Source organism: Malus sylvestris, chromosome 9 (genome assembly GCF_916048215.2).
Source record: "Malus sylvestris chromosome 9, drMalSylv7.2, whole genome shotgun sequence".
Taxonomy (NCBI): Eukaryota; Viridiplantae; Streptophyta; class Magnoliopsida; order Rosales; family Rosaceae; genus Malus; species Malus sylvestris.
This window is the reverse complement of record NC_062268.1, coordinates 19,521,807-19,665,985: the sequence shown is the minus strand read 5'-3', so window position 1 is coordinate 19,665,985 and position 144,179 is coordinate 19,521,807. Positions and strand designations below refer to the sequence as shown.

At 37.5% G+C, this 144,179-nt stretch overlaps 5 protein-coding genes, 1 long non-coding RNA gene and 3 pseudogenes across 17 annotated transcripts; 3 read left to right on the top strand and 6 right to left on the bottom strand.

Annotated features, from left to right (window-relative positions):
- Positions 1-8,407: 8,407 nt before the first annotated feature.
- On the bottom strand, positions 8,408-23,674 carry LOC126634446 (probable plastidic glucose transporter 3). 4 transcript variants are annotated; one of them, XR_007627342.1, is made up of 16 exons: positions 23,441-23,674; positions 22,714-22,858; positions 22,369-22,474; positions 22,195-22,262; positions 21,977-22,109; positions 21,343-21,442; positions 21,122-21,234; positions 20,882-20,975; positions 20,086-20,239; positions 12,388-12,531; positions 12,203-12,276; positions 11,923-12,011; positions 11,341-11,455; positions 10,249-10,433; positions 9,129-9,254; positions 8,408-8,681 (listed from the first exon to the last, which is right to left on the bottom strand). XR_007627342.1 is itself a non-coding variant. In XM_050304971.1 (15 exons), the coding sequence occupies exons 2-14, from the start codon at positions 22,802-22,804 to the stop codon at positions 10,251-10,253; spliced, it is 1,464 nt and encodes a 487-aa protein (XP_050160928.1). In that variant the 5' UTR covers positions 22,805-22,858; positions 23,441-23,674; the 3' UTR covers positions 8,408-8,681; positions 10,249-10,250. The 4 variants fall into 4 exon arrangements, 2 of the variants coding, with proteins under 2 accessions (XP_050160928.1, XP_050160929.1); XR_007627343.1 differs by having other exon boundaries at positions 9,129-9,234; XM_050304971.1 differs by lacking the exon at positions 9,129-9,254.
- LOC126634449 (uncharacterized) lies at positions 15,247-16,895 on the bottom strand. The gene is made up of 2 exons (XR_007627344.1): positions 15,827-16,895; positions 15,247-15,651 (listed from the first exon to the last, which is right to left on the bottom strand). It is a non-coding gene; the product is annotated as an uncharacterized LOC126634449 (long non-coding RNA).
- Positions 23,675-24,181: 507 nt separating the features above from the next.
- LOC126634448 (uncharacterized) lies at positions 24,182-25,658 on the bottom strand (annotated as a pseudogene).
- Positions 25,659-32,093: 6,435 nt separating this feature from the next.
- LOC126634444 (golgin candidate 5-like) lies at positions 32,094-42,184 on the bottom strand. The gene is made up of 20 exons (XM_050304969.1): positions 41,992-42,184; positions 41,680-41,836; positions 40,252-41,234; positions 39,215-39,286; positions 38,449-38,523; positions 38,178-38,292; positions 37,035-37,096; positions 36,899-36,946; positions 36,304-36,588; positions 36,160-36,219; positions 35,962-36,045; positions 35,760-35,825; positions 35,584-35,682; positions 35,282-35,500; positions 34,428-34,542; positions 34,128-34,348; positions 33,847-33,906; positions 33,654-33,767; positions 32,534-32,608; positions 32,094-32,431 (listed from the first exon to the last, which is right to left on the bottom strand). The coding sequence occupies exons 2-20, from the start codon at positions 41,831-41,833 to the stop codon at positions 32,399-32,401; spliced, it is 2,940 nt and encodes a 979-aa protein (XP_050160926.1). The 5' UTR covers positions 41,834-41,836; positions 41,992-42,184; the 3' UTR covers positions 32,094-32,398.
- Positions 42,185-52,350: 10,166 nt separating this feature from the next.
- LOC126633863 (uncharacterized) lies at positions 52,351-61,279 on the top strand (annotated as a pseudogene).
- A 2,476-nt stretch (positions 61,280-63,755) lies between these two features.
- Positions 63,756-65,103, bottom strand: LOC126633862 (uncharacterized; annotated as a pseudogene).
- Positions 65,104-68,790: 3,687 nt separating this feature from the next.
- On the top strand, positions 68,791-76,380 carry LOC126634445 (probable CoA ligase CCL8). Its single transcript, XM_050304970.1, has 17 exons — positions 68,791-69,118; positions 70,126-70,292; positions 70,410-70,598; positions 71,090-71,279; positions 71,378-71,466; positions 71,608-71,679; positions 72,428-72,478; positions 72,619-72,726; positions 73,178-73,276; positions 73,550-73,642; positions 73,773-73,850; positions 74,210-74,314; positions 74,643-74,733; positions 75,022-75,095; positions 75,252-75,431; positions 75,905-75,958; positions 76,064-76,380. The coding sequence occupies exons 1-17, from the start codon at positions 68,962-68,964 to the stop codon at positions 76,106-76,108; spliced, it is 1,842 nt and encodes a 613-aa protein (XP_050160927.1). The 5' UTR covers positions 68,791-68,961; the 3' UTR covers positions 76,109-76,380.
- Positions 76,381-90,349: 13,969 nt separating this feature from the next.
- Positions 90,350-104,273, top strand: LOC126634440 (AUGMIN subunit 4-like). Of its 6 annotated transcripts, none has more exons than XM_050304960.1 (14): positions 90,350-90,700; positions 90,909-90,956; positions 91,087-91,201; positions 91,658-92,005; positions 92,218-92,317; positions 92,591-92,636; positions 93,086-93,179; positions 93,300-93,371; positions 93,531-93,589; positions 94,022-94,090; positions 94,171-94,222; positions 103,549-103,626; positions 103,699-103,778; positions 103,910-104,273. In XM_050304960.1, exons 1-13 carry the CDS (start codon positions 90,657-90,659, stop codon positions 103,774-103,776), a joined length of 1,203 nt encoding a protein of 400 aa, XP_050160917.1. In that variant the 5' UTR covers positions 90,350-90,656; the 3' UTR covers positions 103,777-103,778; positions 103,910-104,273. The 6 variants fall into 6 exon arrangements, with proteins under 6 accessions (XP_050160917.1, XP_050160916.1, XP_050160915.1 ...); XM_050304959.1 differs by having other exon boundaries at positions 90,909-90,977; XM_050304956.1 differs by having other exon boundaries at positions 90,351-90,700; positions 91,076-91,201; positions 103,947-104,273.
- Positions 104,274-106,280: 2,007 nt separating this feature from the next.
- On the bottom strand, positions 106,281-115,038 carry LOC126634443 (probable inactive nicotinamidase At3g16190). Of its 4 annotated transcripts, none has more exons than XM_050304968.1 (6): positions 114,877-115,038; positions 114,669-114,782; positions 114,211-114,445; positions 114,001-114,117; positions 108,024-108,116; positions 106,281-106,656 (listed from the first exon to the last, which is right to left on the bottom strand). In XM_050304968.1, the coding sequence occupies exons 1-5, from the start codon at positions 115,024-115,026 to the stop codon at positions 108,025-108,027; spliced, it is 708 nt and encodes a 235-aa protein (XP_050160925.1). In that variant the 5' UTR covers positions 115,027-115,038; the 3' UTR covers positions 106,281-106,656; position 108,024. The 4 variants fall into 4 exon arrangements, with proteins under 4 accessions (XP_050160925.1, XP_050160924.1, XP_050160923.1 ...); XM_050304967.1 differs by having other exon boundaries at positions 106,281-106,611; XM_050304966.1 differs by having other exon boundaries at positions 106,281-106,608.
- Positions 115,039-144,179: the final 29,141 nt, after the last annotated feature.

Below are 144,179 nucleotides of genomic sequence, written 5' to 3'. Positions count from 1 at the left end.
AACAAGTTAATATAATTAAAAGTTAAATTACATTTTTTACACCCTCAATTTTGTATTACAAAACAAACTCATACATCATTTTTTTTTAAATTGTGATGTTATACATAGGGGTGGGTTGGAAAAACCCAAAACCGAACTGAATACCAAACCGAAAAGACCCGAACCCAAAAAAAACCGAATTGAAGTAAGAAAACCGAATTGAACCAAAAGTTATTAGTTTGGTTTCGGTGATTCAAAAATCAAACCAAAATGAACTGAACCAAATTAAATATAATTAAGTTTATTTATTTATTTAATATTTAAGTGTTTATATTCCAAACCTAATTTAAGTTTAGAAGTTTTAAGTTTTTGTTTTAGGCCAACCATTGACCCATAATCTAAGTCATTTTTCTTCTCCCCACCCAACCCTCTTCTTTCTTCCCTTTTTTTTTATCCCCATCCGACCCTTTGCTTTCTTCCTTTTTTTAATCCCCACCCAACCACCACCCAAACCTCCCTACATCTTCTTTCTCTTTGTTTCTTCTTGCATCTTCTTTCTCTTTCTCTTTTTTTCTTCCTTTACTTTCTTTGAAATGGAAAAACTATAAGCAAAGTTATAGAGTATAGACCAATTTTCAAACTAAAAAAAAAATATTCTATAAAAAGAAACCGAACTGAACTGAAATTACACCGAACCAAATAAAATATAAAATAATTGAACCGAACCAAAATTTGGGTTTGGTTTCGGTTTTGGCAAATAATTGAACCGATTGTAACCAAACCCACCCCTAATTATACATCAACTTGCGAATTCATTTCAGTGTCATTCTTCTGTTAGTTAGTTCGTTAAATTAATTGTTAAGTTAAGTGATGATGTAGCAAAAATAAGTGGCATTATTTGATGATATGGCTATCAAATTTGTACTATGTGAATAAAAAACAAATAAAAAGGTTTAATTATTAAAAATATTACTCCAAATTATTATAATTTATTTTTTATTTTTATATTTATTTAAAAATAAAAAACAAAGTGCAAGCCTTCCCAATTCCAAACACCCATCTTCCCTGACCAACCTATCCCTTTCCACCTTCCATTGTGCAATGCACGGGAATCAAAACACTATCCCCCCTTGCGGCAATCAAATCATCCACACCATACCACCAAAATTCTTCCACTGCACCTTTCCACCACAATGTTAGAACCATACAAAATGACGAGCTCGAGGTTAGGTTAAAGTCGAGCCCCGACGGCATGGAAATAGTCCATCAAGAACAGGGTTAACATACTTACATCAGTTGACAGCCACCCTTTGTCAAGGAGGCATCTCCAAAAGTTTGTGTCTCCAACTATCATATTCTCCAACAGGGCAACTAGACTAACAATGTTACAAAAATAAAATAAAAATTTGATTGTCATCATTCTAGTCGTTTACTGAATATAAATTCCAAAACACCAAAAGTAAAACACAATGATTATTTACTTGTTCTTGGCATTCTTCAAACTATGAAATTGATAGAAATAATGAAGCGCCTCAACCGCACAGCCTGAGTCGATTGCTTTAAGTGTCATTCCCCTTTGTAGAACATGCTCCCTCGGCTCACTGTCTTGGAGTTTTTTGCACTTTGTCACATCAAATGTCAATGTCGTGTGACGCACCACTTTCGTCTTCTTCTTTGCCCCCTCCTTTGTTGCCCCCAGTTCTTGCCGCCGCTGCCCTAATGTAGTAGGCTTTCCTCTTCATTCCAACGTGCTTACCTTCAGGTGTGGAAATAGCAACATCATCATCATTGGAACTTTAGACTTCTGCGTGCTCGTGCACTATCCTTTCTCTGACCAGTGCAAGCACCTTATCACACACTTCTGTGGGACTTTCCAAATCAACAATCCCTACAAGTTCATGGAAACCTACTTCCTTCACACCTCTCATAACCTCATTCCCTCTTGAACCCTCGGCTTCCCCCATTTGCCTTCTACCCCCATTTTGACCACCCTATGATTCTTCTTTGGTTTCCTAGACACCATTTCGTACATCACCGCATCTTTCACCACCATCTTCTTCTTTTTCCTGTTTTTTACCTACTTTTCCCCCTTTTCATCAGCATCTTCTTCATCACCATTTTTTACCTACTTTAAGCTCTCCGACATCATTTGTATCTGGAATCAGGGTTTCTGGCATCACGACATCATCATCATCATTCTATGTCCAGTATTCTGAGTTCCTCTCTACTTCAATGGGCACTATCTCCCAACTTCACCGTCTACCATTTACTGCCAGTCATCACAATTACATTTCTCAAAATAATCATTCATAAACATTCAAAACTATTCACCAAAATTCACACAGATATTCAAATATTTTCACAATCCTTCATAAAGTTATGAACTTTTGAAATAAGGTCATACCTCTCTGCTCTTATAGACATTTCTCAAAACAAGAATTCATACATAGTTATGTACATCTACAAATGTCCATGGATTAACTACTTATTTGTTGTCGACCACCAAAGAATTTTAGGGATAACTGCTGAATCAGTCATCTTGCAATAGCGTAGTGGCTTCTTCAGTTGCGCAATTTTTTCGTATGCCCACACTTGCACGTACATTTAATTAGTGTTCATCACAAGCACAATAATTTATCCTTATTAGTACTCAATCAAACCAACAATTTTTTTCTTAAAGGCATAACTGAACCCTTTGTAGCCCCATCCGAATCTCTGCCTCCTCTTACTTCCCCTCAATTATTCATCTTCATCCTCATCATCTCCTTCAGCATCACCATCCCCTTTTCCTCTCCTTCTCATAGCATCAAAAAACAGAGGATGTCATGTAGTTGTTCAAACGATATCGCACCTCATGAATAAGTGTTCCATCATTCCTTAAGCCTCATAGGTTTGATCTAGTGGAATAAAATTCTAATGATACAAAAACGATAAAAAATAAATATTATTGAACATATACATGTACTCTACGAGGTTTAAGCACTATAGGTTGACACATACATTACTCTTTGCCCCTATCAACACACCTTTGGCGAAGTAAACCAGCCCCATCTTCAATGCATCATCCTCATCCTCGCATTCTTTAAACGCCCTTTGAAGCTCGGCACATGTCACTTAAACATTTTTTGTAGCTTTCTTGGGGGTGGTCCTCACTTTACCTTTGCCCTTCACACCCTTACCTTTGCTACTCTCTCAGCAAAACCAAACTTTTGAGGAAAATACTTGGTCAACAGCCTAACGTTAGAAGGCTCAACCTCTAGATCATAGGGTTCGTCACAACGAAGCCCTATAATAAGGCAAAAGTCCTTCGTGAACCTGGTGACCTCACAACCTATTAAATATTTGAGTCCCACTAGGTCCTTCACCCCTTGATTTGCCACTCTACAGATCGATAATTCATGCACCTGCTGCCCATTAAAGGCTAATCTATTGATATTCTCTAAGTGTCCAAAGCATGAGGCCCTAAAATCAACAAGTTGTGCATCATTAAACGTGTGACGCAAGTCTCATTATACATGACTAGCTTGAGAAAGGTTGTTAACCGTTCCTCTATAATATTCTTCATCTTTAGCTGCAAGCTCAATCCACTAATTTGCCATCTCCTATACACATAACAATACAAGCATTCATCACAACCAAATTGAACAACATATAACCTGATAACAACCAAATACAACAATGTTTATTATTGACACAACCTATCAACAAGTTCTCATAACTATACATCTATACTTTCATGAGTTAAGAAATACCAAATTAATTCATAAAATAACAAAGATTCATAGACAAAAATCATTCCCAACTGAACAATTCAATAAAACAAATTGAAACACATATATCTTATACACAACCTGTCGACCACATTTCATAAACCTATATCTCACCAAATTTTTCAAATACTTCCACATCAACTAATTTCATGAACCCACTTGCATATTAACCATAAACACTAAAAAGGTATACAATTTTACATACATAACAAAATTATTTTTCTAGTGATCCAAATTTCAAATTTAGTTTCCAGAGTCAAGTTTGCCGTCGACTTTCGTAGAAGCAATGACTCTGAACCTACTCCAATCAAGGAACCATCGATTTTTTCTGTGTAAGCAGTCACCCTCAAACCAAAAGATGCATGAATGTCAAAGTGCACTGAGCCTAGAGACAACAACCACAACAATACTCTGACCGGGTTTCGAACGGCAACGAACATTTCGAACGCTGCCAAAGTTTTGAATGAGCACAATGACAGGGTGAGAATGAGATTTTTGGGAGGAGAAGAAAATTTATGGTTTCAATGATTGTTGTCATGGGGAGGGAGAGGGAGAGTTTAATTCCTTATTTTTTGAATTCTCGTGGGTACCATTTTCATTAACTCACGGGTCTTTTTTTAACCCGGTTTCACACTAAGCCCTTTCTAATAGATTCATTTTTAGCTGTTCAAATTTAATCATATGGTCCACATGCACAGTCCTCAAACCTCTGTCCGCACCTTCGAAATCGCAACTTGACAATTCATCAGCTTGATCTTTATGTTTTGACAACTCATCAGCTTGGTCTTTTACGTTTCAAAGTCATCAGCAGTTTTTCATCTATTGCTTTGGCCATCAAAATTGTCTCTACCATCTTTTTCTGTTAGAAAATATGTTAATGTGATGATCTAACAATCGTGTGGGGGCACAAAACCAATCATATGATGCCATGTGTATTAAATAAAAAACTCAACTTAAAAAAATTTTAAATTTTTTTAAACCATATGAAATTAAAAGTATCGTACTTATCAATGCAAATTCTATTTGTTTGTTCGTAGAGAAATATTTGGAAATGTTGAATTATTAGAGGAACCAACCGTGTTGAATTATTAAATGTTAAGTTCGACTCTGAATTTGAATGAAATTATTATGATTTACACATTGTGTGGCATATCCCAGTCCCTTATTCATTAGCGTAAATGTACTGATGTATTTAAAATTATAATTAAAAATGTTGATGTACAAAATCAATGAGGACTTTGGTACAACAGAAAGTGTTAAGTTTGTGACCTTCGCTAGATTGCTCCGGTCACTAGTGTGGATAAGTATGCAAATAGATAGAGACAGGGAAGCAAACACAAGATGTACGTGGTTCACCCAGATTGGCTACGTCCACGGAGTAGAGGAGTTTTTATTAATTGTGAAGGGTTTACACAAGTACATAGGTTCAAGCTCTCCTTTTGTTAGTACAAGTGAATGATTTAGTACAAATGACATTAGAAAATATTGTGAGAGAATGATCTCTATTTATATAAGAGAGTTTCTAGTTTCATTCTGACATTGACACGTGTCGTGTTGTGATTGGCTTCTGATGTTGACACGTGTCGCGCTATGATTGGCTTCTGATGTCAACACGTGTCGCGCTGTGATTGGCCTCCTGGTTGAAGGGAAACTCTTCTGGGTCCTTGACGGTATAACGTTGACCAGTACTCAGTAGTTTCTAAATTGGTCAAGTATGGTACAAACAGTGCTCCCCTGAGTTCCCGAGTGAGGGAAGTTCCTCGATTGGGGACTTGCAAGATCCAAGCCATTGAGTAATCACGAAACTTCTAAGTACCGAAGTGTGGTATCGTTTTCACTTGCCTAATCTGTCTCATATGTAGATGTGGCATCTTCTCTGGAAGTACTTTTCCTCCATCCAGGGGTGGTATCTTTAACTGATGAAGATGCACAAGGTAATGTATCATTTCACTTGAAGCTTACTTGTAGTTTCGAGCTTGGTCAAGTGTGATACAAACCCTATAGTAGGAGTCCCCAAAGTCGCCAAGCTAGGAGATTTACCGAATGAGGTAATAGACAAGGTAAGCAATCAGACTTCCAAGCAAGCAACCTGGATCGGAGGTTCGACTTCAGCTTCCGGTTGATTGTTCTCCTTCTTCTTGTGTCGTAAACAGCAACAAGGATAAGGAGAAGCAAATGGAAAAGAGATGATATGAGATACTTTTGCTTTTGAAGAAGTAACTTTCCACATGCTTATTCTTGAACTGGGCTAGAGGGTTTTCTGGTTTCCTCTAGAGTATAAGGCCGACTCAAGAATTTGAGGGTCAAAACAAGTCCATCAAATCTAGAGTACGTTCGACCCTGATGATATGAGATACTTTTGCTGTTGACAAAGTAGTAGATGCATCGGCACGTGTTTTGTTACGCTTGTCTCCACATGCTTCCTTGTATCCTTCTCACTTGCCCTATCTGTTCCTCAGGCAGATGTAGTATCTTCTCTAGAAGCATAAGATGTTGAAGATGAGTACTCGAGAGCAATGCCAGATAAGTAATCAGGCAAGGGGTTCCAAGCAGTCAGTTCCTAACTGGAAGCTTGATTCCAAATGCTGACTGATTGCTCTCTTTCTCCTTGTCTTGCAGGTAAGAACAAGGCCAAAGGAAAAGATATGGAAAAAGCATGATATGGGATACTCTTGCTTTTAACCCTGATGATATGAGATACTGTTACTCTGGTATGGCTTGTTTGCAGAGGTATTATCGAGAGGAAAAGAAGCTGAGTATTTCGAAAGACTCTACTGAGAGTGCCCTCTCGGATGTGAAGAAAAGTTTAGCATTTTTTTTTATTTGCAGGTCTACCTGGCTATGGAGGATGGAGGTCGACATATATAAGAGTTTCCCTAACAACAAGTAGTAGTGCTATTCTTTTACCCTTCTTGGTCATAGCAATGTAATGGGAGCTGCAAACTTCACGTGTTTTAACTTTGTCAGAGCACTTTGAAAAAGTGGTCTGTGGTATCTGGAAGGCTGATGTTGCGTGTGAAGATTGTAGACAAGCTTTATCCAAGGAAATTTGGCTCTCGAAGTTTGGAGAGCGATGCCTCTTCGATTTTCGAACAAGCAATCCTGTTGGGGATCTAGCTTTCAAGATTCAGATAACAGTGCTTCTTCGATTTTTTAGAAAACAATCCTTTTGGGAGTCTGACTCTTGAGATTCGGAGAGCAGTGTCTCTTCGATTTTTGAGAAAGTAATCCTGTTGGGAGTCTGGCTCTTAAGATCAAGAAGGCGGTGCCTCTTCGATTTTTGAGCATGTAATCCTGTTGGGAGTCTAGCTCTCAAGATTCGAAGGGCGGTGCCTCTTCGATTTTTGGGCATGTAATCATGTTGGGAGTCTGGCTCTCGAGATTCGGAGAATGATGCCTTTTCGATTTTTGAGCAAGCAATCTTGTTGGGAGTGTTTTCTCGAATGTGAGTAAAGGTTGGGCATTTTTGCCAATCTACCTTGCCACGGAGCACGAAGGTTGACACACATTGGGACTTTCTAGTTATCAAGCAGTGGTGTTGTTCCTTTACCCTTGTGGGTAATAGTATGGTAGCTAGACCTTCAAAATTTGTGTCTAAACTTTGTCAGAGATCTTTGGCAAAGTTATATATGGTACCCGAGGAGCTGATGTTGCGTGTGGAAAGTGGTGCCTCTTCGGAATCTGGAGAGTGGTGCCTCTTCGAAATCCGGAGAGTAGTGCCTCTTCGATTTTTGAACCAACGGCCCTGTTGCCTTTTCTTTTATAAGGGCACCAATTGTGTGCAAGAAGTACATTCAGAGAGTTATTGCTTGTAAGAATTTTTCCCTTACTTAAGAGATTTATTACGCCTCATTTCTCCTTTATCATTTCTGAGAATGTCTAGCTCATCCGACCGTCATTTTGACTTAAACTTTGATGATGAGGCAGCCATGCCTTCTCAAGACAACATATGACGCATATCCTTCTTATCCCCTACTGGTCCTCTTACCGTTGGGGACTCTGTGATGAAAAATGATATGACCACTTCTACCATACTTGACCAATCCCAGAACTACTGAGCATCGGTCAACGTTATACCGTCAATGACTCCAAAGAGTTTCCCTCCAACCAGGAGGCCAATCACACTGCGACACGTGTCAACATCAGAAGCCAATCATAGCGCGACACGTGTCAACATCAGAAGCCAATCACAACACGACACGTGTCAATGTCAGAATGAAACTAGAAACTCTCTTCTATAAATAGAGATCATTCTCTCACAATATTTCCTAATGTCATTTGTACTAAATCATTCACTTGTACTAACAAAAAGAGAGCTTGAACCTATGTACTTGTGTAAACCCTTCACAATTAATGAGAACTCTTCTACTCCGTAGACGTAGCCAATTTGGGTGAACCACGTACATCTTGTGTTTGCTTCCTTGTCTCTATCCATTTGCATACTTATCCACACTAATGACCGGAACAATCTAGCGAATGTCACAAACTTAACACTTTCTGTTGTATCAAAATCCTCACTGATTTTGTGCATCAACAAAAAAAAATAAAATAAACCACCAAGTAAAGGCTACATCAGCCCAGGTTTACAAAGCTTTGCATTTTCTGATTCGAAAGTTCCAAAAAAAAAAGGGTTTTAATTCAGCAGGTGAGTTCAAACCTAACCAAATTCAAGTCTTTTTTATCATGTCATAATTTTGATGGAACACTTGTATTATATTGTTCGGGAAGTCAGGTCCTTCATGTATTACACTGTATTGCAGGTTTAAAAGCTCACAAATATTCAAGGAAAAAAACAGCTCTCATAATTTACATAGGCCTTTCAGAGTGAGCACCCGGTAATTAGTTCCCAAACTTCCCAGCCAACACGATGATGATAACTTCAACCGGAATCCGGGCAGACGTTTCCATACTACCTTATTCTTCACTATTTCCCTGAAAAATCAACACAACACATGAATTTGGATGAACGTAAAATACAAGCTAATCAATAAATAAACTTTGTTTCTGCCATTTGAAGGTGGCATAGCTTGAAATAGAGAATCAACTTCGAGGTCGTGAATAACTTCAATAATTTGACAGCAGATATCGGTAACCTAGAGATTTAGGACAAGTTGACAAAATTGTTGTGACCAATCATCTAGTTGGAAAAAGAATGGGAAGTAACTGGAGATTAAAGACAACCATTCTGAAAGTTAAATCTTGAAGGAAACTGACAAAGACAAAATTTGAAGAGACATAAACTAAAGTTATCCCCTTCACTATACCCCTCACGGAGTCGTTACCCAGACATTTTTCTAGAAAGCAGCATTTTCTGATGGTCTACAAAAGTTATTCAGGTAATCGAGGATGTTAAGGAAAAACGGTAAGTGGAAACTCAACTCAGCTGAACATGGCAATACACTACGGGCAAAAGTGAGTCATGAGTTCCATCATTAGTAAGGGGACTTCAGCTTTGTGTAAGAGTAATCTAGTTTTCTTGAAGAACCTACAGAGACAAGCAAACAACTCGAAAAGAAAAATGATCTTGACTTAGTCTTCCAACGATAAATCAAATAAAGAGACATTAGTTACGGTTACTGAACAAATTAAGGAAAGAGTGATTCCCCTGAACTCGGGGGAAATGGAAGCCCAATGGGCAGACAAAACCCGAATTCTGTCCCATAGCTCTGCCAAACCAACACCGGCATAATCATAAAAAAACACACTTCAAATAGGATGAAATTTTTGGATAAAAGATATGGAAACGAAAAGTTTGTAAATTCAGTAGATATGCATGATATGCAATCTAAAATACAGCATCATTTTTAAGATAAATACTTAAAGCATGAAAAGAAAACACTCAATTTGTGTCTAGAAAATAATTTTGATGAGATAAAAATGATATCTTAGCATCTAATTAGCACAGAACATCCATCTGTTTATAACTTTATAGTGCATGACAAAAATAGTGTGCATGTATTTTATGTGCTCTTTACATTATTTCTTAAATTAAAGCACGCTTCCTTTTCCCTAAATTGAGAAGGTATACAGCCCCCCCCCCCCCCCAAAACCCAAAAATCCACACATGCGTCCAGCAATTGTGAGCCAGGGGTAGCCCCAGAGAGCTTATTACACAAGTTAGGTTTTGACCTCCGGATTTACACTTCTTGGGGCAGTTATTTAGGCCCTCTTGTTGCTTTCAGCAGTTAAGCTTAAACCTGGTTTTAACTCATTTTAATTGGGGGTTTGACAAAGGGGTCAAAATTTGGCCGCAAAGAAGCAACTAGAAACTACATTTCTTTAGATCCGAGAACTACCCTCAAAATGTAACCTTTTACGATAATTGCTAAAAATTATGAGATACTGAGAAAACAATTATATGATTAGAATACAGGTAACATGAGGGAATGCCAACTACAAATTGCCAGCACCTATTATGAAACTAAACGAAACCAAAATATTTAACGGGTTGGTATAATAGAAATAGAGAACCACCAAATAAAATAACAAGAATAAATACCTTCATTGAGGCGGAATAAGTGCAATTTCAATTTCTTGGAGGGACTTTCCTTTTGTTTCTATTACATTTCTCTTCACAAAAACAACAGCCAGTAAACAAAAGGTAGCAAAGACTGTATACAGAATTTGTGGCCCAATTTGCTCCAGCAAGGGTAAAAACAACAGGCCAACAAAGAAATTTATCACCTGTTGAAGGCACAAAATTCGTTACAGCGAGATGGCATTAAAATTTAGAAGTTTAGAGAATGGAATTTCTGTTCATAGAAGAAAGTAGCATATTCACTACAAGCAAACAGAAGCAATATTAAGGAGACCTCAAATTCAACTCGCAAGAATGGATTCTTACAAGAACAGCCACATTCAACAAATATAATTGCAGCAAGCCATAATGATATTAGCCTATCAGTATACAAACAGGAGTGCATTCTTGCAAGGTTAATCTTTGAATTACTTCCAAATTCAAGATCACAATACTACTTTATCAACCACGCAATGGCCTAGTTTGAAAATAAAAACAACCATGCGATGGCCCAGCCATGACAGTTGTTGGGGCTGGATTCCAAAGAAAAGATAATTGATCTTTTTCAATGAAAAGTTCTGTCGGATTTCAGTAGAATCCCATTAACTCTCATTTTCTAAAGCTAAATATGTTCTCACGTAATCCCAAAGTCTTTTACCAGCTTACAATTTTAAGTTTTTAATTAAAGATTAGAACTTGAGAAGGAACATTATTATGCAGAGATTCTAAGTCACTGTAGATGAAAAAGCAACCTACACTTTATCATTAAGGTGAAAAAGTAGTAATTGATAGTCAAATTCAATGTACATGGTGGGTAGTCAAAATTTTGTTTCGGATAAAGGGGGTGGACTGTGGAGGAGCTGTTTACACTAAATCGTAGGATGTTTTAGACTGACTGCCCCTGCAGCCATGACTACGTGTTAATACCAAAACTTGCTTTCATAGACTGAAATTGATCACGTTCATAAAACTATGTTTGGTATGTGAGTATGATAAGCCATCAGTCAGCTCCTACAGTGGAGAAAATAAAAGGTGCAATGAGTCATATATTGAAAAAATATAGAAGACAATTACCCAATGCACGGCCATGCAAACTGCCATTGCTTTTGCCCTAATACGGCCAGGAAGAATTTCTGAAAGGAGAAGACCAGGCACTGGACCAGCTCCAAGAGCAAACATCAACACAAACCTGCAAAAACCATTTGATAATCTAGATTATCATAACAACCACACACCCAAAGCTTCTGTGCATATTTGCTTTATAATCTCAAAGTCATTTATATATGGCATGTGGAAGTATAGACATGCATGCACAATGCATTAAAGTAAAAAATCTGTGCAGAAATGGCGCATCACATGATAATATGTTATATTCACTCAATTGTGTCAAATTTTTACAGTATCATTAGGCAACAATTGGGTTTAAATATAGAAAAAGAAAGAAACCAGAATGGCTAACTAAAATGAATTCACTTATACCCTTTTAATTATCCCAGTGCAAGACTCATTTAAAATTCCCAAACCATTCAAGGATCTGTCTTATCCTAACAGCATTTTTTTTTCGTTATTTTATCTTATACTTATAATAACATAGCTTTTCTCTATCTATAAACAAGACTGAAGCTGATATACTACTGTTTGGACCCAACTACTCACAGCAGCATGCCGCCAACAGATAGACTCAATGCTCCAGATCCCGACGTATAAGAACTTGCTCCAGTTACTTGAAGACCCATTGCCACTGCCTAAATCAAGAAATGCATAAAAGGTTAGATAAGATATCATACTGTCTACTTGATGCAAACAAAAAGGAGAGAACCTCAGTTGGACCACATGCAATATGGGTACCACTGATTCCATAAAACAGACATAACTAACATTTAATATTTTAGCTCAAAAGTTTGCATCAAATATTCAGAGTATTTTAGGAGCTTACCATGCCAGAAAAGCTTCCAAGAAGAAGTACCTTTCTTCCAAGCTTATCCATCAGGATCATTGCAAGAATTGACCCTAGAATAGTATAGAGATAGACCAAAAAATAAGAAGAATGGTAATAAGGAAACATATAAGCAAATCTCAAATAGGGACAAATAAGATACTTGAGAATAAACCCAACCATACCCGACAGATTTGCAATTCCAACACATGTGTTTGCCAGATCTGAAGGCACCCCAAAGCTTTTAAAGACAGTTGAAGAGAAATAGAACACAGCATTTATGCCTGACAGCTGTTGTAAAGCAAAAATGGTAGACCCAATGAAAACCACTGCAAAATATGGAGGTGATAAGGTAATCATACTGAAGGAAGCACGTAAATTCAATCCTGAACAACTCATATACTAATGAGTTGTGTTGATGCACAAAATCAGCGAGGACTTTGGTACAACAGAAAGTGTCAGGTTTTGTGACCTTCGCTTGGTTGCTTCGGTCACTAGTGAGGATAAGTACGTAAATGAATAGAGACAGAGAAGCAAACACAGGATGTACGTGGTTCACCCAGATTGGCTACGTCCACGGAGTAAAGGAGTTCTTATTAGTAGTGAAGGGCTTACACAAGTACAAAGGATCAAGCTCTCAATTTAGTTTGAAGCCCTTCTAGCAGGATTACGTTTGGCCAAACACCTCGGGGTTAAACAAATTGATATTTTCAGTGACTCCCAATTAGTGGTCAACCAGGTTACCAACAACTTTGATGCTAAGGACAGCTCCGTGGCAGCATATCTTGCGCAAACACAACTTTTGCTCAAGCACTTCCACTACCAGATCACCCAAGTTCCTCGAGCGGCAAACAGTCATGCAGACGCCCTGGCTCGCCTCGCCTCAGCTGTGGAAGACAAGATTGGAAGAAAAATTCATGTCGAACTGTTGGCAACACCAAGCACCATGGCCGCAGAAGTATGCAACTTACAACAGGGGGATAGTTGGATCACCCCGATAATTTCCTTGCTCATGGCACCCTCCCAAATGATAAAGTCCAGGCTAAGCAAATTCGATACAAGTCTACCCGCTACCTGATCCTCAATGATCAACTCTATAAGCGAGGTTTTAGCCTGCCATACTTAAGGTGTCTTACGCCTGCCGAGGCGGAAATCGTCCTTCGGGAAATACATGAGGGAGTCTGTGGAGATCATGCTGGATCTCGGTCCCTAGCACACAAGACTTTTCGCCAAGGATATTACTGGCCAACACTCCACCAGGATGCCATCAAAGTATCCCGCTCATGTGACAAATGTCAACGATATGCAACTATTCCTCATTCCCCTCCAGAGCCTCTTATTCCTATGATCAGCCCTTGGCCCTTCGCCCAGTGGGGACTTGATTTGATCGGCCCAATGCCGGCAGGGAAGGGCAAAGTCTGTTACGCAGTCGTTGCAGTGGACTACTTCACAAAGTGGGCCGAAGTAGAACCCTTGGCAACCATTACTGAGGCAAAGATAGAAGACTTCGTGTGGAAGAACATCCTTTGTAGATTCGGCATTCCCAATGCGATAGTCACTGACAATGGGCGACAGTTCGACAACAAGAAGTTCAGGTTGTTCTGCTCTAAGTTCAACATCAACTTATGCTTTGCCTCTCCAGCTCATCCCCAGTCTAATGGACAAGTTGAGGCCATCAACAAAATAATCAAGCGCACTTTGAAAACCAGCTTGGACAAAGCTAAAGGCTGTTGGCCAGAATTTGTACCCCAAGTTCTTTGGTCATATCGCACTTCATATCGGACTTCAACAGGAGAAACTCCATTCTCACTTGCCTTTGGCACAGAGGCGGTTGTCCCTGTTGAGCTCGAGCAAGCAACATTCCGAGTCCAGAACTACATTCAAAGTGAAAATGACAAACAACTCACCCTCAACTTGGATTTAGTCGAGGAACACAGAAACCAAGCTCACTTGAGGAATGTCGCCTACAAGCAGCGCATCTCCAACTATTATGACTCTAGGGTCAAGCCTCGTTCTTTCAAAATAGGAGACTGGGTCTTAAAGAAAAGATTACTCTGTGACAGAGTCCCGAGTGAAGGCACACTTAGTCCAAACTGGGATGGACCGTATGAAGTCATTGGCATCAGTCGCCCTGGCTCTTACACACTTAGAAGCTCCGATGGCAAGACCCTTGGCCATCCATGGAACGCTGATCACTTGAAGTACTACTACAAATAGACTCACGATGTACAAGTGTTGAGCTATAGCCGTTCGGCATCCTATGTAATGAAGGCCATTTGGCAATGAATTCAATAAAGAGGTAATTTAGCCAACTCAGCCCTCACTCTTTTACATTCATAGCAAGCGATGCCAGAACCCTTCTCAATCAGAAAGCAATCCGTCTTCCACAGTCACTACAAAACAAGCAAATGAAGACCGTGTCAAGCGCCCAAAAAAAAAAAAAAAAAAAAAAAACAGCTTCATCCAAAAAGCTTCACCCGAAAAGCTTCACCTCCAAAGCTTCACCCACAAAGCTTCACCTAAAAAGCTTCACCCAAAAAGCTTCACCCGAAAAGCTTCACCTCCAAAGCTTCACCCACAAAGCTTCACCTAAAAAGCTTCACCCACAAAGCTTCACCTAAAAAGCTTCACCCAACAAGCTTCACCCGAAAAGCTTCACCTCCAAAGCTTCACCCACAAAGCTTCACCTAAAAAGCTTCACCCACAAAGCTTCACCCAAAAAAAAAAACTTCACCCGAAAAGCTTCACTTAAAAAAGCTTCACCTACAAAGCTTCACCTAAAAAATCTTCACCTAGAAAGCTCCCTCTACATACTTTCACCATCAAAGCTTCACCATCAAAGCTTCACCTAGAAAGCTTCATCTACAAAGCTTCACCATCAAAGCTTCACCTAGAAAGCTTCAACACCAAAGCTTCACCTACAAAGCTTCAACACAAAACCTTGCTCCAAATAAACAAATTTTGTTCACAAAACCCAAGATGCCCTTGAACTTGTACAAAAACACTTGGGTAAACATAAACATTTTTTGTTTTACACCCACAAGGGCCCAAAATTTTCCTTCTTATTTATTCACTTATATATGTTCCCAAACATATTATAATAGATCCAACAACAAGCCAAAGTCCCAAGTTTCATAATGGACAAAAGTACAAGCAATTCATCAATAATGAAGGTGCTACAAAAATTGGAATCTGCCCCAAAATAGAAATCCAACCCAAGAGACTTTTTCTCTCTCTCCCTCTTCCGCCTCCTTTCATCTATCAAATTTCTGCAACCTCTGCTCTTCTCCAATGGAGCTGAATTTTGGACACCCTATAGTTCTTGAGCATATGAACAACTTTCAAGAAGGAACCATTTCTGTTTGAGCGACGGAAATTAAAGTGTTGAAGCTCCAAACATGATAGTCGGCTTCTTGCAGATTTCGAAGCTGTTGTGATGTTTCGAAGATCTGGAAATATTTAACCGTTAGTTCATCCTGAATTTTGGATATGTTATGAAAGAGTCGATGAGGAACAACTTCAATGAAGAAAGCATACCGATCTGAACAAGAGAAAATGGAGTTTCGAAGCTCACAACAAATCTGACGGGTTGACAGAAAAATAATAACCAGTCATTCATCATACCTGGATTTCTGGAGTTATACTGCTCCGAGGGATCTCAAATTTGGATATGTTGTAGTTCACGAGCTGAGGAACAACTTCAATGAAGAAAGTATGTTGATCTGAACAAGAGAAAATGGAGTTTCGAAGCTCACAACAAGTCTGACGGATTAACAGAACATTGATGAACAGTTACTCATCATACTTGAATTTCTGAAGTTGTACTACTCCGATGGATCTCAAATTTGGATATGTTGTAGTTCACAAGATAAGGAAAAACTTTCATGAAGACGACTTTGCAATCTGAGCTATAGAGAAAGGTGTTATCTTGCATCCACTCAGGCTGATTAGTGGAAACGAAAAGCAATTCCACCAAAGAAAAGATGAAAAAGAGAGAAAAGCTACTAATTGCACTTGATCTTGTCTAGTCAATAGCATGCAGCATCAAACACACAAAAGTTGGAAATATTTTTAGATAAAGCATATACGAATGTGTGACATCGAAACAAGAATTCGTTACTTTGACAAATTAGTAACACGCGAGACACCTCATTCGGCAACTCTCTTCGCCTGAAGACTTGGGGGACTCCCACCATATGCTACTGCACCTTGATACTCGGCAGTCTCACAACCACTCAGTGACTTGGAATTTTCAAGTCTCCAACCGAGAAGTTTTCCTCACTCGGGAAATTAAGGGAACACTACCTCAAACTACATGCTTCACTCACAAAGCTTCAACAATACAGGTTTCAACAAAAGCAAAAATTCAAAGAACTTTATGAAGAAGGCTTTGGTGTATTTAACACAATATGTTGAAATGAAGCAAAGCTTATTTATTAATATTTTCGATAAGCCACAAATATGTACATATACATGAGTCAAAATAAACAAACAAAAGGGAGCCTTCACAAAGGTTGCTTAGGGGAAGTCTCAGCAGTCGGTAGAGCCCCAGAAAGAGAAAGCACCGGAGGGTGGTTATCCGAAGCCTCAGTACTTGACAAAACCCCAGAAGGAGGAGGCATTGGAGGTTCATCATTTGAAGCTTCATTACCAGGTACAACCCTAGAGGACGAAGGCAATAAATGCCTTTGGAACAAACCCACAAACCGCTGATGATCAAGTAAAACCTTACCATCAGATTCCTTCATCTGGTCAAGCTTCCTCTTCATGTTTGTAGCATAGTCATGGGCGAGCCGGTGCAACTGCTTATTCTCATGCTTGAGCCCTCTAATGTCCTGTTTGAGACTCATCACTTCAGCAGCCAATGATTCAACTTGGTGGGTTCTAGCAAATAGGCGTTGGGCCATATTAGACACAGAACCTGCACACTGAACACTAAGAGCCAGAGAGTCCTTAACAGCCAACTCATCAGACCGTTTGGAAAGTAGTCTATTATCTTTGGGAGTGAGAAGGTTCCTGGCCACCACTGCAGCGGTCATATCATTCTTCATCACAGAATCCCCAACGGTAAGAGGACCAGTAGGGGATATGAAGGATGGGCGCCATATGTTGTCTGGAGAAGGCGTGGCTGTCTCTTCTCCAAGGTTCAAGTCAAAACGACGGTCGGAGGGTCCAGACATTTTCAAATGTGTTGAAGAAGGAAGAGGTCAGACAAATCAAGATCTTAGAAGTGCAAGAAATGAGCTTCTACTGGTAGAGATTCAAGTGTGTTGTGGAACTTAATGCCAGCCTCTATAAAAATCTGCACTCGACGGAGCTTCAGAAATCGAAGAGGCGTTTGCTTTCTCAAAAGCTGGCCTGCTCAGAGACCACGAGGGCCGATCTCAGAAATCGAAGAGGCGTTTGCTTTCTCAAAAGCTGGGCTGCTCAGAGACCACAAGGGCCGATCTCAGAAATCGAAGAAGCACCTGCTTTTTCAGCCTCGTCAGCACCTGTCACATGCACACTCAGCTTTGCGGAAATTACGGACAATCTATCGAAGATTTCTGGTGAAGTAGAAAGCACGTGAATCTTACTGTTCAATCACCGCTCTCCATATGCACCATCAACTCCTCGGGTACCACATATAACTTTGTCAAAGATCTCTGACAAAGTTTAGGCACGAGAATTTCGAAGTTCCAGCTACCCTACTATTACCCATAAGGGTAAAGGAACAGCACCACTGCTTGACAACTGGAAAGTCCCTATGTGTGTCGACCTCCGGGTTTTGCGGCAAGACAGGTTGGCAAGAACGTCCAACCTTTACTCACATTCGAGAAAAGACTCCCAACATAATTACTTTCTAAAAAACCGGAGTAGCACCGCTTTCCGAATCTCGAGAGTCAGATCCTCGACGGGATTGCTTGTTCGAAAACCGAAGAGGCACAACTCTCAGAACTTCGAGAGCCAGATTTCCTTAGATAAAGCTTGTCTGTAATCTTCACACGTAACATCAGCTTTCCAGATACCACATACCACTTTTTCAAAGTGCTCTGACAAAATTAAAACACGTGAAGCTGGCAGCTCCCACTACATTGCTGTGACCAAGAAGGGTAAAGGAATAGCATTACTACTTGTTATTGGGAAATCCCTATATACATTGACCTCCCTCCTCAACGGACAGGCAAACCTGCAAAAATGCTCAACCCTTTCTCGCATTCGAAAAGGCACCCTCAACATAACCTCTCGAAATACTCAGCTTTATTTCCCCCCGATAATACCTCAGCAAATAAGCCACACCAAGAACAAGAGTATCTCATATCATCAGGATCGAAAGCAAGAGTATCCCATATCATGCTTTCTCCCTGTCTTTGTCTTTGTCCTTGTCCACACCTGCAGGACAAGGAGAAAGAGAGCAGTCAGTCGGAACCTGAAATCAAACCTCCAATTTGGAACTGACTGCCTGGAGCCTTTGCCTGGTTGCTTACTTAGCATTGCTCTCGAGTACTCATCCTCAACTGCTGTCAAGGTCACGAATTCCACCGGCAAATACCTCATGACAGTTGATCAGATATTGGCTCTTTACACTGAAGCTGCCAAGCGTGGATGAGTCACTATGAAGGAATGTTCTGAAGGACCATTTAAATGCAAAGGTTGCACACCACTTCTGCCATGCAAAAGATTGAAGCAGAAGGTTCAACGGTGAGCTGAAACAGATCACTACAGCACGACACCTTTCCATACCACATTCATTATTCCGTCAACAGCAAAAGTATCCCATATCATCAAGGTCGAACGTACTCTAGATTTGATGGACTTGTTTTGACCCTCAAATTTTCGAGTCGGCCTTATACTCTGAAGGGCACCAGAAAACCCTCCAGCACAGTTCAAGAATAAGCCTGTGGAAAGTTACTTCTTCAAAAGCAAAAGTATCTCATATCATCTCTTATCCATTTGCTTCTCCTTATCCTGGCAGTTGAATGAGAGACAAGGAGAATGAGAACAATCAACCGGAAGCCGAAGTCAAACCTCTGATCCTGGGTTGCTTACTTGGAAGTTTGACTGCTTACCTTGTCTGTCACCTCTTTCGGCAGATCTCCTAGCTCGGCGACTTGGGGGACTCCTACTATAGGGTTTGTATCACACTTGACTAAGCCCGAAACTACAACTAAGCTTTAAGTGAAATTGATACATTACCTTGTGCGTCAACATCAGCTAAATACACCATTCCCGGATGGAGGAAAGGTACTTCCAGAGAAGGGCAGATGAAGATCAGACCACACTTCGGTACTTAGAAGTTTCGTGATTACTCAAGGGATTGGATCTTGCAAGTCCCCAACCGAGGAGTTTCCCTCACTCGGGAACTTAGGGGAGCACTGTTTGTACCATACTTGACCAATCCCGAAACTTCCGAGCACCGGCCAACGCTATACTGTCAAGGACCCAGAAGAGTTCCCCTCCGACCAGGAGGCCAATCACTACTCGACACGTGTCAAGATTAGAAGCCAATCAGAGCGCAGCACGTGTCGACATCAAGAACCAATCATAACATGACACATGTCAATGTGACAAAGCTACAAGTTTTTCTATAAATAGGGGTCATTCCCCCACAATATGGCCTAATGCCATTTTGTGTTAAATCATTCACAAGAACTCACTAAATTGAGAGCTTGATCCTTTGTACTTGTGTAAGCCCTTCACTACTAATAAGAACTCCTCTACTCCGTGGACGTAGCCAATCTGGGTGAACCACGTACATCCTGTGTTTGCTTCTCTGTCTCTATTCATTTACGTACTTATCCTCACTAGTGACCGAAGCAACCAAGCGAAGGTCACAAAACCTGACACTTTCTGTTGTACCAAAGTCCTCGCTGATTTTGTGCATCAACAAGTTGAAAATATACTTTTGAAATGTCGGCCATACAGTAGCTCTGAAAACTTTATTGTCTCTAGTTCATCCCCCCTGTCAGACTTTGACAGTTCTGCCATTGCAAAGTTAACATGTGCTGCTCCTAAAAGTTTCTCAAATTCAGCTTCAGCTTCAGTACCTCTTCCTCTCTGAACGAATTCAAAAACAACTGTTAGCATCAATATTGATAAGTAGCCTTCAATGGGTCAAAAATAAAATGAAGCATACTCATACCAAGCACTGTAAGGTGAGTAACTGATGAAAGTTCTTATGGATAATATCACCCACAAGGCATGTATACATATGGGAGAAAAGAACCAGCTAAAAGAACAAAGAGACGCCAGTTTCCCCAAGGAGTAATAATGAGCACTACCATTACACATTTGCAATACAAAGAGAAAATGAACCTTTTCTCTACTGGCAACAACAGAGAGAAAGAAAGAAAGACAAAAGAAGAAAGTGAGTGAACAAATTTCAAATCCTCCTTTGAGCCAGAACTGGACACAATTACTAATCCGGATCATTGCATATCTATATATATGGTATGTGCATTATACTACACAACAGGTACGTTTATACCAAAATATACATAATACTATATATAAGTAATAATATGTTAATATCCTAGATGTCAGAAATTAACAAGAAGCCAATTTCACTAAAGCTGCATAGAGCTCAACCAATTCAGGAATCAAGACTACATATAGGACAGTTTATATTGAGTACAAACACGAGAACTAACTTGGCCAAATGTTTTAAAGGTCAATGATTAAGGAATGAGAGCACATAACCTTGAAAAGCCACTGAGGACTCTCTGCACAGAACTCCATGCAAACAGCTAGCACTGCAGCAGGAACAGTAGATACCCAAAAACAAACTCGCCACCTAAGCATCAACGGTGTTGATAGAAAATAGTATTCATTAGATAACTGTTGGAAAATAAAGAAGACGCTTAACATAAGAAAAAACAGATCAAAACTTGAAATGAAAAGTCTTCAGGATTTTTCCATGACTCCATAAGAATATCTTACCAACCCACTATATCCTTGGCAGGGAGTCCAATAAAGAGAGACCCCATAAGTCCAAGACACGTAGAAATTTGTGTGAAGCTCCCAAAAGCACCCCTTACAAAAGCTGGTGAAATCTGCTCATGTAAACAAAGCATACTTAAACATTTAATAAGATTTGATGCAAACTAAGCAATGTCAATTAACAGTTGCAGAGAAAACAACAAATTTAGTTTCTTATATACCTCTGACACATAGATAGCAGCAACAGGTGGGCCAATTCCCATCCCAGTTCCAACGAATATCCTCCCTAGAAGCATGCCCCATAGACTTTTGGTTGTTGCACTGCAAATTCACATAAAAAATTATTTAGTATGAATCATATGGTTTACTATATGTGGAGTTTGTGACATTGACCCTTTCTCTTATTGTAATGGATGTAAAAAACAAGTAAACGAATTTCTAATTTTGGCAAGGGAATATTTCTATTTATCAGGAAAAACTTTGAGTGAGAGGCATAAGAAGGAAAAACGTGCAAGTTTGGATCATGTAAAAGGTAAGCATAAGTACTTGACAACTTCATTCTCAGCACTTTGTATAAGGTTTAGGGTTTAGAGCGCTCATAAACATAAGAACAGTTGAAGCAAGGCACTTAATTGTTTATCTGGAAACTTTTGAGTGCAAGAAATAATAGGGACAAGCATGAAAATGGGGTCATTAGTAATTCTTCATCTTTAATTTGTCCATGTTCAGTTTTCTCTTTGTACAATTTCAGTGTGACTTGTCCATTTAAGTTCTTAACGTTTCTCAGTTGGTCACACAGTCACACTTACCTTTTATTTTAAGTGCACATGATTGATATTATGATAACAGTGCTACCTCATTGATGCACCGATTATCATCGGCAATGCACACATCTGGAATGCCCTTCGATGCCCCACTCCATCTAGAATCCAACCACTAAATAGAGATCCAACAAAAGCGCCACCTAAACATGTACTCACTACTAGACCTTCATTGAAATAGAAACAATATCAGGTCAAATAATGAAATACTTTTAGCTGAGAAAAGATCTGATATCCAATAACACTTATTACCCTTTGCCAAAGGATTCCCACTGAAGCCAAGGTCCAAAGAAATGCTATCTAGTGTCTCGTTAACCACTCTGCATTAGTAAAACCAACAAAGAGTATACTATTCAAGTTAGAAAAACATATCAATCAGAAAGACGGAAAAAAAAATTCTGAGTTTTTCAGGAGTAGGGATGTCACCCGAGATGGTAGCCATATAGGAACGAAGAAAGAGCTGCCACAAGCATATGCGGCAAGGAGCGCTTCCATGAAGGGTTTCCAATACCTTTTCCATTCACTAAACCTACTAAAACCCATACAAGGAATCAGCCACAAACGCATGTACCATTTACAAAACCAAATTATCTAATACTGCTTTCAAAATTTATTAAAATCCCATTTCAATGAAACTTCTAAAGAATTATGTACAAACCATGTAGGAATTTCCAATCCGAGACCAAACAGAGAAAACGGTAAAGCAATGTAGCACCCCGGACATAGAAACAACAAAACATAAAAAACTGTGACAGAGCAATCCGTGAGTACCTGCACTTTCTTCTCTATCATAAGCATTGATATGGTCCTTGGACGCCACACGCTTGTATGCCGAGTAGGCATCGACATGACGACCCCGCATAGCAAAATTATAGAAGCCTTGTCCAAAATTTAACACAGAAAATTGTGCAGCCGACTGCAACCACCATACAAAACTGACCAATTAAATTCTAACTAATTCATCATTTTTTACCTCATACATTGCTAAGTGCGAACCAATCTGGAAAACCAAGAGCCGCATTGCCAAATTAACACACAAATCACAGTACTAAGTACAAACTTGAGTGATAGAATATCCGATCCGGTACATCACGAACTATAACTTCAAATTTGCACCATCCATTCATCATACAACAAGCATACGATATCCACATCAAATATATCTATATATATATATATATATATATATATATATATATTATATAAGCATGCAAATGTGAGAAATCATGATCAAACGCAGGAGAGATCTTGCTAGAAACGAAGAAAATTGAGCTTCACATGCGAAACGGTGGCGTTTCGGATGTCACAGTAATGGGAAAGCAGAAAACTCACCATTTTCTCAAATAAATAAATGAGAAAAAGTAGAGCAGAGAGAACTTTCAGCTGTAGACAGAATTTTCAAGGATTCTGGTGAATCAACTGTGACCTATAAAATGCAAATATACATAGATATACACATGCATGATGCATTTACATAAGACACAGAGAAATTGAGTACCTGTGTAAAATGCGGAGGTGGAAAACGATCTGACAGCGAGAGGGGAGAGAGAGATTGAAGAAGACGTAGGTGGAGAAGGAGGCGGAGGTGGTGGAGGAGACTAAACTCCGGCGGTGGGAGGTGAGAGGAGAAGCAGAGGCACTGGTTATGCGTCACTGTCAGCTCTGCAACTCAAGACAAGTAAGTCTAAGCGAGCTTCTCGAAACCGTCCCCTGTATATTCGGAGGAGAGATATTTCACGTCACAGTGATAGTATATCGTGTGTTTTTATATAAGATCAATTTTAATGGTTAGGCTAAAAAGTTAAATTTTTTAATTCAAAAAATTTAGAGCATGTTTGATACCCTACTCAAAAACTTGAATTGTTCTTAAAACTAATTTTCAGGATCATCTCTTAGAAACAGTTTTTTTTAAGTTTCAAAAACTTGTTTGGCATTGAACTTAAAAACTATTTTTGAATCAAAAAATTTGAAAACTTGTTTGGTTTAACTCTTAAAAACAGTTTTTTAGTTTTTTAATTTTTTTTAATTTTTTAATTATGTATTTTTAAGATATAAAAAACATTTGAAATGAAACCTTAAACATACTATTTTGATATTCATGTGCTAATACAACACATATATGCTCGATAATCAAATTAAACTTCAAGTCTTAGATAATAAATATTACATTAAAACAGTCTAGAAAACCAATAAACTTTGAGACTAATTGTTATTGATGTAATCAAGCCACATTGATCTAGCTATGTGGTCTCTAACATCATTCATAACATTGTCGTCATTCAATGCATGTTTTCCCCTTCTTGGTTAGCCCCCGAGCTTTTTTCATCTACCACATCAACATCATTATCTTCAAATTGTTGAAACAAAGTATCATTCCTTGATTGCATTCTAATGAAATTGTGCACGGCACAACATGCAACGAGAATGCGTTTTTGCTTCCTAATTGGATAATTTGGCATCAACTTTAGAATAGGAAAACGATTCTTAAGCACTCCAATGCATCATTCAACAACATTACGTAGTGATGAGTGCCTAAAGTTGAACAATTTCATTGCTCCTCTTGGATGTTGACCTCTTCCTCTAAAATCACGCAAGTGATAACTCACTTTGCGATATGGTGCAAGAAACCCACTCATGTTGGCATAGCCGGAATCAACAACATAATATTTACCTATTCCAAGAACAATGCATATAAGTATTTCACTTGAACAAAATACAATAAGAAAAAAATTACAAGTAATTTGATATGTTTCAATGACTTCGTACCTTCTTTTGGCATTGGAAACCTATTCTCTTCTCTTGTTATTGCATCCATCAACACTCTCGAGTCATTAGACGTTCCTTCCCATCCGGTGTAGACATATGTGAACATCATGTCAAATGAACATGCCAACATAATATTTTGTGTCACACTAACTTTTCTACCTCAGTATGAAATTTGTTTTGATTAAGGAGCCCATGCACTGATATGTGTTCCATCAATAGCGCCAATGCAATTCTACCATTTTATAGTTCAATTCATAACATGTTAGTACACAAAATATAGTTTACTTCAACCTAAGTTGTTATTCTAGAGCTTTAAACATGTATCTTTCTAGGTACTGTAGAAAAATAATAGTCATGATCTAACTAAATAATAAAATGTACTTTATAAATATATTACCTGAAACTATGGATCGTACTTCGGATTTCCCAAAATCTCAGAAGGTGTCGCATCCATATTTGGAGGTTGAATTATACGAGTACCAAGTCGACATATTGCTTTGAGAACTCGGTTAAATTGTCTTGACACAGTCTCTTTAGAATGTTGAAAAGTTTCAGCAATTACTCTGTTGCGGATTGTATGACTGATAGTAAACAAGAACATGCATACGGCCTCTTCCACACAAACTTATCTATCATCTTGTAGAAAGTTCAATTCTCTCAATGTTGAGAACAAATTCCTGAACGTGTTTTTATCCATCCTTATAATATCAAATAACCTATGTGGATGTCCATTCAATAAATCTATCACATATTGGCGGCCTGAAAAATGTGAAGTCATGCATGGCTCTTTATTTAAACATGAATAATGATCATATAATCTTGTAACTAAAAGCAACTCTCCAAGTGAATCATCCAAATCAGATGATGAATCACTTTCTGAACTTGAACCATTGTTGTCCACTTCATTTGAATCCATCCTATATAGACAAACAAATAATTATATTTTACAACTATCAAGTAATTAATAGCTAAACAAAGTGACAAGACAATACTATATGATAATAACATAACATTAATCATATTACCAACACAAGTCATTTCCATACTCATTTAATTATAGTTCATCATAAAACAAAAGATCTCAATACCAAACACAAAAACATATCCATAGTCTTACTATTCATCATATTACCAACACACTAACTAACAACCAACTTGGACTATTGAGGTTTCTTACTAGGGCTATAACTATTCATTTTAGACTATTGAGCCATAATTTTTTTCCTCGATTCAGACAGCTTCATAAACATCCTCCTCCAATTCGAGTTAGTGAACTTCTCCAAAGCTTTCAAATAAGCGATATCATCAACATCTTCCATGCCCTCAAGTACTTCCATACAATCTTCAATGGTACTTAACTGGATACTTCCTTCTCTCTTTTACGCTTAACCTTTTCCAATGTAGCCTCATTCTTGGCATCAAGTGACTTTACCCAAGCTACAAGAGCTTCGTCCATTTTGGTTGACTTGGATGACTTTGACTTTGAGGAAAGATCACTTGGAGGGAAAAGAGCACAACGCTTGGTACTGGTTCCTTCATGTCCCTCACTAAAAGCCTTTGAACCACTTTCGGTACTTTTTCTAATGTGTGCACCAGTGGTAAGAAATCCAGCTTCTAACTCTCTCTCAGAATCAGAATTTGGAGGAGAATTGGTGGATGCATGCTGCATTTGACCAGTAGCAGTGGTATTATTGAAAATCTGTCCAAGCACCTCATAATGAGAACAACCTTTGCTACGGAAACGGATAGCAAACTTGTTTTTCTGTAAAATTTTAAAATAGGTTGGCCACACTTAGAAAATAATATTATATAATGCATATCTATAAAGAAAATACATTATATAATACAATAAATACCTTAATACCTTAATATAAGTTGACCAAACCTCATCAGATGCTTGAACAGTGTTTGCAACAGGGCCTCAACCCATCCCAGTATGATTAACAAGCTTGGCAAACTCACGGTGAATCTTTCGCAACCGATTATATTTTTTCTTCAATTTTTCACGAGTGTATCTCTTACCATATTTGTCAAACAACTTCATGTCAATCGCATCCCATTGATTCTTTTCTAAAGTGTTGGTTTGCAAGCCTTTTTTTGTCTCTTCATACAATAGACTAATAACGTAGTCTTCAATAGGTTTTGGCCAATTAACTTTATCATTAAGGTCATTTTCAAAGTCCTTATTTGACATCTTTCAGACACGTACTAGAACAATGTAAACAGAAATATAAAAAATTAATACAAAGCTAAAAGCTACATTCACTTACGAATGTTAATGCTAAAGTATAATATTAAAACTTAAGGTATGAATGTACAAAGCACAAAAACAATAGAAAACTACACATGAATCAAAATATTGTGATGTCAATACTTAAAGCCAAAATTTCTAAGCGGACTATGAATGCACTGGTTCACATAGAAACAACTACAATTAGGAAGAAACATGGTAGAAAAGATATCACTTTTTGATCTTTTCTAACAGAACTTGCTACTAACTCAAAGAGTGACAGTAAGTAATCAAACTTCAGGTGAAGGAGATCTTATTTGTAAGATTTTACAAATATAACGTAGTTTTTCTCACGACCTTTTCATCACTCTTCATGTAATGTAATCGTGCATTTTTTATCCTAATATCGCAAATAACACAAGGAGATACTGAATTTAAGGTTTGCTTCCTTGGACGTTTTAATACTTAAAATGTTCTCTTTCATGCACTTCTCCCTTTGCATTGAAATGTTGATCAACTTAATCCTAATATCGCAAATAACACATGGTATAATACGTAACAGTCTTGAACTAGAATCATGAAAGGAAACAAAAAGGAAAGGCTTTGAAATCCCCTAGTTTCAGAAGTTGTGCACCTCGTTGCAAAAAGTCAAGAAATTAAAGGGCAAATAGGATTGTTTCCAAACAACATAACATACTAAATTGAGGGGGCAATTATGACTGAAATATTCCAGATCAGAGAAAACAGTATGAGGCAACTCCACCTCAAGTAACTTAGGCAAAGTTGAAATAGATTCAACTTCACATAACTAGATTAAGTCTATGAACAAATACGATACTTAACAACACATGAAAAACATCTAGAAAAGGGTTGGCATGGAAATGTTTGCCCCTAAAGTCACAACACCAAATCAATCTATGCAATGGTACCGGGTTAGCATTAAATCCTTTCATGATAAACACAACACAAGAAGAGCCACATGATTATAAGTTACATTCGAAAACGGTCATCGAACCTTAAGTAACATCTTATTCAACCCAAAATCAGCTAGACTTGACAACAAATTCAGTCCACAAAAATGACAGTATGACTGAAATATCCCAAATCGGAGAAAACCCACATCACAACAAATTCAGTTCACAAATCAATCCTCATTGGCACATCAGAAAACATAAATAGAAGAGTTTTCAGATTAATTACCAAGCTATGAGCTCAATCGAGCTCAGTTAGGGTAATATATACACACAGTACACAAATGAATCATACCAATTAGATAGATAAACTCAATTTCTGACAACCCAACAAACAAAACACATGAATCAACTTTCACATCATTTCCTCCATTTTCAAAGGCACGAAACAAAACAGTAAAAGACAGACTCATTACCTTGGTCGTTTCTTGCAGTGAAGAGAATGGCCCAATTTTGTCCCCAATCAAGCACTCAGAGATTCGAGGCTTAAAGTTATTCACCGGAACCTTCACCCTATTGCCCGGAATCTCTTGGTCGTTCGTCGTTAGTGAGGCGCAATGAGTGGTTTGCGTAGCGCAGGTCTCAGACCTCCATCGCGAGTCGCGACTCAGGGATATGAATTCGTGAAAACAAAAACCCTAAAACCTGACTTTTGTTGTTTTCAAATTATAATGGGTTGTTTTTAAATTTTTTTTTTTGTTCAGTTTTGCAAAATGGGCTTACCAAACAGGTTTTTTTACATTAAAACTTAAAAATTGTTTTTGAGTTAAAAACTTTGGACTCAAATCCAATACCAAACAGGCTCTTAGCTTTTAGCCCAGAAACAGCTTTTCTGTTCCAATCTTTTTGACCTAAAATTTTAGCTCGGGATTATTAAAGAATGAACTTAGACTATTTTTTTTTCTTAAATTGAATTTTAAAAAATAAATAAATATGTAAACTATCGTAAATTAATTTTATGAACATTTTAATCTAAAAATATTTAAATTCCGATAAATATTGAAAAATCACTAAATTTTCCACAAAACAAGCCTTCAACTTTCACCAATCTTTCAACCCTGAGCTAACTTTCAATTCACCAACCGTTGCTTTGTTAACCCTGTGTTACTCTTATCTTGTAAATTTTCATTGCTTTGTCATCCTATGCAAAAAATACATAAACATAATTAGTTGCAAAATAATATTATGTACATGACAAATAAAATATCAATAACAAAACTCACAATTTCTGTGGCACTCATTGCTATGCCAACCATGGCTCTCTCCAAGCTTCCCTTCCATAAAGTGCATGCTTTGTTGATAGTCTTCCATCGATCATAAACACCATCACCATCCCGCCCGCCACCATTGCAGTTTTCTTGAAACTTTGCAATGATTTTATCCCACAAAACCTTCTTATTTTGATTTGTGCCAACTGCACCATCTTCGCTAACAGAAACTCATGCCAAGCATAAAGCAACATCTTCCTAACAGGTCTAATTATGACCTCTAATATGCTCTCTTGCCATGTTGAACAATTTGGAAATGGTAAGAAATGGTAGAAAGATAAATTGGAAGAATTGTAGGAGAAAATTGAGTTTTGTGTGGATGTTTGAACAAATACATAGATATTTATAGAGTTTATGGGTGAATTTTGAGTTAAATATATTTTTTTTAATTATTTTAGCATTTGGATTTAAATTTGGACCGTTAGATCTTTTTTTTACTGTTAGATTTGATTATATTCAATTTCAGCCGTTGAATTCAATATATTTTAAAATAACATATTCTAAAAAAATTAAATTTGAATCTGGACCATTGGATTAACCAACAGTCCTTAAAGCCCAGCCCTTGGATTAAAATTATAGTCGTTGGGATGATGATGTTCGCCGACACACAACTGACAGTGGGGCCCACCCCTGTCGGGAAAGCCTTGCAAGCCAACCACGTGGGGTGCGTTGGAGCGTGGGCGGGCCAAGATTGGCCCAAGTGCCAGCAAGTCCACTCGCACGAGGGGGAATTTGGGGGGGTATTTGGGCCCAACTTTGGCATTTGGCTTTTAGCCCAATGTTTTAGCATGGGTTGGGTGGTGTTTTGGGGGGGGAATAAATGGGGAAATTTGGCTTTTAGCCTATCATTGGAGTTAGTCTAAATGGTGAGTTATATGTGTTAAAAGGTTAATAACTTAAAAATTAAAATTTTCCACCATTTGCATAAAAACACGTGATGTACCATCCGTATACCCATCACAATTAAAAATTTCTCATATTGGGAGAGATTAGAGAGGAAAATTTTCTCGTATTGGGAGAGATTAAAAAGGAAAAATTTCTCGATAGAGAGAGCGAGGGGACACGCGGCCCAATGCTAATGTATGCTTGGGGTGTATGTGTCAAGCGCTTTTTATTTTACTTTTTTTTTGTATAAAGGGGGAAGACTAGTGATAAGCCACGATTATTCACTTCTTCCAGACCTGAAGAGGTTATGGAGAATTTCAATCTGTCCTTGGCCATAGGCAAGCAGACTTGCCAGCTCAGAACATCGAAACCAAAACCTCTCATATTTTTTTTGTTTATTAGAGAGTTGCAATAAGCGCCCTTATTATGGATCAGTTGCTGTGTTTATAAACTTTAATTTAACAATTGCTAGAGCGGAGTTTTGTAACTTTAAAATATGCAAGGTCTAAGAAATCAACGTTTTTATAAAATGAAAACTAAAGAAAATGACTTGAAAACTTTGAGTTTTAACGATAAAGACAAAATAAAGGGTAAAGTAATAATACCATGATTGACTTTTTAGTATAAAAATGTGGTTTTTCGTTAAAATGAACAGTATTTAGAGCTTTTCGTTAAAATTTCCTTTTATAAACCCTTAATTTAATTAATTTTTAAATTTCAGTTGAATCGCACATGGTATCGCTGGTTTAGCTATTACGCAAAGAGAGAGATTTACCAATGAAAGCTCGTGAGATCAACACCTATGCAGTGCGGATCATATGGAACTTGTGTATCGCAGGTGACAGACAACTCTAGTTCGACCAATAGCATGTCGACACTTCACACAAGCAACCAACTACCGAAGTACTAATTCTTCATTACTGACTTGAACAATAGAGAGCTTGATTATTCAAGTATTTCATGGATGATGGAGCAAAAACAAAGGCTCGACAACTTGTGCTTCTGTTCATGAGTTTATCATACGTGAGTAGTTTTGGGAGATGTGATTTTAGGGTGCTTGTGCGAAGTTGAGCACAAAGTTCTTTGAAATTCTACTATTTAGAATCGTTCATGTAGATACGGGAAAAAATAGTAAATTTGAATTGACTCATACAATCATTAAGGAATTAGTTCAGCTTTAACGTTATCTTAGGAACAGAAGTATTGAAAGTCCAAATGAAAAGAATGTTAGAACGCTATTTAGGACATTAACTAATTATGATAAGGTTAATATAACGTTAGTATGCAAGAGTAGTCCATGATAGCTGGGATGTTGGTTGATGTAGTTAGAAAACCTTGGTGGCATCATTGAAATTTGCCCATATGGGAATACTTTTAGACTCACTCTAGTGATGGACAAAGACTTTCGGTGGTTGGTAAGTTGCAATAATAATATTACTTGTTTATATATTTATTTTTGGATCAACAACTATTATTATTACGTGGTTGGCATCTGCAAATCATAACATACCAATATGCATTGCTGCACACATATTACAACTCATGAATTGTGACTTGTGAGTAACACGTCCGTTGCGAAAAATGACTTATTTGATAATCATTTCGTTTTAATTTTTCATTCTATTTTTGAAATTGATGACTAAACTTATTTAATGGTTACTTTTTGTTTCCCAATAAACTAAAAGCTACTTTTTGAGTTTTCAAAATTTAACTTTCAATTTTCATATATTTTTTTAGAACTAAAAACTAAAAGTCATTACCCGACAAGTTTCAGTTTTCAAAAAATGTAAACCAAAAAAAAATGAAAATTGTGATGAGAAAGATTTTACATGCTCGTGTAGCGGCCCAAACTTGACAACTCATATAACGTAACGGGATCATTTTTCAAAAGGCCCAAACTCACACGGACATGGGATCGGAGCTCAAACTTTTGCTTGAGGAAAAGCATAAATGCTAGGTGGGAATAAACAGCCGTAAAATACTAGGAAGTTCATGAGACACAACTATGCCTATGCCATGGCAAAAGAGGGATAAAAAATAAATGTGAATTCATATTATTTGTAGGTAAAACACAGTAACACAAAACTTCTGACAGCAGAATTCATGCTATACAACAATTCCCCCCTTGAATTACATACATGTTTTACTTACAAGCGCGGTTGGGTAAATACCATTTCAGTTGTTGCTACCAAACTCTCAGACCAAAACAAAGTTTAGGAGACCCGGAACCAACGAATACATCTTTGAACAGACAATTCCATTCCCATTTTTACCCATTGTGTATTGTATATACCATGAAGATCATGAATTAGTAGACGAGCACTATAACATACCGGCTAGGCTCCAACCGATGAACTCATTATCTGGATCTGTAGATATACGAGGCCATATATAGTTGCATAACGTTAGAGACGGAAAATCGTGAGTTTTTTAGGTGGAGAAAAATTGGACTTCAATGAGCAAAATATTACCTTGTTGACAAGCAAGTTCACTTGCTCTCTATACATCTCCTTCAAGTCCACAATATCCGCACGAAGCTCCTCCAGCTACACATGCAGCCACTTTAAAATCAGGACTAGCCGTAGAGTCAATTTTCATGCTCCCCAAATTAAAAGTAGATAAACAGAATAATTGGAAAATGATAATTAAGGAATGGGAATAGGGAAATCTTCACTTTGGTGCAACTAGTCATACATGCTTAAGGAAAATGGTTCATGTGGACTGTTATCGAATATTTCAAATACTAAAAATTGAAAGGGGTTTCTCTAGACAAAGAAAAATAGCATACAAACAAATACGATGGTAGATTAAATAAAGCCTCCATCTATCCAATCTAAACCTTTTTTTTCTTTTCGTTCTCCAAGTTATACAGCACAAGTCTCGACTCAATTAAGTTTGTCAAAGGAGGCTACCTTAACTTCTCTGTTTAATAAAATGTTAGAGAGTAAAACAGAAGCAGCATAAGTAGGAATAGATTAAAAGTGAACAGAAAAAAAACGACTAGAGCTAAAATTTAGCACTCTCAGACTCATGCTGTCTCTCTTCTAGTTACCATCCAATCTATAAACATTGAAAACAAGAGAGAGAGAGAGAGAGAGAGAGAGAGAGAGTGAGTATACACACACATAACATAATCATATTCATATTACAGCACCACAGGAGACCAATAAACTGCTTCCCTATTCATTCTCCATGCCAATACGGTAACTTTGGAAGGCAGAGAGGTGTCCATTGAATATCATTGATCTACAGTTTTAGGGAAGCTAAATGATAATAATAACAGTTTATAAACCGAAAAAATTGCATGTGAAATGGTGAATTGGTTTTAAGACACCAACTTTTTATGGCTTATGTATGACTCCTTATCTAAACATTAGGAATTCAGAGTTCTATCACCTAGGAGTTTTGGATCACTAAATCCACATCATAATTCAGGAAATTCAGCTGCTGCTATATTGGATAAAGCTAACACCTCAAGAAAGATTATTAACCCGTCAATGCACACATTAGCTACATTTTCAAGTTTTAAAGGAATTTTAACGAGGCTGAGCATCAAAATTTATAGGTAAAAAAATTGAAACTTAATTGTACCTCCTCATCGCGTTCGCCCATTAGCTCCAGTGCAGCAGAGTGCCGTCTCCTTAGTGCCTCTAGCTCTGCTCGCATACCAGGCAACATGCCAGCCTCTGCCCGTAACTTTTCACACTGCAGCAACATAATCAATCTCAAGCTCAGTTACAAGCAAGAAACCTCTGCACAATATTTATTACAGATTCAAACTCACCTGTTCTGTCATTTTGACTAACTCCTCAGCAAGAGAATCACGAATAGATTCCATGGATGCCTGAAGTAACATTGAAGAAAAACATATTAGACAAAAGCACAGTAATAAACATTTTCTAGGGAACTTAAGAGTCCATGCTAGTTCATTTGGTATTTTGTTTTTTTAAGGTGTAACGCCTAAATTAATCTGGAATATTAGTTATAATAGCAAACAATACTATAAATGCGATGTAGTTCTCAGTGGCATTATTGTATATGAGGAGCTTGGAAATTAATACACACCAAACGAGACATGTAAGATGCAAGTTCACCCTCCTTCTGACGAAGAGAAGCTTCAAAAGCACTAGGTGTCATACTCTTCATATAGTACGGACTCATAGTTGCCTCTCCAGCATTTCTCCTCTCAGAGAAACCATCGGATGAGTCCAAAGATGCTTGCAGAAAATAGCTTTCCTCCATACTCCCCAGGCTGCTAGCACTTGAGAGTTTTCGGCTCAAGCTTCCTGTAAAACGTTACAAAATTATACCATAGCCGACAGACAATTGACAGATGTAACATAATTTACACAAACCAAATCACACCATTCTCTAAAGCCGAATTGTGCCTTGTTATAGTAGTCTGTTCAGATACAGTAGCAGAGCGGACACGAGCTGTCTTTTCCAACTCTAACTTAGCAGCTTTCTCCCTTTCTACCTCCTGTCAAAATCAAAAGCCTAAGTCAGGGAAGCTAATGATCACTAATATCGTATACTGAATAAGGAACTCAATTTTGTATGCTCATATAAGTTTTAGATCAACGGCTTTTGTCTATATAGTATGAATAACTTCTTTGCTGCATCTAATATGAAATACTAATCATAATCTGTAAACGAAAAGAAAATACTAATAGTAATAATAATAGACTACTTCTAACACTATCAGATAAAGTTCCTGTTTCTTACTGCCTTTTTATTTTAGTGAATTCTGTTTCTTACTGTAAAGAATAAAAGATTGTGACCGAGGAAAGGAATCAATCAAACCGATACAATGGGAGTTTGCATCTAATATGAAATACTAATCATAACTTAGTAACCGAAAAGAGAATAGTAATAACAATAGACTCTGTCTAACACTATCAGGAGAAGTTCCTGTTTCTTAATGCCTTTTTTTTTAATGGATGCTGTTTCTTACTGTCAAGATCAAAAGATTGCGACTAGGAGAGGAATCAATCAAACCAAAACAATGAGAGTTCTCTAAACAATTTAAGCACATATGGTTCAACAATTTCCTTTCAGTTGCCTTACTCCTCATTTAGAATTTAGATACATCCATCAACTCTTGCTATTACAAATATTAAAGGAGCAATTTCACTTAACAATCAGACATAAATATCAGAAGCAAGGCCACTTTCATAGAATTGATATAAAATAATTATCAATGAACCAAGAAGTATCACCTGCTGTAGCAGTTCCCTATGCATCAATGCATCTTGTAAATCTTGCTTATGTTTTCGCCTGAGTTCCCTAATTTCTTCTTCAAGCTGGTTTGCACGGCCTTCTTGAGTGTCAGCTTCCTCCTTTGCTGCAAGGTACTCCTGCCTATTTTCAGCTGCTCTTTGTCTCTCCTTTTCAACAGACTTACTTAACTGGGATTGCTCAGCTCTAAGACATGAAATCTGAGATATATTTCTGGTATAAGTTAGTGAATTGATAACAAAAAACTGAGAATTCTCAGTGATACAACCCATAGAAATCCAACCTGAGCCTCAAGGACGTTAATTCTAGATAACGTTTGAGACAAGCGCTCTTTAACAGATCGTTCTCTTTCCTCAGCAGCTGCAGCTTTGGCCTCTGCTTCCTGTAGAAGCACTAAAGATAAATGACATATGCATATTTCAAATTCTAAATCATAACTTGTTAAGACATTCCACAAACCTGGAGTCGAGAGTTAAGAGACCTCTCAACAGCTGCCCAAGCTTCTGCCCTTCTTGAATTTGTTTCCTGTTACCAAGGAAACAAACAAGAGTCAAGACTGTAATCAAACTCCATCCTGACTCAAGCAAATTAAAGACCAGCATCCAAAGTGCATTAAAATCCTCAGAATATGTCCCAAAGAAGCATTCAACTCTTCCTTCACCTGCATAGCTTCAATCTGCCTAAGAAGAGGCCTGGTAGATTCCGGTACTTGGGTAATCAACTCCTCACATCGGCGCTCACTTGCCTAGAAAAAAAAAAACAACAGAAATCAAATAAATTGCAATACATTTGCAACACTTGGAGCTAAAAAAATATATAAGAAGAAAAGTGAATGATAATCAAAGGAAGCTTTACGTACTTGATAACGTTTCTGAAGATCCTCAATGTCACGGAGAAGCATGTCTTCTCTAAATACTGCCTGAAAATATATGTACACATAACTTAAGCAACGAATTTCGGTAGGTCAGCTTAAACCAACAATGACAATAGACAAATCAAAAACCTGCTGCTCCTTTCTAGTTAGAGTCTGCCGCAATTCTTCAAGTGCCTGAACTAGCAAAGCCTCACGTTCCTCAGCCTCTTTCAGACGCCTCTCTAGTCCCGATCTGGCTTCATCGTTGGCACGTGCCTCGGCCAAAGCTTCTGCCTCCTTGGCAGCAGCCAAAGCATTAGTATAATACTCTTTCTGTGATGCGAGTTCCATTTGGTGCTTTTCAATGGTCTCCTGCAGCAACTTTTCTGTAGCCATCTTGTCCCTCTTAATGCTCTCTACTTTATTCTCTTCAACCTGAAGGAAGAACCACATACATATTACTAATGACAGCCATTTTCACCAAATAATGAAAACCAATTCACTAGATGCAAACTCATTATCCATATGTATAATACCATATAAACATAAGAATTAGAAAAATAACGTTCCTTTGTAAATAGTTGATTGTTTCAACCTTGCAGCTTTGAAAGAAAAACAAGGGCTGACCAATTTAAGTTTCATAGCATAGCATCAATGCAATTTCAAACTTTATGATGACTGAAAGAGTTTACTTTGAACAATTAAATCAGAGAACCACAATTTTAAGGATGCTAACTTGAATTACCTGAAGTTTAGTACTCAGCCCTTTCTTCTCTTCTTCAAACTCTCTGATCTAGTATTCAGTAGAAAAGGATAAGAATAGCTAGAAATGAAGGATAAAAGAATGACCAATCAGACAATAAGTAGACATGCTGTCATACCTGAGCCCTTAATTTCCTAATTTGAGCTTCTTGAGCAGCCTGCTTTTTTGATAGCTCTTCGCCTGGTACGTAAGATTGCATATATGAAAGAATTTCATAATGATTGAAATATAAAATCTAGTCAGAAGTCCTCTGGTTCAGCAGATAACACACAATATCAGGAATTACACATATAATATGTCGCACATATATGATGCAAAGATTCACACACACACACACACACACACATATATATATATATATATATATATAGAGAGAGAGAGAGAGAGAGAGAGAGAGATGTTCTTAAAGACTCCAGAAAAAGTCAGTTCAGTAAAAATTCTTAATGCTCCAAGGACAAATTCATTTTAGCCTTTCAATCAATGTTGCAATGATTCACAATCTTTCCAACCCAAGCCTACTTAATGTCTGATTTGTCATTTGCTCTTTGTCTACATTTTATGCAATCATTTCCTACCCTACCCTAAAGCGAAGTGGCCCCCCTCATCCTTCACAACTTTGTTATTTGCTTGCTCCATCAACATAGAATGGAGCCATGTTTAACTAAGAACAGAAAAATGACTGAAAGCTGTACTTCACCAAACTTACTTGAGGCAATCATGAAAGCAACTGTAAACCGATGTATTATGATACCTACCCTAAACTAAAGCCAAGTCGCCCTTCACATCCTTACAACTTTGTAATTTGTTTGTTCTACCGACACAGATCAAGTCATCCATGGAGCAATATCTAACTAAGAAAAGAAAAATTATTGAAAACTGTACTTTACCAATCTTACTCAAGAAATATCATGAAAGCGACTGTAAATCATTGGAAAAACTAAAAATTTTCATAATAACCAATGCAGCAACCTTAACCAAGTATACGAACCGGAGTATTATCAGTTCCCCAGAATACTTAACAATTATTTTTTCTTTGACAAAGACCACCATAAATTTCCATCTTGTACAAGAAAACTTAACAGACTGCTATAAGTTGTTGACAAATCTGGGAACTAACAAGGAAACATTTATACCTAAACATAAACAAAATAGCTTCATATATATTAAACAAAAAATAAATATTTCCAATACATTTTTGTCAAGAAATATATATAACGTGTAGTAAAATGAACCAAATATGGAGGGAAAATAATATCTATACCTTCAGCCATAACTTGATTAATTATTTCATCCTTTTCCTTCAGAAGAGCAGCAGCGTCACTTTTCTTATTCTGTTCCCGCCGAAGTGTGTCCCTTTCCTTAGTAAGAGCATAAACCTGCAATCATACAATGGAGAAAAAAAGGATCAATCCAAAATTTTAAACAAACAATACAAAAGCCAAGTTAGCATATCATCAAAAACATGAAGGGCACAGTTAACTATTAGATCAATCCCAGGAAAACTATAAACAGGAACTCATGAGAAGACCTACCTTCCTTTCAAGTGTTGCAACCCTTTGATGATATTCCTCTCGCAGAGACTCAACTTCTGCATCACTGGATTTTCTCTGTTCAATTACTTTCACCAGTTAAAAAATGTGAAAAACTATAACAAGTACTTTATTATAATTGTTGCAAGGCTGATAAAGCAATTCAAGGGGGAAAATAATAAATTGATCATGACAAGGTGAACCAGTCAGCCATGGTTGGTTTCAAGAAAGACCAGAAGTTTGTCCAAACATCAAACATATAAATAAGGACAACCATGAGATTGTATGTAAAAACTAGTAAGTTATAAATCCATAACATGATAATTACACTGAAAGTGATAAAGCATCATGAATGCCTCCCAATACACAAAATGAACAATCAAAATAAATATATGCTTTTAAGTTTCATTTACATAAAAATAAATAAACCATAATTGAAAGAATAATGCATTTAATTTTAAAATAATAAATCAACATAAGTAATGATAAGAAGAATTAGCATAATGTGGCTGATACAATTTCGCCCATCATTTTTCAATAAATGTTTCAGTGACAAGCCACGGGGGCAAACTGCCTCTTTGTGGGAATTTCCCTAATTGCCCATAGTTGCAGCCAAACTAAATGTGAAGATAAGGGTATATATGGAAGATGGTAGCGAATGCAAGTGCATTATAAACCAAGTCTGAACAAATCAAAGCACAAGCATACAGGAACAGTAATTATCAAATCTACCCAATCGTAAAGAATAAAAATTTACAAATACATATACCTTCAAATCCTCAATTGCAGCTTTTAATTGCTCATTTTCGTTCATAAACTTTGCAATCTCATCAGCTTTTGCCTGGAAAAGGAATAAAATATAGATGTCATAACAGAAGACAAATAATGAAATGAACATGAACAATGAAACATAAATGCATGCCAAGAGAACCACAGAGGATAGACAACATTAGAGATTTTACTATTGTTTTTCATATTTTAGGTACCTTATCTAGTTCCCATATACAGAATTAGGTAATGTTTCTTTTTCCCTAAAGCAACACAGACACGTAGCTAAAAGTACAAGGTGATCAGGTTAACTATCCAACTTTCATAAACATGTATAAATATATAGGGTTTGGATCCGGGGACACATGCTTTTGACACACATTTTGTAGAGCCCACTTTTTAATGAGTGTCAACGATCAAACCAACTATATTTTAGTACATCATAGATCATCCTTGCAAAAAATTAAGCAAATCCAAAACCATTAAGACATTCCTGTGTAGTGAAGAAACAAAAGAAAACAATTCTACAAAGTAACACTAAATTTAATCCAATGGTTATATGGTTCGGATTTGAGTATTTTTGCTACATATGATCTTAGAGGGAAGACCTAAAAGATAGACGGTTCAGATCGTTGAAATACATTACGAAATGGGCCCCACAAAAACGTGTGTCAAAAGCATGTGTCTCGGGATCCTAACCTATATATATAGAGTAGTTCTATCCACACACCCATTTTACCTTCCACACACCCCACTCAATTTCCAGTCGTCTCGAATGAATTAAAGAGGATCAAAGGAAATAAATTAACAGGGGGTGAGTGGAAGGTAAAAGGGGTGTGTGGATGGCACCACCCTATATGTGTGTGTGTGTGTGTGTGTCGACACTATATGACACTACTAAATTAAAAAAGATTCAGTCAAGAAGTTCAGTAGCAGCGTCTGAAGTGTCTATCCACCAAAATGACAACAACAATAAACAAATGGTTAAAGTATTAAAAGCTCTCAAATAAGATGCTACCTATTGATTTCATTGTGTACCTGAGCTTGTCTTGCAGCACCTTGCAATGCAGCTTCCATCATTTTCATCTCCACCTTAAGCTTCTCCAATTCAATCAAAGCCTCTGAAGAGTCAGATGCATTTTCTCCTGAGCTCAAATGCTGCTCTTTAACGTCAGCTTCATTCTCATCAGCTCGTTGATCAACTTCAGGTTCCTCAACAACAGCATTATGCTCTTTCAAAGCCAATTCAGAAACGGTATGCGAAGCATCATCAGAATGATGCACACTGGGTAGTTGATTAGTAGATAATCTACCAACGGTATGAATCTCAACGGAGGGCTCATCCAAACCTCCAGGCTGACTATTAGTCGATGGCTCAGCTTTGACTGGAGAAATCATATCAACATTCTCTTCAACCTGTGTCATATGTCCATCCTTCTCTACTTGTGGTTTATGTTCATCCAAATTCTCATGCACATCGACTATATAATGTTCCTCACCCAGCAGAGCAGTACTACCTTCCTCAACTTGATCTACTTCAAGAAATCCTGACTTTTCTTGCAATGATTCTGAATTTTCTGGGGGTCCCGCTACAGAAATCTTGTTGTCTTCTTGAGAATAAACAGAATCTGATGGGCCAGCATTCTTAACAGTGGATTCAGGTTGTTCAACCAGCACTGAAGGTGACTCGGATTCAGATTTTTCAGACTCTGCTATCACAGTCTTTGTTTCCCCCACAACCGCAGCAGGGTTATCATCTTTTTCTTTCTTTACAACTTCATTTTCCTCCTTAGCAGCCATCTGTTCAGTTGTAGATTGTTGCAAAGTTTCAGCCTTGACCCCTTCTTTATCCTCAACAGTAGACGTTAGCTGTAGAGATTCAGTTTCCCCAGGTGATTTGTCAACCTTAGGTGGAGAATCAGAAGACTTGGCTTTCTCTGATGATTCAACATTACTTTCCTCATTTTGTTGCCCCATAAAGGACATAATCCTTTCACTAGATGAAGGCCATAATCCTGAAGCTGTCGTACATATAGAGAGGACATCTCGTTTTCAATTTCCGTCCAAAATAGAGAATCAGAGACCATAAATAACTACCGAATAATTCTTATTATTTAAAATCTCTTTTAGCCACTTATAGCGTACACGACTTCCAACCAAAAACAAAACCCATCAAACACAATGCAATTAAATACACTGGGAGAAATCATAATTTACTACCAACCAAATATGCAATCTATATAAGCTCTAAACGGTCTTTATTTTCCTTTTGGATTGGTTGAGCAAAGCAGTTTTAAGTTGCTCAACACAAACCACGACACCATTTTACTTAGCAAAACATGGAATGTAGCCCATATTTCAACCCGATAAGCAATACCATACTTCTCATGTAATAGAATACCAAAAATAATAATAATAATAAATGAAGTGATACAAATATGAACAATGTGTGAGGTTGAGAACCACCTTCATGGCCGGATTCGGCTTTCTCTCTTTCTTCGAATCCGAGGGCACTATCGAAATTCTTCTCGATGTTCTTCACGCTCTCCTGGAGCTTATTCACGGCCCCGGCGAGATCGGGAAAGTTCCCCAAAGAGACTTTCCCACTGAACCACGCCATTCTCTGTAAGCAAAAACGAACCGAATCAGATTAAATTCACATTCAATTTCCAAAAACCAAACAAACAAAAGCCCATCGGAATTGGAATAAAACATAAAAATTGATCAGGATCCGATTCGAAACGGGTGGAATCGGAGAGGAACGGAAGAGAAAGGAACCTGGTTGTGGGGGTAAATTAATGCCGGCGGATTTGGGGATCAAATCATGGTGGTATGCTTAGTTGAGCTGAAGGAAGAAGCTTCTCTGTGATTCGGGTTTAGTTCAGGACCAGTAAAATGAGAGAGAGAGAGAGAGAGAGAGAGAGAGAGAGAGAGACGGTTGATCCGAATTATGATTGCTCATAAAAAACTAGAAAATTCGAAGTACTGAGTTCCATCATGACAAGATGCACGGCGCCGTTTTCGCCCTACATAAAACTAAAATATGAAAAGAATTTTCTTTGAAGGAAAAAAATACTTTTTAAGAGGAACTCAATTAGAGTGATGGTCACTTAACTAAAAATTTATGATTATTGATCCTTTAACTCATCAAAATATGCAAATATGGTCATTTTCGTACTCCGTCAGAATTCCTTCAAAATAACTCATGTTGGAATGATCATTGCTCCAATTGGGTAAAAGTTGAAAAACCATTGCTCCAATTGGGTTAAAGTTGAAGGATCTTTGCTACAATTTGTTTTCATTTAGTTTTCCATATTTGCCCCTTGATTTATTATTGATTTGGTACTAAGGTGCTTTTATAAAATGTAGTATAAAAAAAAGCTGAGCTCAAAAAGGTGTTTGGTAAACACTTAAAAACAGCTTATTTTCACAGTTTTTGGTGAAATAAAAACTGAAAATGTGAAGCAGCAAAAATTGAGCTTATTCTCACAGCACAGTAGAAACAATTTTTTTCAAAGCATAGCAATACCAAACCAGCCATTAGCCTCATGTGCGTGACATGTGACTATTTTGACAGAAGTTCTAAAGGAGTTGACAAAAAGGACTATAATTGCACGTTTTGATGAGTTAAAAGATCAATGGTCATGAATTTTCAATCGAATGACCATTGCTTCAATTGGGTTAAAGTTGAGGGACTATTGGTACAATTTTCTCATTTTTTTAATACTAGAAAATAACTTCCATATTATAAATAGTTAAAAGAGAAAATTTGTTAGAGATCGGAGTAGAGTAGGATCAATGTATCATTTCGTCTTGTTCTTTTTATTTGTGTTAAATAAATAACATGAATATAGAAGAAAAAAATGAGAAATGAATATAAAGAAAAAAAGTGAGAAATGAATACATAATACATAAGGCATGGTGGTAACAGATCTTCATTGTGGTGGCGAGGGATCACAAATTATGGAAAACATTTTGCTTCAAAGGAAATGGAAATTGGTTAGGGTAAGAACTTTGTGGTTATAGAGTGTTATAAATAGGCAAAAGAAAAAAGCTTTGCTATTATTATTCTGTATATATTGTGTTTGCTTTACCTATGAACTTGTGGTTCACAAAATTCAAACGTGAAGTTTCAAGTAAGTTCCATAAAAGCTTGAAGTTTTCTTAAAACACTACACTTATGAAACCCATAGTTTTTCATGAAAATTTAAGCCAAAACATGTCTAATAGAACCTGAATGTTCTACGCCTTGTGTATGGATTACTTTTTCTCCATAATACTAACCACAATCTTGTTCCCTTTTATAACAACAACATGTCAAATCTGGACAAACTGGACTTTACCGATTTGGAAGTCTACGAAAGAAACTACATTAAGTGGATCTAAGATGTGAAGTTCCACCTCACAGCAAAGAGTCTTAGGGCTACCATTGAAGCAAAGACGGCGATCCCGACTAGCGAAGCTGATAAAGCAACCTCTATGATTTTTATACGAAGGCATATGCAGAATGCACTGCAGACTAAATACCTTGTTGAAGAGGACCCACAAGCTTTATGGCTTACTCTAGAAGAGTGTTTTGATCATCAAAGAAATGTCTTCTTGCCTAGAACAAGACACAACTGGCAACATTTACGTTTCCAGGATTTTGAGTTTGTGAAAGAATATAGTTTTGAAGTTTGTCGAATCTAATCACTACTCAAGTTCTACTAAGAGGATTTGACCTAACATGACCTCCTTGGGAAGACCTATTCAACCTCTACATCAACAATATAGGGTACAAAAGTTTACAAAATTCTCGGATTTGACCTTTATCTTGCTACTTGCTGAAAAACACGACTAACTGTAGATGAAAAATCATGAAGCTAGGTGCAGGGGCTTGTCTTTTGTGCCTAAAGCACATGCTAACACAAATTAAGGCCCAAACCAACATTGTAGGTGTGGCAGGCACGACCAGGGTTCCAACCTTAAGTTGAAGGCCCAAGGTTAACAGAGTTATGGCCCATCCAAGAAAGGAAACACAGCCCCGAAGCGCGACAATCTCTCTCCTAAAACCTCAAATTTCAAGAATAAAGACTAAGCACCTACCACTATGGAAGCGGATATGTGTTATCGATGTGGTTCAAAGAACCATTGGACCCGTGTTTGCCAAGATTCCACTAGAGTTGTAGTTGGGTATCATTCACGTCGTGAAAAGCTTGAGATCAATTCTGCCCAAGTAGAGAATCCCGAACATACTAAGATGGATTTTCTGACTTTAGAAGGCATATGCTCCAATGGAAGATTAGATTCTTAGATATGGGCCTATATGTTGGTAGAATTTACCATGTTGGACGAATTTCCCTATATGGACGAACCCCCTTTATTTTATTGGTAGAACAATTTTATTTATTTGGATTATTTGTGTGGTGTTTGTTTTAAACTTTTAGATATTAATTTATGAATTGTTTGTGAGGCTCTTTACGCACCCCAATCTGAAAGAATGATGTTGAGCTTTAAAGACATTCAGGATAATAATTATCATGTTGAATCCTCTTAAAAAATGAAGTTGAATTCCTTTGCATAGCTTTCTATGAATATGGCCAGAAGCATATTCTAGAAAAGATGGTGCGTCTTCTGAATGGCTTGTACGTAACCATCGACTCCATTGAAAGCCACCATGTGGTTGGCTCTGCATCAGGGCTTGCATGGAAAACTTTGATTGCCATGATCGTTTGGGACACTCTGGATGTATTATGATGCGTTGTATCCTCAAAGCTTCACATAAGCATCCCTAACCTGAAGTTTAGGCGACATTCAACGTAACTTTACATGCCAAGCCTGTTTGTTGGATAAGCTTATTACCCGCCCATTTGCAGACAAGATCCAAATGGATTGTTTAACCTTTCTTCAAAGGATTAAGGGAGACATTTGTGGATCCATTCAACCATTATGGGGACCATTTAGATACTTTATCATATTCGTTAATCCTTATACACGTTGGTCACACATGTGCATTTTGTCGACACAAAATGTGGTATTCTCGAAACTCTTAAATCAAATTATTAAGCAAAGGGCTCACTACCTTGATTATCTGATACATAAATCTATATGAAAGTTCTTGAAGACATGCATTTAATGTATCAAATAATTTTAGACCACAGATCACCCTCTTAATTAGATTGAGGCGTTCACTCTACAAAATGAAGCAATCCGGGCAAATGTGGTATAACCATATGAAAGAGTATTTTATTAGTCAAGAATATGTAAATAATGAATTATGTCTGTGCGTGTTTACTTAGAAGTTATATTCCAGATTTATGACTGTGGTAGTTTATGTTGATGACATAAATTTCATTAGGACTTCTGAAGAGCTTGATAAAACTATTGCGCACCTAAAGTCAGAATTTAGATGAAAGATCTTGGGAAAACTCAATATTGTTTTAGTATAGAGATCGAGCATTGTTCAGATGGTATCTTAGTACATCAATCAAACTACACTCAGAAGGTGTTATGATACTTTAATGATGATAAAGTGAAGCCTTCGAGTACTCATGTGGTCCTCTAAACGCTAGATGCAAATGAGATAATTTCCATCCTAAAGACGATGAAGAAGAGGTTTTAAAGCTTGAAGTTCTATTAGACCAAATATGTCCTTCGATGTTGATCCTTTAGCAAGATATAGCAACTTGCCTAAATGCAGGCACTAAATTGGTGTTAAAGACATCTTTTGTTACTTTAAGGGCACCTTGGATTTGGGTTTATTCTATCCTTATGCATCTTAGAATATATCACACCATCTTGGTCTTTCGAATGATGCTTGTCTTGTTGGTTATGTTGATGCAGGTTACTTATCTAACTCGCACAATGGACATTCTCAAATAAGTTACGTCTTTATCGTAAAAAAAGACCAACCAAACATACCTTAATTGCGACTTATTCAGATCATGCTAATATTCTCACATTGCACAAAGTCACGTGTGAATGCTTCTGGTTGAGAGCTGTTATTGAGCATATTCAAAGCAATTGTGGGCTTTCTTCCCTCGTTGACGTCCCTACAATGATATGAAGATAATGTCACATATCGAACAGATCAAGAAATGATACATCAAATAAGACGACACCAAGCATATTGAGCCGAAATTCTTCTTCTCCCATCAGCAACAAGAACATTGAAAGATTGAAGTCAAGTAAACTTATTCCCAATACAATTTAGCCAACCCCTTCACCAAGTCAATGCCAAAGTCTACTTTCCAGAAGTTTGTTCAAAAAATTGATATGTGTAAACATTCTGATTTGCAACATTGTTAGTTCTCTTTGAAGTTATGTCAAACTTAGGGAGAATATCCTAAAGTATACTCACTTAACCTTAATGTACTTTTTTCCCTACGATTGGAAGCATCTTTACTTTGGTTTTTGGCTACCTAACTAGGTTTAACGAGGCACTTATCTTTGGATGGTCAAACCCTCGTATACATCTTAGTAGACGTTTAATATTGACTTTGCACTGCATTAACTTCCTTGGACTATGGGTATTTGTCTCATCTTAGGTTTTACCATAGCCATGTTTTGTGAGACTATTTCAATATGCAAGTTCCTTATTTAAGACTAATATGTTACTCTATTAGTGTCGATAAGACAACTTCATCAGTTATCTTTGCAAGATCTGATGTGATACCTGTTTGAGTATTTTCATACTTAAGGGGGGAGTGTTGTAATTAATATTTATTACATTTGTGCTTGTGTAAATCATATGTAGATTAGGTTTAAGATTACTCTTTATTCTAGTGATTCTTTTTTATTAGACTTTGTATTACTTAGAGAGCAAATTTCTCTCCCCATGGTTTACTATAGGTAAAGGCACTGGCATAGGAGAACTGACATCCTACAATTTCCCTACGTCTTATTCTCTTCACTCTCTCTCTCTTGCTGCACTCTTGCTTTCCTTTTTTTATAAAGTTGTCCATAACACCAAAATAGTTTTGGATACATTATCCTATATCTAATTTTGTATCCATAAGTTTAGCGAAATCAATTTCATGGTACATTGTTTGGTACAAAGTAAATTAAAAAAGGAGAAACTTGAAATAGGTCCAATTCAAGATTAGTCCACTTTTTAGTTACTTTTGGCTTAGCTCGAATGATTAGGACTCCAGGTCAGCACTTTTTCTGATTAGGTTGGTTTTTTTGCATTGTTCCTACTATTTTACCCTCCAATAGCTTTTGCACGTTCTCCATATATTTTCCACATTTTAGAGTTTTAGCATCATTCAAATTCATTGTTGAGTAGTTTCGTTCATCTTCCTCTCCGATTTCTTAAAAATAATTTTTTAATTTGAATTTCTTATCAATCTATTTTTTAAGGAGAGTTTTAATCACTTTTGACTTTCTATGCAAATTAAGTCTGTTTTATCCATGCAGATTTCTTCAGAAGACCATATTATTCTTATCCATGCAGATTTCTTCAGAATACCATATTATTCAAAGTTCAATAAATGATAATGTTTTTCCTTTTTGTTTTGACCATACCCAATGACACACCCCGACCCAAAATGCCCACTAGGACTCCGAATTGAGTTGTGCTAGCTGACACCTGGAAGGTAACGAAGCCATAAAGTATAATGATGTGGAAATGTGAATAAATTTAAATCTAAAAGTGTCTAAAGACCAGAGTGCGCTGTGAGCGGGAGTGAACCCATTCACACACGACGTCAGAGCATAAGTAAAGTACAGTAGTGTGGGTAAGGATCACACCTTCAGAGGTAGCCACATATACTGAGATTCACCACGAATCCTCGTCGATACGAATTGTCAGCATTTAAAACCTGGAGAGGTGTAAAACAGAAAACCTGAGTGGGCAAAAACAAAGCTTTTTGAAAACCATTTCTCTTTTCCAAAAATAATAACCCTTTACCATAAAACCCTTATAATTTCCCAAAAAATAATACTACGTATATACGTAAAAACAATGCACAAAGGCAGTAAAAACCAAGTATGCCATGTCATAGCATTTCAACAATGAAATATGTAAGCCAAGTGAAATAAATCAATGCAAAATGATGTGCTAGCCGGAGTCACCTAACATGACATGTACGACTGAACCTATAGCTCATTAAACAATTCCTGCACACGAGTCGGAACCACCTAATGTGGTCTATACGACATGTTGACACCTGCCTTGGATCCAAAGTGAGCGTACGGTGCAGGAGGTGAACAATCACGTGAAGGCTGGCCCTGGCCCAGGACGGAGCACTAACACCGGGATGCAAGATAATGAGCACTAATTGCCTTTAAACAATACCATACACACTGCAATGACTACCATCAATATATACTCACTTGAAGCTTACCTGGGCGTCCATAGCATCATGCAATAATATGCATAGCTATAGTAATACATATACTAAAATGTAATGCAATTGACATGGCATTTAAAAATTAAATCCATTTAAAACAATTTCTGGGAAAATGGAAAACATATATACGGATATATAGAAAACCAAAAGCCCACTCACCTGAAGTCTGCGCTACAACTCACTAGCATAAACATCAAGGCGTCACAAATGATCGGTGCCTAGAACAATTATCAAAACATGTCTTAGAATTCTTATCAATAGAACATGTAACTTTCATCTCTTATTTAGGAAGATCCATACGTCAGATTCCTGATCCGTAAATTTCTAATATCCTCAAATATTACGTACTACAATGTATCAAAATTTGGTGACGATCCAACGTTCGGATCGTTGATTGCTATAATAATCGAGCGGTGGACCTTAAGGAACTACGTTCAAACGACATAAATTCGTCAATCGGACTTCACCAATGGAATTAGGGTATTCAAATTTAGTCTAGGAAGGTCAGGGGACGTCTCGACCCAAGCGCCGCCACAGGTGGCAGTCGGCAGCCCCAGCTCGCAAGAAAATTCTACTATTTCTAAAAATTCTCAAATTTTACGGGAATGAAGATCTCAATAAATGGAGTAACTTTCATACCTGTGACTAAGGCCAATTTGGCCTGGAAAAGCCTCTATTTCGTTTAAACACGTTGGAACCTTATAAAGGGTGCATCTTGATTCATCCTCATAGCAGCTCTGATGCCCCCAAACTTGTTTGGGCTTTGTTCCTGGACTCTAGAGAAGTGTTTTGGTGGTCGTAATTGAAGGATTTAGCTTCATAGTTTAAGGAATGGCCGCCATGAGCCCGCAGCCCCACCATCGGTTTTTCACAAATTCACACCCAAATTTCTTCTAATTTTGGGTGGAAATGGAAGATAAGAGGTGGGGGATTCATGTAGGGGAGATGAGAGGTTTCATTTGGGCCAGAAAACCGACGAAAAAATGCGTTGGAAAACTACCCGACGGGTCGGGTCGCACGGGTTGATAAGCGAGGGATCCTAATCCCGTGCCTCCCTTCTTTCTCTCTTCTCCTCCTTTCTCTCCTCACCCATTGGTCACCCTTTTCTCTCTCCTCTTCTCACCGGTTGGTTCCTCCCTCCTTTCTCTCCTTTATACACCATCTATATCGCCCATTACTTCTTTCTTTTAATATGGGCCACACACGTGGCATTCCAGAATTTTCTCCAAAAATCTAGAATTTTCTTGAAATTATTAATTTACTACAATGTCACCGACTTTAAACGTTAATATCTCATTCATTAAAACTCCAAATTGCGACGAGTACTACGAGGATACACCAAGAAAATGAATCTTACATGACACGTCACAGCAGTCAACAAAAGTCAGCACTTTGCCTCGGATGGCATTTTTGTAAATTCACTTTTTTAAAATTATAAAAATCGTAATAATTGGGGACCGGTCGTTACACCCAACCTTCTCCCTTTATCTTAAAGTGGACCTAAATCACCTATCTTCTTTCTCATATTATTTACTTAGGTAGAACAAAAATGAAAATCGTTTGACAAATCAATTTTGCTCGAGATACAAGCATCATATTATGGGTCATCAAAGCACTAAAACACATTAAATTGGATGCAATTACTTTTCAAGTCAGGTACATTATGTTTTATCCTTCCTTTATTGTTTGTTGTGCAATTTTCCACATTAATTCTTTATCTTAATCCCTTTCTATCATCGCTTTCATTGATATGCTTCCTTATCTTTTATTTTCAAAAAAACCTATATGCTTCCTTCTCTTTTATCTTAAAAAAAAACCTAGTCCATGGAAGGTGAAATCGGGTATTAGGCAGAATCTTCTACAAATAAAAATTTAACTTTGCACAGTAGACTAGTCAACTAGTTACAAGTTAGTCAGTGATAAAAAGTGCAGTTGCAAGAGCAAAACCCAACTGGCTAATATGTTCAACTAATTAGAGTCTGCCAATATTAGTTTCACGACACTAATCCATATGCTTGAACACATTTACATATCAGTTCATTATGCAAACAGCAATGACAAAGCAATTAGGAATTAAAGCATGCTGGATTGACTAGTCAATCTCACCAGTCAACTAAGTACAAATTTGTATCTATTAAACAAACACAAATCTACGAATCAAACTTAGTTCACTACAAGTTATCCTAGTCAACAACAATTCAGTTCATTGCTCATAACATGTAGTGTAAACTTTGAAATCAATTGTACTGACTAGTCAAATGTACTAGTCAACTGAGTATAGATTGTTAGGTGGCCACAAGCATATAAACCTAGCAAACTAATAAAACTAAAACAAGACAGTGTGATCTCCAGTTATGTTTTAGCCTTGATTCTTGAGTTATGTGTACTTGGTTAACAACGTGTCAATATTAGCAAACTCTACAATGTTTATCTCTAGCAATGGTTATTTGGTCATAAAGAATGCTATGTATAATATTGAACACAAGGAAGTTTTTTGGCTGGAAAAATCCACCTCTGGGTTAAAAAACCAGGGACTCTCCACTGAGTCCAATCCGCTAGTATAATCAAGGTTCATATAAAGACCACACAAGCTCAATTCCTAGATCCTTATCTACGGAGTAGCTTTACCTTTGTGTAAAATTGCCTTACACGAGATGGATTCCTTCGGTTTTCACGAAGTGGCAGCTCCTTCTGAGCTCTTCACATTATGGCACTGAAATAGTGTCGTCTCCAGTCTTCACAAGATGGCAGCTCATCCTGAACTCTTCACCTTGTGGCACTGAGACCAACACACAAACTATACATATGATGATATGACAATGATATGGGATTTGATGTCTAGTCAGTTTCACCAATCAAACACTTGAAAGATGAAACTAATGAGAATCCAAAACAGGTCAGTTCACATATATGAAACTTGGAAAAAAACTTGACCTAAAATAGAAATCAAAATCACAAAAACAATGTCACCCTATGCAATGATGTGGGTTTTAGTGCATTAGTGTGATTTTGTGGCTAGGGTTTTCAAGTAAGAACACAAGAGGTAGCTTAAAGCTAAAAATCAACTCTTTTCTAAAATGTAAAACTCCTAACCAAAACAAGCGAGCATATAAAACGAATTTAAGCAAGCAAACTCAAAGATAAGTTTAGAAATATTGGGTGAAGAACATTACCCATAAAATATGTTTGATGCTCCTAGGAGATATAAGATGAAGATGAAAAGAAAAAAAAACTATCAAAAACTTTTCCAATCTCAAACCCCAACAACAAATGAACCCAGAAAGATGAGTTTCAAACAAAGAGGGGATGAAAAGCCATATGTCATGTGTAAAATCAATCCAGAAAGATCTAAGGCTGAAAATCCATTTTCAAGAAAAAAAATGTCAGATGGCCCATGTAAGCTGTCTTAATTTGTGTGCCTAGACAGTTGGATAACAGACAAATTTTTTTACTAGACAACTGCACTAGACAAAAAGAATCTAGAAAAATAAGCTTGATATGCAAATGCAAATTTATGATTCAAACCTTTTGTATTGTATAAGGCTAGTGCTTTAACAAGTTCAATCCCAATAGAAATCCCAAATCGGCATTGTATTCTAACTCTAAATTATGAGCATGTGAGGTAACATTTACAATTTTTTACAAGGGAAGCCAAACATTAAACCTGGTACTTAACAAAAGGAATTTGTATCTTATGCCTTTTTTAAAATTGTTTTCTCTTTTATTTTCAGTAACCCAATTCATGATTCCCAGAGTTCAACCTATTATATTTAATGTTTTTTCCTAAGTTTTATATTGTTTGGTTATGGAATGAGCTATCATTGCGAAATGCACTTTTGAGAGCAAGACCCTATTAATTCTGTTTATACCATATTTAGGGCCTCGTATCCTCGTATAAATACTTGGGGGACTTAAATGTAATTATGTAATAAAGGAAGGGGCAAATATGTAATAAGTGAGGAGTCCTTATTCTATAAAAGGACCCCTCACCCTCACAATTAAGGGAGGCCATTTCTGGAGCCTTCTCACCCTTCTCACATCTCCTCTCATTACAGAGGTTCTCTCCCTCACCTCTTAGATAAATACATCATCAGTGTGGACGTAGCCCAAACCTTGGGGTGAACCACGATACATCTTGTGTTATTTACTTTCTTGCAGATTCACGGCCAGATTTACGTTGTTCCAAGACCTCCGGTTTTGTGCATCAACATTTGGCGCCGTCTGTGGAAATCGACACAAAAAACTATGTCGGTTCTCTTTCATTTTTTTACCTCTACCGTGAAACCTCACCACACCCTCCACCGGAAATCTGCAGAAACCCAAGTACCAAACCACCCACAAGCAGAGACACGCACATTCTGCACTACTCCCAATAGCATCCAACATTGGATTCCAGAAATCTCGATCCCTCTCTTTCATCTTATCTGATCCACAGTAACATGGGATCGATTTGATCTATGAGTCGTTTTCTTTTCTGTAAATTTGCTCTCTTGCGTGAACATGGAGGGAGAATATCAAGAATGAGAGCTGATCCATGGCCAGAGTTAAAGAAGGGACTCGGTGACTTTTTGAAAGATTACCTCGACTCGGATCTGGAGTACGAGTCGGATGACCCATACTCAAGAAACTGGGTCAGTCCGGGTTCATGTCAGGATCGATCTCGCCCCAAATTTGTAGCCTCGACCGCCCAAGTCCAAGCCCTCATCCTCGCCCAAGTCCAGTGGTAAAACTCCTCCTATTAACCACCACCGAAGGCGGCAACAACCGGAAGTTCAACACCACCAACCACTATTTGTATTGTGGCTCTTCGTTGAACGGAAATCTGAGTCCCCAGAGAGTGAAGGAATGGATTGCTTACCACGTCCAGCTCTTCGGGCCCAGATCCCACTTCGTCATCCACGACGCCGGCGGGATCCTAAAGTCGGTGCTGGAGGTGCTGAAACCATGGATGGAGCTCGGATATAGGACGCTGCAGGATATCAGGGACCAGGAGAGGTTCGATGGGTACCATCACAACCAGTTCATGGTAGCATCACTCACGATTTCACTGTTGCATCATTCACTCACTCAACGTTTCTCCCGGGAGGCGAGTTTCGAAACTCCACAAAACAAAACTGATGCTGCTGTTGTTTCGATCGATCGATCCTTCTCGCGCACTTCGGTCGATTTGATAACAAAAGGTGGAAAAAGAAATGGTCTCGACTCTCTCGGGGATTCACTTCCCTCTCCTAGCTTCCGTCTACACCTCACATTCCAACTTCAATGGCGGTCAGAGGACCTCCGGCCTCTCTCTTTTCCTCTCCAACACCTCATTCTCTCGGAAGATCTTTGTTGGAAAGCCTTCGTATGATTCTAATTTGCCATCTTTAGCGGTTGCTGCATCGAAGAAAATGCTTGTTCTGGTATAAATTCATGGCGAAATAGATGTTCTTCTTTGATGTGGATGAGTACGTTTACATGCCACCCAAGAGCAATCTAAAGTCGGTGCTTGATTTGATGTCGGATTACATGCAGCTCACCATTGAGCAGATGCCCATGAGCAGCAAACTCTGCTTCCTTAAAGATTATCACAAAACTTACAGGAAGGATCATGGGCTGAGCGCCACCAACGAAACCTGGGCCGAGAGAATGGAGCTGAACTTGAGTTTCAACCAGATGTAAAATCTAAATTTTTAAGGTCGCTGCCTCTGTGCTCCATTTCCAAATATTGGGGATTATTGACGAGTATGGAAATTCCAGTCTCTCTCCGCCCACATGTTTATGAAGCGTGGGCTCGGGCATTACATTCAAACTTGGAAGAAGCAATCTGCCATTCAAACTTGGAAGAAGCTCACCCGCCTCAACAGAGGCAAGGACTTGAAGCTCACAACCCCAGTTCTGGATGCCAACTCATCCCCGACTCACTGCTCGACTCGGCCAACTCGTCCCCGACCCACTGCTCGACTCAACCCCCCACTCACTCCTCTCGACTCACCCACTACGATTCGTGGCTACAGTGATGGAGGTTATTGTCTGCACATTCATGACAGCAAAATGGAGACAAAATGATTACCTGCAGTGATGATCTAACTTTAAGGATTTGAAGATTATCAAAAATTGCGCCTAAAGGATTGCATCAGACAGGGATGGGGAACATGGGTGGGCAAAGAAATGGAGTGGCAAAAGCAGAAAAGAAAAGAGCACATGGGAAAGCAAAAGTAAAGCAGAAAAAACGAAAGCAAAAGAGAAAGCAAAACTAAGGAATAAACATCCCACCAGAATGATGTGATTTACTTTTCTTGTTTTTTACTGATGTAATTTATTTTCCGTATCTTTCGGAGATATCTGTATAAACCCCCCCATCAGAGGGTAAAAACAAAAAAAGGGTCAAGCCCAAAATAAATGGGCTGGAATGTTGTGTAGAGGGCGAAGGCCCATAGGCCCAAAATAGCACTAACCAGGTGATCAAAACTACGCCCAGTACTCCACAATTATTCGGCAACCTGCTGCTATTACTGCCAACCAGGTGATCAAAAGTACGCCCAATACTCCACAATTATTCGGCAACCTGCCGCTATTACCACCAACCAGGTGATCAAAAGTACGCCCAATACTCCAAAATTATTCGGCAACCTGCCTCTATTATCACCAACCAGGTGATCAAAACTACGCCCAGTACTCCAAAATTATTCCGCAACCTGCCGCTATTACCACCAACCAGGTGATGAAATGTACAACCCGTACTCTAAAATCATTTGGCAACTAGCCATTCATGCCACCAACCAGGTGATGAAATGTACAACCCGTACTCCCCTTCATGCCATCAACCAGGTGATCAAAAGTACGCCCAGTACCCCAAATTATACATGAGCATTACTCATGTCATTCATACATAAACATTCATGAGCATCACTCATGACAATCATACATAAACATTCATGACCATCATTCATGTTAACATTCATGAGCATCACTCATGACAACATCCACGAGCATCACTCATGTCAATCAACATAAACATTCATGAGCATCACTCATGTCAATCAGCTTCAAAAGCTTCATTTACAGAGCTCTAGCTTCAAAAACTTCATTTACAAAAGCTCCAGCTTCGAAAACTTCATTTACAGAGCTCTAGCTTCAAAGCTTCACTTGCAAAGCTTCACCTACAAAGCTTCAGTGCAGGGTATACAAATACCGCCTCCAAATAACCGCCAATTCGGCCCATACATGGATTCAATTTGAAGTCTCCAGCCAACAGACTCTATTGACCGAAGACTTGGGGGACTACATTATGTACCATATATTGGGCCTCAACTGGGCCTCATGAAAAATACTTAGGGGACTCTAGCCTATCATTCATGTATTAAGGAGCGAGCCCTTATTCTATAAAAGGGACTCCCTCACTTTCATTAGAAAGCACCAACTCTAGCCCATCATTCATATATTGAGGAACGAGCCCTTATTCTATAAAAATGACTCCCTCACCGTCAAACGCCACAAGTCGAGCCAATCAAGGCAACATAAGCCACGAGCCTCGCAGCACCGCAGCGTGTGCTACTTCTAGTTGAGCATCATTTCAGATTGAGCACCGCCTTATATCGAGCATCAGTTCAAGACAACATCTAGTTACTTCGGCCCACATATGGACTGAATTTCAAGTCTCCAGCCAAAAGACTCTCTTGACTGAAGACTTGGGGGACTACTGTTTATACCATATTTAGGGCCTCGTATTTAGACCTCGTATAAATACTTGGGGGGACTTAAATGTAATTATGTAATAAAGGAAGGGGCAAATATGTAATAAGTGAGGAGTCCTTATTCTATAAAAGGACCCCTCACCCTCACAATTAGGGGAGGCCATTTCTGGAGCCTTCTCACCCTTCTCACATATCCTCTCATTACAGAGGTTCTCTCCCTCACCTCTTAGATAAATACATCATCAGTGTGGACGTAGCCCAAACCTTGGGGTGAACCACGATACATCTTGTGTTATTTACTTTCTTGCAGATTCACGGCCGGATTTACGTTGTTCCAAGACCTCCGGTTTTGTGCATCAACAAATTCCATTATTTAACCATACTAAGTACACAAACATTATTGAATAAATTTGCTCCCGATTTCGGGGATTAAGTCCTAAAGTCATGGAGTTGATGTACTTTCTAGGACAACTAGAATCTTGTTTGCTGCAACCTGACATGGATGTGAGTGTAATGAAATTTTCATGTTGTGTTGAAAACATAGCATTTATTGATGTAAGTGTTTCCATGGCTGAACAATTTGAGCAACTTGGTCCTATTTCTAAGTTCCCCATGACAAACAGAATTTACCTATGAAAGCATAAAACCCTCATATGATTTTGCATGTTTAGGGAAGTTTGCCACTTCTCATGGGAAGACATATTTGTCCCAAGAGTGGATAAACTACATTAGTCATGTTGGTAAAGAATTTCCAAGTGGTGCCAATGAGTTCAAACAAAGATTGATGAGGTATGCAGTTGAAGGGTTTCAAGTATGTCTATGCAAATAAGGATAGTAAGCGTGTTACTGTTGATGCTTCAATAAAGATAATAGGAAATATTACATTTTATCACAAAGTTATCAACAAACATGCATAATATGGATGAAATTAAAACTTACACGTTAGGAAATTGTTGTGAGCATATCAATGGATACCCAACATTAGTTTGCCTCAGCCACATGAGACATGAGAAATTCTCTATCATCACGGCTAAGCTTGTACAATAACATCTAAACCTTATCACTTTTCATGATATGTTTGCAAATAGAGTTCTCATTCTCAAAACACTATATTTCATGTACTTAAAGTAATCAAAATTTTTCACGTGCTTCGAAAAAGACAAAACAAAAACAAACAAAAATTATGAATTTAGGGTGTAAAACAAAACTTAAAAGGATAAGAGGTTTACTACATAATTATCGACTTACCAATTTTTTAGCCTTTTCGAAATAAGGATCCACATACATGTTCAACTTGGTTTGTAATGTGTTGTAATGTTCCCACCATCCACTTTGTTTGTTTAACACTAACAAAGTATAATGCACTCCTTTAAAATTGTTCATTGAAAAGAAAAAAAAACAAAGTTGTTCTCTTGCACCTTTTTGAGTAGAAGCTCAAGATAAATATACTTTTACCGCAAAAGCTAATTCATCCACAATCTCCTACCAAAACAAAAAAATAAAAGTATTGCACAACACAAAATTGCTTTCATTGCTCTGCATGACAGATGAAAATGTCACATGATATTAAACCATATGCATAGGAACTATTTGATATCTACAATTTGATATCAGGTACCATATGATATGTGGGATGAGACGAAACGTGCCCATCCCACGTTTAGTACACCAAATCCCCTGAGACGCGTTATCCCCTGGAATGGATTTTGGTTAAATTTTCATTCCACCCTCCCCCTAGAACGAACTTGTTCTACCCCGTGGAACACAAAATTATAAATTTTTGAGAAAAAATGTCCTTTATCTTTTTCAATATTTTCAGTATCTAAATTATAAAACAAACCCTAATTCTATCATCTTTTCTCTCCCATCCATCATCTTCCTCTCTTGTAGTCTCTCTTCTTCCCTACAAAGTGGGATTGCATCTTTGCGTCTTCATGTTCCAGGGTTCGATTTTGCTCTGTAAATTCTTTATTTTGCTTTTCTTGTTTGGGTTTTACTTTTTGTTTATATGGAAAAACGATTGAATCCTGCGTTTGATTGTGTTGGGATTGAGTTTTTTTTTTTTTTTTTTTTTTTTTTTACGACTGGTGATGTGGGAAATAATGGGTTTTTCGTGTTCTTCATTTTTCAATGGAAATTTTCAATTTTATGGGAAAATAGGATGATTCTGAGAAAATAATGGGTTTATTGGAATGTTCTGGAGAGTCATCTGTCTGATTTAAACAAATACAAAAGATCTTGTTGTGCAAATTATTATTATTTTTATTATTGTTTTCTACTTAATAATTTGATATTTAAATGTGCAAATGGTGTCACACAACCATATTGTGCAAGTTAAGTCTTACATATAAATTGCAAAGTGACAGACCATCCCAAATGATTGCACGGAATCAAGATGGAGATGTTTTAAAGTAAGCAATGTAGGAGTGTAAGAGCGCTAGATGAAACATACATATGGGTCATTGTGCCTGAGGTCGATAGACCAAGATATTGAATAAGGAAGGGTCACATAGTAACTAATGTGTTAGGCGTATGCACACATGATCTCAAATTCGTATGTGTTATTCGATTGGGAGGGATCAACTACTGATTCGAGAATTTTTGGTGACATTGTTACTGGAGCTAATGGCCTCAGGGTCCCAACTGGTATGATAGACAAGTATCTAGTTTTCTTCCTTACTTTTGTTGGCCAACAACTAAAAATTATTATTAACTAATATAGGAACATACTGTTGGATATATGTCAACAATCTGTGATAAATTTATATATTTTAATAAATAAACAGTGTATGAACAATGAACTAATATTAAACAGAAATATTGAAGATCGAGGCTTGCGTACCGCAATGTCCTTGAAACAGAAATTTCGCCCATACTCAGTGCTTGTAGTTCTCTAGACGTCTGTTTCACCAGGATTCAACGATCAAGTTAGAATTCCAGCACCGGAAAACTTAACTTCTGACAAATTTCTTTGTGGTACTCTCAGTAAGAATGCTATGGATTATAGAAGGAGATTTATGTTTTCTATGTTCTAAATGCCATGCAGATGGATGTATATATAGTGGGATTATGCCTGTTCGCAACATGTATGAGAATTGGATGTGATTGTTGGGAGACATCTCTTCAGATGGGGTGTTGTGCTCTCTGCGTTTTTCATTGACTTCAGACTTCATCTGAAAAGATGAGTCTGTTCAAATAAAAAATAATTTAATTAAATTCCAAATTAATTAAAAACAATTAATTAAAGAATTTAATTTTCAGAGCCCAAGAGCCCTTATTTGTTACTTTTATTCTTTCCCATATACATATTAATAGATATAGAATTTGTGTCATAATTCATTAATGAATATAGAATTTTTTTTCGTACGTGAAACCAACGGGTTATTGATATTTTTACAAGAAGTATTTTATTGAACAGTTAAGTTATTACTAAACAAAGAAGAATTGAAATTATTAAATTAAAGAAAGGATGAGATCAATTCAAAAGTACTTTTTTTATTTTGAATTAAAATAATTCTAACAGACAGAATTCAATTAATTATATATTAATTACCAATTAATTAGTGCACCCCAAAGCCCAACCCCAAGGGTGAGCCCAATTGTATTCTTCAAGACCTATTACTCCAATCACTTTCTATATAGGACAAAGCCTTATAAAGGGATGAAATCTTTTGGGAATGACCAATGTGGGACATAGAAATTTCTACTCAAACTACTCAAATTTTCAACACATACTATTTGTTGACCCTGGATAAATAACTGGTGAAAGTTTTTTGGCACCATATAGATGTATTATATACCATTTGCAAGAGTGGTGAGACAATTTCCGTGTACTTACGAATCATGAAGAATATTTTAATACGAAACACTTACATGATAGGAATGTTATTGAGAGATGTTTTAGCCTCCTCAAAAGATGTTGGCCTATCTTGCAGAGTCTTCTCTACTATCCAATCAGGATTCAGGGACAAATGATTACATCATGTAGTTTACTTCATAATTTTATGACAGTTGACCTTGAGGAACAAGTAAGGCTTGCATTTGATGAATTGCCTATAGAGAAGACTTACCAGAATTATTAGCCTACATTGAAATCATTGAGTCAAGCTAAATATGAACTCAATGAAGGAATGATCTTGCAAAAGAAATATATGATGAGTGGAGAGGAATGAGGGCTTGAAAATTGGTTGAAATGTTAGTTGTTGTAATTATTTTTTATTATTTGATGACAGTTTGTTGAATGACTATATGTGATGTTTAGCTTTCTGACAAATGTAATTGTTGATGTTGGTTAGCTTTGTTAAAACTCACCCCAACTTTTTATACTTGGTTATGAATCTATTTTGGATTCTCTTTAAATGAAACTAATGTCACAGCTTTTCAAAAAAAAAAAAAGTGTTGTAATTGTTTTTTATTGTTTACTATTGAGATGATTGTTATAATTGTTTGAAGACAATTTATTTCTTATAATAATTTATTTTTCAATGATATATGACTTCTGATAACAATTTGTTTCTTTTTGTTACTTATGTAATGTATGGCTTATTTGATATATTATATGGTGACCTCACGCAATTGGAATAATCATGAGAAGGATGTACTACTTACCATTCTCGAGGAGATGGTTGCTCATGGTGTTAAGTGTGAGACAGACAGTTTTAGGGTTGGTACTTTTGTAGCGGTTGCCTCCAAGATGCGAGAAAATATTCCTAGCATTTTTATAGAGGCGAAACATATACAAAATAAAGTGAAGCATCATAAATAAAAGTATTCCTCTGCATATGACACAATGAATACCTTTGGATTTGGTTGGGATGATGAGAAAAAATGTGTTGTTGTGGATAGTTCTGAAATACTACAAAATTAGTTGAAGATGCATTTTGTTTCTTGTTCTTTCTCAATTAGATGTTTTAAAAGTTTGAATTAGATGCATCTACACTTATTAAGAAGATGAAGAGGAATGATGGCGGTGGAGATCTTGCATCTATTATGGATGCAAATTGGGATAAAACAATTATTGAAATGAAGAAGTTAGGTGAAAGTTTTACTTTCGAATAAGCGAAAGCTAAGTTACCTTTTGAGCTTTAGGTCATGAGTCTCTTATACGATCAAGTGCTACAAGTTTTAATGAAGTTAGTGAAAGATACTGATCTGATGCGTATTTGGTGTACCTTGGATGACTCATACAAGCTATATTTCATTAAGACGTTTGTGGATTACCTCTGACCATTTTGGGGTTTAGTATGATAACTATATTAATGTGTGGTGCTTTCATTATGTTTTAGTAAGACATTATCTTTTTTCTAAAGTCAGAACAAATGTTCAATGTCAGATATTTCATGTTTAAGTTATGGATATTTCATTTTTTTTTAAGTAAGAACGAATATTCAAGCACCATCTATGTTGCAATCAATATATCAAAGCTCTTCATTACCTAGTCATTTTTAAAATAAAGTATTGATATTCAATTAGTGCTAGTGTAAAAAAAAAAAATATATATATATATATATATATAATAAATAAACATATGTGCTCAAATATGAACAACTAAAAAAACTATCTTGTCTCGTTCCATCCCATTGCATAAACATTGTACCAAACAATAGACAAAATAGGGGTGTGTTAGTCATTTAATATTTTGGTTCTAGTTCGTCATGGGCTTACCAAACGCGGAACGGAACAATAGTCCCGTTTCGTCTTGCGCGTACCAAATATAGCACGGAACATCTGTTCCATCCTATTTTGTTTCGTCCCATTCTATTCTGTCACGGGCCTTGCCCCGGTCAATATTGTTAGTAACCACACTGCATGTTTTTATCGACCATTGATGTTAAATATGTTGCACTTACACACCCTATGTCAAAAAAAAAAAACCAAAAAAAAAAAAAAAATTCAAGAGGCAGGATTAAAAAAAATTCTCAAAATTTCAAATCTTTGAAATTCACAATATTCTCACACAAATTTAAGTGAAATCTTTACCATTTCCTCAATCTTTTTTACTTCCTTTTATACTTGCACATCCTCGTAACCCAGTTGTTCCAGTAAAACCACCCATAAAATATAGCAACACCAACCTTTTCATTTTAATTCATAAAAATTCTTTGAATCTTTAAATTTCATTATGCAAGTTGTTTTATTAATTTATTGATGGTTTCACTCATTGTGATCGTGCAGTGATTGGAGTGCATACTGTAAATTTTTATGTTTACTTTTACATAGCAACAGTCTTAAGAAGGAGGGATCACAAGCAAGAGCATGTTAAGATGACCGAGTAATTAATGATACTGATCTTAATATTCAGATGGATATGGATATGTTGAGATGACCGAATATTTACGTTCTTTGTTATTTGTTTATTTTTAGTTGTCGTTGCTTATTCGAAAACAAACAGAGCATTGTGGTGGCGGTTGGGATAAAAAAGGTGGAACTACAAAGCCGAGGCTTTGCCACCACCAAATCTTCTTCATGATTTGGTTTCAGACGACCTTTCTTGCTGAAAATAGTGTAGGTTTATCGCTTTTCATTATATCATAATTGCTTGCATTTTATGTAACTGATCGTGGATTTGAATTTTTATGTGTCTTCGAGACATGATTTTTTGATTTATAAGTTTATATTTTTCTTTGTTTATCTCGTAGGTGGTTGGTGGTTATAATCCATGAAGGATTATAACTCAAATATCAACTACTATATTTACAGGCACCTGCAAATTTGAAGTGGGTATTGGTGTGCTGAAGATGTGTGTAACAAATGAAAAGAAAACGAATATCATTGGAAGACCAAGTTTGAAACTAGGAATTGAGTTTTGTTAAAGAGTATGAAACAAAGTATGTACATCTTTTGTTACATAATTGTAGTATAACAGTTTGGTATTTATTACTGTAATTCATTGGTTTTGTTGTTAGCTTTAGTGTAATATTTGAATATGTGAATTTTTATGAAGTTAATGTGCAATTATTATAAAAAAAAAGATTTGTACATTTATTATTATTTTTTATTTTGGAATATTTTTTTTTTATAACAGGCATTGTCGGTGGTCAATTTGTAACTCACAAATGGCCATAGCACATGGTGTTAGATTCCAATCTACCATATGCACAATCCATGGTTACATCGCATTTGACAACGGGTATTGCCGGTGGTTAAAACTAAAAGTTTTTATCACGTCCAAAGTACTAACGAACACCTTGCATGTGGTGGATTGCAACTTGCCACGATGTTAACCATGGTAGATGAGCTTTTTTCTTTTAGTATAAACAAGATGTTGAGAACAATGAAAGCCATCAAAATATCATGAAACACCAATATAATTCTTAAGTAGAAAGCATCAAAATACAAGCTATAACTACAATGTTTAAAGAACTAAAATTTACTCACCCACGTAAATGTCGGCACAAAACTCAAATTTCAACTGATCTTTTGTAACCCTACCTAGTTGTCACCCAAAATCTTGAAGAAATAATCACAACCTACATAAAGAACCAAACATTTATGAATCATTTGTAAACCTTTCATCCAAATATAATTGTATTGCTTAAGTTATTGGAAGACACTTGCCTACTCGTAACCTACACACAACTATTGTCTTCACCAGTGCAATTTTTTTGTGTTCCCATATCCATGCATTTGAATTGCTCGTAGACCAACAAAATTTGTATCCACATTATCAACTCCCATCTTTTTCATAACACAAGCATCATACTTGTAATGTGACATCAATAAGAGATTCCTTTGTTTTGATTTCACCTACAAAACCATTGAGTTTTGTTTTGAAGATTTGTCTTTTGCTCTATAATTTTCCTTACATTTCAGCTCCTCCTTTAGATTATCATTTTCAATAGTAAGCTTCATAATTTTTGATTGGTAGTCCTCCACCAAAAGACTCGTCTCTTGTAATTTCCTTTACAGGTCATTAAGGTTTATCTTATTGCTAGAAGGATCTTCCAAGTTGATTTCCATAAATTCGGAAGGCAATATCTGAAATATTGGGAAAATTATTCATCTGACATTTTGTGAGGCTCCACAGTTATCCCCCCACCATTGAATGCACATGTGCGATTTTTTTCTCTTTTCTAGGATTTTTTTTAGACTACCCCCACCTACCTGTACAACTTCCTTTAACATAAGCACACCATGATTATTTTTATTAAAGCACATAAGGCTTTAGTTACATAATGAGTTAAAAAAAAACACAATATAACTCCAACTCATAGATTTTCATAATTTTCATCTTTGCATACAATTCGACAAGTTCTATTTAGCAACCTTAAGAGGTATATGTTGCCTTCTGCTAATTAGATTTATCAAATGGGCACACTCTCAAAACCAGAACTGCATCAATAACATATTAAAATGTTATTTCATCATACACAAATAGAATAAGATCAATTAATATATATATTAACATACCAATGATCCAATTACACTTTCATAATGTTCTCCCATAGTAATCAATTATTTTCACTCGTACTGGAAAATAATGTCAAGCACAAAATCACCCTCAGGAACACTACCTGCAACTTAACCACTCTCAAAATCCTTTCTTCCAATCTTCTTACTTATATATTTGATGTTTGCAAGACATCTCCCATAAAAACTTGTCAACACACTTTTTCTTTTCCTACTATTGAGGTTGATCTATTCCCTTCATCAGGCAAACCAAAAATCTCAGCTACATCTTTGGCAATTATTGTTGTAGTTGTTCCACCAAAATTAAATATTTTTTGTACTAGGTCGTAGCACTTCAATATCGACATGATATTTGCATCCCATTTCCTGGAAGCACCATCAATGATCAGGTTATCATGGTATGCTTTGAACAACCCCCCAAATGGTGTATGACCCATTAACTTCAGATACACATTTGTCACACTACTTCTCATTTCTTCCATAACATGACGAAAGTTCAAACGATTAGACGTGTACTCCAAGCTTATCCTTTTTTTTTCTCTCTATGCAAAACATCTTCAACTACAAGCAAAACAAAGTATGTTGTAAACAACATTATCCCAAAACATATTAAATAATGCAAAAAAAAAAAGGATGACATATCAAGCCAAATTACCTTTCATATTTATCTTTACTAATTAATAAAACACCCATTGTCAACCAAAACCTATGAAATTACCAGTTTAACCCTATAATTAAAATAGAACATGAATAAGAAATATAGGCAAAAATGTAATTTCACACAACCAAATTTTTCAGCTTTTTTTCAAAGCCTCACCTACATGTAATCCTAATATATCTCTAATTATAAATAAAAAAATAAAAAAATAAAATTTCCCGCTCCCACATTCTCTATCACTCTCTTCCTCTCTCCTTTTATTTCAAAAGCAAAAATAAAAAATTTTCTCACACACTTTGTGTGTGCCCATATGCTAGTATAAGTAATGATAAAAAGAGACTAATCTAACAATCTAAACTAATTATCATATAAGTACCTTTATAGGCTAAACTATATTTATATTTTAATTACCTATAATCTAGGTTTCAAATACCAAAAACATCAAACTAAACAACCAGATAAACAAAGTGAGATGTTCAGTATCAATACATATCGTATTGAAATTGGTTAAAGAACTGCAATGTCTGTAATCCAGGTATCAAACTTCACAAATAAAAAAAGCATAAATCTAAACAGCTAAAACAGAAGACAAAAAAAACAAAACTAACTAGGTATCAAATACTTGTATTGAAATTGTACAAGGGAGTGTAGTACTTATTATCAAGGTATCAAGATCGAAAACATCAAATTCAAATAGTGTGAGAAATTGCAATACCTCTTATCCAGGCATCCAATACTAGAAAACTAAAATAAAATATTCGTACATTTTGTTTTCAGCATCTACAGAGAAGAGCTTTATAGTTTTCATACAAATTTAAAACTCAAATTTTGGTTACGAATTCGCAGGAAATGCCAAAAAATTGAAAGATAAAAGTCAAATAAGGTTTTTGAAGAAACAATGAGATTTAATTTGTAACTTATCTCTGCAAGAGTCATGATAAAACATTTAATGACAATTGATGTAATTTGTTTTTAAATTATGTGTACTTTAATTGTTGACATGGATGATTGTTGTACTTACTAGACCCTATTTTTGTTTGTGTAAGATTAGTGGTTTCCATTTAAAACAGGTTTATAAAGTTGGGCCCACATGAAAAGACCCTATTAAAAAATATGGTAAATAACACAATTTAAAAGTGCAGGTACAAATCACAGTTAAAAAAATCAAATGTGACAAAAAAATATATATAGGTACAAATTAAATTAGAAAGAATATTGTACAAGTTAAAAAAAATAGAAATATAAGAAAATTATTTAAAAGAACATATTTGAGAATAATTAAGTAAGTTTTTCAATTATAAAATTTTAGGTATATTCAATTAGAAAATGATTTTAAGGCATTTTAAAAAAAAATTAGAGAATTCGAGGGAATTAGAAAGATTTCGTGGTGTATTTTAAACATTCTCAATTTCACCTCTACCCCTAAGAATTTTGAGGGAATTCACTCAAAATTTATACAAAATCTCTAGAAATCATTTAACCATTAAAATCCCTCAAAATTCCAATTGAAAACTCCCCATTAATATTCAACTAATGATGTGAACAAGGCAAGACTGACTTAGTAAAGCGTTTGGTATAGTGAGATTTCTTTTTGTCAAACGATAGATTTTGTTAGCTTAGAGATTAGATTAGTCACTGACGATGTTTGAACCCATGCCCTCATGCAAAGGCTCAAACTTGGAGTTTGAATGGTTGGGACGACAACTCTCTAGTCTTCCTCTTCTTAGGCTTTGATGTGGATGGTTTTTTTTTTTTTTTTTTTTTGAAATCAGGAAATATCAATAAGCGGGCAAAGATGTCAAATCAGTACAAAGAGAGCCTACACCGAGGCAAACAACCAATAACTACTAGGAAAGAGTAGTGCGAGGAGGTTACAGAGTTAACATGACGCTGCATCTAATGCTAGAGCGTCCCTCCACGCACTACCATAAACCCTTAAGGGGGACAAGGTAGACCATCGTTACACAAAACATGAACCAGGGAAGATGGGGGTCTATCTACCCACACATGATCACATACTTCCCTACTACTTTGCGACTTGGTTTTGGTCAATTGGGGCTTGGTGCCTTATGCGTCGGATTCTATCGGTTCAGATAGAGATGAGAGAGATTTGGAGGTGGCTATTGGTTTGGGAAGTGGGTGGCTGAGGGTAATTGTAGACTTGGTGACTCTTCTGAGATGAAGGAGAGGGATGAGGTAAGAAAGAGATTGAAAATTTAGGAGTTGGAGGTTGAGTGCATGTGTGATTGGTTTGAAGGTGGGAGATGAGGAAGTATGCAAGCAGGATTTTCTGGAGATGGGGAAGGTCTGTAGTTGTTGATTTCAAGCTCATCCCATTGCAAATCTTTTTGGGGTTTCTAGGTATTATAGGTTCGAATTTTGGGTGTTGGATTGGGTTTCAAATGGTTCTGGGAAGTGAGAGAGAAGTAGATGGGAGGGGCGAAGCCGAGCAGAGTTGGTATTAGCGGTGTGCTCGATTTCGGGGAGTTTCTCTAAGACCCTCTAGCGTAGTGTTTAGTTGAATTTAGTCGAGGCGAGTCTCATTAAAGCTAGTCCATGCGAGAAGCAAGTAAGGGACTATACTAACACTTAGTTCAATCATATCCAATGAAAGTTAGTGAGGGCAAACAAACACACCCTTAAAAATTTGGCGGCAAGCATAATTTCCACCATTTGCACCCCCACCACCTACCACTATTGTTGCCATTACCACACAATCAATGTTGCCTTTACATGACAATTAACCATTTCAACCACCACAAAAATATGACTAGCGTCACCGTTACCCTTAACAACCTCCACCATTATTTTTGCCACCATGCCACCCGAACACCATTGACCATCATCGCCACCCACTGACCTTCCACTACCTTTGCCACCCACCTTTTAACCACAAAAGCAAGTCAATTTCAACCAAATGTTAGATTTTTTAGCCAAAATGATTCTTAAGATTGACATAACTCCTCACTTTGGTTCATAAGATTTGAAATCGATAGAAGTGGTCCTTGAGTTTGTCCAGCATTCATCATTTTAGTCATTCCGTAAAGCATTCTGTTAAATAAGGATCACAATGACAAAATACTCTCATTTTAAAAAAATAATGGTCCAAAATGATTTGACAAAATTGAGAGTTTTTTGCCGTTTTATCTTTATTTAATGAAGATTTTTCATGAAATACCAAAATGATTGACGGTAAATAAACTCAGCGACTAATTCTATCGAATTCAAAAATACTAAATAAAGAGTTCGATCAATCTCAAGGATTATTTTGGCTAAAAAGCCCAAATGTCATGACACTGTTTTGCATATCTAGAACACTTGCAAGTACAATTTACCAAACGTTCAAGTGGTTTACTTTACAGCTTGCTACTTTCTAAACCCAATAAAACCGTTTTAGTAAAAAGCTATCAAATACCAAATTGCCTACCATCACAAGCAAAACCAAGGGATTAAGCACACGCATATAATGCCGGGTCCCCTCGCAAGGTTGCGTGTTTTTATAGCAGCATCTCGTACGGTATACAAGTCCTTCACAAACCAAACCATGAACTTCTCGAGTGAGGCTTGAATGCCGGCCAAACCAGTCTCCCCTCCACCTACGACTCCAACAACCAACATCAACTGATTGATTATTCACTGACAGTGACCACACCAAAATCTGCCACCCATTAATATGCTCCACCTCCACCTGTATTTGCGATCCACCGCGCCATTTAATCACCTCAACCAGCAACTTTTGAGGTCACTCTTCTCCTCCTCCTCCTCCTACCCACCTTCTCTCAGACGCACCCACCCTTTGCTCTGCTGGTCACACTCTCCGCATTTCTCCTGTAAGTTCGTTACTCTATGTTGTTGGTTTATTAGTTCCAATGTGCTTGTTTGGTTGCTGAGAAAGCTGGAGAGAATGAAAGAAAATGAGGGGAAATGCTGTCATTTTTTCTGTTCTTGGGAAAAATTGGAGGGAAGGACGAATCATTTTGTCTGGATAGGATTGGGGTTTATCGGTTTTCTGGATTGTGGTCCATCGTGACGGGTTTTCGATAATATGTTTTCAGTGGGTAATCAAACAGAGGATTGATATTTGTTGCATGTGAATATTAAGGACGAATCATTTGTGGGAAATTTGTGTTTTAATTCTCTTCCAGACGGACCAACTGCTTTTCTTTTCGATGTTTTCGTAGCAACACAAACAAGATTTTGCCGCTGTTTTGCTCTGAATTATTTTCAGTATTGAACTCCTAGCTTTAATCCAATTAATAAAAAGTCCTTCACATTTTAGGAGTTTGAACCCAGAAAGTTTAGTTTACCTCTGTAATTGGACCGAAATAAGATAAGAAAATACAGTTGGATTGGATGCTTCTAGTTGATCAAATTTACTGCATTCCCTTGAGCACGATATTTGATTGTTGATATCTTCTATCAGATGTACCAGTCACTTGGAATTTTTTACTTTAACGCATTGAAACTTTATTTTTGTCTTTGGATTTTCGGATGAACACGATGTGCCCCTTCAAATGTCCTTCACCCCTTCTCCAAAATTTGTTTCTGCTAGGAGTGCACTTTGTTGTGAATATGAAGTGGAATTCAGTTTTCAAGTTACACTGCGGAATTAAGTTTGGAGATACATGTTATACCATAATTTGTAAAGAATCCTCTTTTTATGTCTCTATCGAAAATGCAGGTGCAATGTTTGCTTATTGATTGTTTATCATTATTCCTATAGGAAGCTAGAAATTAGATGTTATGTATTTATTTTTGTTACAAACTTAGTTTTCTATATAATTAGCTGTTTCCTTTTTTCTTTTCTTTTTTTTCTTGCATTTTCAATCCATTGCAGCATTGCAATCTGGTTCATATATGGAGGAGTCAAAGGTAGCTAATCAAGGGTCTGATACTCATGATACTATTGCTATTCGATCTAATCACAAGAGTTACAGTTACAACCAACTAATCTCATCTGCATCAAGGATATCCAGATTGTTATCTACCGGTGAATTTAATGCTGTGAGTTTTAGTTTTTACTTTTCCCTCGAATATTTATTATTTCCCCCTCCTCCTCCGCCCCATTCTTCCCCTTCGGAACAATATTTTAGCTTAATCTTTGGTGTCTTTGGTGTACAGACTTCTTCAGCATTGATTGATGGTGGGAAGGGACAAGGGCATCTTGGAGGGGCTAGAATAGGAATTGTGGCTAAGCCCTCGGCTGAGTTTGTCGCTGGTATACTTGGGACATGGCTTTGTGGAGGTGTTGCAGTTCCACTCGCTCTCAGCTATCCTGAAGCTGAGCTCTTGCATGTCATAAATGACTCAGTGAGTCCCCAAATTCCCGTCTTTTTACTTTTCTGTCTCAACAACTTTTGTTTTTCTCAGCACTATTAATTGAATTAGTTTCTTATTAAAAATTATTCTCTTTCTTTTATGGATGCAACATATTTTTCATGATCTCTAAATTTTGAATCTTGGATTTAAAACTGTTGTAGCGGACATGGGTTTTGAGCAATAATGTTGTTGTTCATATTCAAACCGAATTATGTCTGCCTGATACCATACTAGTATTTTGATAAGAGTTTCTTCTATATTTTTGTTTCTAAATTTTCTTTTAAGTGCAGATTCAGAAAGCTTGCTGTATAGATTAACTTGGTATGATCTCTGAAACACATGTCATAAGTTGGAAATAGAAAAGGCTATATATGCACTAACTAGTCTTAGTTCATGCCGCCATACCTTATCTTCATCCTGCCTTTTTGCCTTTTGTTTTGGTCATAAATCTACCGGCCTTTAATCATTATCTACATTTACAGGACGTCTCAATGATACTGAGTACCGAAGATCATATGCAACTCATGGAAAATGTTGCTGCTAAATGTGCTGCCCAAACCTCTCTTATTCCACCAGTTCCCAGTAGTTCTTCACCAGAAAGTGCAGCTGGTAGTTTACAAGCAGGAGGACTAGATGCAGATGCAATTTTTCACCGGAATATAAAACAAACAAGTAAGAGAGATATTTTGTCTTTAAGAATTATGTGAATTTATTTTCTGTATTAGGATGCTGTCATTTTTATTGTCATGCTTTCATTTTTTCTTGCGCAGGTGAGGATCCTGCATTAGTCATATACACTAGTGGCACAACAGGAAAACCGAAAGGAGTTGTTCACACGCACAAAAGCATTGGTGCACAAGTATGCACTTTATCTATCCTTTCAAGCAAAGATTTAGCTATATTTTGTTTCACCAATAGAATAGTTGTCTGGTTAGGTGTAGGATATCGATTGGTGTTACTTATGGTTCTCAATTTTTCCCTGATCTTGACTCAATTTCAGGTCCAAACTTTGGCAGAAGCTTGGGGGTATACATCTGCCGATCAATTTTTGAATTGTTTACCTCTACATCATATCCTTCAGTTTTTGTGTATTTGCTTGCAAAATTGTATAGTTTTCAAATGCAGTCTTTGCTTACTTTTAGCTGATGTCTTCAATGTCTTCTGTTTCTGTTAGAAATTTGATTTGAAATTTTTAGTTGCGGATCTAGTTGGTATGTGGATTGGATTTTTTTTTTTTTTTTTTTTTTTGAGAAGAAACAATTTTATTAAAGAATAGAGAAATACACAGAAGTGGATAAGAAGTCCACCAACAAATTAGAAAGGAAAATCCCAATAGGATTTGGCTATAGCAGCCAATTCTAGACCTAGCTCATTTAACTGCTGCTAACAAATCCCACAGTATTTGAGATAGAGAGCAATTATTAAACTCTTTAGTAACCGAAGCCCAAAAAGATGCCCAATATTTTACTCTCCCCCAAAGTACTTCTGCCCCCACTCCAGTATAGTCTTCAAAAATCCTTTTGTTGCGTTCCAGCCATATATTCCAAAAAATTGCCGATACCAGGCAACCCCACAAAGCTTTGGATTTTTTCCCTTTTCCAAGTGCCTTAAAATTGGTGCTTAGTAGCTCAAAACACCCTTTAGGAATGACCCAACTTACTTTAACCTCCTGAAACAGTTTCCACCACAGTTGGATTGAGTAGGAGCAATGAAGAAAGATGTGATTTACACTCTCCTCCTTAGCTTTGCATAAACTACACCAATGTGGGGATAAGTGGTTTGAAACATGCTTTAATGGATCCTTGACCTATAAAATACATGTTCATGGGCTTTTTAATGCTGTACTTGCTCCCCTCTACGCCGGTTCCACGGTATGAGTCTTTTTTTTCCTTTGGTTGCTTTGTCAATTGTAGGCTTTTCCATTGTCTTCTTGGGTGCGTGCATGTTTTTGTGCACGTGTCTTGCTGCGCTATTCATGATAGTTCTAGTTGTTCTGTTTGTATTGTTGAAGGTTGAGTTTATGCCAAAATTTAGCGTAAGGGAAATTTGGCAGAGGTGGCGGGAAGCATATCCAGTTAGTGGATCTAATGCAGATGATGGCATAACGGTCTTTACTGGAGTAAGTGCACTTTGTATGTCAACGATTTTGATGCTAAAGAAACTCGCTATCTATGCAACATGAAGGTCTATTGCACATATTATAATTTCATAGGAATTCAAAACTTTGGGAAATGTCATCTTATATCAGTTATCTGCTGGTTGTTCATTTGTTTTATAATCTTCAATACGTAAATTGAAGAGTAAACTTGTTATGCATCTATTGCATTGCATGCAACATGAAGGTCTATTGCACATATTATAATTTCATAGGAATTCAAAACTTTGGGAAATGTCATCTTATATCAGTTATCTGCTGGTTGTTCATTTGTTTTATAATCTTCAATACGTAAATTGAAGAGTAAACTTGTTATGCATCTATTGCATTGCATGTCTCTGCATACTGGTTTAGTTGCAAAATAGTTATCTTTATTTAGTTGGACTGCAAGTTATATTAGCTTTGTTTTGTGTAGGTTCCAACCATGTATGCTCGATTGATACAAGCTCACAATGCAATGGATCAAGAGCTAAAAGTTGCCTCTGCCTATGCTGCAAAACAGTTGCGTCTAATGGTAAGTAGCCTGAAAGCTGTTTCTTGCCCCAGTAACATTTTTGTTTTTAATTTGTATTATGAAGTAAGATGTTTTTTTTTTTAAATATTTATTACTGGATCTTTACCAGAAATGCATATGACAGTTTATTATTTAGATACTAACAGCTATAACGCCTGCAGTGAACTGCCCTATTGTTGTGCAAATTGTTCTTTAAATTCAGATTTGGTCCTTCCTCTGTATTAGAGTCTTTGGTGAATGCCCATGGCTAAGAACCTTATATCTTTCTCATAGATGTGTGGTTCCTCTGCACTCCCTCTTCCTGTAATGCAAAAATGGGAAACCATCACAGGACATCGTCTTTTGGAACGTTATGGCATGACAGAGGTAAGTGATATCTAGTTTCATTTACTTTTAATTACTATTATCACTTTTTGAAGAGGTTCATGCTGTTTAATATTTTCCAAACTGAAAAGATAAGCTAAGCTTATATATATATGGTTTATGATGTTTTTAGTTTGTCATGGCAATATCAAACCCCTTAAGAGGTGAGCGGAAAGCAGGCACGGTAGGAAAACCATTTCCGGGTGTGGAGGTGAGTGGGCTACAGTTTGCAAAATATACTTCTGGTAGCAGTATAACTTTTAAAAGCCTTGTGAAGGAAGCTTTTGCTTATACGGAATTTTTAATAGTGGCCCTCGAACTGAAGGAAACCACTGATAATAGCGAATCATGAGCATTTAATTGGTGGACTTCTTGTTGCTTATTCACAAAGAATAATTAGCCTGGTCCTCTAAACATCCAGTAAATTGTTGATAGAATGTGGTGTCATGTCTCACAGATTGGAGTTTATACCATCTTAACAAGAAGTAACTACAAATTATATACATATTATATATACACACACATATATTTATGTTGGACTTTGTCTATATAAATCATCATCTGTTATAGGTAAAGATTGTTGCTGAAGATGAAAATGGAAGTGATGCTACAGGTGTTGGTGAGCTGTGTGTCAAAAGTCCTTCATTATTCAAGGAATATTGGAAGCTTCCTGAGGTAATTTCTCATATCATAAAGTTGATGCTAAAAAAGGTCGTACCCAGTGCACAAGGCTCCCGCTTTACGCAGGGTCTGGGAGAGGTGAATGTCGGCTAGCCTTACCCCCATTTTATAAAGTTGATGCTACATGCGATAAAATACCCATACACTGCACACCCACTCACACACGCACACACCTTGCGCATATATGTATGTGAGTTGTCCAATAGTATTGACTTCTGATTGAAGATTGTAAAATGGGGTATATCTATTATACATATATGGCAGAATGATATTTTGAAGGGTCTCAACAAATTTCTCTTACGCCGTTGTGATCGTAGTCTAGGTAACAAAGCAATCATTTACAAGTGATGGGTATTTCAGAACTGGAGATGCTGGTACAGTGGACGAAGATGGGTACTACATCATATTAGGACGTAAGGATATCTATAACTCGCACATGATACTCCAATTGATGCATTCTTTCAATTTTTACTTTTACAAGTCTCAGATTATCCTGTACGAGATGGACCATTAAAAAAATGATGGCATAAAAAATTTGTCGCGTCCCTGTGATTTTGTTGCTTCTGGTTAACAATGCAGATAATTAAAGGACCTCTAACTTATGAATTCATTTTTCAACAATGCAGATAATTAAAGGACCTCTAACTTATGAATTCATTTTTCTTCTCCTCTCCTCTCCTTTTTTTTATGACGTTTATCAGGTACCAGTGCTGATATCATGAAGGTTGGTGGATACAAGTTATCTGCGTTAGAAATTGAATCAGTTCTTTTACAGGTGGGTTTTTTCACCTATATTCCTGTTTAGGCTGTTTTGTTATAGATGTGCAACAATTTTGTTTTCTTTGCGAGTCAATCTATAGAAACAAAAAACAAGTAAAGTGATGAATGAAGCATTGAATCTTTCTAACTAAAACCACCCGTTTCTGTGTAGCACCCAGCTGTGGAGGAGTGTTGTGTGTTGGGCTTACCGGACAAAGACTATGGAGAAGCTGTTTGTGCAATAATTGTGCCAGAGGTGGAAACAAAGAGGAAGCAAAGGGAAGAACTGAAACCTGCTATAAGCTTGGAGGAACTATCCTTTTGGGCTAAAGACAAACTTGCACCATACAAGGTATTATTGATCATCATTCACTTTTTGTTTTTCTTCGTCCAATTAGAGCTATAAGACCACTCTTGTTTTGTCGATAGTAGCCTTCGCTTCAGTTATCTAGTTATAAACATTCAATAATCATGACTGATGATACCATGAATCATGATTAACTTCCAAATGCTCATCTCATAACACAAAGCCCCTTTCCAAAAGCTCCAACATTATATATTGTCAGCATGAAGTAAAGTCGGCAATTCCACTATGCCTTTTAGTGTATGAAGTTGCTAGGTCAAGTTCCCCGCCTTCATCCATGTACCTTTATTCCTTTTTGTAATTGGGGAGGGTTAATGGAGGTGGTGGGGGATTAAAACAGTATTACCTAAACAAATTCTTGATGAAAAAGCATTTAACGTATCCTTTACAAACACATATATTTCAAACAATGGAACTATATTCGCACTACAAATAACGGGATCTACATTACACGTTTCCAGATACCAACGCAACTGATTCTGTGGGATTCACTACCTCGGAATGCTATGGGAAAGGTAATTTACTTTTTGATTTCCATGTTTTCTGTAAAAGCATTGTACTCTCTTGTTTATTTACTCATAGACTTGTAAGGCGTATTAACATTGTATATCTGATCGCAGGTGAACAAGAAAGAGTTGAAAAAAACTCTGGCTTCTGACCAATAGACTTGATAGGAAACTCCGAAAAGGAAATTAAGAAGTTGTGGCACACAACATGAAGTTTTGAAATTAGAGGTTTGAGTTCAGCCTAGGAAGCATCCTTGTCGCGCGGTTAGGGGATGTGACTCGTTTGAATGCAAATCCGAATATCTGTTTGTTCATTTTCTTTCTGGTATATGTTTCTGAATAAAGAACAAAGAGTAGACATGTACGAATGATTCAGTAAAATGTAATTAAAGACGGATTTTGAATATATATATAGCTGAGTTATGAATTTATATGTAGGAAAGGGATCTCTCAGGATCTCATCCTCCTAATCCACCAAATCAGGAATCCATGCCGTTGAAATTTGATTCAATGATTGAAGTTATTATAACTTTTAAAGTGGACTCCTATTTGTAGTCGTTTGATCAATTTTCAACGATATGAATTTCGTGGATTAGGAGGAAGGGATCCGGAGAGGATCCCTTTCCTTATATATGTACTGAAATCCCTTTTAATTAAGAAGGAAGGAACAATGGAAGGGAAATAGGAGCACCCCAGTGAAATTCTCCATTCATATAAAGTAATTTCCCATTGAAAATGTCTTATTTCCCTTCCATCTAACTAAAATTGATGTCATCCTAATAAGGAAAGTTTGCTAAGGTGGAGAAAAGGGTCAATGCCAATGGATATAAATTGAAAAATACATAAATATGTCAAATAAAAAATAATTATGAAAAATGAAGAACCCTTAGTTGGTAATGGGGAAAGTACCCGCAACAATTGATTAAATTCCAATTACCATCTAATTTAATAAATAAAATACATTTAAAAAAAAAACCAGAAAAAGGAAATTGGCCAAGGCCCATGTGGCTATTGATGAATAGACCCACTTCAGTGTTCTATTTTTTCACCCATTTTATAAACTCACTCACCATAAAAATTAAAAAAAATTAAAATCTTATTCCCCCACCCCTATAAATCCTAATTCCTTGAACTTCCTTTTTAGCAACATACTGCAAGTCAATAGGACAAAGTAGATGATTGGATGGAAACTAATTTAATAAAACATAAATTTCTGAAAAAATTTGAAGAATTTTCTAAATTCATATTTCCAAAATTCTGAAAAATTCCAAATACACTCAACAATGAGCTGCCTAGAAAATTGGATGGAACCTAATCTAATGAACTTCGAAGAAAAATTGCAGATTCGAAAATAAAGTGAAATTGGTGAAAAGTCAGATTCAGAGAGAGAAAGAAAGATTTACGGCGTTGATCAAATGCCATAAAAAATAATTCTATGACGCCTAAAAAGTGCCATCATGTTCATGGCGTTTATTAGGGACGAAGAGAGAGAGAGAGAGAGAGAGAGGAACTAATATACACATATATAGAGGGGATGAAGTGAGAGAGACGGTGGCCAATGGTGGAGATGTCGTGGCGGTCGATGTAGCCGAGAGCAGTTGAAGCCGAAGAGAGAGAAGCAAAGGCGAGAGAAAAACGGGATAAGGGCTTAAAGTTCTTTTTCTATAAGAGTAAACATGTTATTAATATTTGGCCAATTTTTTTTCGTGATTCTTGTGGTGACATACCATTTTCAATATGATCTTTGTGGTAAAAAAACTTTTAATTTAACCCTCGTGGTGGGTGTTGTTAGCAATTGAGGTTCAAATCCAAATTTCCGTTAATCTTCTGTTAAATAATTTCACGTGACTATCACATGAGGGGTCAAATTCGTCATTTCAATCCAAATTACATCTTATTCAATGGACATCTAGTATAATTTAGGGTTTAACTGAAATTAGATTTTACAAAAAAAATTAAAAAGTTAAAAAAAGAAACTTGAATGCGAAGATTGAAACTAAACCTTTAAAACCACGTCTATGGCTAGGAGAAGAGGTGAATGTGAAGTCGCGCCTAATTTCTTAGGTATGGTTTAATTTTGTTTGGAAATCCTAATACTTCTAATATACCATTGTTTTTTTTTTCAATGCCAACACGTCTTTGATCATGAGTTAGAGTCTTAGTCTTACTTGAATTTTTATTCTTCTATCAATTTGTACCAGTTTGAATGCATAAATGCCTTTCATTTTTGTCTTTAATTGGTAATGTGGTTTTATGTAGGCCCTAGTTGGCCAGTACACAACCTTTCCATTTTTTTTTCTTAATCTTCTTTGAATTTTAATTCTTTTAACTTTCTTACTCTCTTGAAGTTCATATGTGGAGGGCGGACATGAAGATTGAATTTTCTGCAATGCCTTTCATCCATTGTCTTTAATTCTACAATGCTTTTCACCCATCTGAATGCATATATATTGCATTTCACCCATTGTCTTTAACTCTTTAAGTTATTATTGTACATATGTGATTTTTCTGCATTATATAGGTTGAGATACATGCGCTATCAAATTGGGTGATGGTTAGTGATGGTAGAGGAGGTCCATTAGTGGCTATGGTGGTGGCTAGGAGCCTGAGATGAGATACGGGAACTGTTGGGTTTTTTTTTTTTTTATCTTTACAAGTTTCTTTTATTTGTAATTTTATTTTAATTCAATCATGTTTTTGTTTTTTTATTTTCCGAAATAAATAAACTTAATTTTGACCGATACACATGTGATAGTCAATGATTTTATTTAACGGAAGATTAATGGAACTTTGGATTTGAACCTCAATTGCTAGCAGGGCTCACCACAGGGGGTTTAATTAATAGATTTTTCACCACAAGGGTCACATTGAAAGTGGCGTGTCATTACAGGGACCACAAAAAAAACAAATGGCCTTAATATTTTATTAAAAGATGGGTGGGAAAATATGACACACCCCGACCGAGATCAAGGCATGCTGGTCGTCACGTGAGAGTGACGTAGCCATGTGCACAGTGCGGAAGCAATAATGATAGGAAATATACGAATAATTGGAAACAAGTTACTAGATTGCACTACTAAACAGGAAGTGATAGGAGTTATTTACAAAAGTAAACACTCATAATCAGAGCATAATAAGTCTAGGTGCAGTCTAGTAGGACAAGTACTAATTATACAGTACCAGGAATGTCCCACTATTATTTAGATAGGTCAGAACTGCCGACGCCCTCAAGCCACCAACAACAAGCTTACTTAAAACCTGTAGGGGCGCAAAACAGAAAACGTGAGTGGGCAAAAACAAATGTTTTACAAAACCATTTCATTTAATAACATATCTAACCCATCGCTGTAAAACATGTATAATTTTTCCCAGAATCAAGATATAAGCATATACGTAAATATATATGAAATCAGATCAATTCAATTTATACTTCACATAATCATATTCAAATGTATGTCATGCCAAGATATAATAGAGTAAGCAATTCAGGTAAGAATAATTTCATAGAAATATAATATGTGAGCCGGAACCCCTATGGTAGTCTGTACGGCTGAATTCATAGGTCAAAAGTTACTCTAGCCGGAGTCACTACAATAACCTATACGACAACATACTGCACAAGAGTCAGAACCACACAAAAAGGTCTATACGACAATAATGGGTGTAATATAATTATGCTCAATACTACTCTCACATAATAGCTGGGCGATAAATCGCTAGTCACCTACGAGTCAGAACCATAAATAAGGTTTGTACGACAAGACTGTGCACCTAAATTGGATCCAATATGAGCATACAGTGCGGAAGGTGACATAATAAACAGGCATGTGCCATATCTATGGCTAAATCACAATCACCTTAAATGCAGTTTATGAGCTCAACATTATTCAATCACATATCACATCATCGATGATTCACATAACCAAACCCAACTTACCTGAGCTTACCTGAGCGTTCACAGCACCACATTTATATATATAAAGCATCACATACCAATTCACGTATGAATTATAAACTTATATGCATGGCATTTATGGCATACTATTATTTAAACACATATTTCTGGGAAAATATCAAGCATATAAATATATATTGAAAATCAAAAGCCCACTCACTGGTATGTCGACGGGTCGTAACCCCCGAGTAGCCCGTGGATACGCTCGTCCTTGGGATAAGTCTCACATATATGCGAATTAACTATAAAAACGTTATTTTAAAGCACATAGACAAAACTAACTAATAACTTCTCATACATAGCTTAAATTGGGTATATAAATATACCACAGTGACCTACACAACCTTAGGATCATCCCCAAATTTTCAGAAATTTTTTTGGAAGCTTCACACGCCCCCACGCACTAGCGAGTGCATGGCAAAACACGCCACCACGCGCAGGGAATCCTTCCTAACTGCCGTTAGGAATATTCCGTTAAAACGCAACGGTAACCGTCCAAACTAACTGACGGCGTCAGCATATTCCGTCAAAACTGATGGATTATTCTCTGTCTTCTCTGGCGAGTCACCAGTCGCCGGTGACTTCGTCAATTTCTGGAAAAATACTTAAATCGTCCTAACTTCTTCATTTTTGCACCATTTTTCATGAAATTTGAACCATTGGAAAGCTAACAACATGTAGAATCACGTTATACCATTTTAAGCCTTGAAATCCATTAGAATTTACCTGAGGAAGCTCATAATCCGGTCAACTTTGAAACTAGCTATCCCGACGTCCAAATTTATCCAACGAACCACCCCGAACCTCCTAAAGCTCTCTATGAGCTTGAAATTCCCTGAAACCAACATATTTACGTCCACATGAATAGTGACCAAAATCGGGGCTAAGGTTTCCACGTGAAATTGAAGGTTTCCTTACCTGAAATTGATACCTTTGAACTCGTAAAGTCCTCGCGAACACAATGGTACAATTTTCTTCCTCGATCTGTGAGGTTTGAGAGGTCTTTGGTGTTTGTTCGTACAAGAAGAAGGAGAGAGAGAGTCTAAGAGATGAGAGAGAGAGCACGGGAATAAGAGAGAAGGAGTGAGTGTGGTGTGTGTGTGATCCACGTGGTCACCAATCCAAGACCACATAACAACCTCTAAGTCTCAATATGTCACACATACACACTACCATTTTCCCGTCCAAGGATAAAGCTGTCATTTTACATCACTGGTAAATGAATTTCGGGACGGGCTGTGACAATCTCCCCACCTTAGAAAATTTCGTCCTCAAAATTATACATAACAAATACATCCACTAATAATCATAAAACAAGCGTGGATACATCTCTCTCATTCGATCCTTTGTCTCCCAAGTAGCTTCTTCCATTGAATGATTTCTCCATAACACTTTTACCAAACGCACTGTCTTATTCCTTAGTTCCTTATCCTTCCAATCCAAAAGAGTCATTGGTTCCTCATCATACGTCAAATCCGGATTAATTTCCAAAGGTTGAGGAGGAATTACACGTGAAGGATTTGAAACATAATGTCGAAGCATCGAAACATGAAACACATCGTGCACTTTGCACAACTCTAGAGGCAACTCAAGCCTATAAGCAACCTCAACGACTCGTTCGATGATCATATATGGTCCAAGGTACCTAGCACTCAACTTTCCTTTCTTTCCAAATCGTACAACACCTTTCCAAGGTGATAGCTTTAGAAATACCCAATCACCTTCATTATACTTTCGATCAATGGTCTGCTTATCTACTAAGCTCTTTTGTCGATCTTAGGCCGCTTTCAGGTTAGACTTAATTACCTGAACATTTTGAGTAGTCACATCTACAATCTCAAGGCCCACTAAAACTCTTTCGCCAACCTCTGACCAACATAGAGGTGTATGACATGATTTCCCATAAAGTGTCTCAAATGATGCCATACCAATACTCGAATGATAACTGTTGTTGTAGGCGAACTCCATCAAATCCAAACAATCATGCCAACTATCTCCAAACTGCAGCACTGAAAATCTCAACATATCTTCTAATGTCTGTATCGTCCTCTCAGATTGTTCATTTGTCTAAGGGTGATATGTCGTACTATAAAGCAATCTCGTACCAAGAGCTTCTTGGAATGCTATCTAGAACTTGGAAGTAAATCTAGGATCCCGATCAGAGATAATATTAACTGGCACACCATGGTACTTCACAATTTGTGATATAGATAACTTAGCTAATTGGCTTAACGAATACTTCTCCCTCACTGGAATGAAATATGCTGACTTCCTAAGCCGATCAACTACCACCCAAATGCCGTCATATCCATTTTGTGTACGAAGAAGCTTGTACACAAAATCCATAGTAATATTTTCCCATTTCCACTGTGGAACGGGAAGTGGCTGCATCAATCCAAACAGCTTCTTCCTTTCAGCTTTAACTTGTTGACAAATGGCACACCTACTCACATACTCGGCAATTTCTCTTTTCATACCTAGCCAATAATAAAATGGTCTAATGGTATGATACATCTTAGTGCCTCCTGGATGCATCGCATATGCTGAAATATGTGCTTCATCCAAAATTTCTTTCTTTAACTCTTCATTATTCGGCACATACATTCTACTTTCCTGCATAAGCATACCATCAGATTCTCGAATCCCGAAATCTCTCTTTTTGCCTTGATTCCTTGCTTGAATTATATCACGTGTCTCCTCATCATTCATTTAAGCCTCGAGCACACAATTAATTAAAATTGGCCTAATTTGAAAATTAGCAAGCAAGGCTTCTTCTCGATTTTCCACTCCCAACTCCACTCCAGTGGATCTCAAATCTGCTAGAAGAGGAACATGACAATCATAAATGGCATTAAGTCTGGTTGGAGTCTTCCTACTAAGTGCATCCGCCACTGCATTTGCACGACCAGGATGATACTCAATAGTACAATCATAGTCACTAAGTAACTTAATCCACCTCTGCTGTCGAAGATTAAGATCTCTCTGAGTAAACAGATACTAAAGACTCTTATGATCTGTGAAGATTTTACATTTCTCACCATAAAGATAATGTCCCTAAATCTTTAAAGCAAAGATGATAGCCACCAACTCCAAATCATGTGTAGGGTAATTCTTCTCATGAGGTTTCAACTGTCTCGAAGCATAAGCAATCACCCTACCATGTTGCATCAATACACAACCCAAACCATTCAAAGAACCATCACCATAAACCTCATAATTACCGCTATCATCTGGAAGTGCTAGAACATGTGCATGAGTGAGATAATACTTCAACCGTTGGAAACTTTGCTCACATTTATTATTCCACTCAAACTTAACATCATTTCGAGTCAACCTCGTGAATGGCAAAGCAATCACTGAAAAATCCTTAACGAACCATCTATAATAGCCTGCTAGGCCAAGAAAACTCCGTACCTCGGTGACTGTTTGAGGTTACTCCCAATTCTCCACAGCTGCCACCTTTTGAGAATCCACTTGAATGCATTGAGCATAAATGACATGTCCCAAAAATGCCACTTGATTCAACCAAAATTCACATTTGCTAAATTTAGCATATAGCTGGTGTTCCCTCAAACTGCTTAACAACAACTTCAGATGTCTAGCATGCTCAGCCTTAGACTTAGAGTATACCAGAATATCGTATATGAAGACAATAACAAACCTATCCAAATATGGCTGGAATACTCGATTCATCAAATCCATAAAAGTTGCTGGTGCATTAGTTAACCCGAATGACATCATAAGGAACTCATAATGACCATATCGAGTCCTAAATGCGGTTTTAGGGACATCTTCATTTTTAATCTTCAACTGGTAATAACCTAACCTCAAGTCAATCTTAGAAAATACACAGGCACCTCTGAGTTGATCAAATAAATCATCTATAAGAGGCAATGGACAACGGTTCTTAATGGTTACCCGATTCAATTGCCTGTAATCGATGCACACCCTCAAAGTTCCATCTTTCTTTCTCACAAATAAAACTGGAGCTCCCCAAGGTGAAGTACTAGGCTAAATAAAACCTTTATCCACTAACTCTTGCAACGGAACTTTCAATTCCCTTAATTTAGCAGGAGCCATTCTATAAGGAGTCAAGGATATAGGATTCATACTTGGAAGAAAATCAATAACAAACTTCACATATCTAACTGGCGGAAACCCAGGCAAATCTTCAGGGAATACATCTGGAAAATATCTGACCACACGAACATCCTCCACATTACTAGGAGTATCATCGTTCAATACCACATTAGCCAAATATCTCTGACAACCTTTTGACAACAATCTTTTTGCTTTCATGGTTGAAATAATACCATGCCTCACCCCACTAGGCTCTCCTACAAATGTAACTTCAGGTAATCCAGGACAATGAAATGTGACTATCTTTCTATAACAGTCTATCTTGGCACAATTATAGTGCAACCAATCAATGCCTAAAATCACATCAAAATCCATAATATCCAACGGCATAAGATTAGTCAGCATGACAACATCCTCTACTATCACTGGACATCTTGGATATACTCGATCCACAAAACATCTAACCCCTCTTGGCATAGAAAACTCTAAATTATATCCTAGAGGTGTAAAATGGGGTTACGTCACTTGAGCAAATGTATGAGAAATAAAAAAATGTGTAGCACCACAATCAATCAATACTCTAGCAAAATGACCAAGAATATTTAACGTACCCATGATTAAATCTGGATTATTCTGGGCATCTTGCAGTGACATGTTGTGGATACGCGCCTGATTCTGCTGTCGTCTACCGCAACCTCTGTTGGCATGAACACCACGTCCCTACCTCTGTTAACCTGACTGCCTCGAAGATCCTGCACTACTAACAGCAATCTCTCCCTGCTGGGGATGTCCCCCTTGGTACCACTGAGATCCTCCGGCTGAATGTGGCTGATAAGACATAGATCCTCCCTGGTACTAAGGGTACCTACTCTGATACTGAGGATCCTGGGAGTACTGCTATTGTCCTGAGGTGTAAGGAGCGGCGTCGTCCTGATATTGGTGGACACCTCATTGCCCAGTCTGAGTATAACCACCAGATCCTAAAGCTTGCTAGGTCGGTGCAGGCGGTGGAAAGGAAGGCTGCTGGGGTCTCTGCTGACTTTGAGGGCATTGAGCAGCCCTATAACCCATCTAACCACAAGTAAAACATCCATTGTTGCCTTTTCTACACTCCCCAAAATGCCTATTATTACACCTATGGCATAAAGGGGCACCGGAACCACTTGGACCACTAAAATCTCTCTGCCTCTGGAAGAGCTGGAACTCAATCCCCTGCTAGAAGAGTTGGAACTGCCACCACTCATCTTAAAATTCTGGGTCTTGCGAGGTCCTTGAAATGTTTGCCCTTTTCCCTTATCATCTCGTCTCTGGCCCCTATTCTTTCCTTCCTCATCCTCACTTTCACTGGGCATGTTTTCTGAGTCCTTACTCTGCAGTAAAACCTCATAAAACTTATGGTAAGTGGCACAGTGAGTCGATGTCGCTATGGAACACCATTTCTTTTTAGAACCCAATCTGAAGCGACGAAGCATCTCAACCGGAACAGCAACCTCCGGATCATACCTCGACAGATCAGTAAACATCCTATAATACTCATTAGTTGACATTTTTCCTTCCTTCAAATGAGTAAACTCTTGTTTCTTACGATCAATATACTCATGAGGAATGAACCTTTTTCAAAACAACTTTTTAAATACTCCCCAGTCCGCAGTCTCTGCTAGGGTCAACTAGTAAGACTCATGTCTCCACTAGGATGCAGGTCGTTCTCTCAAAAACTAGGTATTCGTCTCGACCCACCTATCAAGAGAAAGATTCCCTTGACTCTGCATCACAAGAAAGGTCTTCTCAATCTGATTAAGCCACTTTTCTGCCCCCTCATGACCTTCATTTCCAATGAAGTGATTCAGTTTCAGGTTGTACACAGTCTCAAGAGGTGTCTTCTAGGGAGGACGGAAAGCAGTCTGAAGGGCAGCCACTATAGCTTCCCCTAATTGAGTACTATTAGGGAAACTAGGCTCAACTGAGTGACGGGGCTCTCTACGAGGCGGCATAGTTCTGACGTAGACATCACAAAGATTAGAACATTTAAGAATTATACAGGACTACTAAACCTAGGCTCTGATACCAAACTGACACACCCCGATCGAGATCAATGCATGCTGGCCGTCACGTGAGAGTGACGTAGCCATGTGCACAGTGCGAAAGCAATAATGATAGGAAATATACGAATAATTGGAAACCAAGTTACTAGAGTGCACTACTAAATAGGAAGTGATAGGAGTTAGTTACAAAAGTAAACACTCATAATCAGAGCATAATAAGTCTAGGTACAGTCTAATAGGACAAGTACTAGTTATACAGTACCAGGAATGTCCCACTATTATTTAGATAGGTCAGAACTGCCGACGCCCTCAAGCCACCAACAACAAGCTTACTTAAAACCTGGAGGGGCGCAAAACAGAAAACGTGAGTGCGCAAAAACAAATGTTTTACAAAACCATTTCATTTAATAACATATCTAACCCCTCACTGTAAAACATGTATAATTTTTCCCAGAATCAAGATATAAGCATATACGTAAATATATATGAAATCATATCAATTCAATTTATACTTCACATAATCATATTCAAATGTATGCCATGCCAAGATATAATAGAGTAAGCAATTCAGGTAAGAATAATTTCATAGAAATATAACATGTGAGCCAGAACCCCTATGGTAGTCTGTACGGCTGAATTCATAGGTCAAAAGTTACTCTAGCCGGAGTTACTACAATAACCTATACAACAACATACTGCACAAGAGTCGGAACCACACAAAAAAGTCCATACGACAATAATGAGTGTAATATAATTATGCTCAATACTACTCTCACATAATAGCTGGGCGATAAATCGCTAGTCACCTATGAGTTGGAACCATAAATAAGGTCTGTACGACAAGACTGTACACCTAAATTGGATCCAATATGAGCATACGGTGCGGAAGGTGACATAATAAACAGGCCTGGGCCATATCTATGGCTAAATCACAATCACCCTAAGTGCAGTTTATGAGCTCAACATTAGGGGTGGGTTCAAAAAACCGAAAACCGAACCAAACCGAAACCAAAAAACCGAACCAAGCGAAAAAACCGAACCGAATTGAAAAAACTGAACCGAACCGAATTCTTTTGGTTCGGTTCGGTTCGGTTTTAGTGATCTAGAAACCGAATCAAACCGAACCGAACCGAATTAATTAAACTAATTTTTTTATTTAATTATTTGTTTTGGGTATTATTTTCTAAACCCAATTGTAAGTTAAAATGTGCTAAACCCAATGTGTTGCCAAACTTTAAGCTCAAAATATTTAAAAAAGGCCTATAAAAACTCTAAACCCTAACCTATTATTTCTCCCCCATATAAGGTTCTGGAACCAAACCTCATCCTGAAGTACCTATATCCATCTCCATAGCACTGTCTACTTTTGCCCCAACTTTCTTTTCCAAATCTACTCTCATATAACATGTAACAGAATCCATAAACATTTATTTCGGGTAGATTACTTGCGTAATTTGTGATGGAAAAGAATCCAACACACACTAAATAAATCCACCCACGCATTACGTTTACTAATCAAGTTGTCAACATGCAGTTACAAGTTAACACCCCTGATCTTTGAACAACATCATACAATTTAACTTTTCTAAGTCATTTGTACGATTTTTGTGTTGTGAGGCTGTTAGTTTGGACTTTGGAAGACTTGATTGATGATTTTAGTTCAACTTTAAATGTTTATTTTCATTGTCTTTGATTCTAGTTAAAATGCTTATGTTATGATTGTGTTAGAGATGTTAAAATTTAAAATTTCAATGTTTTTCATTTTTTGAAATAAAAAAAAAACAAAAAATCGAAACCGAACCGAAAAAAAACCGAACCGAAAGAAACCGAAAAAAAATGAACCGAACTGAACCAAACCGAAATTTTGGTTTGGTTTCGGTTTTGGCAAAAAACCGAACCGATTTGAACCGAACCCACCCCTACTCAACATTATTCAATCACATATCATATCATCGATGATTCACATAACCAAACCCAACTTACCTGAGCTTACCTGAGCGTTCACAGCACCACATTTATATATATAAAGCATCGCATACCAATTCACGTATGAATTATAAACTTATATGCATGGCATTTATGGCATACTATAATTTAAACACATATTTCTGGAAAAATATCAAGTATATAAATATATATTGAAAACCAAAAGCCTACTCATTGGTATGTCGACGGGTCGTAACCCCCGAGTCGCCCGTGGATACGCTCGTCCTTGGGATAAGTCTCACCTATATGCGAATTAACTATAAAAACGTTATTTTAAAGCATATTGACAAAACTAGCTAATAACTTCTCATACATAGCTTAAATTGGGTATATGAATATACCATAGTGACCTACACAACCTTAGGATCATCCCTAAATTTTCAAAAAATGTTTTGAAAGCTTCACGCACCCCCACGCGCTGGTGAGTGCATGGCAAAACACGCCGCCACGTGGAGGGAATCTTGACGGATTCCCTAACTGCCGTTAGGAATATTCCGTTAAAACCCAACGGTAATCGTCCAAACTAACTGACGGCATCAGCATATTCCGTCAAAATTGATGGATTATTCTTTGTCTTCTCCGGCGAGTCGCCGATCGCTGGTGACTTCGCCGGTTTCTGGAAAAATACTTAAATCATCCTAACTTCTTCATTTTTGCACCATTTTCATGAAATTTGAACCATTGGAAAGCTAACAACATGTAGAATCACGTTATACCATTTTTAAGCCTTGAAATCCACTAGAATTTACCTGAGGAAGCTCGATAATCCGGTAAACTTCGAAACTAGCTATCCCGACGTCCAAATTTATCCAACAAACCACCCCGAGCCTCCTTAGGACCTCCTAAAACTCTCTATGAGCTTGAAATTCCCTGAAACCAACATATTTACGTCCACATGAATAGTGACCAAAATCGGGGCTAGGGTTTCCACGTGAAATTGAAGGTTTCCTTACCTGAAATTGACACCTTTGAACTCGTAGGGTCCTCACAAACACAATGGTACCATTTTCTTCCTCGATCCGTGAGGTTTGAGAGGTCCTTGGTATTTGTTCGTACAAGAAGAATGAGAGAGTGAGTCTGAGAGATGAGAGAGAGAGCATGGGAAGAAGAGAGAAGGAGTAAGTGTGGTGTGTGATGATCCACGTGGTCACCAATCCAAGACCACATAACAACCTCTAAGTCTCAATATGTCACACATACACACTACCATTTTCCTGTCCAAGGATAAAGCTGTCATTTTACACCACTGATAAATGAATTTCGGGATGGGCTGTGACAAAATAGAACAATGGGATGATGCTTAATAGCACTCTAAAATTAATAGAAAAACATTTAATAAAAATAACACGAGCGCCAAAGACCGTAACCCAAAAACAAATTTGATTGTTTCATTTTTATCGTTTACTTATTTTTTACTAAAATTTCTTTTTTAACTTCAACTTAACTAGCCTCTTACCACGTACTTACGCGTGTGACAATTGACCTTTGCATGTTAAATTAAGTTTTTATTATGATTTGAAAATTTTAGAAAATTAAGTTTTTTATTTAAATAATTTTTTTTTGTCACAAAAAAACTATTTAAAAATAAAATATAAGTCAACCATAAACCACCCATTAATTTAACTTCATTTAGTTTAATTGTAAATTTTGAAGTTTTCAACGGCAATTTATGGTATTTTGGATGATTAATATTAGGGTTACAAGGACCAAAACTAAAGTCATCTCCAACCGAAAGAGCTAAGCATAGCCTTGTTCAGAATTATAGCCATACAAAAAAATTATTTTTAAATAAACAGTGTCAGGCCATACTCATATATCATCTCTAACTGAAGGGGCTAAACATTTCCCCTTTAATAATTTATTAGTTTTCAGTTTATACTTTAAATTTATTAGTTAATTTAATTGAACTACCGTTTTGGATGTTTTCAAATCTAGTAATTGAATTTGAATTAATTAATGCAATTGAGGAGCTGGGTCCAAAAAAAAGGGCTAAGAGGGGGGTCTACGGTTGGCTAACCTGATACCCCTTTGGCCAAATAATGGCTTGGTGAGCTTTATAAAATTATAGCCTATCTATTAGTTGGAGATGAGTTTTTGAACAAATCAAATCATTTTTTGGCTTTTGAACCCTTAACTCTTTGTATTGGATATGACCTAATCTCCTTACAATTTAACCTTTTAATTAACGATAAAGTAAATAGTATCAGCATTAAACTTTTAGTGTAAAAATATAATTTTTCATTAAAATAAATAATACCGAAAATTTTTCGTTAAAATTCACTTAACTAATCTCTTTATATTTGGATCGGATATGGTTGTTTTTCGCTTTCTTTTTTGTATTAAATTGTCAAGAGAAACGACTTCGTCGAAGACGAGGGTGTTTTGGTAATTAAATTCTGCTAGCAGTTGTTGAAAGGTCGGCCGGCCTGAGATCTTGAATTCCCGTGAGACTGTGACTGTTGAGTGGAATCCTCAAGAACGAAAAAGAAGTAGAAGACGACGACGACGTTTTGGGGAACGAGTGGGGGCGAATAGCAAAAGCTTAGGAAAATGGCGAAGGGACTGCAACAACAACAAGGGCAAAACCTGCCATCGGATTTGACCCAAGTCATTGATCAGCTGGAGCGCCACTGCTTGGCTTCCGATGGTTCTCTCGTCTCCAAATCTGCCTACCTCGACCTCCAACTCGTACTCTCTCTCTCTCTCTCTCTCTCTCTTTATATATATATATATATATATATATCTATATATACATACACATATACATATACATTTTCCTGCCTTGTTTGGTTGCTTAGAAAATGTGGCTGCAAACCATAAAAAGCAATGTGGCTGCAGATCCTTTACACAATTTACAATTGATTTGGTTTTTACAAAATGTTGACTGTTTCTGCAGGCAAGGGAGGAAATGTCCCGGGAAAGATTGCGTTACTTGGAAGCCATGGTACTTCTGTTTAATTTTTAGGTTTGTGTTGATTGAACTGGTTGTTTTTATCTGGCATTGATTTTGCAATGTGCGTGTGTGTGTGTGTGTTTGGGTGGTGGGTTTGGATTTTGACGTAGGCATTGTATAGTGAGGCAATTGCAATGGTGGAGGAGTATCAACAAGCAGTTTCAGTGGCTAACCTTGGAGGCATTCGAGATGTGCAAGGTTTATATCTGCAGTTGGGCTTGAAGAACCCTCCTCAGGTGGTTTCAGTTCGACAAACCCTTTGTCCTGCTTTTTGTTTTTGTTTTTGAGATGCATTTTACATTAAGTTTACTCAAGTCATGATTTGGCCCTTCTGATCCTAATTCCGAACAAGTTCTTAGTATCTTGAATTTTAAATAGGAATCTCATTTCAGTTAATTATCTTCTTTTCTATTAGTTTCTGCATGAAATGAATCTGTAGAAGGATGCCATTTAACTCCCATGTAAAGACCAGAGTCTCCATATGATTTCACATTAGTGATATGGATGTTCATGCAAAATCATTAACTTTTATTTAACCGTTAGCTTAAAAGATATCAAAAGTAATAGATTTGTATATTTCATTATCATTAAATGACAAAAAGACAACTCAATCTTCTTTAGTTGCTCAACACCCTTCTATTCTATAACTGAGTTATTAAATTGTCTAAAACGGGTGAACCTGTCCATATCAGTTGTACGAGACATTAGAGCATCGTATGATCGTTTCAGAAGCAGCTCAAAGACTAAGGCTGCCTCTCATCTCCAAAGATGGTGAAATTCATGAGGAAGAAATTGAAAAATGTAGCACAATGTCACGCAGTTCTCTAGAAAGTACTAGTACCAGTGTTACGGTCAGCTCAAGCTCCAACTCAACAAATTATAATACTGTGACTAGCACTGCTGGTGCCGCAAACAACAATCTTTCTGTTAGTGGTACTGATACTCTAGAACCTGGGGTTGGAGGTGTTCCCAATTGCTTTCTTGGAATTACACCTGCATATTTATGGCAAACACAGCTCCAACAAACACCATTGTCAACGGTACAAACTACATTATGGTTCTGGCAATAGTTCACTTTCTTTATTTTCATTTTATTTATTTATGTTTTATTTTCTCCAACCAAAAATATCTTTCCTTTATAGAATCTGTTACTTTTACTTGTTTGTAATGTCATGGCAAAAAGATCTAACCTTGGCGAAGCTGTCCCTTATTTATTGGAAATTGAGATACATCTGCAATGTTTCAACTACAGGATATCACAGAATACCAGTTGTGTCTTTCCCAAGAGATTGAAGCTCGTCTAAAAGCTAAATGTGATAAGCTAGCTGATTCCTTTGTAATGGATGACATTGGTCTCTCTCTCTCTCTCTCTCTCTCTCAGCTGTCTTTTGTGTCAAAGTGTCGATCAGAGGCATATTTCCATTTTGCTTCATATATATTCTGGAGAAAGAATATCCAGATTGACTGTTCTAATGCAAAAATTTGTGTGATGATATTCTCTTTCCAGCAGGGGGCATGTGGTGATTGAGTTTGCTAATATCTAAAGTTTATGGTAAAATTATTATATGCTTACCCATGCATAAATGCTAATGGTTAAAAGCATTGACACTGCTTTGTTGCTGCAGACTCGTCATCTGGGCATCAAAATTCAAGTTCTCGGCTTCCAGAAAGGTTTGAGTTACGCTCTTGATACGGTGTTGGTTGTATGAGAATTCCTTTTCACATGGGGAAAGATGCTTTTTAATGATGCTTGGAATCTTATTTGACATGTACAATAGTCTGTTACATAAGCAAGTAGAAGATTGGAGTAGGTGCATTTAAATTTTAAAGAAAATGCTTAACTACTCAATGGCTCAACATGAGTATTGCTTTTTCCTTTTACTAAAATATTTATATTTCATTCTCAAGATTAATGGTTGACTTATGTTTAACACTATTATTTTAGAGACTGAACATAATGTGAGTGGCAAAAGCTTCCATACTTCCTGCTCTTTGCTTATGTGCAGTGCTTTGATAAACCAAAGCTTGTGGTGAATCTATAAATTTCTAGAACCACTGTTCTAATATTCTGCTAATAGTGTGATCCATAATTTGTTCCGCCTTTCTAATGACTTTATCAGGGTAAAGTTGATAATTGAGGATATGGAAAGGGAGGAAACAGCTCTGCGGGAAGATCTATATTCTGCAGATAGAAAATTTGCTGAATATTATAATGTACGGATATAAATTAAAAAACATTGTTTCATGTTTTTGAAGTTACATACCAGAGCATTTTGTTTTGTGACGATATGGTTTTTTCATTTATTTATAAGGTTGTGTTTTTGCAAAACCTAGGTCCTGGAGCAGATATTGGGAGTGCTTATCAAGCTGGTCAGAGATTTGAAGTTGCAACATCAACATAAATATGTAAGCTTCCAATAATGCTGATGGTTGATGTGTTTTCAATAACACACAAACAATATCCCTTCAGCTTTTTTTTTTTTTTTTCAAGTGTCTTTTCTCTATGATTCAGTATTCCATTTTATTGAGCATTCTTGAACCTTTATTATAATTAATAATTTATAGGATGGACTGCAAAAAACATGGCTGTGCAAAAGGTGTGAGACCATGAGTGCAAAATTGAGGTTCGTTGGTGGTTTTCCATACTATAAATGTGTATTTCTGGCATCAATGTTGCTTAACTTGTAATTTCCTATATGTTTATGAAGTATGTTCTTTGTGATGCTTCTTGTGCAAACAGACAACATTCATCAGTCACCACTGGCTGTACTTGTGGTTTCCGTTTATTGAGATAAAATAAATAAATTAATTAATTGTATGTCGTGACTAAGAGGTCACACTTGGTGCGATGGCAAGTGCCTTCGCCCATGAGCGGTAGGTCTCGGGTTCGAGACTTGGGAGCAGCCTCTCCATAAATGGGGGTAAGGCTAGCCGACATTCACCTCTCCAAGACCTTGCATAAAGCGGGAGCCTTGTGCACTGGATACGACCTTTTTTTACGACCTTTTAATTGTATGTCAGGACTATAATCGCAGGAGTGCTTCATTTTATTTCAGGGTCCTAGAGCATGTTCTCCTTCTGGAAACTTATACTAAGGAATCAATACCGGCCCTACATAAAATAAGGTACCTATCAATGATTATTTGAAAGTATGTGTGGCTTACTGGTTCGAGGTTATTTTAATAATTTTTTAACTCATTTGTAGGAAATATCTTCTTGAAGCTACAGAAGAAGCTTCTATTGCATATAATAAAGCGGTATGATCTTCTAATTCATATGTCTCTTATTTCCTATGTGGTTTATGTTCATGCTTTCATGAGTTGCTTTTATATGTATGTGCCCCAACCAAGGACCAAAATATCGATAATATCGGCGAAATATCGCCGATATTATTGTTTTTGTGAGACACCAATATTTTCACACGTATCCACTGAAAAATCGTCCAAATATTGCGATATTATTGATAATATCGCGATATTACCGATAATATTGCAATATTTGAGGCTGGTGCGAATCGGAGAAGAACGCCGGAGCTTCTATAGCTCCGGCCGACTGTAAAAGAGCACCCTAGACTCCGATCTAGGTATTAAAATGAAATACAAGATGAGAGGAATGTTTTTATAACTTTCGTTTATCGTGAAACGGTCGGAGGTGTTTGGAAAGTTCCTCGACACTCACGGCCTCGTCGGAAAGTTCCTGGGTTCCACTGTCCTAGCTGCACCGAGAGAAAGGGAGAGAAAGACGAGGTTTAGATGGTGATGATGATGCCTTTGACGGAGTACTACGAAGGGTGTAGAGGGCGTAGAGGTCACGGGAGATGGAAATGGCACCGACGAGGCGGAAGACGCGGACAAGGAGAAAGGCGAGCAGAAGGCCATGTGGGAGAAGGATCGAGAGACTGAAGTCACTGTGTGTGTGTGTGGGAGAAGGGAGAAGAGAGAAGGATTGAGAGATCTCTGTGTGTGAATGGGAGAAGGGAGAAGGGAGAAGGGAGAAGAGAGAAGGATCCAGAGAGAGACTGAAGGGAGAAGAGAGAAGGATCGAGAGAAAGAGACTGAGGTCTCTGTCTACGTGTGTGGTGGCGTGTGATGTGAGAGTCTCTGACTCTGTGTGTGTGTGTGTGTGGTGGGTGGCGTGTGAGAAAAAAAGAGCATCCAAATAATTCAAAACTCTGACAACTTTTACAACTTGTACAATTTTTGACGAGACAAAAATAACGATAGTTTCATAAAGATTCAAAACCGTGTGCCACGCGTGATATTCTTTCACATTCTCAGAAATGGAGTATCAGATCATCACACATTTTTTGACCATTCGAAAATTGAAAAACCTCTATTACACATTTTCGTTTCTTCTTCTTCCCTTAGCCCTTTCAGAGTCATTCCAGATCCATTCCAGAGCCATTTCAGAGCTTCAAATTGAATAAATGGATCTGCAGCTCGCGCTACTCCAAATTAAATGTTAAATACCTTCTTTCCCTCTCATTTATTCATAGATGGCAAGCTGCAGAGGATCGTCGAGGTTTTGCTGCTATGTACGACATCGAAAGTTCCAGATTTGTTACATTTGTGTAATTATTATTTTATTCTTGCTCCACGTAGATTCTATTTAGCCTTTACACAAAGGGTTCCATATTTAAGGTAAGTTTACGAACTTATATTTATATTATTGTAATTGATACAACAACAAAAAAATTTGTGTGGATCCGTCCATGTGATCTAAGAACCAAATAATACTTGCATTTTAATTTTTTGAAGTAATTAAGTAATGTTGTATAATTATTCCCTAGAATAATTTTAATATGTTTAATGTTATTTGTTATTTTATTATCAAATTGAATTATTATTCATTAATATTAGGTTTTATTATTCCATATTATTTTTATAATTACTTAAATTCTTACAATCATTTTCTTTACTTCCTATTTTCTTTACTTCCTATTTAATATGTTTTCGTCACTACTATATTTTTTGGCCAAAAAATAATTGTCTAATTTTCATGAAAAATAAATATAGGTACGTTTAAGATGTCTAGTGGAGTTACTAAACGTGATCCAGCTTGGGAACATGGAGACCCAATAGACAGAAACAAACATGGCACAATTTGCAAATATTGTGGTCGGGTAATGAAGAGTGGCGGAGTGACATGACCTAAGTACCATCTTAGTGGATTAGATTAAGGAAATAATGTCCAATGATGCGATAATGTCCCCCCAGAAGTGAAGGCATTCATCACCACATTATTAAAAAATAAAAAACAGCATAAGGAAAAGATAACACATGAAATGGAAAATATTCGAGCTGGGCTACGAGGAGAAGTCATTGGTCAAGCGGTTGACAGTGATGATGATGACGATGAGGACGAATGTGATGATGACATGGGACCTGAAGAACGACGCAGTTTCAAACAAGCATTACGTGCCTCCAAACAGTTAGCATGGGAAAGAGAACACCTTCATAAAATTCCTAATAGAGCATAAGGTTCCGGGACAAGTGGTGGTGCACAAATGAGACGGGGAGCAAGTGTTAGAGAATCACAACCAACACCACCAATACCCCCAAGTTTATGCAAGTCATCCAAAGCACGTCAAAATAGTGTTTGGAGTTATTTCACTGGAGGTAATGTGAAGGAGGTAATGGGGCGTCTAATTAACAAGTTCTTTATCTATGAAAATGTCCCTGCTGAGAAGGTATCATCACATCATTTCAAAAATATGGTATTTGGATGTCAACAGGCTGATATTGGAGTACAACCTCCCACTCCTTATGAGGTAAGAAACAAATATTTGGACATGGAGTATAAAGACATTGGCGAGTATGTTAACAAGTTGAGGTCAAAGTGAGAAACTAATGGTTGCACAATCATGTGTGACGGATGGACTGGCCTGACCAGATTGTCTATCATAAACTTCATGGTATACTCCAAGGGAAAAACAATTTTTTTGAAGTCTGTTGATGCTTCAAACCATATAAAGAACTAGAAGTATATTTACAATTATTGAGGGATGTAATCATGGAGGTGGGAGAGCATAATGTTGTCCAAGTCGTGACCGACAACGGTTCTGCATTTGTCAAAGCTGGAAAAAAGTTAATGAAGCATCATAATGTGTTTTGAACATCATGTGCAGCACATTGTATTGATCTCATATTTGAGGCAATGGGGAAGAGAGAATATTGATATTGTCGTAAAAAGAGCTAGAACGATCACAAATTATATTTACAATCACGGTTGGTTGTTGGCAAAGATGTGTGAATTTTGTAAAAGAGAAATTATTCGTCCAGCTACCACTCGATTCGCCACCAACTATATTGCATTAGACAGCCTACTTAAGAAGAAAGCAGGGTTGAAGCAATCATTCACTAGTGATGATTGGGTCAACCACAATTTAAGCTGCTCAAATGCAGGTCGTATAGTGGAAAGTATAGTGCTTGATCATGCTTTTTGGACTCAATCAGAACATGTGTGCCAAGTGTTTGAACCTCTTTACAAAGTTTTACGGATCGTTGACACAGAAGTGTATTCTACTATGGGGGCAATATATGAGTTTATGTGTGTAGTGAAGGATGACTTGGAAAGAAAATATGGTGCAAGGTGGGTCATAAAGATAATTGATGATCGAATTATACCACGATTTGCATGCAACATGTATAAATTGTCATAATTTGTAAAATATCGATGATGTCGGAAATATCGGTAGTCCAAAAACACGGAAATATCGATGGAAATATCGGGATATTATTGATATCGATAAAAATTGAATAAAAACCACGGAAATTGTAAGAAAAATTTAGAAATTTTTATTGAAACTTTGCAAGATGTTTATTTAGTCAATTATCTATTAGTTTATCACAAAAAATTGGAAGGAAATGCATTGCATGATGGATTTAACTGATTTAAGTTGATTATATTGCGAGCTGGCAAACGTTGTGAGTAGAAAATATGTAGTAATTAATGAAAGAAGTTTAAACACACCATAATCATTTATATATAATGAATTAGTACAATATTTTACAATTTATACATTGCATGGTAAGATACATGAGTGACTTAGTACCACATAGAGTTCCTATGAGGTTCAAATTTTTCACTAACTTTATCATCTCTATGTGTAGAGTAAGTGTATTGTGAAGAGTAGTCATCAAATGATAAATCCCTAAAATAGTTTTGCATGTAATTGTTAACATGCCATCTATATGGATCCGATATTGGTTGACGTTGTCCATAAGCAAAAATCATTTGAAGATTGAGTCTCAGATTCTTTCCATGAGTCGCTCGATTCCATCCCAACAGGAATGGGATATGAAGGGTAGGGAAATGGTTGGTTGTGAGTATAACCATAGTTACTATTTCCCACTCCAACAGAGTCTGAAGTTATAGATAACGAGTCATTTTCTTGACTTGACAAAATCCCCTTGCCTCTTTCTCTATGAGTATAGTCCTTCCCTATGCACCAATTCTTGGTCCTGCCCGCCGACTACCATGGTCCTCATCCTGTGTTGCATACGTGAAGTTTGCCTCACCAGTGAAGGGGCTCATAAATCCGGGAGGTGGTCCAACATAGTTTCCATATCCACCACTACCTCCAGCTTCACTATATCCTTCATCATTCTCACCTCCGGTTGTAGGTGAGTCTCCTGATCTTGTAGTAGAGCTATCACTAGTATCAGCATGATCTTGTGGTTGTGTAGGATTGGAAGAAGGTGGAATTCCAGTGTTTCTTGGTCTTGGGCGCAAAAGTTCTTCCAAAGAGTCAGCGTTGCTAGATCTCACCTCCTCCTCTAATACTCTTTCTACATTTATCTCTTCATTACGTGCTTTTTCAGCAACTCTGGGAGCTGGGTTGCTTTCATCATCATCTAAATGAAGATGTCTAATCCATTGATAAAGTTGGTTACTCTCTGTATCATCTTCAACAACAATATCAAACACATCTAGTGGGTCACCACGGTCGACATGATATGTTTCTGCTTCCTTATCTTGAATTTGAAGCTTCATGCTGTAATAGCAATAAACTAATTTTTCCAACCGACTATGAGCCAACCTATTTCTTTGCATTGTGTGTATGAGTGCAAATGTACTCCAATTTCTTTCACAAGCAGATGAGGAAGTTGTTTGTGATAATACTTTGATTGCTAACTTTCTCACAGTTGGTGCATCAGTCCCATACATGATCCACCATTCAGCTATAATGAACAACAATGTTGATAAGCCTAATAACTCCAACAAATTCTATTATAAATTGATAGTGAAATATGTTTACACTCACTAAGAGACATTTTTGTTCGAACAACAACTGATGTTGGTTCTCCAAAAGTTCTTCTTGCATCTTTAAACCATGTTAGCTGAATTTAATAAATTGTGTTAGTTTAATCCAACAATGTAATTATTATAATTTAAGTAATTGTTTACCTCATTTCCAAATTGGCCAACTGCTGGTGATGCAAGGTCTAATTTAGAGTATATATTATGTACATCACGTATAAGGGTACCATCATCTCCAACATCGGGTCTGTATTGGTATCGAGGATTCAAATAATATGTTGTTCAAAGAAACATACTCTAATAAGAGAAATAATACTTATGCAACTAAAGAAATGAATTGAAAATTATGACATAATTTATACCTGTTGCATGCAAATCGTAGTATAATTTGGTCATCAATTATCTTTATGAACCACCTTGCACCATGTTTTCTTTCCAAGTCATCCTTCACTACATACATCAACTCATATATTGCCCCCATAGTAGAATACACTTCTGTGTTAACGATTCGTAAAACTTTGTAAAGAGGTTCAAACACTTGTCAAACATGTTCTGATTGAGTCCAAAAAGCATGATCAAACATTATACTTTCCACCATACGACCTGCATTTGAGCGGCTTAAATTGTGGTTGGCCCAATCGTCACTAGTGAATAATTGCTTCAACCCTGCTTTCTTTTTAAGTAGGCTGTCTAATGCAATATAGTTGGTGGCGAATCGAGTGGTAGCTGGACGAATAATTTCTCCTTTACAAAATTCACGCATCTTTGCCAACAACCAACCGTGATTGTAAATATAATTTGTGATCGTTCTAGCTCTTTTTACGACAATAGCAATATTCTCTCTCTTTCCCATTGCCTCAAACATGAGATCAATACAATGTGCTTCACATGATGTTTAAAACACATTATGATGATTCATTAACTTTTTTCCAGCTTTGACAAATGCAGAACCATTGTTGGTCACGACTTGGACAACATTATGCTCTCCCACCTCCATGATTACATCCCTCAATAATTTGTAAATATACTTGTAGTTCTTTGTATGGTCTGAAGCATCAACAGACTTAAAAAAAAATTGTCTTTCCCTTGGAGTATACCATGAAGTTTATGATAGACAATCTGATCGGGCCAGTCCATCCGTCACACATGATTGTGCAACCATTAGTTTCCCATTTTGACCTCAACTTGTTAACATACTCGCCAATGTCTTTATACTCAATTTCCAAATATTTGTTTCTTACCTCATAAGGAATGAGAGGTTGTACTCCAACACCGGCCTGTTGACATCCCAATACCATATTTTTGAAATGATGTGATGATGCCTTCTCAGCAGGGACATTTTCATAGATAAAGAACTTGTTAATTAGACGACTCATTCCCTCATTCACATTACCTCCAGTGAAATAACTCCAAACACTATTTTGACGTGCTCTGGATGACTTATATAAACTTGGGGCTATTAGTGGTGTTGGTTGTGATTCTCTAACACTTGCTCCCGGTCTCATTTATGCATCACCACTTGTCCCGGAACCTTGTGCTTTATTAGGAATTTTATGAATGTGTTCTCTTTCCCATGCTAACTGTTTGGAGGCACGTAATGCTTGTTTGAAACTGCGTCGTTCTTCAGGTCCCATGTCATCATCACATTCGTCCTCATCGTCATCATCATCACTGTCAACCGCTTGACCAATGACTTCTCCTCGTAGCCCAGCTCGAATATTTTCCATTCCATGTGTTATCTTTTCCTTATGCTGTTTTTTTATTTTTTAATAATGTGGTGATGAATGCCTTCACTTATGGGGAGACATTATCGCATTGTTGGACATTATTTCCTGGATCTAATCCACTAAGATGCTACTTAAGTTGTGTCACTCCGCCACTCTTCATTACCCGACCACAATATTTGCAAATTGTGCCATGTTTGTTTCCGTCTATTGGGTTTCCATGTTCCCGAGCTGGATCACGTTTAGTAACTCCACTGGATATCTTAAATGTACCTATATTTATTTTTCATGAAAATTAGATAATTATTTTTTGGCCAAAAAATATAGTAGTGACGGAAACATATTAAATAGGAAGTAAAGTTATTCTACAGAAGAATTAAATAAGAAGTAAAGAAAATGATTGTAAGAATTTAAGTAATTATAAAAATAATATAGAATAATAAAACCTAATATTAATGAATAATAATCCAATTTGATAATAAAATAATAAATAACATTAAACATATTAAAATTATTCTAGGGAATAATTATACAACATTACTTAATTACTTCAAAAAATTAACATGCAAGTATTATTTGGTTCTTAGATCACATGCACGGGTCCACACAATTTTTGTTTTTGTTGTATAAATTACAATAATATAAATATAATTTCGTAAACTTACCTTAAATATGGAACCCTTTTTGTAAAGGCTAAATAGAATCTGCGTGGAGCAAGAATAAAATAATAATTACACAAATGTAACAAATCTGGAACTTTCGATGTCGTACGTAGCAGCAAAACCTCGACGATCCTCTGCAGCTTGCCATCTATGAATAAACGAGAGAGAAAGAAGGTATTTAACATTGAATTTGGAGTGGCGCGAGTTGCAGATCCATTTATTCAATTTGAAGCTTTGAAATGGCTCTGGAATGACTCTGAAAGGGCTAAGGGAGGAAGAAGAAACGAAAAGGTGTAATAGAGGTTTTTCAATTTTCGAAGGGTCAAAAAATGTGTGATGATCTGATACTCCACTTCTGAGAATGTGAAAGAATATCACGCGTGGCACACGGTTTTGAATCTTTATGAAACCATCGTTATTTTTGTCTTGTCAAAAATTGTACAAGTTGTCAGGGTTTTGAATTATTTGGATGCTTTTTTTTTCTCACACGCCACCCACCACACACACACAGAGTCAGAGACTCTCACATCACACGCACACAGAGACCTCAGTCTCTCTCTTGATCCTTCTCTCTTCTCCCTTTTGTCTCTCTCTGGATCCTTCTCCCTTCTCCCTTCTCCCACACACACACACAGATCTCTCGATCCTTCTCCCACATGGCCTTCTGCTCCTCCCTCGCCTTCCTCCTCGTCCACGTCTTCCGCCTCGTCGACGCCGTCTCCATCTCCCATTACCTCTACGCCCTTCGTAGTACTCCGTCAACGGCATCATCATCACCATCTAAACCTCGTCTTTCTCTCCTTTTCTCTCGGTGCAGCTAGGACAGTGGAACCCAGGAACTCTCCGGCGAGGCCGTGAGTGTCGAGGAACTTTATGAACACCTCCGACCGTTTTACGGCAAACGGAAGTTATAAAAACATTCATCTCGTCTTGTATTTCATTTTGATACCTAGATCGGAGTCTAGGGTGCTCTTTTACAGTCGGCCGGAGTTGTAGAAGCTCCGGTGTTCTTCTTCGATTCACACCAGCCTCAAATATCGCGATATTATCGGTAATATCTCGATATTTGGACGATTTTTCAGTGGATACGTGTGAAAATATCAGTGTCTCACAAAAACGATAATTTCGCCGATATTATCGATATTTTGGTCCTTGGCCCCAACAGAGACATTTATAATGATATAACAATCATTCCAGCCTTCTAGCAGCACTGTAGGCTGCTTCTTGTAATATTGTATTTTCCCGAAGATTTTACTTTTAGCTTGATTACTGCAGTGTTTCATGTCTATTGTGCCTGCTTGTCTGTAATTGTTGCTTCAAACTTATTTAGTGTTAGACTTTTGGATTTTCTTGATGAATTTGATGAGATAAGAAAGTTTTCAATCTGCCTTTATTTCTATATCACTTGTTACTGGTTATGTAGAGCATCTTTATGGTCTCCCTAAATGAGCTCCTAGCTAAAATGTATAAAAAGGAAAAATTCATCTCCAATCACACACCCCATCATACTCCTAGCTCTAGCAGCTCCTAAATCTGGGGAGTGAGAAAGGAGCTCCTAACATTAATTACTAACAAGATTTTATATAAAAAATCTATATCTATTGGTTCACGATCATTATGACTCCCTAAATTAGAGAGTATGGTTGCAGTAGAAATTTTCTAGGTAGCTCCTAAAATAACTTTCTAGTCTTCTTAGCTTACTTGAAAATATTGAGCTGGTTGTTGATGCTCTTGACATTGTAGATATTGTGAACATGAAGATGTTCACGACGTCTATAAAAAATGCTTAAGTTGCTAATATATAGTTAAGATATGCTAAGCCAAGTGTTCTGACATGTATACAAGTTACTTAACCTCATCATTTTGTTACTTTTTTCCTACATCTCTCCTGCTGGCCTTCTTTAATAATCTATGATTCATATTTCTTTTAACCAGGTTACACGTCTCCGGGAGTACCAGGGTGTTGATCCTCACTTTGATACAATTGCAAGGCAGTACCATGATATTATAAAGGTAACAACAATGCTTACAGTTGTACATTACCTGCTACCCGTGTGCAAGTCTAATATCAACATCCCCTTGCAGAAATTGGAAAATATGCAGTGGACAATCCACCAAGTTGAAATGGACTTGAAACGCCTCCCAGATCACGCAAATGCATAAAGGTAACAACAGTTCTTTGTTTGACTTTTGTTTGTGCTTGTAGTTATAAGCAAGATTGGTCATAGACATTTGAGTAGCGACTGCTGATCACATTAAAAGAATTGTAAACAGCTGCCCACTTTTATATTCTCAGATGCATTTTTTGTTTTGGTTTCTGATGGAATCCAAAGCCTTGTACAAAACCCGCAACTGCATGGTCTGCATCCCTTCCTCCAATGCCAAATCCACTCCCAGTGCGTTTACTTGGTTTTCTGAAGTAATGTGATCCACAACACTTGAGAGAATAGTCTCCAAAGCCACCCCCAATCCATTTAGAGATGAAGCAATGCTTGATGTGTTTTTAGGAAACTCAGTGTAATAAATCTATGTAATACTAATTGTGCAGTTTTGACTTAACCTTTTTGAATTGCTTTTTTGAGTCTCACATTTTCAACTATTGTAAATCAAACCGAAATGAACCGAACCTACCCCTAATGATCAAGATCAAGTTTAAATCATCTTTTCTTAAAATGCAACTTAACCAACAATTGCTCTGAAAACAAAACAAAAATGAAATCATTAACCTTAAAGTAAAATGATGATTTAAATTTATTTAATGTTGAAATTTGGGATTAACTGTGATCATCTAATCTGCATCTGGAAGAAATCTTTGCTTTGGAGTGGAATTAGGAGAAGAAAAATCTCTGCGCTTTTTTACTCTCTCCGCATTGAAACCCAGCGTCTCTGTGGTGGGATGGGAGGCATCATTATTGTCTTGAAATAGTTACACAGCAAATTCAATCATACATAAACAAGCAAGAGTCACAAAAGAGATATTCACACACAAGGATTTGTGCCTGGAAAATCTTTAACTGGGTAAAAAACCGGGGGAACTCCCAAGATTTCCATCCACTAGCGAAATAGCAAGTTCATACAGAGATAAACACACACACACACACACACGCGCACAAGCTAAAATCCTAGGCTCAACTAAAGGAGCATCTTGTTCCTCTCTGCAACTTGAATTTCTTTGAGCAGATGCGGATTCAGTCTTCACAAATTGGGGCATCTTGTTTTCCTGAGCTCTGCACTTGTTTCCAGTGAAAATGTTTGAATGCAAGATGATGCAGAATGCAGATTCAAATATGAACAGCTTTCTTCAATCCAACATCAACAGATTGAAGAAAACTGAATATGAATCTTGGCCTCCAAGTCTATATGCAAGTTTTGATAGTCAAGCTCATAAATCACTCTCATTCTGTGAAAAATGTTAGCTCAAAGAAGAAAGTTTTTCTGTAGGGTTTCTAAAAGTTGTGGGGATTTAATGGGATCCGGTGCGTGTGAGTTGGTATGATTGCATCCAAATTAGGTTACCCATTGTGTGGCCTAGCCGAACTCCCCCTCCCCTGGTGTAAAATATATCGTTATAGAAAAAGTTGCGGGGATCGGAATCACCTTGAGTTGAGAGCTGAGCTCTTTTTTATACTCCAGCAACCCTAAATGGTGATGCAATGATGATCGTACAAAATTCCACATGAAACTTTGGGTATTTCTGTGGCAACTTACTCAAAGACACTTGTCTCACAGAGGACATGAAGAATAGGATAAATGCTAACTCAGTAGAATGAGAACGGGTCACGTGATTATTTATTTGAAAGGATGCACGTGCCCATACTTAACTAGGCAAACAACATTGGGAATTGAAGTGGAGCGGGAGCAATATATTACTTTGTTTATTTTCGTAACTATATCAAAAAATGGATGCAGGTAAAGAGAGGGGAGGGAGATTGGTATTATAACTTTCACTTTGATCTTGTTGTGTTGCCACGAGGATACAAACATACCTCTATGTATAGAGAGATCTTGATCCGACAACTCCTCACATGCATAAAGAAAAAATTTCATCTCTCTAAGACTTTTTCACCTGAAACTTTCAACTGGTTGTCACCAAAGTCCATTTTGGTTTGCTTCCCCATACAATCATATGTGTGACATTCACACTATGTTTCACAACACATTGAAGTTTTCAAAATTATAACATGACACGAAAATGTTTCTCAATAAATATAAAAAAATGGTAACAGCTTAAAAACCCTAGTTCACACATTTTTCATGTACATCAGTTAGAGGGAAATACATTTCCGGTCGTGTGTAGAGAAATGAAGGTGAAGTTTAGAATAAAAGTCATAATTTTTAACTCTTGATTGGATTTGTAAATTTAGAAATTCAGAAATTTCGCGTAGAAGAAGAAAAATTGAAATCTATTAAGTCATAAATCCTGCTTCAATTACTGGTTTGGTATTGTTGTGCTTTGAAAAAAAACTGATTCTGCTGTGTTGTGAGAATAAGCTCATTTTTGCTGCTTCACGTTTTCAGCTTTTTTTTACCCAAAACTGTGAAAATAAACTGTTTTTAAGTGTTTACCAAACACCATTTTGAGCTCAGCTTTTTTTGATAGCTACTTTTTATAAAAGCACCTCAATACCAAACCAGTATCATCTTTGCATTCATGTGAGTCAAATGGCTGAGAAACAAGTTCTTGTTTAAAGACGAGCAACATAGACCATCCAAAAAGAGAAAGAAGGGGTCTTTGTCTATCCGAAACACAGGAACGATCTGACTAGAAAGTCATTAAAAAATGTTGTTGGTTGACCAGCCACGGAGCCGGCAAACAGAAGGAAGTAAAACAGCTCTTACATCAGGTATACACATAAAGGAGTAACATGACCATATTATTGCGACAATCAAGCAGAAGCAAACCTATCTGGTTACCAGAGGATCAAGCATCAGATTCATGCCATTCTTGTAGGGTTGGTGTTGCAACTCCAACGTTCTTCGTGTCCAAAACATCGGCTGCTTCAGAGAATTTGGTGTTTCCACATTAGTCATGGGTATCGTTCACTAATTCATTTTCAAAGCAATCAGAAATTTATAACAAATATGACAGATGAAGCAGGTTTCATATAACTTTAGTGGTAACGTCCTCTTGCAAAGCATTCTAATATGTAGAAACTGTTTCCTTGCCTTTGTAAACCCAAAAGAAAGATCATTGAAGATATTATACTGCACATCCATAAACGTAATTCAAAAGATCATTGCTTTCAGATAGGAATTAGAAAAGATAGCAGAGACTTAAAAGTACTACGCTTATACAACCCAGATCTTTCGACAGAATCCACCAACTTTTTGTCAGCATTATACTAGCGGCTCAAATAGAAAACTAAAGTACCTGTGAAATATATCAGCAGAGTAAGCTTGATATTAATCTAAAACATAACTTGCAAAATTCATTTTATGCCATCACTAACTCTCATTTCGGACATGAGAATCCAATAACATCACTGATTCTCATGTCAGACACCAGAAGGACGCAAATCCTCCTGCGTCCTTAAACTATACCCATAACCTTTCCCCATAACCTTTCTCACCCTCTTTCATCTCTTCTAAGTTCCATTTTTCATCCCACTCTGTTTCCACCAGGAAATGGTCTAAACCAATATTTTGTTTGGGACTTTGTTTTGCATTTGTAGCGTTCTAGTGTGGCTTTCTAGTGTTTGAGTAGTTCATTGGTAATATTGTAATACGTTTTCAAGAATAAAGTCAAAATCCTTTGGGACTTTGAAGTCCCTCGTCCAAACGTAGCGTTAGTTTTCAATGGGAATTCTCGTCATACTAGTAGCCTACAGTTAATGGTACTTTAGTAATAATGTTCTTGGTTCAAAGTTGAGAAGGTGGCATTTGACTGTGGAACCTATTCCTGATATCCCAAGTCTACTACTTTTCACTTTTGTTAACATATCCTGAATGCTATTGCACAGAAAAATAGGTTCCAGAAAAGATTATATCAGGCATTTGCCTGGAGAATAGATAACAGTATCACATTAGCATCAAAGAAAAGAAAGCACATTCCAGAGATTACAAATGCTAACTATGTACTGTTCAGACATAATCAGTATCGAACTTAGATATGATATAATTAGAAACGGTTGAGATTTGTCCAACAGCTGAGAAACAAGTTTTAGTTTAAAGAAAAATAATGGGAAACAAGTTACTTATAGACGAGCAATGGACAGAGGCAAAATGCTGCCTGTTTCCAATCCTACTTTTACATCAAGTGTTTTGCAGAATAGGTTTGAGTTGAAGGGAGAAAAGCACTCCCAACGTATATACAGTCAAAAGAAAAGGAAGAAAAGCAGCTTTAGAATCATTGTACACATACAGCTTTAACAAGACCATAATATTATTACGACATTCAAGCAGAAGCCAACCTTACTGGTAACCAGAGGATAAAGCATCCAATTCGCTCCATTCTTGTAAGCTTGGTGTTGCAACTCCAATGTTCTTCATGTCCAAAATATTGGCTGGTTCAGAGAATTTGGTGTTTCCACGTTAGTCATGACTCATGGGTATATATCGTTCAACGAACCAATTCAAAGCTATATAACGGATAATATGCTCTTGTGAAATATTCTGATATGTAGAACTCGTTTGACTCTGATCAATGGATCAGATTGAGAGTATGATGTAAAGTGCAGCAATAACAATGGCCCTGTTAAGCTCATGAATCCTTTCTCCGCGTGAAAGTGATTATGGTAGAATAGTTACAATAACGTCACTCATTCGATCACATCCGTAAGATCAATGTAAATGATTTTACTTGAATTCAGTTGGGAATAAGAAGAGATAGCAAAAACTTTTAAGTACTTTGCTTATACTAGATGAGAGAAAATCGGTTACGGTGGTTTGGACATGTGCAAAGAAGGCCTACTGACGCTCCGATTAGAAGATGCGACTATGGGACAGAGGTTCAGGGCCGAAGGGGTAGAGGAAGACCTAAGAAAACTTTGGAAGAGACTCTAAGAAAAGACTTAGAGTACTTGGATCTAACGAAGGACATGACACAGGACCGAGCACAATGGCGTTCTAAGATTCATGTAGCCGATCCCACTCAGTGACTTGGATTTTCCAAGTCTCCAACCGAGAAGTTTTCCTCACTCAGGAAATTAAGGGAACACTACCTCAACCTACATGCTCCACTCACAAAGCTCCAACAAAAGAAAATTCAAAGAACTTAGAGAAGAAGGCTTTGGTGTATTTAACACAATACGTTGAAATGAAGGAAAGCTTATTTATTGATATCCCCGATAAGCTACAAATATGTACATATACATGAGTCAAAATAAACAAACAAGAGAGAGCCTTCACAAAGGTTGCTTAGGAGAAGTCGCAGCAGTCGGTAGAGCCCCAGAAAGAGAAGGCACCGGAGGGGGATCATTCGGAGCCTCAGTACTGGACAGAACCCTAGAAGGAGGAGGCATCAGAGGTTGATCATTTGGAGCTTCATTACGCGGTACAGCCCCAGAAGACGAAGTCAATAAATGCCTTTGGAACAAACCCACAAATCTCTGATGATCAAGTAAAACCTGACCATCAGATTCCTTCATCTGGTCCAGCTTCCTCTTCATGTTTGTAGCATAGTCATGTGCGAGACGGTGCAACTGTTTATTCTCATGCTTGAGCCCTCTAATCTCCTGTTTGAGACTCATCACTTCAGCCGCCAATGATTCAACTTGGCGGGTTCGAGCAAATAGGCGTTGGGCCATAGTAGACACAGAACCTGCACACTGAACACTGAGAGCCAGAGAATCCTTAACAGCTAACTCATCAGATCGTTTGGAAAGTAGTCTGTTATCTTTGGGAGTGAGAAGGTTCCTGGCCACCACCGCAGCGGTCATATCATTCTTCATAACGGAATCCCCAACGGTAAGAGGACCAGTAGGGGAGACGAAGGATGGGCGCCATATGTTGTCTGGAGAAGGCGGGGCTGCCTCTTCAACAAGGTTCAAGTCAAAACGACGGTCGGAGGGGCCAGACATTTTCAAAGGTGTTGAAGAGAGAAGAGGTCGAACAAATCAAGATCTTAGAAGTGTAAGAATGGAGCTTCTACTGGTGGAGATTCAAGTGTGCTTTGGAACTTAATGCCAGCCCCTATAAAAATCTGCACTCGACGGAGCTTCAGAAATCGAAGAGGCGCCTGCTCAGAAATCGAAGAGGCGTTTGCTTTCTCAAAAGCTGGGCTGCTCAGAGACCACGAGGGTCGATCTCAGAAATCGAAGAGGCGTCTGCTTTCTCAAAAGTTGGGCTGCTCAAAGACCACGAAGGCCGATCTCAGAAATCGAAGAGGCGCTTGCTTTCTCAAAAGTTGGGCTGCTCAGAGACCACGAGGGCCGATCTCAGAAATCGAAGAGGCACCTACTTTTCCAGCCTTGGCAGCACCTGTCACACGCACACTCAGCTTTGCGGAAATTATGGGCATTCTGTCGAAGACTTCTGGTGAAGTAGAAAGCACATGAGTCTTACTGTTCAATCACCCACTTCCCACACGCAATAGTAGCTCATGTGTATCACAGATAACTTTGCCAAAGTTCTCTGCCAAAGTTGAGCACGTGAAGCTTGTAGCTTCCACTACATCGCTCTGACCAAGACGGGTAAAAGAATAGCAAAGAAACAGCACTAACAAAGTTTAGACACATAAATTTTGAAGGTCTAGCTACCCCATATTATTACCCACAAGGGTAAAGGAACAGTATCACTGCTGGATAATTGGAAAGTCCCTGTGTGTCAACCTCTGTGCTTCGTGGCAAGGTAGACTAGCAAACATGCCCAACCTTTACTCACATTCGAGAAAACACTCCCAACAAGATTGCTTGCTCCAAAATCGAAGAGGCACCGTCCTCCGAATCTCGAGAGCCAGACTCCCAACATGACTACTTTCTCAAAAATCGAAGAGAGGGTAAAGGAACAGTACCATTGCTGGATAATTGGAAAGTCCCTGTGTGTCAACCTCTGTGCTTCGTGGCAAGGTAGACTAGCAAACATGCCCAACCTTTACTCACATTCGAGAAAACACTCCCAACAAGATTGCTTGCTCCAAAATCGAAGAGGCACCGCCCTCCGAATCTCGAGAGCCAGACTCCCAACATGATTACCTTCTCAAAAATCGAAGAGACACCGCTCTCCGAATCTCGAGAGCCAGACCCCCAGCAGGATTGCTTTCTCAAAAATCGAAGAGACATCGTTCTCCGAATCTCGAGAGCCAGATCCCTGATAGGATTGCTTGTTCGAAAACCGAAGAGGCAACACTTTCCCAACTACAAGAGCCGGATCTCCTTGGATAAAGCTGTCTGTAATCTTCACACGCAACATCAGCTTTCCACATACCACAGACCACTTTTTCAAAGTGCTCTGACAGGGTAAAGGAATAGCATTACTACTTGTTGTTAAGGAGACTCCTATATATGTCAACCTCCATCCCCAACGGACAGACAGACCTGCAAAAATGCTCAACCCTTCCTCATATATGAGAGGGCACTCTCAACGAAGCCTTTCGAAATATTCAGCTTTCTTTCCCCCCGATAATACCTCTGCAAACAAGTTATACTAGAGCAAGAATATCTCATATCATCAGGGTTAAAAGCAAGAGTATCCCATATCATGCTTTTTCCCAGTCTTTTCCTTTGGCCTTGTTCTTACCTGCAAGACAAGGAGAAAGAGAGCAATCAGTCAGCACTTGGAATCAAGCTTCCAGCCAGGAACTGACTGCCTGGAACTTACTTACCTGGCATTGCTCTCGAGTACTCATCTTCAACATCTTATGCTTCCAGGGAAGATACCGCATCTGCCTGAGGAACAGATAGGGCAAGTGAGAAGGATACAAGGAAGCATGTGGAGACAAGCGTAACAGCACACGTGCCGATACATCCATTACTCTGTCAAAGAAAAAGTATCCCATATCAGTAGGGTCGAACGTACTCTAGATTTGATGGACTTGTTTTGACCCTCAAATTCTTCAGTCGGCCTTATACTCTGGAGGAAACCAGAAAACCCTCCAGCTCAGTTCAAGAATAAGCCTGTGGAAAGTTACTTCTTCAAAAGCAAAAGTATCCCATATCATCTCTTCTCATTTTTCTTCTCTTTATCCTTCATGCTGCCTGCAAGATAGGGAGAATGTGAACAATCAGCCGGAGCTCTGATTGCTTACCTTGTCTGTCACCTCTTTCAGCAAATCCCCTAGCTCGGCAACTTGAGGGACTCCTACTACATGGTTTGTATCGCGCTTGACCAAGCCTGAAACTACAAGTAAGCTTCAAGTGAAATTGATACATTACCTTGTGCATCTCCACCAGTTAAAGATACCACCCCTGGATGGAGGAAGAGTACTTCCAGAGAAGATGCCACATCTACCTGTGAGACAGATAAGGCAAGTCAAGACGATACCACATTCCGATACTTAGAAGTTTCGTGATTACGAGATCATTCTCCCACAATATTTCCTAATGTCATTTGTATTAAATCATTCACCTGTACTCACTAAAGGAAAGCTTGAACCTATGTACTTGTGTAAACCCTTCACAATTAATGAGAACTCCTCTATTCCGTGGACGTAGCCAATCTGGGTGAACCACGTACATCTTGTGTTTGCTTTCCTATCTATATCCATTTATATACTTATCCACACTAATGATCGGAGCAATCTAGCGAAGATCACAAAAAGCGACCGTTTTCGCTACCTAGGATATATCGTGCAAGAGAACGGAGAATTAGAGAGATCTCAACCATAGAATAGAAGTTGGATAGATGAAGTGTAAGAGTGCATCCGGCGGGTTGTGTAACCGTCGTAGGCCACTGAAGCTCAAGGGAAAATTTTATAGGACGGCAATAAGGCCAGCGATGTTGTATGGCACAGAATGTTGGGCGGTGAAGCATCAACACGTACACAAAATGGGTGTGGCGGAGACGAGGATGCTTCGTGGGATGTGTGGGCACACAAGAAATGATAAGATTGGAAATGAGGATATTCGAGGTAAAGTAGGAGTGGCCGAAATTGAAGGAAAGATGAGAGAAAATCGGTTCCGGTGATTTGGACATGTGCAAAGAAGGCCTACTGACGCTCCGGTTCTAAGATGTGACTACGGGACAGAGGTTCAGGGCCAAAGGGGTAGAGGAAGACCTAGGAAAACTTTGGAAGAGACTCTAAGAAAAGACTTAGAGTACTTGGTTCTAACGGAGGACATGACACAAAACCGAGCGCAATGGCGTTCTAGGATTCATATAGCCGACCCCACTTAGTGGGAAAAGGCTTGTTGTTGTTGTTGTTGTGAAATATATCAACAGAATAAGCTTATAAAAATCTAAAACATAACATGCAGTTTATTTCATGCCATCGCTAACTCTCGTTTCAGACACAAGAAGCCAATAACAGAATGACACCAATCCTCCTCCCCGTAGAAAAGCTTTTTCTTGCACATTAGTTACAAATTAACAATTGACAATCTTTACTGGCCAAAATCCAAATCAAAACATGCACGCCTACAACTCATCCACAAGAAAGAATCTAGTTCCAAGATCTCTCTGGTGTATCTTTGCAGTGCTTCCTTACATTAGCTAGCTGGATACTTCAAGCTATCATTTCTGACCATCATATAAAAAATGTAATTCGCCGCTCCCACAACCTTTCCCAACTTTTTTTCTGTCTCTTCTAAGTTCCATTTCTCTTCCCACTCTGTTTCCACCAGGAAATGGTGAGAGCCTGTAGTTTTCATCGGAAACTCTCTAGTCATACTATTAGCCTGTAGTTTTAATGGTACATTTGAAATATTGTTCAGGGTTGAATGTTGAGAATGAGGCTTTTGAGTTAAAGAAGATGCCCAGAACGACAAAATTTCTAGAACCTTTTCCTGGTATTTCAAGATTTCTACTTTTGACTTCTGTTAACATATTCTGAAAACTATTCCAGAGAAAAATAGGTCCCAGAAAACATTATCAGCCATTTGCCTGCAGAACGATGAAATAACAAGAGATAAAACCTATCTACGTAATCCCATCGAGGATTGATTGTATATAAGTTATCAATAATCTCATCAGCGCTCCTTCAAACTTAACATGTTGAATCATATCAAGGATATGAGCCATGTGTTCACATCCTCATTCCTCACTTTTCAATCTATGATGCAAAAGTTATGTGTAGGATCCAAATCAAACCTTAAGATCATATAACATTTGATCAAATGACATGGAGACAATCGTAATTCCAAATTCAAGTCATTCATATTAATTGTACTTTTGAACCGAAGATCCTCACAAATGATTAATTTTTTGTCAGCTCTCCTTAGCTTAAGTTTTTGGAAAATGCACCACAACAATTAACAGTCTTACATTAGCATCAAAGAAACAGAAATCACATACCAGCATGTACGTCAGGTGTAGCAGCGGCCGTGGCGTCAAGAATAACTGTAACATACTTGTAATCCAAAGCAACGCCATCAAACACAGTCTGCCTAATGCAATTTGGAGTCTGAACACCTAAAATGCAAGACCAACAAATTACAAGCTTGTAAAACACAAATTTCATAAACAACCATTAGGGTTTTTCCAATAATTGAATCTCTCACTCACCAGTGACAACCAAACTGTCAATTCCAGAACCCTTGAGAAACGAATCGAGGTGCGTAGCAAAGAATGCACTAAACCGGGTTTTGACCAACTTGTAGTCCCCTTGTTCAATCACAAGACCATCAACAAGTTCAGCACCTCTCTCACCCTTAACAGTTGGCCCTACTTTCCCTGCCGGATATAAGTGCCGGCGAAAAAGCTCAACATCTCTTCCTAGTGGATCATGTTCACGCACAACCTACAATAAATGTCAAAATGAAGCATTGCAAATCCTTTTTAACTGTAAAACTGTAAACTAAAGTGAATAATATATCTACCCCACTGTTAAAATCAAATCAAAACACACTTTTTTCTTAATTACACATTAAAGTTCATATTTTCATTGTTCAACTTCTAGTTTGCAGAAAGTAGAAAATTCAACTTAAAATTAACAAAGGGAAAGGAAAGGAAGTTGGCTGTACCCAAACTACTTGAATCCCACGCTGCCTAGCGATTTGGACGGCCTTGATTACATTTGGAACTATGGCTTTGCCTCCATTAACCAGCATAGGACCATCCACATCAATGAAATCATGCTACAAAACAGCATATATATAATATGAGATCCTAATGATCTATTAATTTCCCTTTAACTGAGAGAGAGAGAGAGTTTGGGGGAGAGAGAGAAACCTGCATGTCAATGACAAGGAGAGCTGTGTGCTTCCATTTATCTGCCATGTTTGAGTTCAGAGAGTCAATTGGAGTGATGACAGACGAAGAGGTTGGCAACTTGTTCGCAGCTTCAGAAAGATAGCACAAATAATTAAAAAAAAGGCCCATATATGTTTTTAGACTTGGACTGGGCTTTTCATTTGGACAAAGGACCTTATGCTTCTTTCTCCTCAAAGATTATGGATTCAAAATGTAAAATCCATTTTGAACAATTTTATATCTTCAACATGTGGTGGCTGATGGTTCTTTTGAACAAAATTAAAACATCTAAAGCAAAAGTGTACAACTTTTGTATTGATATCACGTTGGACATGTTTGATGTAGTCTCGTTAAAACATTGGCAGCAAAAGATCAATGAGATGAAAAACCTATTTGAAGAGAAAAAAGGGTTTGATAAAGTACTTTTGGTTCCTCCCCTGATTGATATCTTCCGGTGATCGAGACAAGTTTCAATCGGATTTTCTGGTAATTTGACGCATTCTAATATGACACACTCACTTCTGGTCTGCAGACCTCGGTAGAGCTTGGTATCGATTTCTGTACATTTCTTATACTTGTGTGTATCATCTTTAGGTGATACAAGCTGCATTATGATCATCCATGACAAATGAGGGATTATTTGTTTCCAATATGACGAACTAAAAGTTTTAACCTAACACATTATCTGTGAGCTTTATGTAGAGCAAAAATTTATGAAAGATTCGAAGATGCAACTCACAATAAGAGTTTTTGGAAATAAAAAACAAACAGGATGGTTTCTCTCTTTCAGTGACATGTTTTCAAGACCACCATTTTCCCTCTTACTCAGATTACCTCATTTGATATAACAACTACTTGAAAACCCCCGACCACTGAAAACAATACGAGAAATTTCTCACAATTCTTATGTTAGGAGCAAAGTAATGGACCGAATGAGTACAAAAGAAACTGTATACAAGATTTTGAAAGTTTGTATAAATATAAGGAACTGGTTCTAACTCGAACAAAATATAAGTTATAGCCAACTAACACTAACGTTGTCAAGCCATGTAAACAGAGGGAACTGAGCCAAAGCAATAAAGAGCAAGAGAAAATGGTGCTTGCTTGAATCGTAACTCCTCACATCCGCGAGAGAGAGAGAGAGAGAGAGAGTTTCGAATATTGACAGATTGAAATACCAAAAACACAAATAAACAAACACTCCTCATAGAAACACTCAATTGAAGCCATCATGCAGTTCACGAAGCAAAGGACCGACCAATCCACAATTAAAAAAACAAGCAGCAACAACAACAACAACAAAGTCTTTTCCCATTAATTGGGGTCGGCTATATGAATCCTAGAATGCCAATGCGCTCGGTTCTGTGTCATGTCCTCCGTTAGATCCAAGTACTCTAAGTCTTTTCTTAGGGTCTCTTCCAAAGTTTTCCTAGGCCTTGAACCTCTGTCCCGTAGTCACATTTTCGAACCGGAGCGTCGGTAGGCCTTCTTTGCACATGTCCAAACCACTGTAACCGATTTTCTTTCATCTTTCCTTCAATTTCGGCTACTCCTACTTTACCTCAGATATCCTCATTTCTAATCTTATCCTTTCTCGTGTGCCCACACATCCAATGAAACATCCTCATCTCCGCTACACTCATTTTATGTACGTGTTGATGCTTCACCGCCTAACATTCTGTGCCATACAGTATCTCTGACCTTATTTCCATCCTATAAAATTTTTCCTTAAGCTTTAGTGGCATACGGCGGTCACACAACATACCGGATGCACTCTTTCACTTCATTCATCCAGCTTATATTATATGTTTGAGGTCTCTATCTAATTCTCCGTTCTTTTGCAAGATAGATTCTAGGTAGCGAAAGCGGTCTCTCTTTAATATTTCCCGATCTCCAATCCTCACCCCTAACATCATCTGCAAGCAAGTGATAAAAAAGATTTTGACTTTTTTTTTTTGAATAAAAAAAGAGATTTTGACTTTGAGATGACAATAGCTAATTGTTTTACATTGATATCCAAGTGAAAGATATTTCTCTCTTCAAGAGTCAACGCACATAGAATACTCCTTTACGACCCCAGTTCATGTGCAGTGCATTTATAATTTTATATAGAAGGAAAAAAAAAAGAAAAAAAAACTAGTGCATCAACAGGGCTCTTGGACTTGGTTTCTCTAACACAAGAACTAAATTTGGCCTCATGATAATCAGTAAAAGAGCAGTATGGCCTACTAAAAGAGTCTTTGGCCTTGTACTCAGCATACATTTTGGTCATATAATACTCCAACTTATAAGAAAGCATGCCTCCTACTGGTTCAATTATATTGGTCCATTGGCCCTGAAAAAAGAGAGAGCAAGGTGAAAGAGTAAGTTCTATGGTTGGCGGATAATCTGATTTCACATGGAAAAAAAAATAAAAAATCCAAACGTTGGTACTTAACCTGTGGAGAAATGGAAATATAACAACCTTCAATTTGTTCTTCACATACTGGTCATTCACTTGGAAATAGTATTGGGGATCAAAGAAATACCTACTGATCTGTTCATTTCAACAAAAACTATCAAAACAAGTTCAATTATCTTAAATTAATACAAAAGTATGAACCACTTTTAACATCTATGAAGCACTAGAAATAAAAGGGCTAATCTAGTCACTTGGAACAATCACACAAGACCATTACTGTTCACAACAGTTGAATACAATTTACATGAGTTCGAGATCAATGCATAATGTTTTACTTAGCATTATATGATGATAGAATTCTATGAAATTGAACTACACAGTGCAACATCTCGGAAAAAAATTCCAACTTGTGCATCGGAACAGTACGTACAGATTACAATACAATCTACCGATCTAGATAATGGAATATCAACCCTTCACCAAATGACGAGCATCAGAGGACAAACAAACAAAACCAAAAATTGCACAACCAAAATCTATGTAAAAAGGTTCATTCGATAATGTCCATCCTTTCCTTTTATATCAAGCATCATCTACAACAATTTTTTTTTAAATAATTATAATTAATTATGTTTGTACCATACATGACCAATCTTGAAATTACTAAGCATCGGTCAATGTCATACCTTCAAGAACCCACTGAGGGGTTCATGCTGAGGCACCCTTGCCAAAGCACAAGAGTTTCCCTCCAACCAAGAGGCCAATCAACGATACATGTAACAACTCATCCTGGAATTTATGGAATGGAAGGGTATTTTCGTATTTTCACTTTGGTTGGGTTTTATTTATTTAAAATATTTATTTTTGGTGTTAAATGGTCTGCCTAAGGGGCCCACCCTTGATTTTTGGTCCCCCGGCTCTCCCCTCTCTTTGCTTGCCACGTGGCACCCCACTTTCTCTCTTCCTCTCAAACTCCCCCGAGCCCTCTCTCTCTCGAGCCTCTCACTCCCACTATCTCCGGCAAACCCTTCGAACCACCACCCACCCTTTGCAGCTCCGACGAACACCACAAACCACCACCATCCTCCGGCTTCTTTCCTGCATCTTTGAAACTCGATGAAGACACAAGAATCATCGAGCTTCGGTACGGAGGAGGAACTCCGGCGTGATTCCTCTATTTTCCGATTAGGGTAAGCTTCAGAATACTCTAAACTCCTCCATTTTCGTTCTTAGGGTTTAATTCTAACCTAGATTGTGGGTTTTTGGAACAACAAGATAGCATAGAGATGCCGCAGAAGCTTTTCCAGTTTTCGGCGAGAACCCGGCAGATTTCGAGTCACTTTCCGGTTAGCTCCGGCCACCACACAACTTGAAATTGGTATGAATCGAATCCTTGTCTCCCTAACTTCATTTTGGTATATTACATGCTAGGGATAGTTGTGAAATGGAGCTCGATCGGAGCTTGACAATTCCCTAGTCGATTTTCGGCCTTCTTCTTCTTTAGGTTTGGTGACCCACGAACCTAGCCAATTAAGTAACTTGGCCTAAACTTTGGGCCACGTAAACTCTGCCTAAAACCATTGGCCCAATCCCTCACTCCATTAGCCCAACCCTATAACCTTTTAACCCAAAACCCAAATGACTTAAGGCCTTTGGGCCATAGAACTGGCTCACTAGCCCTCGGCCTACTAACCCAGTAACCTTAAACCCATAACCCTTCGGGCCAGGCTACCAAGCCTAAACCCGAAACCCTTTGACCTAACCCAGAATAGAGCCCACGACTATCGGCCCAACCCAGCGGTCGGTTGACTCGGCTCGTTTAACTTCCGATCAATGCTGACCGTTAACTTTGACCGTTGATCGTTGACCGTTGACTCGTCAATGTTGACTTTTTTGGGTTTCAGTTGGGACCCCTCCTAGACTAATTTTGAAGACCTGAATCCGTTTTTGAAGTTCGTTTCTTGAAATTCAATCGTTATGATAGAGTTTTATTAATTGGATCCTTTATGTGGTTAGGTGCATTTATTGTGGCATTACCGTCTTTGCTAGTTTGTGTGGCTCTTTGACGGCAAAGTATCTATGAGTGGACCCCTTTTAAAATGCATATTTTACCATTAGAAATGCATATATGAAAAACATGATTTAATGGTTGCGTTTTATGTGTAAATTAGATTTACACTTTATGATTATCATGCTTAACTGAGAATATTTTGGAATACGATACTTTATCGAGTTTATGTTCTTGGTAGTATATATGATGGATGACTATATACTATTTATGAACATGTTTTTACACTCTTTGTAGTATATATGATGGATGACTATATACTATGAAGATATTTTTGAGGTATATGTACTTATGTTGGAAAGATTATATTCAATGTTTTTGTGTGTATCTAGTGGTCATTGTTCTACCTACGGGTGATGATACTTATATTGGCTTCGACCAGGCATAGGTTGGTGGCTTCAATAGGACTTATATTGGCTTCAACTGGGTGTAGGTTGTTGGCTTCGACTGTATGATACTGATATATGATACCACTATTAAGCACACTATATGATATATGTTTTACGAAGGTCTTATGGCATGCTAGGGTTTTCTGAAAACCTATTACATATTATACTATTAAGTTTTCATAAAACTTTGGGGGTTAGTACGTTGATGAATAACTGTTTCAGTATTATATATATATATCAACTTGGTTCACTCATATTTTGTTTTGCGCCACCTTAGGACTTAGAATCGAGGCGTACAATCCCGACGTCAAGGCACTCCCGCATCAACATCTTTAAGTCTTCTCAGTGTAGAACTCATATCTTGTTCATTCAATTTTATATTATTCCTTTTTAGTGTCTAGGATTAGTTGTATGCTCTGAACACATTCCATAATTGCATAATCATTGTATTTAAATTTATAAGTATTCTTTATATTTATTATTTCTCATGCATCCTAATATGGCTTCGTCACAATCGAGTATCGGCCAGCACGTGCCTACCCTAGTGTTTGGTGAATATCAAGGTCGAGCATGTCTACTTATGTCAATGTCAGAATAAAGCTCATAAAGTCCCACATCGACTATGGACAGAAGCTAGAGACTTTCCTCAACTATAAAGGAGACCATTCTCCTATAATTAATCCTTAGTGTCATTATTGTACTTAAACTAGTTTGTATTGTGTAAACCCTTCACTATTAATGAGAACTTCTCTACTCTATGGAGGTAGCCAAACTTAGGGTGAACCATGTACATCTTGTGTTTTCTTCCCCTATCTCCATCTCTTTACATATTACCTTTACTAGGTGACCGGAGCAACCGAGTGAAGGTCACAAACTTGACACTTTACGTTGTTCCAAAAAGCTTCACTGATTTTGTGCATCAACATTTGGCACCATTTGTGGGAACGACACTTATTCCTACTATCTCCAGCTTTGTCGAGTTGGTTTTCATCGTTCATACACTATTTTTTGATCGGGCATCCCTCTTTAACATGGGAAGCAAAGGAGGTTACAACACGCATAACGACATCCCTTTGTGCCTAGTGTGAGACAACGAAGGAAAGAAAGAAAGAAAGAAGTTTGCTCTTCAGCCAAGGTCAAAGAGCTTAAGGCTCAGAACAATAAGATAGCAATAAAGAATGAGATCCGCCAAGAATAGTATGAGAAACTCTTTGAGATTCTCCACGAGGATAGGCAGACTCAATCTCACGAGTTCATCACCCCTGTGGATGTTAATCATTACCTAGGTGCCCCCAACATGAAGGTTCACCGGTCTTCAACATGGATGCTTCTAATGAGCAGTGAACTACCTATCAATGAGTTGGTCAACGTAAGACTTTTCTTAACCCAGCTACTTCCTCCCGAAGTAAGAGAAGTGGAGGGAGACACCTCTTTGCAGAAGGAGTGGAAGGATCAAAGGTTGTTTATCGCAACTGTCGAGACTTCTTAAGGCAACGTCGAGAAAACCCCATCCACGTAAGCTTAAGGATCAAAGACCCAAAGGTCATTAAAGGCTCAGTCCCCTACCACAACGTAGGCCAGCCTCTAATCCAGGAAAAGAACGACAAGCCTTGGAGGGACAATAAGGTCTAGGAAACTCGGGGGACTTCCAATGGATATGTCCTAGAAACGAGTACGGTGAATCCAGGAAAAGGCCATATGCCTTTGACCAAACTTCTATACGTCTAAGGAATGAGGGTGACTTACAAAGAAAAGTTCTAATGGTGCCTGACTCCACTTAAAACCCCCTTATCTTGTAGCTCTTCGAATAAGTGAACAGGTTTAAGACAGAGTGTCAGGCCAAAATACCTGAGTGGAATCATCCAAGGCCATGCGCTTTAACAAAGAGGATCTTTTGCACCCATCTACAATGAAAAACTAAACAGAAACTTGGCTTAGAATCATATATTGGAAGGGAAGATCTAATTGAGCATATCCACGTCTTCGAATCTACCATGGCATACCAAAGACACAACGATGAGGAACGATGTCTCATATTCCCCTCAACTCTCTTTGGTGGAGCTCTCAATTGGTATTGTCGTCTTCAACCTAATAATGTGGATTCCTTCGCTGAGCTAAGAAGACTCTTCGTGGCTTAACACATCTTCCAAGCTGATCGTTTACACTCCGCTGATGAGTTATACATCATTCGTCAGAAATCGGACGAGTCATTGCGTGAATATGCCCGTCGCTTCAGCCACAAGTATTCTCATTACGTTGAGGCAGATGATAAAACAACATTCAGGGCCTTCACGGTTGGCATGCATGAATGTTTCTTCAAGTACATGATCAATGTTAACACTTGAAAGACTTACTCAGAGGTAATGATGCAAGCTTACAATCATGCCTTGCTCAAGGCAAGGACATACCAAGGGAACCCTCATATGGTAAACCTCTATCAACAAGTGGGGAATGAAAGTCAAGTTCTACCAAGTGAGGAGGTTTTGGCTATTCAGACACCCATTGCATCCTATCCTGCCTCATTTAGCTACTTGTTAAGTCATCAAATGTATTTGTTTCTTGGTAAAAGGAAAGATTTTTACTCTCAACAAGCTCATTACAACAAGAGGGATAAAAGTTCGTATCAAGACAACCAGGGGTGAATGTACCTTCAACTATTATGACCATGGGATTAAGCCCCACTCTTTTAAAGTGGGGGGACTAGGTGCTGAAGGAAATGCTATTATAAGAAGGCATACACATTAAAAATATTTGAACCCTCAACCGTTTGAGATCTTTTGTAACACAAGCCATTCGACAAATATTTAATGAATAAGGAATTCAGACAATTTCGTCTAAGTCTTTTATGTTCCTAGCACTAGAACACTTGGTTTACGTCGACATACCTCTATACTCTAACTCAGAGCTTCAACATGTGTACTTTGACACAAAGTAAGTGAAACTAAGTGTTACAACCAACATGGTTCACATACCAACCAGGCGATGAAGAGTACAAATAGTACTATTAATAAACATTTTTGCCTTAACAACTCACCATTCTTCCCACCAACTAGGTGAGGAGTGGTACAACTTATACACGTGAACTCTTAGCATTCACAAATAATCAAAAACCATCAAGCCTTACAGCTCAAAAGGGGGATAAACAAGCTTAACTCAACCCAACTAGGGGAGCACTTATGACCAACAAGGGTTATAGTCACCAACAAAGTCTTATTACAAGCCAACAAAGGCTTCAGTGCATGGTATACAAAGATCAAGCTCTTCAGCCCTCTTGCATCTGCTCCAGAGACATTTCCCCTCTATAACAATGCAAACACTACGACTTTTATAAAGCTTCGCATACTCTTGATCAAGACTGTGTGAAGTAAAATCAATTTATATGGTGCCTAATGATTTGCTTTAACTATTCAAGCTATGTGCCTAACCAAAAAGCTTCACTTACAAAGGTTCAACCTAAAAGTTTCACCTACAAAGCCTCTATGACATCCCATATCGCCCAGGGGAGTGGATCATGTAAGCCTTATATGTATATTCTCATCTCTACCTAGCACGAGGCCTTTTGGGAGCTCACTGGCTTTGGGTTCCATCGGAACTCCGAAGTTAAGCGAGTTCATGCGAGAACAATCCCATGACTGGTGATCTACTGGGATGTTCTCGTGTGAGTTCCCAGAAACAAAACCATGAGGGCGGGGTTAGGGTCCAAAGTGGATAATATTGTGCTACGACGGAGTCGAGCCAAGGATGTGGTGGAGGCTCGGGCCGAGATATGACAATTTGGTATCAGAGCCAATCCCTGGCCGGAAATGTGTCGACTAGGATATCGGGCCCCTAAGGGTGGATTGTGACATCCCACATTGCCCAGGGGAGTGGATCCTGTAAGCCTTATATGTATATTCTCATCTCTACCTAGCACGAGGCTTTTTGGGAGCTCACTGGCTTTGGGTTCCATAAGAACTCCGAAATTAAGCGAGTTCGTGTAAGAGAAATCCATGATGGGTAACCCACTGTGAAGTTCTCGTGTGAGTTCCCAGAAACACAACTGTGAGGGTGTAGTCGAGGTCTAAAGCAGACAATATTGTGCTACGGCGAAGTTGAGCCCGGGATGTGGTGGGGGCCTAGGCCGGGATGTGACAACCTTAACAAAAAAGCTTCAACATAAAAGCTTCACCTACAAAGTCTCAACCAAAAAGCTTCAACTTAAAAGCTTCACCTACAAAGCTTTAACATACAAGTTTCACCTACAAAGCTTCACCTACAATGCTTCAACATAAAAGCTTAAACTAAAAAAGCTTCACCTACAAAGCTTTAACCAAAAAGGCTTCAACACTACAACATGTAGAAAGCTTCACACACTCTTGATCAAGATAGTGTGAAACAAAATCAATTTATGGTGTCCTAGAAATAACTTCAACTATTCAAACTATGTGCCCAAACAAAAAACCTAGAACCAAAAATCTACAACAAAAAACGTACACACACCAAAAAAAAAAAAAAAAAAAAAAAAAGAGAAAAAAAAAATCAATAAAAAAGAGAGAAAAGCTGACAAGGAAAGTGGGCATGGGTCTCCTTTTCTTTGGGCCTAACAACCTTAAAAAAAAAAGAAAAAAAAAGAAAATATGAGAAAGGAGTTTTGGGTTGCCACTTAGAAAAGAAAATGGTGAAGCTTTGTTATTTTGATAACTTGGCTACTAGCAAGACACCTCATTCAGCAACTTTCCTCGTTTAGAGACTTCGAGGACTCCCACTATATGCTACTACACCTCGCTACTCAGAAGTTTCATGATTACTCAGTGACTTGGATTTGTTAAGTCTCCAATTGAGAAGCTTTCCTGGTCAACGTCATACCTTTAAGAACCCACTGAGGGGTTCATGCTAAGGCACCCCTGTTGAAGCACAAGAGTCTCCCTCTAACTAAGAGGCCAATCACAACACGACAAATGTCAACTATAAAGGAGACCATTAATGAGAACTCCTTTAAATCACAACACGACTAATGATGATTATGCTTGAACCTATGTATTGTGTAAACCCTTCACTATTAATGAGAACTCCTTTACTCTGTGGACATAGCCAAACTTAGGGTGAACCACGTACATCTTGTGTTTGCTTCCCTATCTCCATCTTTTTACATATTATCCTCAATAGGTGACCGAAACAACCGAGCGAAGGTCACGAACTTGACACTTTCAAATTACAAGCATGCCAATTAAACCCATGAACAAAACTAATTCATGAAGCCCTATTGAAGATAATAAATTTTTGGAGATATCAATAGATAAGCTTCAATTCATTGTAATACACATATGTTGGTATCGTGCTGAATACAGTAAGACACTTCTTCACTAAGATATGGTAGTTGTGGACCAAGTATAGTTTATCATTTTCCTCATGAGGATGAATGATCTTTCTTAGTTTTTAAATATTAGTTAATCATTTTTAGTGTCCAACTCATGATCATCAATTCACATGGTTCTTTAATAGCATAAATCTTTTGATGGTAAGAATCGTGTTAGCATATTGTTTGATCAACAAGTCGAGACATTATTCTTTTCAATGCTTTATAATCTTTATAGACTTTTCAAAAGTCTCAGTCTAATATCATCAACTCTTGTAAGAAGTTTAGTATGTTGCAATAATATTGTAATGAAGGTACTCATTAAGGCAATTTATACCATCCATTGGTATTAAGTACATAATTTGTGCTTTACCCTTTCAAGGCTTACTTCAAGCAATTTGAATCCTTTAGAGATTTCTACACTTCATGACACATTTTCCATTGAAAGTCATACTGAACAATTTTCTTCTATATATACTTGAGGGGTTTACTTTATGAAGGTATGCTTTGGGCATTTCATAAGTGATAGGAGCATATTTATGTGACTGAGTTAGCTTGTTCTCATGCATTTATGTTGTTATTTCTGAGTTAATTATGTATTTTAAGCTATTTTCGTGTGTTTGTAGGTCCATAGGCCTTATGAAGCAATAAGATGCATTTTGGTGCATTTTGGAGCAGTTTTGGGCTTGGAATGAATAACACATGCATGGAGCAAGGTGGATGGACGAAATTGAAGACTAAAGAGGCTAGCAATATGTTAAAGAGAAAGAAGAATTAATGTAAAAGGGACAAAGAGCTTAGCCACAAAGGGGTATCACTCCACCATTCATCTTTCCATCATTGTCGTGCACCACCATTGCACTCCCTTTAGATTCCTATGCCGTGCATCATCATCCATGTTCCCTCCATTGACTCATTTGTTGCATCATTCCACCTCCATTTCCTTTCTCTACCATGTGCACAATCATTCTTGTTCCCTAGCTGCAACACCACTCCATTTTACCCCCATGCTTTGCATCATCACTTCACTTTCACCTTTGAATTATTTCAAACACCACTCATTGCACTCAATTGCTACACCATTCCTTGTTCCCTCCATTATTTCAGATTCATGCATCATTACATTGAATCATTGCACTTAATTGCTACATCATTCGTTGTTCCCTCTATCATTTCAGATTAATGCATCATTACATTGAATCATTGCACTCAATTGCTACACCATTCCTTGTTCCCTCCATCATTTTAGATTTCATGCATCATTGCACTCAATTGCTACACCACTCCATGTTCCCTTCCATTGCCATGCACTTCCTCTATAAAAGGAAGTGTGTGTAACATAAATTGAGTTCATACTTGGTTAGATCATTCACTCCCATTTCAACACAACCTTCATCCAAACACATCCATTCATCTTCACATCCATTCCTCCATACAAACAAACCTTCAAACACTCACCAACACCTTGTGCCGTAGCAAAGGAAGGGAAGGAAAGTGCTTGGATGTGCTTGCTGTCCAACTTGGATCGTTGGAGCGTTTAGGTGTTTTCTTTCTTTTGTTTCTAATGTTTAAATTCATTTCCTTTCATTTTGTTGTAAATATGAGTGGCTAAACCCCTCTTGGCGAGGGGTGATTTCAAAGCCATGATTATGTGTGCAATATAATTTGATAAATTCCAGTTATGAACTCTTAAATCGTGAATGCAATTGGCTTAACTATTTGATTGATAACTGATTTGTATTTGTTAATTAAGGGTCGACACTTAATTGGCATGCATAAATCCGTTCCTAGTATATAAGGAAGTTTCACATAATCGTTACAAACTTATATTCACATGTAGTGAAGGTCGCTTATAAATGATCGCGTTAAGTTCAATTCCTAGCATGAGTGACATGATGTCATAGTTGCAAGTGCTTTGTCAATGCTTATGATTTTCATTAAACATAATGATCTTTGATTGTATCTCTATTATGATGTCATGTAGGGAACTTTAGAAGAATTTTTGGGTTGGCGAATGATGTCATCCAATCCAATAAAACAAGGAAAATCTGAGAGTTAACTAGTGATGTCACGGTTAATTTGGAGCATTGTCGTTCATAAGTCAATGAAGTTGTAACTGGAAATCGAGTTATTTGCATACATATCATGTGTGGAGAAAAAGCCTCTAGCTATCTCATCCATCATCTTATTTCTCAAATTTGTTTTACAATCTGTCTAGTTTTTCATACTTTAGTGTGTCTAATTAGTTAGAATCTGTTTTAATTTGTGGTTTTAAATGTTTTGATTCAAGTGAAAGTCAATTTCCGTCCAAAGTCATTCCTAGTGTCTAGTTTAAGTTTATTTAGTTGTTTTAAGCTGTTTTGAGTATTTTAAGTTTGCTTTGAGTCTTGTGAGTCTTGTTAAGTGTTTTTAAGTTTAGTTTTATGCTTTTGAGTTAGTTTAGAGGTTATTAGCAAGCCCTCCTAATCCCCGGTTCAGAATGATCCCTACTTATACTTATACTACAATTGTCAAAAAAGGGTTAAATTTGTGTGTTAAGTTAATTTTCGCATCAAGTTTTTGGCACCGTTGCCGGGGATTAGCAACTTTGCTAATCCCTTATTATTTCTTTTTGTCTATTTTCATGTGTTTTTGTTCCTAGTTGCTGATTTTACTTGTTTTCTTATTTTAGGTGGTTTATGACTCGAAGTTCTCAACCTGTTCATAAGCACATCTTTGACTTTGACGACGATTTTGAATGAACTTTGAGACGAGCAAGGAATGAACAAGATCCCCAACCATCTTAACTGGCACCAGATCTTGAAGAAAACAAAGTAGAAGAGCAAGAAGAGGCCACGACAAGGACTTTTGAAGAAGTCCAAGATATGGCAGTAGACAATCGAACAATCAAGGAGCTTTTCGCTTCGGGATTGGACAATGCTCTACCTTTATTTATTCAATATCCAAGGGCGGCCCAAAACAAGACCGACGAGTTTGAATTAAAGTCCAGTTTATTGTACCATATTCCTAAGTTCCATGGGTTGTCCATGGAAGATCCTAATAAACATTTGAAGGAGTTCGAGGTTGTTTGTTCGAGCATGACCCCTGTGAATGTTGATGGGAGCATTCTGAAAATGAAGGCTTTTCCCTTTTCTTTCTTGGAAAAGGCTAAAGATTGGTTGTATGAGCTAGCCCCCGAAACTATCACATCATGAGAGAGTATGAAACGGGCATTTTTGGAGAAGTTTTTCCCAACTTCTCGAGTCATTCTACTACGCAAAAGGATTAGTGGCATTCAGCAAAACCAAGGTGAATCCTTTCCCACTTACTATGAGCGTTTTAAAACGACACCAGATGAAGGAGGAGCTTCTTCTTCAATATTTCTATGAAGGGCTTCTACCAATTGAACGCCAAATATTAGATGCCTCAGCGGGATGAGCTTTGGTGGGCAAAACACCCATGGCTTCCAAGACATTAATTGCTAACCGAGCATTGAATGCCCAACAATATGAAGGTGTTGGTCAAAGAGACAACCCACGGCAGCAACAAGTTAATGAGGTAAGTGCTATTTCTGAACTTCAAAATCAAATGGCTAATCTTACTACTCTTCTTTCACAGGTGGTTGAAAAATCAAAAGAACAAAGTGTAGTTGCTTGTGGCGTGTGCTCAATGAATGGACATCTCACGAATAAGTGCCCTCAATTGATAGAGAACAGAGGGTGGGAATCTGCCAACGTCGTGGGTTTTGGGAGTCAAAACCAACCAAGGAATGATCCGTTCTCGAATACATACAATCCCGGTTGGAGAGATCATCCAAATTTCAAATGGAGGGAGCCCCAACAAACCCAACAACAAAGTGCATTCAGACAGCAACCTTCGGGATTCTATCAAAGGCCGTATGCACCCGCACAACCCCAAACACAACCTGCCCAAAATAACTCAGGTTCGTCTTTTGATAATGCTCAAGTTATTCAGTTACTGACTACGTTGGCGAAGGTCAGGAAAATCAAGCCAAAGATATGCACAATTACGCAAATGAAGTGCAAAATCAAGCTCAAGAGGTAACTGAATTGAAAAGACAAATGGGACAAATGGTGGAGTTCATGGGGCAATTTAGTAGAGAACTAGGTAAGTTACCTAGTTCGACGGATGTGAATCCAAAGGGAGGCTTCGAATCTGCCAAAGCCATCACTTTGCGAAGTGGAAAAGAAGCTGGATCTGATCCCAGCCCATCTAAATCCAATCAAAATGAGGATGAAAAGATGCAATATGAGGAGAATGAACAAGGCCTGCCCTCAGCAAGGATTGAGCAATCTTTGCCGCAACCACCTACACACCCTAATTCGACCACCAAAGGTAGTTGGGTTCAAATTCCATGACTTCTAATTCCATTCCAACCAATGCACCTTTTCCTCGCAGGTTTATGCAATCAAAGAAGGATGAGAGTGACAAAGACATCCTTGACACATTCAGAAAGGTGCAAGTCAACATTCCACTTCTAGATGCAATTAAACAAGTCTTTAAGTATGCTAAGTTCCTGAATGAGCTGTGCACTACAAGGAAGAGGGCTTCAAACAAAGAGGTGGTAAGGGTAAGTGAGAATGTCTCAGCTGTGTTGCAACAAAAATTACCTCATAAGTGCAAAGATCCAGGCAGTTTTACAATTCCTTGTGTTATAGGAAATACTCGCTTTGAATCTTCCATGTTAGATCTAAGTGCATCAATAAATGTCATGCCTTATTCAATATATGCATCTATGAACTTGGGAGAATTAAAAAATGATAGAGTGATCATTCAACTGGCCGATAGATCTAATGCGTATCCAAAAGGTGTTTTGGAGGATGTTTTAGTGCAGGTGAATCATCTAGTCTTTCCGGCGGACTTCTACGTGCTTGAAATGGAAGACTCGAACCATTCCCCTCAATTACCAATATTACTTGGCCGACCATTCATGAAGACTGCCTGTACAAAGATAGATGTATTCAAGGGAACATTGACCATGGAATTTGATAGGGAAGTTATTGATTTTAATATTTCTGATGCTATGAGATATCCTCATGATGGTCATTCTTGTTTCTCTATTGATGTGATTGACTCTTGGGCGCATGAATTCTTTGATGATTTGAGTGAGGATGCACTTGAAAAGATTCTCACGTAAAACATTGGACTAAAAAACGAAGGGTTAGCACTTAGGCATGCACACGGCAACAACAAGGAACATCTTGCCGTGCTTATTCAAGAAGAATTGGTGGAGATGGTTGCTGCCCTAGAGTTAAATCCAAGGCATATTGGTAAGTCTCCTAACCTAATTTCAATTCCCAATTCGACTAACAAGTTGCTTCCTTTTGTAATCCAGCCCCCTTCTTTAGAGCTTAAACCATTCCCGAGCCATTTGAAATATGTGTTTTTGGGAGAACAAGAGACGCTGCCCATCATCATCTCTTCTTCACTCATTGCACAACAAGAGGACAAGTTGGTGAGGGTGCTTCGGGAATACAAAACTGCCATTGGGTGGACATTGGCTGATATCAAGGGAATTAGCCCTACCACTTGCATGCATCGAATACTCTTGGAAGAAGGAGCCAAACCATCTAGAGAAGCACAACGCCGGCTTAATCCATCCATGATGGACGTTGTGAAGAAGGAAATCATCAAGCTACTAGATTGTGGAGTGATTTACCTAATTTCTGATAGCCATTGGGTCTCGCCGGTCCAAGCTGTTCCTAAGAAGTCTGAAGTCACTGTGGTAAAAAATGAAGATAATGAGCTTGTGCCCACCCAAATCCAAACTGGATGGAGAGTTTGTATTGACTATCGAAGCTCAACACTACGACAAGAAAAGATCATTTCCTGCTACCCTTTATTGATCAAATGTTGGAAAGGTTAGCCGGTCATTCATTTTATTGTTTTTTTATGGCTATTCGGGTTATAATCAGATTGTGATAGCTCCCGATGACCAAGAAAATACTACCTTCACATGTCCCTTTGGTACCTTTGCTTATCGACGCATGCCATTTGGGCTATGCGACGCACCAGCCACATTCCAAATGCGTATGGTAAGTATTTTCTCAAAATTTGTGGAAAAGATCATTGAAGTGTTTATGGATGACTTTAGTGTTTTTGGTGACTCATTTGATGCATGCTTGAATAATCTTACCCTGATCTTACAACGATGCATCGAAACTAATCTTGTCTTGAATTGGGAAAAGTGCCATTTTATGGTAAAACAAGGTATAGTTTTGGGGCATATCATATCAGAAAAAGGGATTGAGGTTGATAAATCTAAAATAGATTTTGTACGTTACTTACCCTCTCCCTCTTCGGTGAGGGAGGTACTTTCTTTTCTTGGCGATGCAGGATTTTATAGGAGATTCATCAAGGATTTCTAAAAAATTGCCCAACCCCTTTGTCGTTTACTCCAAAAGGAAGTAGCCTTCGAGTTTAACAAGGAGTGTGAGACCGTTTTCAAAACCCTCAAGGACATGTTAATTTCAGCCCCCATCATCATGCCACCAGATTGGAGCCTTCCATTTGAGCTAATGTGTGATGCATCCGATTATGCCATTGGTGCTGTTTTAGGCCAAAAGAGGAACAAGCAGCCCCACGTCATCCACTATGCTTCCCGGACACTAAATGATGCTCAATTGAATTATTTTACCACTGAAAAAGAACTTCTTGCAGCTGTATTTACTTTAGATAAATTTCATTCATACTTACTTGGCACTAAAGTAATTGTATATTCTGACCATGCAGCGTTGAAGTACCTCCTCACCAAGAAGGAGGCCAAACTAAGGCTGATTCGTTGGATGCTCCTACTTCAAGAGTTCCACATTGAAATAAGAAACAAAAGGGGAGTGAAAACGTGGTGGCTGACCACCTCAGCCGTTTGGTGCAAAAGGAGGACTCCTTACCCATTCTAAAGACCTTTCTTGACGAGCAATTGCTGTCCCTAGAGGTAAGTGAGCCCTTGTATGCTGATTTGGTCATAAAACAAGTTCCTAGCACTCTAGATAAATACAAACATGATAAACCCAGAAATGATGCACGATTTTATGTGTGGGATTATCCATATTTGTGGAAGTATTGTCCTGACCAGATTATTCGTAGATGTGTGCACAATTCCGAGTTTAATTCAATTCTTACATTTTGCCATAGTTATGCATGTGGGGGTCATTTTGGCTCCCAAAGGACAGCCCTTAAGGTTTTAGAGAGTGGTTTCTATTGGCCTACATTGTTTAAGGATGCTAGAACATTTTGTATAACTTGTGATAGATGCCAAAGAACAGGTACAATCGGTGCCAAAGACCAAATGCCGCAAACCCCCATCTTTAATGTGGAGATCTTTGATGTATGGGGTATGGATTTCATAGGACACTTTCCGCCCTCATATGGTTTTACTTATATTTTGCTTGTCCTTGATTATGTGTTGAAATGGGTGGAAGCCGAAGCCACCCATACTAACGATTCTAGAGTGGTGGCAGATTTTATCAAGGCTAACATCTTTTCTAGATTTGGCATGCCAAGGGTGTTCATAAGCGATGGAGGCTCCCACTTTTGCAATCACACCATTGAGGCGCTGTTTAAAAAGTACAATGTGAAGCATCGGGTTTCCACGCCCTACCACCCTCAAACAAATGGCCAAGCCGAAGTCTTAAATAGAGAAATCAAGCAAATCTTGGAGAAGACTGTTGGGCTAAACCGGAAAGATTGGAGCTTGCGTTTAGATGATGCACTGTGGGCATATCGCACTGCCTACAAAACACCTCTAGGGATGTCTCTATTTTGACTAATCTACGGCAAGCCGTGTCACCTACCAGTGGAACTGGAGCACAAAGCGCACTGGGCTGTGAAAACATTCAATTTGGACTTAGATGCTGCTGGAATGAATAGGAAGCTCCAACTGAATAAACTTAAGGAGATACGGAACGAAGCCTATGAGAATGCACGAATTTACAAGGAGAAAACAAAGGCGTTTCATGACAAAATGATTCGGGGAAAAACATTCTCAATTGGACAGAAAGTGCTACTATTCAATTCCCGTCTACGATTGTTCCCTAGTAAGTTATGGTCTAAGTGGATTGGGCCATTTGTTGTCACTAATGTTTTTCCCCATGGTGCAGTCCAAGTTAAAAGCTTAAGGAACGACGACGAATTCAAAGTGAACGGGCATCGCCTGAAGCTATACTATGAGAGTGATGTGGGGCAGATTGTGGAAGAAATCCCACTTAGTGTCGTGGGCCCTATCCAAGCCTAGAAGGAAGTTTCATCCGGCTGCAAGACGTTAAAGAAAGCGCTTCTTGGGAGGCAACCCATGTTTTACGTTCCTAAAAACCTTCCATTTTCTGCAATTTTATTGTGCCATGATTGTCATTTTTATTTGTTGCTTGTTTAATTGTTTTTGGTGTGGGTTTGTTTTTGAAACATTGATAGATATGCAAGGTATTTTACATTAAAATTCGTTGAAAATGAACAGGAGGCAGAAAAATACAAGAATGAGCCTTCATCAAGGCTGCTTAGGAGAAGTCTCAATAGTCGGTGGAGCATCAGCAGTCAGCGGAGCCACAGAAGGAAAAGGTATCAGAGGTTGATCATTTGGAGCTTTACTACGCAGTACAGCCTTAGAAGATGAAGGCAAATGCTGTTGGAACAAACCCACAAACCTCGGATGATCAAGTAAAATCTAACCATCAAATACATAAAGGAAATTTTGTGAAAAACATGTTCCTTTGAGTAACATCTATAGCATGCAATTAACAAATTAAAGGCGGAATCATGCTTGTATGCACTCAAAACAAAACATTACCCACGAAATTCAGAGCCTAGTAGTTAGGTGAACCAAGACTCAACTCAAAACAAAGTGAGTTGAGAAATTAATACCTTTATTGATTCCTCTTTGCATAAGCAAAGGATAATCACCCAAGAGATAGGGCCTTCATTCCTTGCTTCTTAGCTCCATGGATTTGGATGGAAGAATTGGTTTCTCCAAGTTCTCAAAGTTGAGAACCTCTAAGTTTCCACACCAAGGAAGGATTGATGAAGAAATGAGTGACCTAGAGGAAGTAAGATTGCTAGCTATGTTCCTCTAGGGTGGCCGGCCTCTGAGAGAGCAAAGAGAGCTTTTGTTCTCATCTTTTCTCCCAAAAGAACCCCTTAATGAAGAAAAGGCTATAAAGTCATATTTATACCTACCTTCATTGGAGTGGCAAACTTGTAATAAGTCCAAAACCCACTCCATTATCAATATGGCCGGCCATAGGGTGTTATTGGGTTGTTTGGGCCTTTGTGAATATTTAGTTATTAAGTTGTCATACAACTTAAGTCAATGGGCTTGACGTTCGAAGCCCATTGGGCCTTAAGGCCCAAAACTAACCCTAGGTTTTTTAACGAACTTTATTCGTTTAATTAATTAACATATTAATTAATCCTTCCCATAAATAATTAAACCATTTAATTATTCTTACTCATCCCCGTTGTTTCTTCAATCTTTACCTTACACGGTGTACGATCCATTAGGTTCATTTTAGCGAGGCAGTGGGCGATTAGAACTCTTTCAAATCGACCGTGAATTGAAACTTACTTTCAATTCTCCTTTTAGTGATTATACACGTTTAGGGCTTTCACAAACCATGAGTGACACCTAGCAGTATGTCATGGTTACCCAAGTTAATCAGAAGAGGTGGAGAACCTATTCAGTTTAGGATTACAATGCAATACGGTCTTTCTCTAATACAATACTCTTGACCACATTGTTTGGATTGATAGTTTATTCATGTCTACTATCCAATATGATTCATTTACTTATATGATTACCTTGAATGTGATTTGGAATGACTTCCTAAATCTCATTCATACTCTGGCCAGAGATTCTTAATCATATCATAAAGTATTCTCCCTCAAACGGTTTGAAGGTTAGAGATCCCTTGTTGCACATTCACTTGCCTCCATGGCTAAGTGGCTTAACCCCAACTATGCCGTGGACACCCTCTGATGGAGTGACTTTGACATAGTCAAAGATCAAGGACTTAACCACAAGACAACTATGATGCCTCAGGTCAAAGGACTACTTTGCATTATCCCAACCATTAGTTCTCATGTGACATGAGTATGAGAACTCCTCATTGATCGTGTTCAGTGGACTTATTCGCTATTGAGCACCTACATGCTTGTCTTGGTGTCAATTGCACCAATGACTCGAGACTAGTCATTCTCCATGAGAGAAGACACAACATGTACTAATCTTAACGGACTGTCAATGCCCAATTGGCAATCCTATGATCAGGAACATTTAGGATATGTATACGAAAAAGAATGGTCTCATAAATCTAACTTGTTTAAATTACATTCTCCTAATTACATATTCCTTGTACTTATCGTTTAAGCATATAACATTTATATGAGACGGCTTAAAACAATAATCTTTGCCCTTGATATTAAACTAGATTAGTTTAACATATGAAATGTCCGTAAAGTATCATCACATGATTGGTTTTAGGGCACATTTCCAACAATCTCCCATTTGCACTAGAGCCAATCAGCTTGGTCATCAATGATGATACCTCTTCTTTAGTCATTTCAAAAATGGCTAAGTAGTAGGCCTAGACAATGGATATCTATATGTTATCCATAGAAGCAACCTTGAGAATAACGACGTCACCATTATACATGATTCTCAATCATGTGGTTCAGTCTCTCATTTGAGTTCGGATCTTGATGAGACCTTGATTCCCTTACTTGAGCTATCGCCCCATTAGTGTCGTAGTGTCGGTACACTAGAGACATTTTCTGGTTGGAACCGAATAGAGAGTTCATGAATGAACTTTCTCATCCAAACAACATTTTGTAAGCTTCTATATGGCAATATATTTTGCACTCACAATGGAACACACTAAAGTCATTACTTTTAATGTTTCCATCCAAATATCTCTTTAGTCATAATAAACAGATATCTGATTATCTCTTCATTCATAATGAAGAAACATCCAATGATGGATTAGATTCATAATCTAATACATTTACGCTTCCATTACGTTATTCTAATTCTTCCTCATTCTTTGAGGAATCTATCCTTTAGTATTTCTTAAATACTTAAGGACTCACTTGATAGTTGCCATGGTTCTGATCCTGGGCTTGCACTGAAATCGTCTTGTACCGTTCTAGGTACAACTCATATCAATGTTTTTCATACAATATGATATACGTAAATCACTTTTCTGCGTATGCATAAATGATTCTATTTATGCATTATTTCTTTGGGAGTCAAAGGGTAAGTTCCCTTTGAGAAGAGCTACCTCCTAGTCTTACTAGAGTTGTTCTTCTAATTGAAGTTTATCATCATATGAGAAACTTCCTAGCATCATTTGTCTATCATTAGGGCTTGATATAATCCAATTATATCCTGAAATCTATCATTATAGATTTACATCCCATGTTTATAGACCATGTCTCCCATATACATTCTATCGTTATAGAATGTTTAAAGTCATAACCTTAACGAAGAAGTATTCTTTTTCATTTCCAAAATTAATATATCATATATTTGTATATATATATATATATATATATATATATATATATATATATATATTCAATTTTAGGAACATGATTAACTCCCACTAATCTTTTGTAAACCTAGTAAACAAATGATTCATTTACATCTTTATGAGAAATCAAACGATTTGATCTTTCTCTCATAAGACATTTATCGCTCCCACTAGCTTGCTAAGATCCATGATGGATGGATCTCTACAACTTACATGTCTTGTGATTTATAGTTTTAGACATATATTATCAAGACTATATTAATAATGGTTTCGGAAACCCATATTATGTCCAAACATTGAATCACCATTTAGTTGTAGCTAGCAATCTTCGAATTAATTGAAACCAAGACTACGTCAAAGATGGTTTCTTCCAAGTCAACCAATCTCTTTAATTGTAGTCACCTTAAGCTACCAATTAGCTATAAAGGTTTCATTATTTCGGGTCAAATGGTACTTTACCATTTCCTTGAGTATATGTCGTATATACACTTAATGTAGTCATAAGGATTTTCATTCTTATTTCTTTCGAATTAAGAGGTGTAACTCTATGACATAGCATAAAGTTCAAACCATTCAACTGAGACAGTTTATAAATCCTTCTCGACTACCTTGGAGCTTGTGTCGTAGGAACTAGGTTGTTATATTTGTTGATTATCATCTTGTCTCTCAAAGAACCCATTCTTTGAGTTCTATCTCTCGTTCATTTGCGTTAGGCAAATCATATTGTAGGATTACAATGAACTACCCAACAAACAACATTTGTTAGTTGGTTTATAGAAGTGATATCCAAATGTTAATTTAAGGATACCCACAAGATAATTCTTTAAACAAATATTGCTTATTAGCACACAACCCCAAATCTTAACATGATTAAGATTTGTCTTTCTTTCCAACTATATCCTATGGAGTCATGAAAATTTTGGAAGATCTTCTAATTGACAATGATATTGTCTTAGAAGTACATATCCTATATATGGGCAATTGATAACATCCAACGAACTAAATCTTATTTCGAGTTCGTTCTTCTCTTAATGGAGAAATTCATTATCATATGATGCTTCTTTCCTTGATATCCTTCAAGGAAACTGTTCTAAAGTGTTACCTTTCTTTGGATCAAATCTAAAGAGGTAAATACTTTAGACATCTTACTCATCAACTTACATTTCTTGAATTCTTTGAAACCTTTTGCAAAGTATTCGGATTTGTGTTTATTCAAAATAAATGATAGTCCAACCGAGAGCGATCTTCGGTGAATGTCATACAACATGAGTAGTATTATGTTGTGGACATGTGCCACTAACATCTAAGTGAATTAACCTCAACAACTTTGTGATTCTTTCTTCCTTTCCAAAAGAATAAAGATTCAAACATTTTGCCTCTATACAATTTTAACAAGAAGGCATTGGATCCGGATCTAACGATCCAAAGCATCCATCTATGACCAACTCATAATTTATGTTTTAGAGGTATTACAAGTCAGTTGGGATTAGTCACCACCTTGCAACCTTTTGGGTTTTAAGCATCGTTATATTCTAAACAGTTAACACTACCATATCATCTCTACTATAGAGACAATCAATTAGATTACAATAATCTAATCATTCATTAATAAAGAACAATGTTTTGTCAAACAAAACATTCATCCATCCCTTATAGTGATGGAATTAAGTTCCTTAAAATTGGAATGTAAAGACAATCTTTGGTTTTTCCAATTTCTTTGGTAGTTCATATGAGGAAGTAAGTACCATCTGTTTTCGCAGAGATCTACATTTGATTCACGTTCCGAATGTGAAGTACTTTCTCTTCTCTCATTAATCTTCTACTTTTTATTAGCCACACTTTTACAACGATTGTAAAACCTAGTTACTAATACGGAATCAAGCATTTAAGTAGAAGAACCAACTGTTTTGAACTTTTCAAGAACAATTTACAACACATTCGAAAGGTGTGTTCTTGACACTTGCAAGACATTTCTTGCAAATACCCCTTCCAATGTCCATCATTTCATAAAGAAAGTTTGTTCCCTTGGAGTTTATTTCGCTTTCTTCATTTGACTTCTCCTTTGACTACAATAGTCATGGTCCCTAAACTCCCACTATCTCTCTTAAAACTTATTTCAATTGTGTTATACACATCAAACGATTTGGAGAGTGTGTGGTTATTGTTCACTATATAATTTACAATAAACTTAGTGAACCATTTGGATAGGGACACAAAGGTGAAGTCCTTGCCTAGTTTCCGTTTCTAGAAGTGGTTTAACACTTCAACACTCAATGATTCAAAATCATCATAAGTCTATTTTGATGGACTATTTTTGTCAACCAACCATTATGTTCTAAACATAATTACAAACTTTCAAGAGTTGTTTAAGGCAACTCTCATTTCTTCATATAACAATTTGTAAGTGAAGAATCATGGCACATAAAGTGTCCATGCCCTTGTACTTTCTTCTCAAGTTCTTTGTTCATTTAACAAAGAAACAAGCACTAGTGTTTGCATTAGCTAAGGGTTGTTCAAAGCAACTCTTATTTCTTCATACAACGATTTGTAAGTGAAGAACTATGACATTAAAAGTGTTGTCCTCTTTATGATAGACTTATCTAACATGTTCTTCCAATGATACATTATCCATAGGAAGATTGTGAGGATTAGACTACTTAGGTACATATACAATCCATTTAAGACAATCTTTGGGATTGTGGTACCAAGTCCGTGAAACTAAAGCATTCGGCTTTTCTTTGTCAAGTTTTGGATAGCGTTTGCAAATATATTGGTAAATAAATACATAACGAATATAAATTGATTGATTTTAAGCCATTTGATCCGGGTCTTTAAATCAAATAGCACCACCCACTATTTTTGGCAAATTCCATATCCCTCATTGGAATTCGAGAGTTTTGGAGGAAACTCTTAGTAGGGTATGGGAGACTCATCATTACCAAGCCCACCTCACAATGATATGATGTTGGCTAGCATCAATAATAATGAGAGAGTACACTTACTCATTTGCATCTCTTGCAAGTACCCATCTTATTTGGCCTCTAGAGAATGAAGCCTCACAATGATATGATGTTGGCTCCATTGCACTTAGTTAAGTCATTCCCACCATCAAGTTCGAGTAGGGGTTCAAGAACAACCTCACAATGATATGATGTTGGCTATTCTCGTTGCCTACCTTCACAACATCATGTATGCATATAGAACTCCTCCTGAGTGTAAGCACGCACTTTGTACTCCCCCATGATAGGGTGAAGTCAGTGTACGAGTCACAAACGATCGGAGCCTACCATGGTGGAAGGCCACGAAAGAGTGTTCAAAGCACTCTCACGCTTATCAACTTAATAATGGTTTGGTTGAGGGTTTTAGGTCTCATCACATATAAGCATGCATTTTAATCTTATTAAAACAATTTGGTCCTATTACAACTATTGGTCCATGTGATTGATTTAGTTGTACATGATACTCCCACTATGCTTGTAAAACGGTTTTTAAAGCAAGAGTATATGGTACTACTAACATAAGGTTTGCATTCATTGATGGACTATATAGTTGCCTTAGGGCCTTAGGATGACTATGAACCTTTGATTAGATCCAACATGAGCCTAGTGTTGAATCTTGGTCTAGGGATGGTGATTGATTTTAGTTACGCGTTTAATCATATTAAGGCGTGTTTTTCCTATTGGGCGTTGGACCCAACTACTCCAATTTCATGCATATCAAATAAAACAAGAAAATGAGTACTTCAAAGTAAAGAAGAGCTTATGCTCTTTTACAACATTTGATCAAAACAAATTACTTTAAAGTAAAGAAGAGCTTATGCTCTTTTACAACATTTGATCATATCAAATTACAACCAAAATCTAATCTACACATTCCCATGGTTCAAACAAATTTGAGACGGCCTTTCACATAGCTCAATTATCGTAAGCTTAGGTTCATAATCACCCTTTAATTAATTAACACTTTAACTAATTAAACTTTGAATGCAACTTTGTCATTTGGTTTTTGTATCCATAGAATTGATTTAAATGAGCTAAATGAAATGAAAATCCAATTCTCATTTAAAGAGACAAAACCATTTTGTTCTCTACCTAATTTGGGCCAAAATGCAATAACCTTAAATTTTTGGGCTATGTTGCAAAACTTAAACTTTTGAGCTCATTTTGTAAAAACACAAAAGTCCATTAATTCATGTAATTACAATTAGAACACAAAAATTTCAACAAATTCAAAAACTTCATTAAAGGAACAAAACTATTTGTCCTTTAATGATTTTGGGCCTTTATGTAAATACGTAAACTTTTGGGTCAAACTACAAATACACAAAAGTATCAAAACTTTATGTAATTGCATAAAAGCCCCAAAAGTACTCCCATTGAGGGAGTGGCCGGTTTTGGAGTAGTGTGAAGCCATAAAAATTTTGAAATTTTTTCAACAAAGTCATAAAGCCATGCAAGTGGAAATTGGTTGGTGGGAAACATGTGTGTAAGAAGAAAATCAATTATGTACATAAATTCAAACACTCTATCAACATTTCCATCACCTTTTAATTAATTAAATGTCTTGTTGATAGAAAATTCACACCAACCAACATAAAACAAAGACTTTATGAAATCAATCAAAACTTTGAATCAAAACACCAAACTTTTTGTTCTTGGTAAGAACATCAAGAACAATGAAGAACATCCATGAAAACCCATAAGAGTTCCATGAACATTTTCACTCAATAAAACTCAAATTTTCACTACTCAAAATGGGGTTAACATCCTAGGGTACTTAGGGCTTCCAAAAGTCACCTTAAAACACTTTTAACAAGACAAACAAGAACCCAAAAATCCACCCTTTGGATTTGGCCGAATTTCCCCAAAAATATGGCACCAAATTTTAGCTCCAAAATTCATGCTCATATGAACTACATCTACAACATTTGAGATGGCAAATTTTCTAAAAAAATTTACATTCAAAGTAGCAAGAATAAAGCTTGTAACAATTACAACATTTAAATCAAAGACTATGAACTACAAAACCCAAAAGGATTCACCAACTACTAGACCTAGGCTCTAATACCACTTGAAGGAAATTTTGTGAAAAACATGTTCATTTGAGCAACATCTATAGCATGCAATTAACAAATTAAAGGCGGAATCATGCTTGTATGCATTCAAAACAAAACATTACCCATGAAATTCAAAGCCTAGTAGTTAGGTGAACCAAGACTCAACTCAAAACAAAGTGAGTTGAGAAATTTATACCTTTGTTGATTCCTCTTTGCATAAGCAAAGGATAATCACCCAAGAGACAGGGCCTTCATTCCTTGCTTCTTAGCTCCATGGATTTGGATGGAAGAATTGGTTTCTCCAAGTTCTCAAAGTTGAGAACCTCTAAGTCTCCACACCAAGGAAGGATTGATGAAGAAATGAGTGACCTAGAGGAAGAAAGATTGCTAGCTATGTTCCTCTAGGGTGGCCGGACTCTTAGAGAGCAAAGAGAGCTTTTGTTCTCATCTTTTCTCCCAAAAGAAACCCTTAATGAAGAAAAGGCTATAAAGTCATATTTATACCTACCTTCATTGGAGTGGCAAACTTGTAATAAGTCCAAAACCCACTCCATTATCAATATGGCCGGCCATAGGGTGTTATTGGGTTGTTTGGGCCTTTGTGAATATTTAGTCATTAAGTTGTCATACAACTTAAGTCAATGGGCTTGACGTTCGAAGCCCATTGGGCCTTAAGGCCCAAAACTAACCCTAGGTCTTTTAACGAACTTTATTCGTTTGATTAATTAACATATTAATTAATCCTTGCCATAAATAATTAAACCATTTAATTATTCTTACTCATCTCCGTTGTTTCTTCAATCTTTACCTTACACAGTGTACGATCCATTAGGTTCCTTTTAGCGAGGCAGTGGGCGATTAGAACTCTTTCAAATCGATTGTGAATTGAAACTTACTTTCAATTCTCCCTTTAGTGATATACACGTTTAGGGCTTCCACAAACCATGAGTGACACTTAGTAGTATGTCATGGTTACCCAAGCTAATCAGAAGAGGTGGAGAACCTATTCAGTTTAGGATTACAATGCAATACGGTCTTTCTCTAATACAATACTCTTGACCACATTGTTTGGATTGATAGTTTATTCATGTCTACTATCCAATGTGATTCATTTACTTATATGATTACCTTGAATGTGATTTGGAATGACTTCCTAAATCTCATTCATACTCTGGCCAGAGATTCTTAATCATATCATAGAGTATTCTCCCTCAAACGGTTTGAAGGTTAGAGATCCCTTGTTGCGCATTCACTTGCCTCCATGGCTAAGTGGCTTAACCCCAACTATGCCATGGACACCCTCTGATTGAGTGACTTTGATATAGTCAAAGATCAAGGACTTAACCACAAGACAACTATGATGCCTCAGGTCAAATGACTACTTTGCATTATCCAAACCATGAGTTCTCATGTGACATGAGTATGAGAACTCCTCGTTGATCGTGTTCAGTGGACTCATTCGCTATTGAGCACCTACATGCTTGTCTTGGTGTCAATCACACCAATGACTCGAGACCAGTCACTATCCATGAGAGAAGACACAACACGTACTGATCTTAACGGACTGTCAATGCCCAATTGGCAATCCTATGATCAGGAACGTTTAGGATATGTATACGAAAGAGAATGGTCTCATAAATCTAACTTTTTTAAATTACATTCTCCTAATTACATATTCCTTGGACTTATCGTTTAAGCATATAACATTTATATGAGACGGCTTAAAACAATAATCTTTGCCCTTGATATTAAACTAGATTAGTTTAACATGTGAAATGTCCGTAAAGTATCATCACATGATTGGTTTTAGGGCACATTTCCAACAATACATGCATCTGGTCAATCTTCCGCTTCATGTTTGTAGCATAGTTATGTGTGATCTTGTGCAACTGTTTATTCTCATGCTTGAGCCCTCTAATCTCCTTTTGGAGACCCATCACTTCAGCCGCCAATGATTCAACTTGACGGGTTCAAGTAAATAGACTTTGGGCCATATTAGACACAGAACCCGCACACTGCACACTGAGAGTCAGAGAATCCTTAACAACCAACTCATCAGACCATTTGGAAAGTAGTCTGTTATCTTTAGGAGTGACAAGGTTCCGGGCCACCACCGCAGCGGTCATATCATTCTTCATCATCGAATCCCCAACGGTAAGAGGACCAGTAGGGGATATGAAGGATGGGCGCCATATGTTGTCTGGAGAAGGCATGGATGCCTCTTCACCAAGGTTCAAGTCAAAACGACGGTCGGAGGGGCTAGACATTTTCAAAGGTGTTGAAGAAAGAAGAGGTCGGACAAATCGAGATCTTAGAAGTGCAATGAAGGGAGTTTCTACGAGCAAAAATTCAAGTGTGCTTAGAAACGAACTGCTTATCCTCTATAAAAATCAGCACTCGACGGGATTTCAGAGATTGAAGAGGCGAGCTCAGAAATCGAAGAGGCCAATTCAAAAATCGAAGAGGCGCTAGCTTTCTCAAAAACTGGGCTTACTCAGAAACCACGGGCCATCC

Coding starts and splice junctions, on each gene's coding strand:
- LOC126634445 (XM_050304970.1), top strand. CDS start 68,962: ATGCTCCACCTCCACCTGTATTTGCGATCCACCGCGCCATTTAATCAC. Junction 70,293..70,409: donor CTACCGGTGAATTTAATGCT/GTGAGTTTTAGT, acceptor TTTGGTGTACAG/ACTTCTTCAGCATTGATTGA. Junction 73,277..73,549: donor CAAAACAGTTGCGTCTAATG/GTAAGTAGCCTG, acceptor TCTTTCTCATAG/ATGTGTGGTTCCTCTGCACT.
- LOC126634446 (XM_050304971.1), bottom strand. CDS start 22,804: ATGCGGGGTCGTCATGTCGATGCCTACTCGGCATACAAGCGTGTGGCG. Junction 22,110..22,194: donor TGGGAATCCTTTGGCAAAGG/GTAATAAGTGTT, acceptor ATTTCAATGAAG/GTCTAGTAGTGAGTACATGT. Junction 21,443..21,976: donor ATAATCGGTGCATCAATGAG/GTAGCACTGTTA, acceptor GTGAATTTGCAG/TGCAACAACCAAAAGTCTAT.
- LOC126634440 (XM_050304956.1), top strand. CDS start 90,563: ATGGCGAAGGGACTGCAACAACAACAAGGGCAAAACCTGCCATCGGAT. Junction 91,202..91,657: donor GCTTGAAGAACCCTCCTCAG/GTGGTTTCAGTT, acceptor TGTCCATATCAG/TTGTACGAGACATTAGAGCA. Junction 93,180..93,299: donor AATTTGCTGAATATTATAAT/GTACGGATATAA, acceptor TGCAAAACCTAG/GTCCTGGAGCAGATATTGGG.
- LOC126634443 (XM_050304965.1), bottom strand. CDS start 115,026: ATGGGCCTTTTTTTTAATTATTTGTGCTATCTTTCTGAAGCTGCGAAC. Junction 114,783..114,876: donor TCCTTGTCATTGACATGCAG/GTTTCTCTCTCT, acceptor GCTGTTTTGTAG/CATGATTTCATTGATGTGGA. Junction 113,345..114,000: donor TACACCTGACGTACATGCTG/GTATGTGATTTC, acceptor TGAAAACTACAG/GCTCTCACCATTTCCTGGTG.
- LOC126634444 (XM_050304969.1), bottom strand. CDS start 41,833: ATGGCGTGGTTCAGTGGGAAAGTCTCTTTGGGGAACTTTCCCGATCTC. Junction 39,287..40,251: donor GTGCTGCAAGACAAGCTCAG/GTACACAATGAA, acceptor TTCCTTTTCCAG/GCAAAAGCTGATGAGATTGC. Junction 36,046..36,159: donor ATCTTCAGAAACGTTATCAA/GTACGTAAAGCT, acceptor TTTTTTTTCTAG/GCAAGTGAGCGCCGATGTGA.